Source organism: Podarcis muralis, chromosome Z (genome assembly GCF_964188315.1).
Source record: "Podarcis muralis chromosome Z, rPodMur119.hap1.1, whole genome shotgun sequence".
Classification (NCBI taxonomy): domain Eukaryota; kingdom Metazoa; phylum Chordata; class Lepidosauria; order Squamata; family Lacertidae; genus Podarcis; species Podarcis muralis.
The window spans coordinates 37599892-37744070 of NC_135673.1; the positions used below are offsets into that span (position 1 = coordinate 37599892).

Genomic DNA, 144179 nt, shown 5'->3' on the forward strand with positions numbered 1-144179 from the left:
GACTAGTACCTACTTCAGGCAATTAGCCACGACACATGTAGACAAAAGTATCCAAAGTCTCTGAGTATGAATGACATTTCTGTCTCCACCCCAAATAACTGGGTAGGCCTTTTCCATTCTCAGCTTTTGTGTGCTTAGCACGAAGGTCCAAAAGAGCTCCTAAACATGAAAAGGTTGAGCAGAGAGGTTGCATTCAGCAACAGTTTTACAGGAACAGTGTGTGTGTGTGTGTGTGTGTGTGTGTGTGTGTGTGTGTGCACTCACTCCCTACCACCACAGCCCAAATTCTGAAGACAGTCTCTGATAGGTGCCATCTGCATTTTTAGGAAAGACACTCTTCAGATCTCTTCAGATCGTATAAATCTTTCGCCTATTAAACCACATTTCTAATGCCATGTGTCATTTGGCCCTGAGTCTTCCTGAAAGGAGGTAGAGTTCCAGGTCCCGGACCAAGCATCTCTTGCCAGAAGCTCCACTAGGAAGGAACCTCTCTAAGCTGTCCTGAGTCTATTCAAGAGGATACTTATTTGAATAAAGATACTTAGCCAGATGAAAATCTGCGGTTGCACAAACCTTGTTTACATGACAAATCAGATTCCTCCGATGCTTTGCAAACAAAACCATCAATTTAGTTTTGCAGAATAGTCAGAATGCCATTAATTAGCAAAAGAGCTGATGAAGCACAAAACATAGATCTCTCCACAATGTGAAGATGACAGTAAGCTGATCTTGCAGGTTTGCTGTGTTTTTAATTGTCGGCTGGTGGCAGGTTGGGCCAATATTGCTGCAGACGATACACATTGTGCAGAAGGCATTTGTTCTATTAATATATTAAGATGAAACTTGCCGGGAGAGGTGAGTATAACTATGGTGCAACTGGTACTGCAGACAAGCTGTTGCAAATCTCATTGGCTTGCTGTTCCTTTTGGGTAACCTTGGCAGAAGGTGTTAGACGGCTAGGAATTGATCAAGCAAATCCCATGCTGGGTGAATACCATTCCCTCCTGGTGTTGTACTTTCAAAAATCCACAGGTTTTTTTGCTGACTTGCTGCTGTGAAAAGCCTGCTATAATTTGGTGGCAAGCATTCAGATAATACCTTATTATGCAGTAGTTTGGAGTGTTTCATAAGCAAGCTGCTAAGCACAAAATAACAGGTAGGAGCTAAGCCAATAATGCAGGGCCACTCTAAGGCATACGCTCAAACTGACCCTTTCCCCCAGGAGCTGCCCTTGTTTTCTGGTACCTTCCCATGGAAAATTGCTGTCCCAGTGGTGCCTTTTTAAAGTTTTGCTCGAGCGAGATATACTAAAGTCTTCATTCTTCAAAGTTTAGGTCCCTCCTCAGAGTTCTTAGAAATTTATGTTGCAAGCCTATATGCCCTTACAAAATAGGATTGAGTTAGGCAAGCATAGGATTGTGTAGGTTAAGTGTTTAATAGATGCATATGAGCTAGTAGCCATATTCTACTCTGATTCAGTTGTGTCCATTAATTTCAGTTGTTCTACTCTGAGCAGAATTAGTTTTGGATACATGCAAATGCATGCTAAAAGATGGCGCAGCACATTGCTGCCATTGCACAGAGTGCAGCTGTCAGGGGTGGGGAAACATTTTTCAGCCCCAAGAGCCACACCCTCTGCTAAACAACCATCTGGGGCTCACGTGTCAGAGGTGGGTGGTGTTAGCTATGTTGTATTTATCTGTCTGAAACAGAGGTGAGGAACATTTTCCAGGGACACATGAGAAATCTTAGGTGAACAACTAAAAGCTGTTAAAACAATTAAATCACAATTTCAGTTTCAATGTTTGCTAAACAGATGTTGTCTGCAGATGCTGGAGGAACACCAACACTAAAGCAGCCCCTTGTATTCCAACATCGAAGGCATTCCTCAACACAGGTGCCCTCAGTGAAAAAACTCACCTGTGTTACAAGAAGCCAATCATCATCAGGCTGGGGCAAAGCTAACTGAGTTTCATTAGCAAAGAGGAAGTTCCAGCAAGGGCAGGAAACCTGCAGCCTTCCAGATGTTGTTGGACTCCAACTCCCAATAAACTCTGGACAGCATGGTAATAGGGATAATGGGAGTTGAAGTCTAACACCTCTACCCTGGTTTAGAGCCCTGACCTCCAAAGTGGAAAGCACCCAGGGATGCTGTCGCTTCCACACATGTCAATATTATAGGAATGGCAGTAACTCTTTATTAAAATGCAAGGATGGGATAATGGCCTTGCTCACATTCAGTGCATGTACCAATGGATTTGATGGATTGTATCATTATTCCTGGAAGGTACCTTAAAAAGTGACATTTAAGAAGCACTGGATTAGCTTTTATAGCATGGAAATGTCATTTGCAAAGGCACTATGTTTTATATGATGGACATGACGGTGTCTTTGAAGAAGATGCTGTCCAGGCATTGATGTGGGTTGCAAAATGCCGCCAGGTTTTCCTGAATACTTGTAGCCCTTCAGTTGTTGATTGTGTTGCATTTGCTGAGTCAGCTGCTGACTGTGACACATTGGGGTGTCATATCACTAGCGCTTATCAATAGCAGGGGCATCTTACCCATAGACGTTAGTGGCACGGGGCACCAGATTTTGGAAGGCGCAACAGGCTGAGTGTCCAGAGAGGAGAGTCAGGGCGTTCCCTCCCGCTGGGGCTGCCTGAGTCCCTGGCGAGTGCAATTGGAGGCGGGCGCGGGGCAGGCATGTCTGCCTGATCTGCTTGCTGGCCCTGGAAGGGGGCAGGTAAGGGGCACCAGGCGCTTAGAAGGAAGCTTTACGGGAGGACGCAGGAGGCCGTCTTAGCTGCGATCTGGGCACCTCTTACGTGCAGCGCCGAGCGCGCATTGGATCATGTGTTGTAAACGAGCCGGACCGAAGTCCCGTCTCCCCCCAAAAAAGGTTAACAACTCTGGGAAATGGGGGGGGGGGCACCGGAGAGATATTAGCACCACGGTGTCTGATATGCTTAAGATGGCCCTTGTTTTTGTTTGTAATTTTTGTTATAATTTTGCACTGAAAATAAAATATTTTTTTAAAAAGATGGCCCTGATCAATAGACATCCTTCAGCTTGTTCCAGTGCACATTCCCAAACCCTTCTGAGCCCCAAAGATTCTGATCTCAACATTTTATTTTATTTTGCAATCTTCAAGGCTAGCTTCTCTTAATATACAGTGTCAGCGGCTGCCTCCGGTCCCAGCTCACAAAGGACCAACGCCAGTTGCTCTTTATAAACAAAAGTCTTTATTGTGGTTCATTGTTGGTTTGACATCCGTGGCACGCAGCGCTACGTCTGAGTCCTTAGACCGGCGAAGTTCCGTCTGAATCCGCCCCTCCTTTACACCAGTTCAAGACCCGAGCTTTGCTCCACCTCTTCCTTTCCTCCCTCTGCTCCTTTCTCCTCCGGGTCCTCCTGCCCTCTGGGGTTCCAACCCTCCTGGACTCTTCGGAGGCGGATTCTTCTGACTCCTCCCCCTGTCTCCGGCGGGCTTTGGGACCTGGCTCCCAATCCGGATTTTCTGCTGTCCCGCGTGCCTCTACATTTGAACTTGGCGCGCGCGCCCAGCCGCCCACTTTCCTCCTAACGGCTACACTGCTCCCTTCACTGCTTTCTCCTTCAGGGAGGCTGGCCGGCCCTGCTCTCTCCTCCGCCCCTCCACTCTCTGACGGAGGCGTGGTCAGTCCTGCCTCACTCTCTCCTCCTGCAGGAGGAGGCTTTTGTTCTAATCTGTGGGATTCTTCCCCCCCCCCCCCCGCTGCGCTCTGGTGGGGAAGCTCGCCCTGATTTCCAGCTGCCGCTTGGCGACTCCCCACTGGCCCCCCTTGCCCTGACCCTGGGGGCCTCCTTCTGAGAATCTTCTGATTCGCTGGAGAGACTCAGGGAATCTCTCTGGTCACTGTCATACCCTCCTGCGCTCCCCTCCGATTGTTCCCCTTTGCTCTCCATCTCCTCCTTCTCCTGTGGCTCAGTCCCTGAGCCCCTGACATACAGATTTTTATTTGCAGTTTCCACTAATATAATGAAATGTTCTGTAAGCTATTTTCACAAATACAGTGGTACCTTTGGTTAAGAACTTAATTCGTTCCAGAGGTCCGTTCTTAACCTGAAACTGTTCTTAACCTGATTCTTAACCTTTAGCTAATGGGGCCTCCCGCTGCTGCACGATTTCTGTTCTCATCCTGAGGTAAAGTTCTTAACCCGAGGTACTACTTTCGGGTTAGCGGAGTCTGTAACCTGAAGTGTTTGTAACCCGAAGCGTTTGTAACCCGAGGTGCCACTGTATATGCATTTCATGCACATTTTTCCCAATACATGTATTTTTGTCCACATTACTTGGCTGAAGAAATACATTGCAAAAATGTGAATTGGAGAAGGGTGAATTTCAAAGGATGGCTGTGTTTGGATACACACACAGTTTTAGGAACTGCAAAATAGGTATGTTCATCATTGAATGTAAACTGAGCAGAATTTCTCCTCCATCCCTAATTCTGACTAATGGCAATCATACATTAATTGTGGGGTGTGCTTGACACTGAGGTAGGGCTGCCATATGTTCAAGAAACATGTGGGAATCGCTCACGAAAATTGTGTCCGGGCGGATTTTTGCTGAATCGGCAAAATAAAAATTAAAGAAAATAAAAGAAAATCCCCAAAACTAATTCTTTTTGAGGGAGATGTTCCCAAATTAAGCCCAACAACTTTAACCAAAAAGACTCTGCCCGGATTTTTACTTTTTGGAATATGGCAACCCTACACTGAAGGGAAGGCTCACCTTCTTGGCCCTTCATATAGTCATACTGAATCCCTGAGGGCCCTCAGAACTGAAAATTCCATAATTCAAAATGGGAGGTCTTCTGAAGCAACCCTAACTGCACCCACTTTTATTCCCATTTTGAATTCCTGCTCAGGTGCTAAGACAGACTTAGTCAATGAAGCAACGGTTTCTATTTTTGTACAATTTGTTTGTTTGGTGGTGTTGTGGAGGCATCTGAGGAAAGCTTTATTTCCTAGATCTTGAAGATCATTTTTGCAGGGGTGCAGAATCAATGGCACAACTGTTGCTGAATTCCCATCATACCTTTCTATTGGCCATGCTGGTTTAGCAGTTGGGAGTCCAAAGTAATTTAAAGCAGCGGTTTCCCATTTTTTTCCTGGCCATCTCTCCCTTTGCTCCATCATCTCATCCCAAGTGCCCCCCACCCTATAGAAAGCAACATTCTGAATAGCAGTGTCCATGATCCACTGATTGCATGTTTATTCAAAATTCATTTAAAACTAGTTTAATTAATTCCACAGAATTGATTACCTGCATCAATTGATACTATCTTTTCAAAGACTGATAGCCATTTACACCTCTAGCATCTCCCAGGGGGAGGTACTGCCCATGTTGGGAACCACTGATCTAGAGAGCAGAGTTTTCCATTCTCTAGTTTCATGGTGTAATCCTATCTGCTCCAGACATAAACCCCAGTGTTTTCCATTCTTCTTATTCCCTACTCCAAGTAAATGTGTATAGGGCTGGAGGAATAGAGCGACATAAGAAAGGGAGTATACAACCACACCACAAGCTTATTCCATAGTAAATTAATGCTGCTTGTATTTTTAATCTATTCTTTTAGCAGTCTTCTTCTGGTTTATTATTTTATTGGGTAAATTCCCCCCTGCTGCCACCACACCACACACACACACACCCCACTCCCCATCCCCGGTGAGCTGTTCTGGAAACATTTAAGTTGAAGGGTGTTACATAAATTCATTTTTAAATAAATTCATTTCCTTATGTCTCACTTATATTTGGAAAGATTTATGAACACGTTTTTTTCCTTGGCTCAGAGGGAAATTGATGATGGTAAATATGTAGCATCCTTTTTTCTTTGTTTAAATAAGCAACCATCAGGATTTGCCAATACAGAATCCATTTGAGTGCAAACAACCCTTTTCTCTCTGTGTGTGTTGTGTGTGAGTGCATGTGCGTGCACACTAAAAGTAAGTAACATTGATTCAGGCTTATTTTAATACCACGACAGGGATGGGAGAGGGGAAAGTCCATTTCAGGTGCCCATTCTATTGAAACTTGTGTGATTCAGTGCAAATAGAAACTTGCTTTATTGATTCGACATGTACTATCCAGTGGCAGATTCATTGCCAAGGTATTCAATACACAATGTTTTTAATTTGACATTTGCCTCTTGGAAGCACAGAAAAAGCACCGTTAACTGATTTGCACATTTCCAGACTAGACCTTCTGTGTACTGTTGCAAATGTAAGGTTGAAGTGGGGAAGGTAGGAAGAGAAAATGACTGGCTTTTGCGCTGACTTTCAAACACAGATGTGGATTCTTAAGTTCTGTTAAAAAGAGAGAGGAAATTTACCATCCCTGCAAGCTCTTGCCTGCCATGATTGCTAGGCTGACTATGTATCCTTCTTTATAAACAAATGTTCTTTATCTGAAGAAATCCTCTGTTTGATGGACAATTCTGTCTGAGGCTGGCTTAAAGACTTGGAAAGGAAGAATAAGGAAGTGTTTGGTGCTAGCCATCAAATGTTAGCACCTAGTCAGCAGACTGAGCAATTAAAGTGCACCTGGCCACAGACCTCCCCAACTCTGTGTTACAAAAATGGGCAAATATATGACATGAAGGCTGGCAACATCAACCCCACCGTGTGGGCAATCCCTTGCAGATGACCACAGTGCAGAGACAGACAGGTCATGATGGCAGTGACCAGAAGAGGAATAACTGCTCAGATGAGTGCAGAGAGAAGAAATGCCATGGTGCGTCTGCAGCACCACAACTGGATACCTTCATCTACCCCAGTTGCAACAAAAAATATGTCTCTCCTATATCGGACTCTGAAGCCCCAACCAGCGTTGTAAGTTTACAATAGTTTTGTTTGTTTTTCAAGCTTACAACTGTTTGACTCCTCCATTGTCTCCAGAGACAGACAAATGCCAACAAATAGTTCAGTGATCGCTAGTTGCAATTCCAGCAGCCAGGAGTGCCCATTACCAGTTGCAATTATCAGGAGTGAGCACATTTGGGCACCTGTTCTGTCTCATGCCCTAGCAAGAGACTACCCCTGGACTTGCTCCTTCTCTTCTTCATTGCTACTTGCTTGCTAACCTGCCCTCTTAGGAGAGGTGAGCAAATAATGAATGGCAGAGGTGAAAAAGAGGAGTTGCATTTATCCTGCAAGTCTGTGCCATGCCTTATTCCAAGTTGCGTGTCGAGACCCCGCAGCCACCCCTTCGTTGGAAATAACTCACACAAGGACACGGATATTAGGTTTATGTTTTTGGGCAAATTTTGGCCGCAACTTTGTTGAAATTACAGAATGTGAGTGGTATTGGCTTAGTCATTGATTGGACCTGACTATATCTGACTCCTGCCCATTGTGCAGGAAGTCCAGTAAGGGTAAGTCACTGGTAGGGAGGGCGGGTGATTGAGGAGCGAGGGCGGGTGATTGAGGAAGCAAGCCAAAGAGGAAGTCCTTTGGCTCGCTCCTGTGTTTTAACGGCCCCAGCCATGCCCCCGGCCAGAGGGTTGGCTGGCCCAGGTCTGATGTGGCTGGGATCCCCCAGGCAACGGGGGACAAAGTCCCCCGCCCCCGTTGGGGAGTGGGTGGCCACGCGGTCCACCGCAACTCCTCCGCACTGGGAAGTGGAGCAGATTTGCCATTTTATGATCAAAATGTGTGTAGCAACAGAGGTGGATTTAGGGAAGCATGATGGCTTCCCCTGCACAGGATGCAAAGCTGAGTGGATGCCTTCCTGCACCCTTCCTAAAGCCCAGTTAGCAGTTGCCCAACTTTGGAGGAAGATAGGAGGGCTCTAGGACCCTGCCAGAGCTCTCCCGACTCCTTCCCAAAGCCTGGCATCTCAATTATCCAGCTTTGGGAATGCAGCACAAGGGCTGGGGAGGATGTCTAATTTTGGCCTCGCACAGAGTGCCATATTACCAGGGCCCTCCCCTGCTAGCAAGAAAGTGTGGATCTTTCAGATCCACTAGGCAGGGCTCAAGAAGGAATAAAAACTGATCTGGTGTGGCTTTGCTCTGCTCACAAAAGAGAGTCACATGGTAAGCAGCAAATGCAGGAAATGAACCTTGTAACTCTCAAATAGGCAAGTGTTGTTTTGTGTACAATGCTGTCAAATGCACACTAGATGATTTAGAAAGTAACTCTTGGCAAAATGTGTGTGTAGCCAATATGAAGTACAATTGTAGCGTATTGATGATTAACCTTGAAAGACAAGCTGGTAGAATCCAAAAGGATGTATTCATTTTCTGACCTGAAGCTTTCCTTCCACAATTGCACCCAAAGCAGAACCTTGCTCTCTTCAGACAAATGGACTACACTGCGTTGGACAAAAGGGAATGATAACCTTTGTGTGCTGCTTCTGAAGCATAGCAGGATTAATTCTCTCCAGCTTTCCTTTTGTGTGGCATACACTTCCCTGTTTTTCCCCCACCTGAGAGCCACAGTAAATAGTTCCTTTATAACATTTGTGTGCTGTTCTTCATCAGAAGACAAAACTGTACAACAAGAATGACTTTTCATCCACTGAGGGATGGGGGGGTTTTTTTTTGGGGGGGGGGTGTTGAAGTTTGACCTCTCTAGTTCTGGTCTGAATTTCTAACCATTTTGCCATAGGAACTCCCACTATTTACTAAAATAGCCTTATCAACTGGCTAGTATCTTATCATATCAATAAGCCCTATATTCTACCAAGCTGTCTGTGATCAATCAGAGATAGCCCACAATTGTCCCCCAGATATACCAGGTTCTGCCCTGGCAGATCAGTATTTCCAAAATCTAAAACATGCTAAAAGGTAAAGGTACCCCTGCCCATACTGGCCAGTCTTGCCAGACTCTAGGGTTGTGCGCCCATCTCACTCTATAGGCCGGGGGCCAGCGCTGTCCGGAGACACTTCCGGGTCACGTGGCCAGCGTGACATCGCTGCTCTGGCGAGCCAGAGCCGCACACGGAAACGCCGTTTACCTTCCCGCCAGTAAGCGGTCCCTATTTATCTACTTGCACCCGGGGGTGCTTTCAAACTGCTAGGTTGGCAGGCGCTGGGACCGAGCAACGGGAGCGCACCCCGCCGCGGGGATTTGAACCGCCGACCTTTCGATCGGCAAGTCCTAGGCGCTGAGGCTTTAACCCACAGCGCCACCCGCGTCCCTCAGCTAAAAGGTAAAGGTACCCATGCACACTGGCAGGAGACGCAGGAACAAATTCAAATCCCTCCCCCCGCAAATTGAATATGGCTGGTACTTTAGTACGCATGATCACTCAACAAAAGGGAACGGCAGGCTATGGTAAAAGCAATAGTAGTGGAATTTAGCAAATTCTGGACATCCAAGCCAGAAGAAGAGCAGAAAGCAAAGGCAACCATGCCACCATATGTCCAGACCTAAGTCAGGGTGAGGCAGAGGCAGTTACCTGACCTCTGGACAATGACATTGCTACTCCTTATCAGTGGGGGAAATCAGGAAATCCGCCCTGAGTGCTCACTGCAAGGACAGATCATGAAGCTGAGGCTCCAATACTTTGGCCACCTCATGAGAAGAGAAGACTCCCTGGAAAAGACCCTGATGTTGGGAAAGATGGAGGGCACAAGGAGAAGGGGACGACAGAGGACGCGATGGTTGGGCAGTGTTCTCGAAGCTACCGGCATGAGTCTGACCAAACTGCGGGAGGCAGTGGAAGACAGGAGTGCCTGGCATGCTCTGGTCATGAAGAGTCGGACATGACTGGTCATGGGGTCACGAAGAGTCGGACACGACTAAACGACTAAACAACAACAAATCGGGGGGGGGGGGGGCAAAATGGCAGAGAGGCCAATGCTGTGCTAACACACCAGTAAAAGTGCCATATTAGCTCCCCCCATGCATATACACACTGCTGACTTCCTCAATGCTTTACCACTCCTACTCTCCTGGTAATCACAGCAGCAGTGTCACTACTGAAGTCAGGTAAGTGCCACCATCCCACCCCATTGTCTGTTACTGCGCTCAGGACAAAGTAAATCTGAAAGGCTAAGTACAATGGGAAACGCAGTCAGGGAGATTCGGAAGCATCCTTACATCAAGAACCAGGATGTGCAAAATCTAAAAGGATTTGTACAGTTCCTTGTTATTTTTTAAGAAGGAAATGTGGTAGTGCATTAGTAATTACTGCTGGACTCCAGATAGGAGACATATAAATGAGAATGGGTAACAATTTGTGGAAACCATTTGGGCATTTTTCAGACAGCCAGTGAACCACACAGGCTTGACATCTATAATTGCAATGCACTGCTTTTCAACTCACAATGGGTAGGTGCGGCTACTTTGTGCTGCCTTATTGTATATCCAACAATAGATGACATTTCTTGCACTTGGCATATTATACCCTTAGGTCACTGACAGCAGACTTCTTGTAGATAGCGTCTTTATGGCTTTCCCCCTACCTTTAATTATTTCAAATTTTTAACCTTTATATTCATTGTGGACTTTAAGTGAACTCTTCTTCTCTCCCCCGCCACTAGAGAAAAATCTTCCAAGATAATAAGATCCTCCACAGTACAGTATAAACTTTATCCATTTAACGAATGATAGAGGTTATGCTTGTGGTAACCAGGGGTAGAAGGAACCCTGGTGTATAAATCGCTCTGCTAGGGATCCATGTCAGGCACAATTAGTTGGGCTCCAATCCACTTGGTGTGGTTGGTTATCTGTGGAGTTCTGTTATGGGTGTCCACTTTGACTACCTGATGCTCTTTCCAAGTTCAGTTCTGCCCCATTTCTATAATGCAGATTTTTACAAACTCTCCATGTATAGGTTACCTAAATGACATATAATAAGATATGACTATGCATTTGTGAGGGACACAGGTGGCGCTGTGGGTTAAACCACAGAGCCTAGGACTTGCCGATCAGAAGGTCGGCGGTTCGAATCCCCATGATGGGGTGAGCTCCCATTGCTCGGTCCCTGATCCTGCCAACCTAGCAGTTCGAAAGCACGTCAAAGTGCAAGTAGATAAATAGGTACCGCTCCAGCGGGAAGGTAAACGGTGTTTCCGTGTGCTGCTCTGGTTCGCCAGAAGCAGCTTAGTCATGCTGGCCACATGACCCGGAGGCTGTACGCCGGCTCCCTTGGCCAATAAAGCGAGATGAGCGCCGCAACCCCAGAGTCGGTCGCAACTGGACCTAATGGCCAGTGGTCCCTTTACCTTTATGCATTTGTGAAACCCTGAACCATTAACACATCTTTATCTCTACATATTTTCATCCCTTTTGCACTCTGACCTCTTCTATCAATTCATACGAACTAAGACTTGATCTCACGTCTTCTCCCCAATATCAAATCCCAGGGGTGAACTAATAGCCAAATAGGAGGCCCCCTGTCAGAACTGCTTCATGAATTCATGAAATTTAGCCTCTGGGAATTTAGGCAAGGTTTTCAGCCAAGAGGCTCAATTCCCACATTCAACATTGCTATAAAGTCAGTTGACGAGGGGGAGGGGAGTCTCTCCACCAAATGGCAGTAGAATTTGATTGATAGCAGTTTCCTTTCCCTTTGACGTTGTTAACAGGGTCTCATTAGGCCTGCAATGAAACTGAATTGCCATCGTAATATTACATCATAAAGGCATATTAACAAGATCTCCGTAGCTTTCTACTGGAATTGTTACACACATGCAGATACCTCCTATAACCTTGAGACTCATCATGTTATCTATAGCTAGAAAAGCTCTCCATCTATCTATATATGCAACTCAATCAAAGGCTGTAATTCCCATTTGCAAAAGATGAACTGGATAAATCACAAAGCACAACTTTATTGGAAATGGACAACAGTGATCTTCAGTGGCGATTTCAGTGCTCCATTTATGGTCACAACTAGAGATGGGGCAGAATTTTGTTCGAATCATATTTTATTGTGAACTTTCCTAATCTGAACTTCCTCAACCAATATATGAACCTAAATGCAGTTATCTGTGGAAATGCACTCTTCTCTGTGTTTTGCAGTGCAGTTCTGCGACAAAAGAAAAAAAGCTTACAAAAAAAATGTGTATTAGGGAACCATTGGTGCAAAAATGTTAGTAAGTGTATAGGATGTACAAAAATTACAACCTATTAGATTAAATTGCTTACAAAAATGCACATATTAGCAAAATTAGACACAAAATACGTATCTTTATTAAAGTGCATATGGAAATTTGTATACAATTTCATGAGGAGAGAACTTTTAAAAAAATCACAAACTGATATAGGAATGTGGAGAACTCAACTGAAAATTAGGGAGGGTATGAGCAATCACTAGCGGAGGGAGAGGAGTGCAGGGGGAGCGCATGACCCCCGGCAGCGCGATCCCGGCGGGGTGCCATCGTGGTTGCCCCCCCAGGCACCCCACCCCCAGGACACATGGTACGTCCCTGCGGGCAGTGCAGTCCGCCCCTGGAACGCGCACCAGCCCCGCCCCCGCCTCCTCTCCGCCCCCTCGTGCTGGAGCAGGAAGCTTCGCCACTGTGAGCAACTGAGATAAATCAAAATGGATAGATTTGCCTTTTTTGTTCTAATGGCAGCCTTTCATCCCATCCCTCTCACCTTTGAGACTGCAGAGAACTAGGAGTGGTGGTGATATTTTCTGACTGGTCTTGAAGACACCCATTTTTGCCTACCCGCGATTGCAAGTGTATGGGAATTAATTGATCTGGTTTAATTGGCTGCCCAAATCCACAAGTGCTGTGGGCAAGGAGGGACTGGCTTAAGTTAGCTGTCCTGGTGAATTCTCACAGGTACAGTGAAGGGATCCTATCTGTCTATCTGTCATTATGATTATAATCTGATTGATTGATGACTGATTGGATTTCTATACCACCTTTCTGCCAAGTAACCCAAGGCTTTTTACAATTTCAAAACACTAAAATAATTACAATATAGAAGATGTGAAGTGTCAAGAATTCTCTTAGGCCAACTGAGAGCCCGTGGTGTGTATGTGTGCTCCCTGGCCTTTATACCTTCCCTCAGGACACACAGGACTTCAAAAGCCCCAGGGAAGGTGAGGGAAGAGATGCGCCAACATCGCTCTTAGACTACTGATGATTCTGACAGGAGCCGATGCTATGTATGGTTGCTGGCCTGGACTCACCTGCTTCTGCCTGTTTAACTGGTTTTAATATTGTGTTTTTAGATTGTTGCAGCCCAACCTGTATCCTTATGATGAAGGGTTTATGTGTAAGAAATCATCATCATTCCTTGCATGGTATGGTGAAAAGACCTTCCTTCCTTCCTTCCTTCCTTCCTTCCTTCCTTCCTTCCTTCCTTCCTTCCTTCCTTCCTTTTTCTGATAAAAACACCTTCCCATCCTAGTTTAATCAACCATGACAAATGCTTCTGAGCATTTCAATGAAGTTACCTGCCTGGCATGTTTCATTTATTTTATATTTTAAACACACACATGAACCTCTGCCATTCTTACCAAAATGGGCATCCTTCTGTATTTATAGAACTGCTTTTCTTTGATCCATTAATCAGTGTTAATTGTGATCATTCAGGGAGGGGTAGCTTCTTAAAATATGAATCAATTTCCTGCTCCTGCTGAAACATTTCAACTTGACAAAAATATGCCGTTCAAGGGCAGAGAGTAACTTCATGTTAAAGTTAAATGTGTAACAGGAGAAACTTCCCTCTTTTTTGCACATTAAAACACTGTTGGCATTGTCACAGCAGGAGGTTTTCCTGTGTTTGGGCTGCTGACAATATATAAGAAGAAGCTTAGAGGCAGCTCTGGAGTTATGATGGACTTCATCCCTTTTTCCGTTACTTATCCATTACTCCTTTCTCCACTCTCTTCCTCTCTCCTTCCATTCCTTCTCTACTGGACAATCCCTTCAAATCCACAAACAGCAAAATAAAATTAATTTAGGGGGAGTCTGAAAACACTTCATAACAAGAGCTGCAAGTGAATAAAACGTGTAATTATGATATTGTTATGTTGTCATTGGGAGTGCAGCCAAAACACTTTGTGTGTTCTTCTTTGGAAGTAATTTTAATGAATATATTCCACACACCCTAGCTAAATATCAGTAGCATTGTCTGTGTTCTTTGGGATGCAGTGTTTTGATATGTTTCCCTATGCCCAAAGCACCACAGCAGTAGTGGGGAACAGTGGCACTCCAGGTGCTATTGAGCTGCAGCTTCCCATCATCAGTGGCCACTAGCCATGCTGGTTGGGATGGATTTGGGTATTGGAGGTCAACAACATTAGTAAGAACTGCAGGTTCCTCAGCAGTGCACAACAAAGAGTTGGAGTATTCAATTGTCATTCATTTAAATGGGGTATACCCTAATGAATATGGAGCAACTGATTGGTTCAAAATTGGGAAAGGAGTATGGCAAGGCTGTATATTGTCTCCCTGCTTATTTAACTTATATGCAGAATTCATCATGCGAAAAGCTGGGCTGGATGAATCTCAAGCCGGAATTAAGATCGCCAGAAGAAATATCAACAACCTCAGATATGCAGATGACACAACCTTGATGGCAGAAAGTGAAGAGGAATTAAAGAACCTTTTAATGAGGGTGAAAGAGGAGAGCTCAAAATATGGTCTGAAGCTCAACATCAAAGAAACGAAGATCATGGCCACTGGGCCCATCACGTCCTGGCAAACAGAAGGGGAAGAAATGGAGGCAGTGAGAGATTTTACTTTCTTGGGCTCCCTGATCACTGCAGATGGTGACAGCAGTCACAAAATTAAAAGACGCCTGCTCCTTGGGAGAAAGGCGATGGCAAACTTAGACAACATATTAAAAAGCAGAGACATCACCTTGCCAACAAAGGTCCGTATGGTTAAAGCCATGGTTTTCCCAGTAGTGATGTATGGAAGTGAGAGCTGGACCATAAAGAAGGCTGATCGCCGAAGAATTGATGCTTTTGAATTATGGTGCTGGAGGAGACTCTTGAGAGTCCCATGGACTGCAAGAACATCAAACGCATCCATTCTTAAGGAAATCAGCCCTGAGTGCTCACTGGAAGGACAGATCATGAAGCTGAGGCTCCAGTACTTTGGCCACCTCATGAGAAGAGAAGACTCTCTGGAAAAGACCCTGATATTGGGAAAGATTGAGGGCAGAAGGAGAAGGGGACGACAGAGGACGAGATGGTTGGATGGTGTTCTCGAAGCCACAAACATGAGTCTGACCAAACTGCGGGAGGCAGTGGAAGACAGGAGTGCCTGGTGTGCTCTGGTCCATGGGGTCACGAAGAGTCGGACACGACTAAATGACTAAACAACAGCAGCATACCCTAATGATGTGTACCAGATCTGACCAAAACCTGAATCCCATACCAAACTGGGCCAAATCAGGGGGATCAGGGCCTCAGTCAACTCTGGGGGAGATAGCTCCAGATTGCCCAAAGTGACAAGGTGCTGAAAGTACTGCTTCCTGCTCTCTGCACTTCCCATAGTGCATTGCGATCAAACTGGGGCTCAAGAGAAAGAATAACCTCATCTATTTACACAGAAACAACAATAGCACATTTCAGATGTCAATTCTGTTGGGGGTAAGAATTAATATGTGCCCTTGGACACAGCTTCTCCTCTAAGTGAAGCCAGCGTGAGATGGTGGACTTCGGACAAGGAGAATTTGTTTCAAGTGTCTGCCGAGCTCTGGAGCTTGTTAAATTACTTTCCTTCTGCTTAACCTATTTCACAAAGCTGCCATGAGAACGTAAATAGCTAACTTCATGTAGGTGCTTCTAATAATCTTGAGGATGGTTGAGAGACAAATGTGATTAACAAATGCCCATTGGCTAGATTCTGGGTTCATCAGCTAACAACTCAGCTCAAAATCCAACTCATTCCCTTCTAGGCAATAGGAGTCCTTGCAAATTCACAAACACTGTGGATCAGTGAAGGAATCAATATAACTCATATTTGAAGTTGGCGTATTGAGGATCTTGACACAAGCCAGGGGTCTGGAATGAGCCTTGAAAGCATGTAGGCTGTTTGGTGTTTCGAAGCAGTTGAGGGCAGCCCTGGAAAGGACTTCTCCTGGTCCCCAAATGTTCCTAATTTCATTAAGCTATTAAACCTGCCATCTGTTGAGCAGCCCTGCAGGATGAGACTCATCTGCTGCACACAGATTTTCATTTTCATGCCTTTATGTCTCTGGGCTCTCAAAATTGATCCAAAGTAGGCTTTCTAAGCAGTAAATGAAAGTTAGGATAAAAGACAGCACCAAACAACCAGTATAGATTTCAATCTTATGGACATGTAATCCTCATTTCTTAACTTTGAACAGCAACCATTCTTTGTTGTCTCTTGTTAGAAATACAAAAGCACATTCATAATAAATAACCCAGTTCATGTTTTCGTGTACCGGACACTGGTAGTAAAAATAAAATAAAAGACTCCTTTGACTTCTCTCATCGTTTCCAAGACATTTTGCCTGAGGACAATCCCTTAGTTTTAATGTGAAACTTGTTGTAAGAGTGGTTCTATTGAAGGTTTGGGGGGGGGGGGATCTATGGCCTCCCAAATGTTCAGCTCCATCACCCAACAGTCCTGTCAGCAAGGTCAGTGATCAGGCATGATGGGAGTTATAGTCCAGCAACATCTGGAGATGAGGCAGAGTGAGGCAGCTGCCTCAGGTGGCAATTGCTGAGGGACAGGGAAGGGGCAGAACTGTGAGTATCATGTGACCTGCCCTGTACTCCTATGGTAGCTGGCTGCCCTCAAGTACAGTGGAATATACTTTTCTTTCACCGGTACTGGAGTAAGATTCAACTGCCAACCCAGTTGGCTTTGGTATGTACCTTCAGGAATGGCACCAAGTTGTCTTTCGCCAACTGGCAAAATGTCTTGAGCAAGCCATAGGTAAAGGTAAAGGTACCCCTGCCCGTACGGGCCAGTCTTGACAGACTCTAGGGTTGTGCGCCCATCTCACTCAAGAGGCCGGGGGCCAGCGCTGTCCGGAGACACTTCCGGGTCACGTGGCCAGCGTGACAAGCTGTATCTGGCAAGCCAGCGCAGCACACGGAAACGCCGTTTACCTTCCCGCCAGTAAGCGGTCCCTATTTATCTACTTGCACCCAGGAGTGCTTTCGAACTGCTAGGTTGGCAGGCGCTGGGACCGAACAACGGGAGCGCACCCCGCTGCGGGGATTCGAACCGCCAACCTTTCGATCGGCAAGTCCTAGGCACTGAGGCTTTTACCCACAGCGCCACCCGCGTCCCCATAGTGGAAGGTTATTAAATATTAATGACAATAATGATAATAACAATATACTCTGAATAAAGCATTATTTCCCGTATAAGTTTTTATCCAGCTAAGCATGTACAATGAAATTATGGACATGCCTAGTCAGTAAGTTTTTAACTGTTCCTTTAAAAAGTCAGCTATTTTTAATCCAAGTCCTAATGGCTAATTTTGAAGGAACTGTCACTCACTCATGAAGTTGTGATTATGAAATATGCATTGGTTTCTTAGCGGCACCAACAAAACACATGTCACAATGGGTTAAACAATGGTTAGCTTGGAACTTGATTGTTGAAAAAGCATCATGGCGAGTGGTGCTTCCACAAGAAAGCCCCAGGTTATTTTTGAACTACCCTTCTAGCTTTTTCACTCATCTGTCTAACAGAGGCTGGAATTGTCTCTCCTATTCCTTCAGCAGATTCTGCCGTCTGTGATGTTAATTAGATTTCCCCCCCTCTTTGCCTTTAGCTACTCAATATCATTCTGCCACACCTGTGATAGTTCCTCCCTGGAGACAAGTGTGTTCTGAAATGTGCGTGTTGGTTTTGTAATATAAGCATCTGTCTACCAGGGCATAGTTTGAAACACTTGGAGGCCATTGACTTGAAAGAACTGCTTAATGTGTTTTCAGAATGTGACTTTTCTCTTTTTAAAAATGCCAACTGGTTTCACTGCCATCTCCTATAGTACATGAAAATGAGAGTCCTTTTTAACATTTCCCATCTCCTACACATAAGATTGGCAAATCTGTCAATTTTATTTCTTTCTCTTTCTCCCCCTCCCCCTCTCTAATCTTAAGTTTGGTTTGCCTGATTTCCATGTCCACTTTTGTCTTGTGTATTTTCCCTAAAAACATATTTATTTATTTTTGCAGGCCGTTTTGCCAGTGTACACATTTTTGCAAGTAGCTTCCCCATATATAATACGTTTTCATATTATTCCCCCCAAATTATTTCCACATCTCCTGATATCCAGTTACTAGCCATGTTCTACCTCCACTGTCAGAGGCTGTATGCTTAGGAATACCAGTTGCTAGAAACTGTAGGAGGGAAGAGTGCTGTTGTGGTCATGTTCAGTTTGTGGACTTCCCACAGATATCTGGCTGGCCACTGTGGAGAAAGGATGACAAACTAGATGGACCATTGACCTGATCCATGATGGCCGTTCTTAAGCTCTTATGATGTGCTATCAAATTTACATCTTTCACCACAATGAACAAATTTTATTTTATTCAGGAGGGTGGTATTATTCAGGAGGTGGTGAATGTCCTGTCTAAGTGTTTGTAGGCAGTTGGAGGATTGATGGCAGGTTGAGGTTGAACCCCAATAAGACAGAACTACTGTTTCTGGGGGACAGGGGTAGGCAGGTTGTGGGGACTCCCTGAACCTGAATGGGGTAACTGTGTCATAACTGTGTCCTGAAAGGACCAGGTGCACAGCATCTGTGTCCAGGGTAGCTGTCTTCCAGCTCTATCTGGTATGTTGGTTGAGACACTGCCTACCGGCCCACTGTCTTGCCAGAGTGGTACATGCTCTGGTTATCTTCTACTTTGGACTACTGCAGTGCACTCTCTGTGAGGCTGCCTTTGAAGGTGATTCAGAAATGTGTAATCCAGAAATGTAAGGTTATCAAGAGTATGGCTCCTCCTACTTCCTGCTGGCTTCGATAAGGGGCAATAATATGACTGAGGAGGAAGGTTACAGGCAGTGTCACATCTTTAACCAACTGCTAAATAGAAAGGTAGGCAGATCAGGGGCTGGCTGAAGGTAGAATGAGATTGGTGGGGCAGTGCCTCATTTGCCCTATTGGACCAGCCTACAGTGTTGAGGACAACCATTTGACAAACAGTGGAAATTGCTGAGGAACAGAACTAATTCATTCCTGAGCAACCTTCTCAGTTGTCATAAAAAAAAGGCTAGTCCCAAACACCTCGTTTAGATGGCTGCTTCACTAATGAAGGATTATTGGCATTTGTGTTTTATGATAATTAATTTAGGAGTTACTGGATGTGGGTGTAAAGAGCTTCACCTGAGAAAAGTGTTAGGGAATGCCAAATAGTAACAGGTGGTGATACAGAAACTGTTGCCTGTTTGCTGAAATCTAATGTTCTTGCAGGAAAGACTTGTTTTAACAATTTTCTGCAAATGTTTTTATCTCAGGACATCTGGTAGTTAGATGGTAAGATACTATTTTTTATTTTATTTTTTACATTCTCTTCTTAGAATAGATGAGTGCATTTCATGACTTGGGCCTTTATATTTTCTTTCCAGCTAGGACAACTGTAGGATAAAAATGTTTTAGCTGCCTATATTTAGCAGCTTTGGGGAAGCTAAACATGTGAAGCATCCTGCTAGAAAGAGGGATACAATTGGCAGACCCAACTCTTCAGATTCTACTACTCTCTTTCTGTCTGCCAGAGTAAATTTAATCAGTGTAACTGCAATCTGATTTAATAGTTATTGGACAAGGCAATCATGGTATACACATAACTGTATTGCCCTGCTGAGCTTGGATTTTGCTTTTTTTTTTCTTTCTTCCAAAAAAAGAAATCTTACAGGAAAATAACACAATTTGGTCAAATTATGTGGTTCTATTTGGTAGACCAGTAAATTAGGAAGAGTTAGAAAAGTCTGAACAGAACATTTAATGGTGCTGCCTTGTGCCCATTGGGACTGGTGAGGCAGAAGGAAGGAAGAGCAACAATAAGGGGAACCAATGACAGGCAGAGCCAGCTAATTCTAGCTTTGTCTCTATTCTCACTGAGAGCCAGTGTGGTGTAGTGGTTAAGAGCATCATGAGACTCCTTAAAGGGAGTGAAAGGCAGGATATCAAATCCAAACTACTACTACTACTACTACTACTACTACTCTTCTTCTTCTTCTTCTTCTTCTTCTTCTTCTTCTTCTTCTTCTTCTTCTTTTTCTTCTTCTCCCTGTTGAGTTGTGGAAGGGCAAAACTGAAGCTGGTGCTTCCTTCTCTTGAGTGATTTTGAGTAGGAAGAAAAACAGGTACGGGTAGAATTAGGATGGTGGGGCACTGCCCAGATAGGCCAGCCGCCATTAGCATTTCACTGGCTTGAATATTACTTTATGAGTGCCCAGAGATAGGTTCATATGACTGATTTCAAGGGAAACCAAGAAAATGTATTGCTGAGTGTCATAACCCGGGGCTCGGATTATGCTTATTCAGGGGATGAGATTGGGGACCCTGTGAGTCATATTGAGATATTCACACCATACATTTAGACTCATAGAATCGCAGAATTGTAGAGTTGGAAGGGATCCTGAGGGTCATCTAGTCCAACCCCCTGCAATGCAGGAATCTCAATGAGATCATCCATGACAGATGGCCATCCAACCTCTGCTTAAAAGCTCCAAGGAAGGAGAGTCCACCACCTCCCAAGAGAGTCCATTCCACTGTCTAAAAGCTCTTACTATCAGACAAGCTGGAACATGTGCAGAACAGGGTGATCAAGATGATCAAGAGTATGGAAACCAAGTCTTACAAGGAACAGTTGAGGGAGCTGGGTATGTTTGGCATGGGAAAGAGGAGACTGAGAGGAGATATGATAGCCATCTTCAAATATCTAAAGGGACATCACATGGAAAATGGAGCAGCCTTGTTTTTCTCCTGCTCTGGAGAATAGCACCCGAACTAATGGCTTCAAGTTACAAGAAAGGAGATTCCGACCAACATCAAGAAAACGCTATCCATATTTGAACATAAAATGAGAAGCAATTGTGTGCAGCTCCAAGGGATCATACCACATAGAATAGCACCCTACTGATGAAAAATGCAGACTTATTTACCATGCACAATGGCAGCTAATCAATGGAGCTTTATACTGTTCACCTGTGCTATCATACTTTTGGGGTGGATGTTTGCAGGGGGATTAACTTTTCTTCAAAACAAGGCGGGAAGAGAGGGAAATGTCTGAAAATTTCAGGAAGGGTTTGCTGCTTACAAGGTGGCCAACAGTTTTATATTTTTCTTGCTTTTTAACTTGAAAAGAGAGAGAATGTTTTCAGGAAATGGAGTGGTGGTGACTTCAGCCCAGCCTTAACATCGAGGGATGGAACATTTGCTTTCAGAGTGGCTATGGAGGAAGACCAATAGGACATCATGAACTCTCTCTTCTCCAGGGCCCCAATCTTCACACAAGATTTATAGCTCATAGATTCTTTTGCAAGAAACACAAGTGTATGCCAGAGTCTCCTGCCTTCAGTTGTGAACAAATGCAATATCAATGCCAAAGTTTTCTTTTTTATATTTCTCTGCCTTCAAGGAAGCATCTATTTCTCTGCAAGCAACAAAAAAGAACAGCTACATCTTCACAACAAAACAAGGGAAACTGTCCACTAGGTATTGATTGTTGGAGAAAGGAGAAAGGGGGAGGGAAAGATACATAGCAAGTTCATCATTGCAGGGCCTGAAAGTCTTGCAAGCTGGATACTTTGGAGAAACTAAATAAAGAAATTGCACGACCTTGCATGATTGTATATTGGGTGTTTGTATGGTGGAATCAGTTATAATTGCTCATTATGTTGTTGCAATTTATCTTGCATTTATTTTTAAATTATTATTATTTTTTAAAAAAGAGAGAGAATCCCACCCATCTGCTAGCCAGGGGCTTAAAGGTGGCTTAGGAGTAACTACAGGAATCCGTTTAAGAGAAAAGGTTTGCAATAAGAATGTCAAAATTACTTAGCTATCATTATGTAGGGTTGCCGTATGTCCGGGAAAACTCAGACATGTCCTCTTTTTTTGGGGGGGGGCAACATGCACATCTAGGCAATTTTTTACATTTTAAAGAAAATGTCTGGGTTTGGGTTTTTTTGGGGGGGTAGGGGGGTATGTGCATGCCCAGGAGGGCATTGTGCCCCCAAAGCAGAAACGCTGGAGTAGAGTAAGGCCATCACAGTGAAGATAAGGTAGGAAGTGGGATACTGCCTCCACTTGGGCTGGCAGCAACTTGGGCTTGGGCTGCTCTGCATGCTGCAGCTGCTGCCAGCCCAAGCTGGGGAAAGAGGCCCGTGGGTGTTCTGCATGCTGTGGCCACTGCCAGCCTCAACCACGGAAAGAGATGCTCGTGCTTGGTGGCTGTGACCCCATGCACCCGGACTCATGCGCTCCTTCCCCCAGCTTGGGCTGGCAGCAGCTCAGGCTGTCCACCTCATATGCTTGGCTATATATTTTGTTCTGTAACTTCCTAGACAAGTGGATGAAAATATAGCATCTTTAGATTTAGTCTTGCTTTCCTTATGTGAACAGCAGTGTGGCATTTACACCCCTGAACACCTGAGCCAGGCATCATTTTGTTCTCCTTCCTAAACAAGACCTGAGTAGGCATCAGTTACATGAGATAAGGAGTCTGTCTAGGGAAGTGGAGAAATTCATACCAAAATGCTGATTGCTATTAAAATATGGATAACTAAATTTAAATGAGAAACTGAGATAGTTCCTTTGTTCTAGGATAAAAGAGCTACACAAGATCCCTTCAATGACTGTAAACAGTTCTAAGGAAACACAAGTGGAACTGTCAACAAATTGTAACTTTTATCCTCGCCTTCCAGCAAGAGTGTTCCTCTCTGGCCAACCATCCATGCCTGCTATATGATACAATGAGTTGTAAGGCATTCAAGAAGGCTGTTCTGCATACCCCTTAAATTTTCTACCACCACCACCCCAATTGACTTTCAAAAGACTGCAGCTGCCAAGCATGCTCAGTCCTCATTACCTTTGTAAGTGGGGATTTTTCAGCTTTTAAAATATTCCTGAAAACTGCAAGGGTTCCCTCAAGCTTGCTGATTTATCCCTCTAGTTTCTTAGGTCCTATTTTGGTTCCAGGGCTGTGGGCACCCATCACCAGAGCTTTCGATTAAAGAAAGTAGTGTTCATAAGCCAACTTGCATTATGCAGACCAGTATCTGTGAGTGAAAGCTGTTCTCCAAATGGGAAAGGCTAACTTTGGTCATCTGGAGTTTTAGAGTACATTGGCAGCAATATGCTGATGACACACAACTCTACTTCTCCTTTTCATCTGCAGCTGTGGCAGTGGATGTGCTGGACCATTTTCTAGCCTTGATATTGGACTGGATGAGAGCTATCAAATTAATCTCAATCCAGATAAGACTGAGGCACTGTTAGTGGACGGTTCCCTTGATTGATTGGAGGTTGCCTGCTCTCATTGGGGTTATATTCCCTCTGAAGGAGTGGGCATGAAGCTTAGGGGTACTCCTGGATCCTTTGTTTTCACTTGAGGCTGAGAGGGCCTCAGTGGTGTGGAGTGCTTCCATCATAGAATCATAGAGTTGGAATAGACCACAAGGGCCATCGAGTCCAACCCCCTGCCAAGCAGGAAACACCATCAGAGCACTCCTGACATATGGTTGTCAAGCCTCTGCTTAAAGACCTCCAAAGAAGGAGACTCCACCACACTCCTTGGCAGCAAATTCCACTGTCAAACAGCTCTTACTGTCAGGAAGTTCTTCCTAATGTTTAGGTGGAATCTTCTTTCTTGTAGTTTGGATCCATTGCTCCGTGTCCGCTTCTCTGGAGCAGCAGAAAGCAACCTTTCTCCCTCCTCTATATGACATCCTTTTATATATTTGAACATGGCTATCATATCACCCCTTAACCTCCAGCTTCAGGTTGTGGCCCGGTTGCATTCTTATCTGGACAAGGATAGCTTAATTTATGTTGTTTATGCTCTGGTGACTTCTGTGTTAGATTATTGCAAGATAGTATACATAGATGGTTTGGAAACTTCAGCTGATGCTGAATTCAGCAGCCAGGATGCTCATCAGGATAAGATGGTTTGAGCATGTAAAGTCAATCCTGACCTGAGTGCACTGGCTGCCTATTAGATTCTGGGTCCAATTCAAAGTGCTGGTTTTGACCTATAAAGCCTGAAAAGACCCAGGACCGTGTATCTGAAGGACCACCTCTCCCCATATGAACAGACCCAGAACCTGTGATCATTATCTGAGGCCCTCTTCTATGAGATGTCTGGAGGTTGGCAACACAGGAACAGGCCTTTTCTTTATTGGCTCTCCACTTGTGGAATACTCTCCCCAGGGAGGCTTGCCTGATGCCTTTGTTACATATCTTTAGGCACCAAGCAAAAGCACTCCTCTTCCTCCAAGCCTTTGACTAATTAAACAACCCACAGCCTTTTAAACTGTGTGTGTTAGTGGGGTTTTTTCCTTGTTTACTATGGTATATTTTTTGTGTTTTTATATTGTAAACTGCCTTGTGATCCTTGGGTGAAGGGAGGTGCAGAAATATAATAGACAACAATAACAACAACTTTTGATCCAACCCATTGTGACCCAGAATCTAGTAGCAAAGTATAAAATGACTTTGTTTGACTTTGAAACATGCATCCATCTGTGGCACATTCGGCCTCCTTAGCCCTGTCCATGGGCGGATGCTTTCTTAATGGGATTATTCTTGTACCGGAAGATTAAGACCCTTGAAGAGAACAGCTGAAGAGTGAAAATGCATCAGCTTCATCATTCATGGGAACCATTAAGGATGGTTTTTACAGACCAGTGGCACGGGGGGATATAAATGGCACTTATCATGCCAAAATGTTACATGTGTCGCACTGCTTGTACAATCTTTAATGGTTTCCTGTAATTATGTGGGCACAATTACATATTCCATTTTCAATACATAAGGCTGTAAACAACTTGGGATGCACTTCTCTGTAATGCAACCTTTTTCACCTATATATGAGCACGATCTTTTACAGTTATTGGTACATTTCGCTGCATGTCAGTTCACTGCAAACCTTCACAAATTATTTACTGGTTATAACATTCTGTAGGGATACTTTAGGCAACATTTTGATGGTAACTTTGCTGGTCCATTCATGTATCAAGTGCATTCGAAGAGTTGTTCTGGTAAATATCAAGAGATCAATATTGTTGACAATAATTAAGCAAAGTAGGCCCAAGGACTTTGTGGTGATGCCTGAATGTCACCACTGCCACTCACCTCTCTACCTGCAATCCTGAGGATTCAGCCAGACTTGCTGCCATTCCCTGCAACTCCAAAAGTCATGCTTGGATCCTAGTGAGAGGCTGCGCCCACCTGGCAAGATAGTATAGTGGGTGATGCTCCCATTTGTCACCCCAGGAGGAAAAAATAGTCCATTTTTTCCTGATTCCTAGTTAATCTTCTATCTAATGAAACAAAACATATATATCATTTAAAAGCATCTGCATTGCCTCAGAACATCAGAAGCATGAAATCCAGTGGATACTTTAGGACACTGCCCTTCCGTTTCATTGATTGAATCCATATAACTATTCCTGCTTTCTTTAAAGCAGGAATTTGGAAGGAGGGCATACATACATACATACATACACACACACACACACACACACACACTTTGAAAAGTGTTGCATCTGTCCAATGAGCTATGAACATTGCAATTATCTCTTTCCAGCTTATACCTACATCATATTCAGGTTCCACTGTTTATTCCCTACCAAGATGTGAACCAATCTTCATACACGATTCGTGCCTGATAACATTTTATCAGCATTTATAATGTGCTTATTATCTTTAGGGATACTATGTGACTGTCTAAGCCGTTGTCTAAAGGATTAAAAGCCTAGCAAAATGTTGAAACTTTTTTTTTAAAGCTGAGATCTAATAGCTTTAGAGATTAGTATTAATTGAATTAGACTTTGATCTTGGGTGTTAGCTTAAAATAAAAAAAGACAAGCTTGGTGTAAAAATAAGAGAGTGTATCTAAAGAATGATTATCTTCTCTAAATGGAAAGTGTTATGACAACATCATTTCAGAATATACTGCAGAAGTAACAATAAAGTTTTTTAACAACTCCAAGTCCTGTGTGTGTGTGTGTGTGTGTGTAAAAGAAGGGGTTCAATACAGACAAAAAACATCAAGAAACAAACATCATCTTGCTTCCTATTGTGACTTAAGGTCTATGAACTGAACAGGTTTTCCACTCATGGCTCATACACACCTCCATTTGCCCCAAGGGAAAGTGGATCTTTAGTGCGGAATCAGAACAAATGGCAACTGGGTTTTCCACAGCGTTCCATTGGTTCCAATTCAGTGCTAAAGAGTGTGTTTTCTGTGGGAAAGTAGTGGGGCAAAGGCAAAACCACTGAGACCCATGCCTAGAAAGCATGGAACCGCGACTGAAAAAGTTCTCTTTCCAATCACTACCCTCTGCACTTCTGATGGAGAGTCATTGTGATGAGCTTCTTAATGCATAATCTTTAGATCCTAGTAGGTTCATATGGGAAGAGACATTCTTTCAGGCACAGAAACCCTAGTTCCGAGTCCTGTAAAGTCTTAAAGGTTACCACTAGCAACCCAAATTCAGCAAAGAAATGCATGGCAGCTTTTCTAGAGAGCTATGACATGTGGGTGCTTAAAAAAAAACAAGCGCAAGTCCAGATTGGGTGTCATCCTCACCCAGGCATGAAGGTGCTTTATCAGCCCAAGAACAACATTCTCTTCTAAACAATGTTCTGTGGGTCGCATGGCAGTGAAGGGTTGGGCTAAAGGCAAACTGGGTGAAGCGATGAATATGAACTCTCTCTTCAGACAGTAGGCTAATTTCTTCATGCATGATCAGGCACTACTCTCCCACCTCCATTCAGACAAGAAACAATTCAAGGACACATTTTAGCCAGACAGATATGTTTGGGGTGTGTGAAGCAAGGACAGTGAGGGGTGAGACTTAGAGCAGTGAGTTGCTTCCAAGGGCCAGGTAGAGAGGCTTGGGGGGCAACAATTGGCTCCTGGGCCCTGGGCCAGCCCAATCATAAGGCAAGGTGAGGCGACCGCCTCAGGTGGCAGGATTCACAGTGATTCCCCTTGCTCCTGATGTAGATATTCATGTACCCCTTCTCCCTTGGCAGGCCGGGAGGCACCATTTTGTGGTTTGCCTCAGGTGCTAAAATGTGTTGGGCTGGCCCTGCCTGGGCCTGAGGTTACCCCTCTGTGCTCTTGACTTTTTCTATCTCTGTGGAGGAGAGGAAAGTTTCTTACATATGAAGATTAACTTGCCAGGCAAGTTACAGGCACATTTCATAATACATTTTCTGAAGCCCTCACACATTTTCTTTACTGTGCCATTTCTAATTGGGGAGATGTTTGCATAACATTTTCCCTATATGAAAATCTCTGGATTCTGTATGCTAGAGAAATCACAAGGTCTGTGTTACCTCAGATATTAATGTATGGATGCATCATATATAGTAAAGGTAAAGGTACCCCTGCCCGTACGGGCCAGTCTTGACAGACTCTAGGGTTGTGCGCTCATCTGACTCTAGAGGCTGGGAGCCAGTGCTGTCTGCACACACTTCCGGGTCACGTGGCCAGTGTGACGAAGCTGCTCCGGCGAACCGGCACCAGAGCAGCACATGGAAACGCTGTTTACCTTCCCGCCAGTAAGCGGTCCCTATTTATCTACTTGCACTTTGACGTGCTTTCGAACTGCTAGGTTGGCAGGAACTGGGACCGAACGACGGGAGCTCACCCCGCCGCGGGGATTCGAACCGCCGACCATGCGATCGGCAAGTCCTAGGCACTGAGGTTTTACCCACAGTGCCACCCGCGTCCCTACAGCGCCACCCGCGTTCCTATATAGTCCCGCGTCATATATAGAAACTAACAAAAAATATTATATGGTTGGGCAGAACCATATGTTTCTGTTCCAAGTTAATTGTCAATGTGTTCCTTTATAAATCTTCTTCCCATTTCTGCATTATGTGATGGCTTTTTAAAAACACAAAATCCATATGAAAGTTCATATTCTAATATCTATTTTCTTACAAAATACCTATCTAAATCCATATCTTATCTCAATGTACACATTTCTAAATGCATTTTATTCCAAAATACACCTTTTTTTAAAAAGGTCCACATTTGAGCTGAGACCTGCATCACAAAACTTGCAGAAGTCCAAGTCAGAATTTCTTTTGGTTACCTGTGAGGAGACTCTTGAGAGTCCCATGGACTGCAAAAAGATCAAACCTATCCATTCTTAGGGAAATCAACCCTGAGTGCTCACTGGAAGGACAGATCCTGAAGCTGAGACTCCAGTACTTTGGCCACCTCATAAGAAGAGAAGACTCCCTGGAAAAGACCCTGAGGTTGGGAAAGATTGAGAGCACAAGGAGAAGGGGACGACAGAGGACGAGATGGTTGGACAGTGTTCTCGAAGCTACCAGCATGAGTTTGACCAAACTGTGGGAGGCAGTGGAAGACAGGAGTGCCTGGCGTGCTCTGGTCCATGGCGTCACGAAGAGTCGGACACGACTAAATGACTAAACAACAACAACAAACCTGTGAGTTACTGTAGGAGGTTTAAACTAGGCCAATCCATTTGCAAGTGTAGACTGTACTAACTTCTCCTCCATCCCTGTATGATACTCATCTCTGTCAACACTTGAAACACTGAGCTTATATTCAGCTATTTATAAATGAACTGTTTTGCTTCATCTTCATTCCTCCTCCTCCTCACTCTAAACCAAGATAGTTTGAAAGCATAACACTTAATTGCTGAGTGGAGCCAGGCAAAGTAAAGAATCAAGCTGTGAATGCCACTGCTATCCTTAGCACTCAAAAGATAATCAACATGCCATGGGGTCTTCTTGACTGCCTGTTTTGCTACAAGGTATGTTCTTGATGAAAACTTTGTTCTTACAATTTGGTTGCATTTTATTATTCAGAAAGCCAAAAAAAAAAAAAAAAAAAAGAGTGGAAGAAAATGCAAAAATAGCTAATTAGCGGGTGCTATAAGAATGCAAATTCCTAATCAAACACCCTTGACTGTCATTGGTGGCGGTATTCTGTCTGCAAAGGGTTACAATTACTGACACACACAAGACAAATATATTTAAAGATTGTGTTCAGGTATTTGTGGCTAGCCAAGAGCTACCTGCTGGTATCTTAGCAACTCCTACAATTTATTAAGGCAACTTTAATTATAGTTCTCAATCACTGATGTCTGCTCAAAAAGAAGAGGTTCTTCAAGCATCGCTTTGGACTCATAGGGTACTTTACTCACTGCTGTTTGTTAAATCATCTGCCATTTTGATTGTGATAGAACTATTCACTCATTACTTCTAATTATTAAGTAGCACTCCCAAATTTAGTCTCTGTCATTAAGACACAGTCAAAAACAGATCAAGTTGAAATGAAAGTGTGTAGCCAACAGGTGGATATCATAAATTTATTTTTATTTAGACAACAACTTTTCTTCCATAGGCTTCAAAGCAGTTGTATAAATGCCCATTTTAACCATGCTCTGAGACCTGAAATAGAGCATCCATTAAGAAGCCATCAACTTTTTCTTGGGAGCATTATCTATGCATTACCTGACTTGGAATGTCATAGAATGTATATGAACATCCTAAGTACTTTTGAGACCTTCCATCAGTAGAACATTGGCACACAATGAAACTAAATTCACTAAACAATTGGTTGTTAGCAGGGAGTGGCAGTCACAAACGTTTACTCAGAATCAAGATAAGATGGAGATAGTAGCCAGGTTTGTGCAACATGCAGTGAAGATTAAAGGTAAAGGTAAAGGTACCCCTGCCCGTACGGGCCAGTCTTGACATACTCTAGGGTTGTGCGCTCATCTCACTCTAGAGGCCGGGAGCCAGCGCTGTCCGCAGACACTTCCGGGTCACGTGGCCAGCGTGACAAAGCTGCTCTGGCGAGCCAGCGCAGCACACACGGAAACGCCGTTAACCTTCCCGCTAGTAAGCGGTTCCTATTTATCTACTTGCACCCGGGGGTGCTTTCGAACTGCTAGGTTGGCAGGCGCTGGGACCGAGCAACGGGAGCGCACTCCGCCGCGGTGATTCGAACCGCCAATCATGCGATCGGCAAGCCCTAGGCTCTGTGGTTTAACCCACAGCGCCACCCGCGTCCCACCCGCAGTGAAGATTAGTGAATGCTATACAACAGTATTTTAATTGTTAGATGCAGATTCTGCTGAGCGATTTTATTGTACTGAATCTTTCAATATTTTGTCTATATGCCAATAAAAGTTTGAGATTGATTGAGATTGATTTATTGTGTTGAATAAGAGAAATTTACACTCAAATGCCACCTTCCCCATACATGTCCATTACAGATGTTCTGAATGTTTGAAAAGGGCTGATATGTTCCCTGTTTGAGTCTTGTTCTCCTTTAAAAACAAAAACAAAAAATCTTGGGCACCTAGAGTTCCCACTGGGTAACAGGCACACCAGTATGTTAATACCATTAATTTCCAGTCAGAATAGAACAGATCTTTCAAACTTCAGATCAGATTAAGTCAGTCTGGGAAGTTGGGTGTAGATTTGCTCATTAGGGAGTAAAATGTGAAGACTCTGTTATCCTTTTCCCCCCCTTCAAGATAAGAAAGTGAGATTAGAGGGCCTGACCTAAGGATGCCTTTGATCATAAAATGACTTATTCTTCAATTGATAGAGGTGAAAGGCTCAACGCTGGCAAACTTCCTTCACTGATTGGCAAATATAATAGAATACACTGCAGAAAGATTGAGGTCAGCCATTGATGGATGTCCCTTCAAGGTCTCATAACAAGACATGCACTTAAGGCCCAAAAGAAAAAAGCCATAGATATCTGCAGTATACCCACTGTTATCTATTATGCTAACATTAAAGATCATAGAAGGTCTATAAGAAAAGTACATGATGCTAAAATACTCTTATTTCAACCTTCACCATAGTTTTCCTCCTTTTGATCTTGTAAAAACTTGCCATAGTTAGATGCAGAAAGTTTTGAACCAAACAATTTACAAACAAAAAATACACCAATTATTGTTTTAAGAGTCGCAGATTGTTATACCACGGGGGAATGTTGGTCCTTGCCAATGAAGTTGGGGTAATAACACACTTTATGGTATTTTGTTTTGTTTATTTATGTTGGTACTTGGATAGGGTCTAAAGTGAAACCCTAGGATTCAATGAAAGGGGGTGGAACCAGAAGGTGTAGGTCATTGATTTTGGCAGGTCAGGGTACAAAGCCTAGTGGGTTCTTAAAAATAGGTGCAGTATTGGATCCCTGGCCTAAGGTTCTAACATGGAGAAGGACCATAGTTCAATGGGTAGAGTGCATGATTTCCATGCAGAAGTTCCCAGGCTCAGTCTCTGAGCAGGAATTCTGCTTGGCCTGTCATACTTCCATGTTTGATACACACGGATGTGCCAGGCAAGGCATGCCCACCTGCTCTGCACCTGACATCATATTTGACATCAGATGTGCAGAGCTCAACTGAAAGGGGCTTTGCAAGCACCACCAGCATAGCTCCTTACACAGTGCTTCTCAAGCACCCAAGAGCCAGCTGACTGTCACATGGTTTAGAAACTTCCTAAGCACCAGAGGGTTTGTAAAGCCTGTGAGCAGCACCTCTCAAGTGCCCTGCAATCAGTATGCAGGGCTGAGCAAAGCCAGCAATTACATTGTATATTTATGATGTCACAAGATTGACAGGTAGGTGGTCCTGGCCATCTACCAAAGATGCCTTGCAGAGATGAGGGGAGATAAAAAATCTGGCCCCAACCCTAAAGCAGAAGGTGATTGCAATGATGTTTTTCTTTCTGGGACTGTGGAAAGCTTCTGCCAATCATAACAAGCAGCTGTAGGCCAGTTGGATCAGGTATAAGGCAGATTTCTGCATTTGATTCAAAGCTTTATGCACTGGAACTTACTGTATGCTGAAAAATGGGCTGGGCTAGATGGGTACTACATTCAATTCAAGGCATGGCTGCGACAGTGTCTCTGGAGCTCTGTTCAGGAGATAGATGGAACTTGACCCTGAAGACCTGCAACGTTCCTTCTCTCCAGCAGCATGCTTTACTCAGCCTGATAAATGTAGGCCAGAACTACCATGTCCCAGAAATGCATTACAAGTACAAAAGAAGGACAAAAATTAACAAGCTGAAAAACAGAGACTTAGGCCACATTCACACCATATATTTAAAGTACTACGATACCACTTTAAACAGTCATGGCTTCTCCCAAAGCATGCTGGAAGCTGCAGTTTAAGGGTGCTAAGTGTTGTTAGAAGATTCCTGTCCCCAAACTACAATTCCTAGAGCTGTTTAAAAAATAAATATTGTTAGCAGCTCAAGTGATTTAGATTGAAGTAATTACTTACAGTTTCTGGAGTTCAAAGGATTTATTCATGCAGGAACTATTTACATGTGAGGGAAGATAGGAGAGAAATAGCAGCCATATTGTCTGGAGAAAACAGCAAACAAAATGTCTAAGTTTTTAGGGGTGGAGTTAACTTAGAGAAGCTACAAACAGGGGATAACTAGATCACTTGTCAAACAGTGCCTTCTTCTGGTTTAAGTAGAAGTTCAGGAGAAGGAAATGTACTTGCTTTTCTCCAACAAAGACTCCCTGTCTGAAACAATGGAATACTAAGCTAGATGGATCAATGGTTTGCTTATGCATAAGGCAGCATCCTATATGCTTATGTCCCTAATTTAATACACTTTGAATTCACCAATACAAGTGTTTGTTTGTTTGTTTTGGCAGGTGGGGGTTGAACTTGTCTTGTACCACTGAACTTGTATCTCGTAAAATTATAGCTTACATTAGAAGTGTATTAATTAGTCCCCAAATTCCTGATGAACATCTTACATCTTGCAGAATGCTTATAGCAGAGGGAAAGTTAATAAATTTAATAGTCCCAATCAGCTCACATGATGCTACTTTAGAATGCTAATGTTAATGCTACCTTTTTAAAAGTGCAAATCACCTTTCCTCCAAAAGTGGGAAGAAGAAGAAGAGTTGTCATTTAGTTTGGGTAAGTCTGTTGCTTGAGGCAGTTTGCTTAAACCAGAGAATCTCAATTTTCCACATGATGGGCTACTTTCTAATTTATAATGATGTTTTAATCAAGAGACGTCCATCCATTTTGCAAGGAAAAGGAAGGCAAATAAAATATATTTTTAAACAAATGAAATGGAAAAAAATCATTTCTGATGAACAAGACCTGTTCAAAACAAGGGTGCCGTTTCTCTGCCCCTTTGACAGGAAGTTCTATTCGGCTGCAAAGTTTCATTTGAGAGAAAGTTTATGATAAACGCTTTCAATGTGAACCAGTAAATGATAGTCAGTTGTGATTATACTTAAGGATGTTACAATCATATTTCTGGCTTACATTACTGGCATTCCACCCCCGCCCCCCTGCCCCCTTTTAAAAGGATTTCAGCTGATTACTTTGTTCTTTTCTTCTTCTTCTTTTTGATTGGAAAGGCCACATCAAATGAAACACCTTGGAAAGATACTGTGTAAAAATAAACATCATGGATTTTGATTAACGTTAACATGGGGCAAACACTTCAGAAACATAAAAGACATCTGTAATATTGCAAAGTATCCTACTGTCTATAGAGCAGGTTAAAAACAATCCTCTACATGTGTTCAGAATATATTCTCAAAACTGAATGGTAAGGAAGGTGAAGGGAGTTCACCACCAACCTGTTTGTATTGTATAGTGTCGCTGAATGCCTTCTGCTATGGAACCTTTCTGAGCCTAAGAGCTTCATTCCCTGATTGTCAGCTTGCTGATGACCAGTAGTGGGGAGCTTCAGAAGCAAAAGTGGACAGAGCAATTGATGTAGCTCTTAGGGCTTGCCCACACTTCATGCCTAGAAAGCACAGCTCAGAGTGGTTTTCCCTTTACCCTGCTTCTTTCCCATGGAAAACCCGCTAAATCGGAGGTAACATCTATCCATAGAAAACCTGAATTGCCATTTGCTCCAACTGGGTGCTAAAGTGTGGTTTAAAAGGTAAAGGGACCCCTGACCATTAGGTCCAGTCGTGACCGATTCTGGGGTTGCGGCGCTCATCTCGCATTATTGGCCGAGGGAGCCGGCGTACAGCTTCCGGGTCATGTGGCCAGCATGACGAAGCTTCTTCTGGCGAACTAGAACAGCGCACAGAAACACCGTTTACCTTCCCGCCGGAGCGGTACCTATTTATCTACTTGCTTTCGAACTGCTAGGTTGGCAGGAGCAGGGACCAAGCAACGGGAGCTCATCCCGCCGCAGGGATTCGAACCGCTGACCTTCTGATCGGCAAGTCCTAGGCTCTGTGGTTTAGACCACAGTGCCACCCGCGTTCCATAAAATGTGGTTTACCCAGGGGAGAAACATCAGGGCAAGAAGAAGTGTGGATAAATCCTTAAAGTCAGTTTCATTCCATCCAGGGCAAGAGACATTATCAGACACATTCCAGCCAGTAAAAATCATTCATTGTGGATGTGGAACAAGACTGGTGGTCCGGGGAGAGTGGGTGTGACTGGGAAGAGTCCTGAGGGTGGACAGAGAAAACTGGAGGGCTGTGTACTCAGCTTGAGAGCTGAATGTTCCTTATTTGTGGTCTTGGGGTTGTGTGCTATGTGCCAGGTTAATGAAAAAAGAAATGAGAGGCAAATATAATGATGGCTCTGTATCAACTGCAGCTGATAGCTAACTTAGAGAGGATCACCCTGGTTGAAAATTGGAGATCTGGAATGAATGTTGAAGCTTAGAACTGAAGAAGAAAGCAGTGGAGTATTTCCTCTACTTGGGTTGTTTCTCTCCCAGATTTTCCTGCCATGATAAATCTTACAACAGCATGTGTAGAGGAGTGAGTTCTAATGAACCAGGGGCACCGACTTGCCTCACATGACCCCTCTGCCATCCTGCCCCTGCATGGCGCATGAGTGCTCACCTGGCAGCAGCAGTGGGGGGTGGGGATCATGGAGGATGATCTTCACCCTCCCTGTGTCCTGCTCCTGCCCACCACGCGAGCACTGCTAGGTAGCAGTGGGCTGAGGAGGATGGAGGCCCCCTCAGTATGGGGGGGCTCAGTCCCCTACTCACAAATATTGTGGTGGCTGAAGACCCTTCGACCCCTATAGTTGGTGCCCCTTTAATGAATCCATTCCTAGGGATAAGGGCCAAGTATGTTTTAGTTCACACTTGAAGGCAAATCTGCATAATTTGCACTTTTAGAACCAATACATGAACTGAAAAACAGCCATCCTTCGAAATTCATAGGATTTTGAAATGTCAGGTGCAGTTTACAAAAATGATATACTGTACTGGATCAGGAATGCGTATAAATTTCGGTATGCATTTCATGCATTAAAACAGGGTCAATTGCAAAGGTGTGTATATGATTAGGCAACGTTTCACACAAAATGTATATTGTTGCACGTCACCCCAGTCTCTAAGCGGTGCAAGATTCAAGGGGTTCAATGCACTTGTCCAGAGTTTGTGCTCCTTCTGGAATGAGGGACAGTGGAGATTGTTGTATCTTTGTTATATATGGTTTATTTCTACATATATACAACCTGAACCCATGATGGAGGGGCTCACAGCATTAACACCCCAAGAGGTGTATCTATCTCACATAGCCACAGCCTTGGATTGCAGGAAAAATCAGGCATGTCTCTCCCTCACTGCTTTATCAAGTTTCTATTTTCTAGCTTACATACACACACCCACACCCTCAGCTCCAGCCTTTGTCCAACAAGTGAGGGAGTGGGGGACCACCCATTTGCCACCTGGCACACATCCACTTCCTTTCTTCCTTTAATGGCCCATTACATAGGTTATCGCCTCATCAGAAAGGTAGCTAGGCTACTCTAGGATTCTTAATCCTTGCTTAAATTTTAACCCTTGCTGGATGATGAAGGAATGTTCCTTCACGGCCCATAAAGAGAGCATAGTAGATGAACAACATCTAGGGCTGGCATAGGCAAACTCGGCCCTCCAGATGTTTTGGGAATACAACTCCCATCATTCCTAGCTAACAGGACCAGTGGTCAGGGATGATGGGAGTTGTAGTCCCAAAACATCTGGAGGGCCGAGTTTGCCTATGCCTGATCTAGGGGATCAAGGTTCCATACTGATCCCTTTTGCATTAGTCTTCAGGGCTGCCACCTTAAATTAGGTCATTAAGGTATAAGGGTTGTGGATCAATGGTAGAGCGTCTACTCTGCTTGCCAAAGTCCCCAGTTCAACCCACAGTATCTCTAGGAAAGGCTGACAATTTTCCATCTGAAACTTTGGAGAGCTGCTGCAAAGCAGCATAGACAATACTGAATTAGATGGACCAATGGTCTGATTTGGTATAAAACAGCTTCCTTTGTTCCTGAAACATGTTTAGTTGCTTAAATCAAATCATCCATTCTCAATAACTGAACTGTACACTTTTCACTTGTAAAAATTCTTCTGCTTACTTTGTTTTAGCCACACACTGAATCCACTATTTCAAAAATTTATATGGTTTGAAAAATAAGCTGAATTTCCTGCGCTTCAATATTTCATGAATAAACCCAATTAGCTGAAGACATTGTATATTCAAACTCATTCTCACATTGTCCCCTAATTAGTTTTATTCATGAAATATTGACAAAGAGGAAATCCAAATTATTTTTTTCACCATGCATTAAATTTTTGGAGCGAATTCATTGGTTAAAAGAAAAAGAAAAACACCCTACACAAGACAAAATAATTAATCAATTTTTACTCTTAATGCTCACAAAAGTTACTTTCCTGCCCCACTCCAAGAGCATTGCTATTGGCAGGGAGCCAATGAGAATCAGGGACACTCAGCAGCAGACTTATGCTGGGTATTTGTGATGTCATGAATCAGAAATGCAAGGCAGGAGTAGATCTTCTTTAAAAAGAAAAAAAAATGAGCAGTTTGGGTGGTTCTCATCTTTATAGGAAGGAATTCAATGAGAATGCAGATCATGCTGAGGAAGACCTCTTAAGCTCTGCTACAAATAAGGATGAGGGAGAAGTTTGACTCAGTTTGCCTATCTACCTAATTTGTGCTTTCTGAAGCTATATGTGAACTGAAACAACTTAATTCCCTTACAAATTCAGAAACACCAGGTTTAGAAATGCATTCAGAAGAATTTGGGTATGACACTGCTTAGCAGTGGTCACAATCTGAAAACCCTTCACTGGTAGCTCTCCTCACTTGTGGAGGATAAACAATAAGGTGGAAGACCTGTTTCGGTGGCTGTGCCCCAGTAATGGAACTTCTTCTCTTGGGAGATCCATACGAAAGAATCCATGCAGATCCTTCTCCAGCCAAAAAGGGCCTATAGGACAAAGCAGAAAGTGTGGCCTCAAATCAACACTGCCCAGAACAGTCATACCTAGAATCATAGAGTTGGAAGAGACCACAAGGGCCATCGAGTCCAACCCCCTGCCAAGCAGGAAACACCATCAGAGCACTCCTGACATATGGTTGTCAAGCCTCTGCTTAAAGACCTCCAAAGAAGGAGACTCCACCACACTCCTTGGCAGCAAATTCCACTGTCAAACAGCTCTTACTGTCAGGAAGTTCTTCCTACTGTTTAGGTGGAATCTTCTTTCTTGTAGTTTGGATCCATTGCTCCGTGTCTGCTTCTCTGGACTTTACCTGAACTTTATAAATGCTTCTCTGATTCTGTCGAACAAGTGCTACTAGAAACTGCGTTGAATAGCAACCTACAACACAGCTATATCCTTTTGGGCAAAAGTAAAAGTTCCCCAACTGGTTTGAGGCTGGCATTAAGGACATGGAACCTTTTATCACTGCAAAGGGTTAGGCTCTTGTGAACTAGAAGCATGTGTCTTGTGAGAAAACGCTTGCTGCACTGAGAAAGGCAAGGAGTGATGCCCAGTGGATTGCCAGGCAATGTGCCAATGACTACTGGCTAAAGCTGTGTCAGAGCATTCAACCTGCTGCTGATAGCTACACATGTAGGGAGGTGTGATGGGCAGAGCGCTATCAAGAACTGAACTCATGGGAAAACATGGTCTTCAGCTGAACAGTTAGCAACTATGCTTATCTTGGGAGAGCTGGATGTCCCTCTAACAATGAGCTGAAGAATGCCATCAACTCTCAAGTATGTGGTAAAGCCCCAGGACAAAGGTTGAATCCCAATAGAAGTGTTGAAAGCCAGTCTCAACACCTCCCTCATGATGCACCTCCACAGCCTTATCTTGCAGTGTTCGTTAACAGGATCCAAACCACAAGGCATGAACAACTCCAGCATTGTGATCCTCTACAAGGGTGACCACCATGACTAACAACTACCATGGAATCTCCCTGCTGAGTACTGTGGGTAAAGCCTTTGCCCCTGTAGTTCTCAACAGATTACAGTCACTCACTGACAGGGTCTATCTCAAGTCACAATGTGGTTTTAAAGCTCAGAGGTGAACAGTGAACATTATTTTCACAACTGTGTCAGCTGCAGGAGAAATGCCAAAAACAAAGATACCCCCTTGTACATTGCCTTCATAGACCTGATGAAGGTCTTCAACCACATTGGCTGAAAAGGACTCTTCATACTCCTCAACAAGATAGGATGCCCACCTAAGCTCTACAAGATGATATCCTTCCATGAGAATGGAGCACCTTCTAGTATGACAGCACAACCTCTGGCACCTTCCCTATAAACAGTGGCATGAAACAGGGCTGTGCTCTTACCCCAACTTTCTTTGGCATGTTATTCCCACTGTTGTTCCCATATGCCTTCAGTTTGAATGAAAATACAGTGGTACCTCGGGTTAAGAACTTAATTCGTTCTGGAGGTCCGTTCTTAACCTGAAACTGTTCTTAACCTGAGGTACCACTTTAGCTAATGGGGTCTCCCGCTGCCGCCATGCTGCTGCCACATGATTTCTGTTCTCATCCTGAAGCAAAGTTCTTAACCCGAGGTACTATTTTTGGGTTAGCGGAGTCTGTAACCTGAAGCGTCTGTAACATGAAGTGTCTGTAACCCGAGGTACCACTGTAGTGTGGACTTCCGTTCAAGGAGTGACAGGGGTCTGCTCAACCTGGCATGTATCCAAGCCAAGACAAAACTGCAGCAGGTTCTTATCCAATAAATGTTGTTTGCAGGCAACAAAGATGACACAGCTTTGCACTCCAAAGAACCTCTATAGAGCCTCATCAACCATTTTGCTCAAGCCTGCATGCCCAAGCCTCACCATTAGCCTGACAAAGACAAACACCCTGAGTCAGGGTGCTGCCAGCACTCCACACATTAGCACTGGTGACCGCACACTTGAGGTGGTAGACAATTGTGTGTACCTCGGCCCACCATAATAAGCAATCTTTCCATTTATGCTGAGCTGGACAAGTATATTGGTAAGGCAGTTATAGCAGTGGCTAGTCTAACCAAAAGGACATGGGAGAATGTGATGCTAATGACCAATACCAAGATGAAGGTCTACTAGGCTTCAGTGTGTAGCAGGGGTAACCTGTCTCTCCTGTATTATTATCTACAGCCACAATAGGCATTGTAAGTCTCCAGTGGTGCAACTTTACCCCTGATGGTGCACTCTTCCATTGTCACTTGAGACAGATGGATACCAACAACACATGCTGAGAAACAGAGAGCGTACAGATCTCCTCTACCTTTGCACAATTCCAGATTTTGCATTGTGTCTATGTTTTAATTGTCTCTTCGGGGTGAACAGAAAGAACCCCCAAGTTTCAACATTTAGACTATGCATGATATTTGTCAGAAAGCTCCTTTTCCTCCCCCCCTCCTAATAATTTATATTTTTTAAAGGAAGGGTTGATTAATGATCCTTGATTTATTGGAGTACTGCATGAAAAACCCATCTTGTTAGTCCTTTCAAGAGATGGTGCCACATGGGATGTGAAATTGTTAGCATTTGATGTCCCTCTGGTTCTAGCAGGCATGATAGTTTTATTAGAAATGTGCCGATTAGTGGTTTTATTTTCTGCCATTTCAGAGTTCTTTCTTCAGTGACCTTTTAACAGAAAAGAGCTGTGGGTCTGCTGGGGATGAGCAGCCTGTTACCTAGGGAAGGTGAATAAATCGTCATAAATCTTTATAGGTTATTATAAACCAGAGTTATCTTATCTCTAGCCAATCTGATCCTAAATTGTAATGACTCAGATTAGTTTTGATACAGCTGCTGCTAAGGCAGTGCAGGAAGCCTCCTGAGACATAAGAAAGACTTTGAAAGAGCCTTGATTCAGACTACCTTCTAGCTTAATGTATTTGCCAAATGAAGGAACTGAAGGAAACACAGCCCTTAAGAACAAAGGACAGGAACAGCAGCAGGGGCTAATGTGAGCCAGGGTTAAGCACTGGACTGAATTTTAAATGTCAAGATACAAACCCAGAACATTTAAAGCCATAGTAAATTCCTTTGAGCATGCATAGAGTGACATACAATCACCCAACATCCATTCCAAAAATTGTCCAAGGACTTTGGTTTGCATTCTGACACAATGTGATGCAGCTTTTGCTTGACTGTAAGGCTTTAGAAGAGAGTTAGGGAAGCCAAAGCCCAGGAAGGCAAATGTGGCCCTTCAGTCCTCCCTAACTCGCTCCTGAGGCTCACCCCAGAGCATAATTCCTCCTCAACCACATTCCCTCCCTAGCCCTGCTTTACACCATCTATGAGTGTCCTTACCTGGCTCAAATGCTCCCGTGAACTCTTGCTTACCTGGTTGGAGGAGACAGAGAGGCATGAGTATGTGTGAATTAACTAGCCTATTGTACATAAGAAAAAAATTCTATTAATTACCCCACCCATATTTGGTTTCTGGCTCCTCCAGCCACTGACATGTGACCCTCAGAAGGTTGCTCAGAAATGAATGTGGCCCCACCACTGCTTCAGAATTTCATTGCTGCAGAATTGCATGTTTGTATACTCCTTCCATTTAAAATCTATTGTATTGAAAATAAGAATGACACAGGGAAGGATTGTCACCTAATTTTTCAATTACCATGCTATGGTTTTTTTTTCTGTTTAGTTCCTGCCTCCCCTGTTATAAAACAAACCTTTCAAATAAGTTGGCTCCCTCCATCCTCCTCCTAACATGCACATTTTGGAGTGGTAGAATCCAGCAAGAGCTGCTGGACCACTTGCCTCTGTTGATCACACAGCTCACAATAGGTCTCAAATCTTCTTAATGCAGCTCTTGCTTTCTGTTCAAGTCGTGCCGTCAGCATCAAATTGCGAATTGCAGGTTGCTAAATGAGGCATACTCACTCAGAACCTAGTGTCTTCCAAGTATGAAGGGAAAATGAAGGCATGGTAGTTTATCACAAATTTGATTCTTCACTTGGTTCACTCTGCATTTGACTAATGTCCTTGTTTCCTCATTTTGAGGGCATCAGCACGGGACCCCAACATTTGAAATCAAAATAAATAAATGAGGATTGGATGTTTTGATTCTTTGGAAAGGAAGGGGACGTCTTATCACACCCCCACCCATTCTGGGGAAGAAAATAAATCTTTGCTTCTTTTGCAAAGAATTCCAGATTCAAATGTGCATAGAAGTCCCATGGGTTTAGACCTGGAGAGTCTAAATTGTAAGGAGAACATTATTTACTAGAGAGCAACTGTGAAAAAATTAATGTACCAGGACCTTTTTCGCCCCCATTCCAGCTTTTCTGGATGGATTGCAGCTGTAATGAACCTTATCTGATTTCTATTCATCTGGCTCAGAATGGCTGGAATTGGAAATGAAAATTTAAAAGATTGCCCTTTGTGTTGTCCTTTTGCACCCCCTTACATTTTTAGTGGATTTTTTTTAATCCAATTTTAATTCTAATTTAGCTAGATCATCTGTGCATCACAGACAGTTTCCCATGCAACAGAAACAACATTGCAATGCAGTACAAATATAAACGAGGTTAACCCCCCACTCCACTTAATCTCCATTAATAATCATGATGTAGCACCTCACCTGTTCACCTCCAATTTACATACTATTAATAATTAATATTTTTGTTCCACCCTTTTCACCAAAGAGCTCATCACAGCAACAGCAACCCTATGGGGTAGTTTATGCTGAGAGACAGTGGCTGCCTGAACCACATCCAACAGACTTTGTGCAGTGTAGGTTGGCCCATTAAGGCTGATGTGACACTGCCACATCAAGCTTAGTCTGCCCTAACCTGCCTGCCTTCTTACTTACATCCAGTCCAGGGCGTGGGACTGACTGCCAGCTTGCTTCTCATTAATTTCAATTTTGTCCTTGAATAATTCAGCAGGGAGGAGGATGGGAACAAATCTAGAAATAGTTGGCTCTCTGCTTGTCATCGGCACTGACTCCACCTGCTGTTGGGCTCCCTATCTTCCATCCAAATGAACACCAGCCACCACTGACTTTGTGGTTGGGTGGAGATTTGAACTTGTTTCTCAACCAAACAACTTAACCACTGTGCCACACCACATTTCCCCTTGTATTTTGTTAAGGGAAACATAACCCTGATACTTACAAAAATGACAAGTAAATAGGGTTGTTTGATGCCCGGTAAATGTTGCAGAAGGAAGATAGATTTTTGACCTGATAACCATGATTTCTCGTGTGCACAGAACTCATGCATATGTGGATGTCCCCACTAATTTTAATGGAGGGAACAACTGCACAGATACATTTCTTGTTTGGGGAACTGACCAAAGCTGAATGGTATGCTTTGAATGTAGAAGGTATTGGATAAGGGTGTGCAAAAGATTTGGACAAACCCTGAAACAAGGATGGGAGCGAGTCTGCTATGCACAGATTCAGAGGTTTGGGGTTCTTCAGAAACTCAGAAGTTAAAAAACAAACAAAACCAAAACCCAAAACCCAGCAACAACCCTACAGTCAGTGGGCACCCCTATTGTGGGATCAGCACCCAACATGCTAAATAAATAAATAAATAAATATGCAGTGTCTGCACAACTCACAATACCAGTTTGTATTTTCCCCATTAATCCATATTTATGTTTTACATGGGAAATCTGAGAAGTAAAGATAACAAACAAACATGTTGCCAATAACTCATTTGCAATATCTGAACCATCCATTTGCAATACTAGCACACACAGCCTGTCTGGAAGCACCCATTGTGTCTGCAAAAGCTGAAACATTACTACTCCAAGCTCACCCGGAGGGGGAGGGATGACCCTTTTCTGATGGACATATCTAGCTTCTAAACAGACAGAATGGTTTCACCAAAAGAATCACAGTGCTTGGGAGAAGGGAAGTTGGAGTAATGCATCACCTTGTTCTTGTCTGCCCTGTGCTCTTTGCTTGCTCTTCTAGTGGCTGCCCAGCCTCTGCTTGCAGACCTCCAAAGAGGATGAGCCTATCAGCCCCAACATAATTGGTTCCATTATTAAATGTCTCTTACTGTTTAGATATTCCTTCTAATGTTCAAGACTTAATTCACAAACCCTTAGGTAAGGGAATGGGGAAGGGTCACAAATCACTTGAGAGAGTAAGCATGTCAGATTACTCATGGACAACATGTGGGATGTTTGCTTCTTTAAAAAAAGTATTAAAAAAATCTACCACAGCAGTTCCATTTTAATCCCCAAACCAAGAATCGATCTACATTTACTATTTTAATGTTATTAGAATGTCACAGGGCATAATGGTAAATTAAAAATGTTCCTTACCTTGTTTCCTCCATAACCATGCAGTTTCCTTTTCTGCCAGTTCCTGGTTGCTCTGCAGTGCCCTCTAGTGTCACATTTCAATAACACAAATTTAAATGTTACAAGCAAAACATAATGCAGCCAAATGTGTTATGATAACTGTTCCTTAAAAAGGTAAAGGGACCCCTGACCATTAGGTCCAGCCGTGACCGACTCTGGGGTATCGGCGCTCATCTTGCTTTATTGGCCGAGGGAGCCGGTGTACAGCTTCCAGGTCATGTGGCCAGCATGACTAAGCCACTTCTGGAGAACCAGAGCAGCACACGGAAACGCTGTTTACCTTCCCGTCGAAGCAGCACCTATTTATCTACTTGCACTTTGACATGCTTTCGAACTGCTAGGTTGGCAGGAGCAGGAACCGAGCAACGGGAGCTCACCCCGTCGTGGAGATTCGAACTGCCGACCTTCTGATCGGCAAGTCCTAGGCTCTGTGGTTTAACCCACAGTGCCACCCGGGTCCCTTAGAACTGTTCCTTAATCCTTCCTTAATGTTATAAACCATGAGTGTAGATCCGCCTCAAGTAATTCAGAATTTCAAAATTCAGGCAGAAGTTTAGATGATGAAAAAGTCAGAAGCACCCCTAATTTTAGCCCATAGAGATAAATTACATAAGCAGGTCATCTACCCTGCATAATAAATGTCACACATCTCAGCTTACATGACTCCATGATCCACTTACACAGCACAACACTTCAACATACTCCTTATCATACTCCTCAAGCCATTATGGTGTCTGCCACTACTATATCTTATATACTGAGAACCTTTCTGGTCCATGTGCATTCTCTCAGATTTGGGAAATGTGACCTTAAATCTAATCTGGATCAATCAATATCTTTCTGCCTCTGTTTCTTCTCTGTAAAATAAGAATAACTGTATCCATACTTGCAAGAAAGTTAAGTGGGCATCCCTGCCAGAGACTAGCTAACACAGTGGCAGCTAACCTGTGACCTTCCAGATGTTGCTGGAATAAAAATTCCACCACCCCCTAGTCATGGGCTGATGGGAGCAAACGTATGACAACACCTGGAGGCCCAAAGCCTAGAGACCTTGGCTGCAACACATTAAAAATAGAAAAGTGGCTACCTGGAATAACATATGGTGCCAGACCAGGCTGAATTAATTTGGAATACTCTGCTTTGCATATTCAAATGCAGTGTTTTACATATGCTCACATTCAAACCATAATGCACAAAATGTGATGACACTAGAGCATAATTAACCAATGACTTTGAAAATATGGAAGCAGGGGTCCTCATTTAGGTAGACAGCAAAGGAAATGCAGAACCCTTGCTAAGCATTCCAAGCGCCTCCTTATCATTTGGAAACAAAGCCTCAATTTGCTTTGTTCTCGGCGGCATTATTTCATGACAGAGTTTGTGATCTATAGTTATCTTGCATTACAACAACACTGAAATTCTTCACCCTTTAGTACATGCTTCCGGACTAATTGTTTGGAAGCTCCCAGATGAATTACGCCAAAGCAAAATAAATGGCATGAGCAACGTCGGGAGCAAGTGGGCGGCAGGATACAAATGCTGAAGGCAACTAAGACTTGCTTAGATGAATATCTTTGTCGTTACTTCCCCAAAGAAGACTTGAGACACAACAATTATGGTACAAGCAGGTTATATTTATTGGAATGTAACAAATTAGAGAATCTGCAGAAACCAAATAAACAGATTAGACAAATCAATGTAATCTGGGCAGCTGCATTCTATGGCCTCACAGCAAGGACTTGGAAAGAATTCTCCTTCCTTGCTACATGTACTTTGGCATGTGAACATGACATGCACAGTGAATGTTAAGGAGCATCCCCAAGGCTCCCCCACCCACCCACAATGCCAAGTCAATGAAAGGCAACTCAAGAGTGCCCTAACTCAATACTGCCTTAGGTATATAAGCAATCCATATTAAATTCTCTCATGTGCTTGGATTCAATGCCACAGGAAGCGATCAGCTCCAGCTAATTCACTCCCACCCACTCAGACACAAGCTGAGTTCTCTGCAGATCCTAAAAAACAAACAAAAGTCACAACCCAAAACAGTAAGATCCCCAGTGTTCTACCATGGGGGAATATATGTGCCCCCATGGGCCAGAATACTTAAAAAAGAATACCAGTCTGTTTACCTTATTCTGTGTCCTATAAACTTATTATGGTGCACAGCCTCCCTCCAGTTGTGCTGCTCTAACAGCTCAGACCATACCAACAACATCTTCAGAGTCCTTGTTTGGAGTCAACAGATATCCTTGGTAATCCCAGCCAAAACTTCCAGAGCCATCCATTGAACAAAGCCATTCTCACCAGGATGCATACCAGATAACAGGAAACAGCTCCTCCCCACAGCACACCCCACCATGACTCTTCTGAATGTATGCCTTTGAATGCCAAGATGGAGGGGGGTACCACTCATGTCCTATTTATTTGGCCTCTGTGGTAACAGGATACTGGGCTAGATGGGTTTATGGCCTGAAGCAACAGGGAATATAGTATGCTTTAAATTTATTTATTAAATTTATATCCCCTCCTTTCTCCCAATGGAAAAATAAATGCTGCGAGACTATATCCAATGCTTGGAGATTGTTGTTCTTTGTCCAGAGAGAGTGGGAGTGGGGTGGGGGGCAGAGAGAATATAATCACCCAACTGTATAATACAATTACATCAACAATGTGATGGGTTAGTCCTTGTGGACAGGAGTAGATAACAGGCATGAATTAGGTTCCCATTCTGAATTGTGTTGCTATGCCATGCCTAATGTGCCCAGATCTCTGAAACAGACGTTGAAAGGGGTTCCTAAGAATGGATGCATCTTTTGCTGTTATAATCTAGATACAAATATGGGGCTTTTCTTTTGATGTCAGCATAAATGTACTTACACAAATGAGAAGGATATGTGTCATGCTAAGCCCAACAGAGAGATCAGGCGCAGTCTTCATTAAAAGAGGTACAAAGGATACGCCATCTGCTTCAACCAATCCCAGCTCTCAGTGGGTTTGTTTGCTCGGTCGCTCGTACTAGTTGCAGCCACCTGTTCACTTTAATTATAAACGCTTTCTTAAAACCATGCCTTTTATGATCTCTGCATCTCACCATAAGTGAAGAAGCGGAGTGGCGAAGATGGGAAAAGGAGCCTTCATCGCAGAAAGGAGCAAAAAAGAAAAAGAGATGTTTCCGTAACATGGACTTGGAGGACAAAATAAAAATGGAAGAATCCAGAGTAAATGTGCAATGCTAGAGCACATCAAAGTTCATACCATGTTTCTTCAATCACAAAGATAAATGGCCCAATTCACTTCTCATTAACAGAAGATTTAGCTTGGTCAAGCGTCATTAACTTTAGTGGGCTTAGTTGTGACTTACTCCAGAATAAATAGGAGAGAAAAGAAGGGAATTGTGTTTTGAGATCTGATCATGAGCAGATCTTTATTTCTGAGAGGCAGCATTTATATGAATGCTTGGAGAGTTGACATTTACGTGGGGAGGCTCATTGAGGTTGCTATCACCCATCTGTGACATAAGAAGACATATTTCTTGAAAGCTTAAGTAAGAGGTGCCAAGGTTCCCACTTGACCTCTGATCAGGATGCTCTTTTCTATATTCTTAGATGCTTGGTAACTGTGGATCATCAAGTCAATTTCCAAGGGAAAGAAAGTGGTCACGTGTTCAGTTATGGAAAATTTAATAAATATTTCATACAAAAATAAATAAATAAAATAAATACTCAATGACCTGCCTTTCAAGTAAGTGGAAATGAAGCAGTTGGTTGCCATGGTGAAATTATGATGACACTGTCACTCTGTAGTCTCACTGCTGAAGTCATAAGTCGGATTCAAGAGGGGATTTCCCAAGGCCAAGCCTACCAGCTAACAGTGACCTTAAGTTTTCCAGTAAAACATGAAATGGTGCACACACTACATCTCTCCTTCAGATTCCCTAAAACTAGACCAAATTACTGCTCAAAGACTGATCCGCCAAAGACTGGATGACATCGATCTACAGCGAAACTATATGCTGGGGGGAGGTGTTTGTTCGCCCCAGAACATTGGTATCACATTAACTTACTGCGTTCCATCATACCTCTCCTCCCTTTCGACTGTTGCCCATAGACTGGCCTTCACCAAAGCGAGGTTCAACGTTTTTCCCTCCAACGTCCTGAGACATAGATTCTCAAAGGGCCAAGCTCCCGCCACGTGCGAATGCGATAAGGAGACGCCGGAGTCGCTCCAGCACATCATGTTCACTTGCCCCCTGTTCAATGTGCCACGGGCAAATTTGTTGGGATCAATCATACAGAAACTAGAGGGTACCCCACCAAAATTCCACCTTGCCCAAATCTTGCAGGATAAGGATACTCATACGACCCTGAAAGTGGCAAGGTTCCTGGTCGCTGTCCTTACCCAAAAGCGACGCCAAGGAGCACTACAATCTAACTAAGGCGTAGTATGCCATTCTATTTTATAGTATTTTAGTGTTATTGTGGTGTTTTAGCGGCTGTTTTTTTTTTTTTTTTCCTTCCCACGTACACAAGCTGTTATTTATGTGTTGTTTTTACTTGTATGGGCCTATGGCCGTAATAAATATTATTGTATTGTATTGTACATCTTGTTTGTGCGCTTATCAGGCATGTCCAAAGTCCATTTGGGGGGCCTAATCCAGCCCACCAGTCAGTTTAATCCGGCCCCTGTGGCAGTTTATTTCCTGGGGTAAAATCCTAAAAAAACAAACCCTCAACAAATTCAACCCTAAAAAAAGGTTAACAACTTGGGTTGGCTGTTTCGGCGGCCCTCACGGCCCTTCACTTCATCAAATCTGGTCCTCTTTGAAAAAAGATTGTACAGGATTACAGTCAAAGAGTTCAAGAGTAGCAGAGAAGGGGGTGTTGGGTGTCCGGAGTTTCATTCTCTCCCGTGCTGCAGAGTGTGTGGGACTACTGGATCACATGCTCTGTGTGTTGACATTCCATTCTTTGGAAGAGAGGGAACAGAAGGAACTGTGCGCCACTTCCGTCTTCTTTGTTCTGTGTTCTGTTCTGTTGTTCTCTCTCGAAGGGCCCACCCCCCATGCTGCTTCCATTAGAAAAGGGGTGTGGTTTAAGCAGCCCGGTTGCCCCACCCTTTCCCATTGTGCCCTGTCCCTTTCCCTGCAAGGGTTCAGGTGAGTGCAAAATGCCTACTATAAACGCATGCAGAAAGACAAACGTATTTTACCACCCTACTTCCCATGTTAATCACAACACTATACAACACAATACAATAAAAATACGTTTATTGGCATTGGCATTGGCAAATACGTTTAATGGCTTGAGATACAGAGTCTTTCTTCTTTCTGTTTCCTGTTTCCTAGAGATTTGAATTGGGAAATCCTTTCGATTCTTCATGAATAAGAGGCAGTGGGGTGAGGGAGGCCAGGGCCACATCCACACCATTTAATGCGCTATGAAGCCGCTTTAAACATTCATGGCTTAAACACCCCCAAAGACTCTGGGAGCTATAGTTGGAAAAGGGTGCCGAGAGTTGTTAGGGGACCCCCTGTTCCCTGCCAAGAAGGGAACCCTACCTCTACCTCTACCTCTACCTCTACCCCTACCCCCACGCCTACCTCTGACGCTAACCCTAACTCTAACGCTAACCCTTGAGCCTTAACTAGAGCTACAATTCCCAGAGTTCCCTGGCAAGAAGGGAACCCTAACCCTGCCCCCTAACTACAGCTACAATTCCCAAAGTTCCCTGGCAAAAAGGGAACCCTAACCCTAACCCTGCCCCCTAACAAGAGCTACAATTCCCAGAGTTCCCTGCCAAGGGAACCCCAACCCTATGCCTGCCCCTGACGCTAACCCTAACTCTAACCCTTAGCCCTTAACTAGAGCTACAATTCCCAGAGTTCCCTGGCAAGAAGGGAACCCTACCCCTACCCTACCCCTACCCCTAATCCTACCCCTAATCCTAATCCTAATACTTAACACCGTAACAAGTCTCCGTCCCCTTAACCAGCTACAGTTCCCAGAATCCCTGAGGGGAAGCCATGCCTGTTTAAAGTGACTTCATAGCAGTTTAGTGGTGCACCGAATGTGGCCTAATGTTCCCTCCCTCATTTTCTTCTCTCTCCCCACTGCCCCATTCCTTGCAATGCAGCAGATGTCCGCCTGCAGTCTCCCTTCAAATCTCCTTCTCTCAAGTATGGCCACGGCCTTGTCCATTCCTGACTGCCAGTATTTCACGTTCACTTCTCCGATGTCAATAGGGATGTCCTGCGGTTCTCTTGATGACTTTTAAGACTGGACTTGGGGAAAACCTCACCGGCTCCAGACATCCCTGTAAGGCAAAGGCAAACAGGTGAGTGGGATGGCCAACACCCGACAGCGTCCCCCCAGATTCCTCCTCTGTTTGGCTGCCTGTTCACAAACAAGGCTTCCAAACCAGTTTGCACCCATCTCAGCCAGCGTAGCCTCACGGCATCCACTAGCCTGAATGCAAATTCTTCGGACAACCATCCACCAGCTGCAACCTCATCAGGTCCATTGCCAGACATCAACCAGCTTCAGAGCTGAGTGTCAGTCACCTTCAAGTAGCGATCCCACCAGCAAGTAATCTTTGTACTTGCCTTCTCCTTGCTCCACAGCATCCCAGCGCCGGGCAATTGCCTCCTTCCGCTTGCCAGCTTGCCGCCACAGGACAGGAGACCGCCTGGGCTGAGTGTCTTCTTTCTGTTTCCTGTTTCTGAGAGATTTGAATTGGGAAATCCTTTCGATTCTTCATGAATAAGAGGCAGTGGGGTGAGGGAGGCCAGGCCACATCCACACCATTTAATGTGCCATTAAGCCACTTTAAACACTCATGGCTTAAACACCCCCAAAGACTCTGGGAGCTGTAGTTGGAAAAGGGTGCCAAGAGTTGTTAGGGGACCCCCTGTTCCCTGCCAAGAAGGGAACCCTACCTCTACCTCTACCTCTACCCCTACCCCCACGCCTACCTCTGATGCTAACCCTAACTCTAACCCTAACGCTAACCCTTAAGCCTTAACTAGAGCTACAATTCCCAGAGTTCCCTGGCAAGAAGGGAACCCTAACCCTGCCCCCTATCTACAGCTACAATTCCCAGAGTTCCCTGGCACAAAGGGAACCCTAACCCCAACCCTGCCCCCTAACTAGAGCTACAATTCCCAGAGTTCCCTGCCAAGGGAACCCCAACCCTACCCCTGCCCCTGACACTAACCCTAACTCTAACCCTTAACCCTTAACTAGAGCTACAATTCCCAGAGTTCCCTGGCAAGAAGGGAACCCTACCCCAACCCCTACCCCTACCCTACCCCTAATCCTACCCCTAATCCTAATCCTAATACTAAGCACCGTAACAAGTCTCCGTCCCCTTAACCACCTACAGTTCCCAGAATCCCTGAGGGGAAGCCATGCCTGTTTAAAGTGACTTCATAGCAGTTCAGTGGTGCACCTAATGTTGCCTAATGTTGCCTCCCTCATTTTCTTCTCTCTCCCCACTGCCCCATCACTTGCAGTGCAGCATATTTCCGCCTGCAGTCTCCCTTCAAAGCTCCTTCTCTCAAGTATGGCCACGGCCTTGTCCATTCCTCACTGCCAGGATTTCACGTTCACTTCTCCGATGTCAATAGGGATGTCCTGCGGTTCTCTTGATGACTTCTAAGACTGGACTTGGGGAAAACCTCACCGGCTCCAGACATCCCTGTAAGGCAAAGGCAAACAGGTGAGTGGGATGGCTCACACCCGACAGCGTCCCCCCAGATTCCTCCTCTGTTTGGCTGCCTGTTCACAAACAAGGCTTCCAAACCAGTTTGCACCCATCTCAGCCAGCGTAGCCTCACAACATCCACTAGCCTGAATGCAAATTCTTCCGACAACCATCCACCAGCTGCAACCTCATCAGGTCCATTGCCAGACATCAACCAGCTTCAGAGCTGAGTGTCAGTCACCTTCAAGTAGCGATCCCACCAGCAAGTAATCTTTGTACTTGCCTTCTCCTTGCTCCACATCATCCCAGAGCCAGGCCATTGCCTCCTTCCGCTTGCCAGCTTGCCACCACAGGGCAGGAGACCACCAGGGCCACAGCATCCCAGCACCGGGTTATTGCCTCCTTCCGCTTGCCAGCTTGCCGCCACGGGGCAGGAGACCACCTGGGCTGAGTGCCACTGAGCTGCCCATTTCTCTCTGGGGAGGGCAACTGCTGAGGCTTGCGCCTTGGCCCACATTTATACCCGCTCAGCAGCCAAATATTTTTGTCACATCACAATCAACCCACGGACAATGGCAGCAGCTGGGGAGGCATCACCATCACTCCCTCAGCCCTCACAATGGTGAGCACAGCTCAGCAGCCAAAACACACACACAAAAAAGTTTTGCCAATATCTGTGAAGGCCACACCGAAAACCCAAAGGGGCAGGAGGGGGACATTTTTCAGCCCAGTAGTTACATTTCCCTCCACACAACACTAGTCCAACACACAAATGAACAGAGCAATGAAAGCAAGCCCTATCTTTGCACAGGAAGCTGTTGAAGGAATGACATGCAGAGAGAAAGTTAGCATCTCAGGAAAAAAACACCTTTTCATCAGTTGATCAATCAATCAATCAATCAATCAATCAATCATTGTATTTGACTAAAACCCATTATAAATCCAGTTACAAAAGCACCAAACCCAATGACCCAAACTATGGCTCCCAGATTCTTTGGGGGGGGGGGGAGCCAGGTGGATGCCATGTGAACTCAGTGATGTGTCAAGTGATGGCGACATACTACCTCCAGGTTCAGAGGCGGCATATTTCTGCATATCAGTTCCTGAGAATCACGAGGGCTGTTGTGGTCAGATTCTGCTTGCAGTTTTTGCACAGGCATCTGTGAGAATGGGATGCTGAACTTGGGCCACTGGCCTGATCCAGGCAGCTTTCTTATGTTACAAAGGAAGACTTCCAAGAGAATACTTTTAATGCAGCACTCCAAGAAATGCTGCAAGTTTCATAAAGTCACATAATGCACTCCAAAAACAGAAATTTTGAAACCATTTCAGCACTGTGTCATTTTTCTATTTTTCTGCATCTCTTATCTGAACTATGTACTTGCAGTTTCTTTGAGTATGTTTTTTCCCCAATTTATTTTTATTTGGTAGCCATTTCTCTCTTTCCGAGGAAGGAACAAAAACATTTGAAGTTCTCAGTGTCCCTGACTTAAGGGTCTGACTCCTCTGCCCTGCCTGCCAAGCGCTCACTGGCTGGTGTGCCTTTCACTGTAGGGAGATCAGAATAGGACCGCTACATTGGCAGAAGCCTAAGCAGCCACGAGCTTGCTATTCAGACACAAGGATATTGTTTTAGTCATTTATTCTTATTTTTAATTACTTGGCACCACAGGCAGCTCTCTCAAAAAATGGCAAAGGCTACAATCCCACCTACATGGGAGGAAGCCCCACTGAATTCAGTAGGACTTACTTCCAAGTAGACATGGGTGCAGCAGTGCTGCAAGGATCTCTCTTGGAAGTCCCAGTACTGTAAATAAACTGCCACAGCGGCCGGATTAAACCGACCTGTGCAAAAACTGCAAGGTTAGGATTAGGGGTAGGATTAGGGGTAGGGGTAGTGGTAGGGGTAGGTTTTCTTAAGGTTGAATTTGTTGAGGGTTGTTTTTTTTAGGATTTTTCCCCAGGAAATATTTATTTATTTATTTTTGTATGAAATATTTATTAAGTTTTCCATAACTGAACACGTGGCCACTTTCTTTCCCTTGGAAATTGACTTGATGATCCACAGTTACCAAGCATCTAAGAATATAGAAAAGAGCATCCTGATCAGAGGTCAAGTGGGAACCTTGGCACCTCTTACTTAAGCTTTCAAGAAATATGTCTTCTTATGTCACAGATGGGTGATAGCAACCTCAATGAGCCTCCCCACGTAAATGTCAACTCTCCAAGCATCCATATAAATGCTGCCTCTCAGAAATAAAGATCTGCTCATGATCAGATCTCAAAACACAATTCCCTTCTTTTCTCTTCTATTTATTCTGGAGTAAGTCACAACTAAGCCCACTAAAGTTAATGACGCTTGACCAAGCGCTTATCAGGCATGTCCAAAGTCCGTTTTGGGGGCCTAATCCAGCCCACTGGTCAGTTTAATCCGGCCCCTGTGGCAGTTTATGTATTTCCTGGGGTAAAATCCTAAAAAAAAAACAACCCTCAACAAATTCAACCCTAAAAAAACCTACCCCTACCCCTACCCCTACCCCCACCCTACCCCTAATCCAACCCCTAATCCTAACCTTGCAGTTTTTGCACAGGTCGGTTTAATCCGGCCGCTGTGGCAGTTTATTTACAGTACTGGGACTTCCAAGAGAGATCCTTGCAGCACTGCTGCACTCATGTCTACTTGGAAGTAAGTCCTACTGAATTCAGTGGGGCTTCCTCCTATGTAGGTGGGATTGTAGCCTTTGCCATTTTTTGAGAGAGCTGCCGGGTTAGCGCCATCGTCTAATGGTGGATTCCCTCCGAGCTCCGGAGGGAATTGGCTCTGCAGGAGACGGGTCCTGCCACGGCGGTGACGCGGGGACCCTCAGAAACCACAGGCTAAATAAGCTCACTGAATTTGATAAGTTCTTGACTCAGGAAGTTTATGCAGCTGGACAAGAAGAGAAAATTGAGAACATTGAGAGAGTGGAGAAAGAGATATATGTTGTTCCGGAGGAAAGGGAAGGAGGAGCTGCAATGCTGCAGATGACAAAGGAGAGCCAGAGGCCTGTCAAGATGGATATAAAGGAAAATAAGAACTGGATGATGAAAATCTGGTTTGAGCTGGAGAATGAAGAATGGAGAGATCTCCTTATGGGGAGATCTGAAGACCTATGGATTACAAATCTGATCAAGGTGGAAGCTGGAGCTTTTGGGACATTTGGACTTAAAAGGGGCTAGAAACAAGATTTGGGCTCCACTTTTAAATATGGAGGTCTGGCTGGAAGAAACATGGACCCTACTGGGACAGAGCTTCTCCGAGATTTGGTGTTTAATATAAAGGACTATCAAAAAAACCGGCAGAGAGGAATTGAAAGAGAATTAAGAGCCTCGGATGTGAGGTCTCCAGGCTGATAGCAGATAGACTGATGGATACTCGTTGGGGATCAGAACCGGGAAAGGGGCGGGGTGGGGTTTGGGAATCCAAAGGGTGTACAATTATATTCTGTTTCTTTTTATTCTGTTTTGTTATTAGTATAAAAATTGGGGAATTCGTGGAAGGGAATTTGGGTCGACTTTAGAAAAGGGTTTTAAGAATGAGCACTAATGTACAAATATTGATGTGTATAAGTTAAAATTGGTAACTAAACTGAATTAAATATAAGAAGGTTAAAAATTGGGGACAAGAACTTGTTGAACTAACAATCTTGAACTGGAATACAAGAAGGGGAGGGGTGGGGAAGTCAGGGAAATATGTTATTGAAAATAAGGATTGCAAATTCTATGTGTTTTTAACTTTTTTGTTTTCTTCTTTTTTGACTTTTTTAAAATTATTGTGGAAAATCTCAATAAATATCTTTAAAAAAACCAAAATTTCTGTTTTTGGAGTGCATTATGTGACTTTCTGAAACTTGCAGCATTTCTTGGAGTGCTACATTAAAAGTATTCTCTTGGAAGTCTTCCTTTGTAACATAAGAAAGCTGCCTGGATCAGGCCAGTGGCCCAGGTTCAGCATCCCATTCTCACAGATGCCTGTGCAAAAACTGCAAGCAGAATCTGACCACAACAGCCCTCGTGATCCTCAGGAACTGATATGCAGAAATATGCCGCCTCTGAACCTGGAGGTAGTATGTATCCATTACTTGACACATCGCTGAGTTCGCATGGCATGCACCTGGCTCCCCCCCCCCCCCAAGAATCTGGGAGCCATAGTTTGGGTCATTGGGTTTGGTGCTTTTGTAACTGGATTTATAATGTGTTTTAGTCAAATACAATAAATGATTGATTGATTGATTGACTGATGAAAATGTGTTTTTTTCCTGAGATGCTAACTTTCTCTCTGCATGTCATTCCTTCAACAGCTTCCTGTGCAAAGGCTTGCTTTCATTGCTCTGTTCATTTGTCTATTGGACTAGTGTTGTGTGGAGGGAAATGTAACCACTGGGCTGAAAAATGTCCCCCTCCTGCCCCTTTGGGTTTCCGGTGTGGCCTTCACAGATATTGGCACAACTTTGTGTGTGTGTGTGTGTGTGTGTGTTTTGGCTGCTGAGCTGTGGTCACCATTGTGAGGGCTGAGGGAGTGATGGTGATGCCTCCCCAGCTGCTGCCATTGTCCGTGGGTTGATTGTGATGTGACAAAAACATTTGGCTGCTGAGCGGATATAAATGTGGGCCAAGGCGCAAGCCTCAGCAGTTGCCCTCCGCAGAGAGAAATGGGCAGCTCGGTGGCACTCAGCCCAGGTGGTCTCCTGTCCCATGGCAGCAAGCTGGCAAGCAGAAGGAGGCAATTGCCCGGTGCTGGGATGCTGTGGCCCTGGTGGTCTCCTGCCCTGTGGTGGCAAGCTGGCAAGCGGAAGGAGGCAATCACCCGGTGCTGGGATGCTGTGGAGCAAGGAGAAGGCAAGTACAAAGATTACTTGCTGGCGGAATCGCTACTTGAAGGTGACTGACACTCAGCTCTGAAGCTGTTTGATGTCTGGCAATGGACCTGATGAGGTTGCAGCTGGTGGATGGTTGGTGGAAGAATTTGCATTCAGGCTAGTGGATGTTGTGAGGCTACGCTGGCTGAGATGGGTGCAAACTGGTTTGGAAGCCTTGTTTGTTAACAGGCAGCCAAACAGAGGAGGAATCTGGGGGGACGCTGTCGGGTGTTGGCCATCCCACTCACCTATTTGCCTTTGCCTTACAGGGATGTCTGGAGCCGGTGAGGTTTCCCCCAAGTCCAGTCTTAAAAGTCATCAAGAGAACCGCAGGACATCCCTATTGACATCGGAGAAGTTAACGTGAAATCCTGGCAGTGAGGAATGGACAAGGCCGTGGTCATACGAGAGAGAAGGAGCTTTGAAGGGAGACTGCAGACAGACATCTGCTGCATTGCAAGTGATGGCGCAGTGGGGAGAGAGAAGAAAATGAGGGAGGCAACATTAGGCCACATTAGGTGCACCACTGAACTGCTATGAAGTCACTTTAAACAGGCATGGCTTCCCCTCAGGGATTCTGGGAACTGTAGGTGGTTAAGGGGACGGAGACTTGTTATGGTCGTTAAGTATTCGGATTAGGATTAGGGGTAGGGGTGGGGGTAGGGTTCCCTTCTTGTAGCTCTAGTTAAGGGTTAAGGGTTAGAGTTAGGGTTAGCATCAGGGGCAGGGGTAGGGTTGGGGTTCCCTTGGCAGGGAACTCTGGGAATTGTAGCTCTAGTTAGGAGGCAGGGTTAGGGTTCCCTTCTTGCCAGGGAACTCTGGGAATTGTAGCACTAGTTAAGGGTTGGCATTAGGGTTAGAGTTAGTGTTAGCATCAGGGGTAGGGGTAGGGTTCCCTTCTTGTTAGGGAACTCTGGGAATTGTAGCTCTAGTTAAAGCTTAAGGGTTAGTGTTAGGGTTAGAGTCAGGGGTGGGGGTGGGGGTAGAGGTAGAGGTAGGGTTCCCTTCTTGGCAGGGAATTGTAGCTGTAGATAGGGGGCAGGGTTAGGGTTCCCTTTTTGCCAGGGAACTCTGGGAATTGTAGCTGTAGATAGGGGGCAGGGTTAGGGTTCCCTTCTTGCCAGGGAACTCTGGGAATTGTAGCTCTAGTTAAGGCTCAAGGGTTAGCGTTAGGGTTAGCGTCAGGGGTGGGGGTAGGGGTAGAGGTAGAGGTAGGGTTCCCTTTTTGGCAGGGAACGGGGTCCCCTAACAACTCTTGGCACCCTTTTCCAACTATAGCTCCCAGAGTCTTTGGGGGTGTTTAAGCCATGAGTGTTTAAAGCAGCTTCATAGCGTGTTAAATGGTGTGGATGTGGCCCTGGCCTCCCTCACCCCACTGCTTCTTATTAATGAAGAATTGAAAGGATTTCCCAATTCAAATCTCTAAGAAACAGGAAACAGGAAGAAGACAGACTTTGTATCTCAAGCCATTTGGCCTTACAGGGATGTCTGGAGCCGGTGAGAGAGAAGTGAATGTGAAAACCTGGAAGTGTGCAATGGGCAAGGCCTTGGCCATACTTGAGAGAAGGAGATTTGAAGGGAGACTGCAGGCAGACACCTGCTGCATTGCAAGGGATGGGGCAGTGGGGAGAGAGAAGAAAATGAGGGACGGAACATTAGGCCACATTAGGTGCACCACTAAACTGCTATGAAGTCACTTTAAACAGGCATGGCTTCCCCTCAGGGATTCTGGGAACTGTAGGTGGTTAAGGGGACGGAGACTTGTTACGATGCTTAAGTATTAGGATTAGGATTAGGGGTAGGGGTAGGGGTAGGGTTCCTTTCTTGCCAGGGAACTCTGGGAATTGTAGCTCTAGTTAAGGGCTATGGGTTAGAGTTAGGGTTAGCATCAGGGGCAGGGATAGGGTTGGGGTTCCCTTGGCAGGGAATTCTGGGAATTGTAGCTCTTGTTAGGGGGCAGGGTTAGGGTTAGGGTTCCCTTTTTGCCAGGGAACTCTGGGAATTGTAGCTGTAGATAGGGGGCAGGGTTAGGGTTCCCTTTTTGCCAGGGAACTCTGGGAATTGTAGCTGTAGATAGGGGGCAGGGTTAGGGTTCCCTTCTTGCCAGGGAACTCTGGGAATTGTAGCTCTAGTTAAGGCTCAAGGGTTAGCGTTAGGGTTAGCGTCAGGGGTGGGGGTAGGGGTAGAGGTAGAGGTAGGGTTCCCTTTTTGGCAGGGAACGGGGTCCCCTAACAACTCTTGGCACCCTTTTCCAACTATAGCTCCCAGAGTCTTTGGGGGTGTTTAAGCCATGAGTGTTTAAAGCGGCTTCATAGCGCGTTAAATGGTGTGGATGTGGCCCTGGCCTCCCTCACCCCACTGCCTCTTATTCATGAAGAATCGAAAGGATTTCCCAATTCAAATCTCTAGGAAACAGGAAACAGAAAGAAGAAAGACTCTGTATCTCAAGCCATTAAACGTATTTGCCAATGCCAATGCCAATAAACGTATTTTTATTGTATTGTGTTGTATAGTGTTGTGATTAACATGGGAAGTAGGGTGGTAAAATACGTTTGTCTTTCTGCATGTGTTTATAGTAGGCATTTTGCACTCACCTGAACCCTTGCAGGGAAAGGGGCAGGGCACAATGGGAAAGGGTGGGGCAACCGGGCTGCTTAAACCACACCCCTTTTCCAACAGAAGCACCATGGGGGGTGGGCCCTTCGAGAGAGAACAACAGAACAGAACACAGAACAAAGAAGACGGAAGTGGCGCACAGTTCCTTCTGTTCCCCCTCTTCCAAAGAATGGAATGTCAACACACAAAGCATGTGATCCAGTAGTCCCACACACTCTGCAGCACGGGAGAGAATGAAACTCCGGACATCCACGCCGAAAAGGCTTTTGACAATGTATCCTGGCGTTTTCTTATAAAATGTTTGGAAAAGACAGGGATAAGGAATAAAGGAATAAAAGCAATTTACTCACAACAAAGTGTTAAATTAATTATTTATAATAACAGAGCCCTTTGAAATTTCGAAAGGTACAAGGCAGGGGTGCCCTCTGTCACCTCTTCTGTTTATCATGATGTTAGAGATAATTACAAATAAGATAAGGAAAACCCCAGAGATACGCGGAATAAAAATTGGAGTGAAAGAATACAAATTGAAAGCATATGCTGACGATCTTATGTTGTCTTTGGAGGATCCAAAAGAGAGTGTTAGTAAGGTGTTAGATTTGTTAGAAGAATTTGGAAAATTATCTGGTTTTAAATTAAATAGAACAAAAACTAAAATGATGACTAAAAATGTGAAAGAGGAGGTAAAAAATCATCTTGAATCTCAAACTGGTATTAAAGTAACTAAAAAAGTAAAATACCTTGGAATCTGGTTAACGATGAAGAATATAAATTTGATGGAAGATAATTACATAACCACATGGAAAGAAATAAGGAAGGACTTAGATACTTGGAATAGAATAAAACTTTCTTGGTTGGGCAGAATGGCGGCGATTAAAATGAGTTTACTACCGAAACTGTTATTCCTATTCCAAAATATACCAATAATCAGGGGAACCTCAGTATTCAAAGATTGGCAGAAAATACTCTCTAAATTTATCTGGCAAGGGAAAAGGCCCAGAATTAGATTCAAATTACTTACAGATCAAAGAGATAGGGGAGGATTCTCAGTTCCAAATTTAAAGTTGTATTACGAAGCCTCGTGTCTTTGTTGGGTCAAAGATTGGATTGTTATTAAAAATAAAGACCTGTTAGATCTAGAAGGATTTAATATAAGATTTGGTTGGCACGCTTACCTATGGCGTAACAAGGGAAAGGTTCATAAAGGTTTTTCTAACCACATTTTTAGAGGACCACTGCTGGAAGTGTGGGAAAGAAACAAAAAATTGTTGGAACAGAAGACCCCTTGGTGGCTATCGCCAATTGATAGCCTGACAATAAAAAAAACAAACATCGAAGGAGAAAGATGGACCTATGAAGACTTGCTAGTAAAAACAGAGACTGGTTGGAGGATTAGGCCTTATGAAGAAATAAAGAACAAATTGACAGGATGGATCCAATTTCACCAAATTAATTCTATATGGACTGAAGATAAAAAGAATGGGATAAGTGAGAAAAAATCTAGATTCCAGATTGAAATATTAGAAAATAAAACAAAACTCCTATCGAAAATGTACAGCCTATTACTTGAATGGGACACCAAGGATGAAGAAGTAAAGGAGGTAATGGTGAGATAGGCAATGGACTTTGGACATAATATAAAGCTAAAGGTAAAGGTAAAGGTACCCCTGCCCGTACAGGCCAGTCTTGCCAGACTCTAGGGTTGTGCGCCCATCTCACTCTATAGGCCGGGGGCCAGCGCTGTCCGGAGACACTTCCGGGTCACGTGGCCAGCGTGACATCGCTGCTCTGGCGAGCCAGAGCCGCACACGGAAACACCGTTTACCTTCCCGCTAGAAAGCGGTCCCTATTTATCTACTTGCACCCGGGGGTGCTTTCGAACTGCTAGGTTGGCAGGCGCTGGGACCGAACAACAGGAGCGCACCCCGCCGCGGGGATTCGAACCGCCGACCTTTCAATCAGCAAGCCCTAGGCGCTGAGGCTTTTACCCACAGCGCCACCCGCATCCCTTGGACATAATATATTGGACATAATATAGAGCTTGACAAATGGAAGGCATTATGGAACAAAGGTATGAGATTCTCGGCATGCACAACACTCAGGGAAAATATGTATAAAATGATGTACAGGTGGTACGTAACGCCCGTAAAATTGGAAAAAATATATAAAACTGTTGATAAATTATGTTGGAAGTGTAAGATCAAGGAGGGCGATTTTTATCATATGTGGTGGTTGTGTGAGCCTATCAAAAAATTCTGGGAATCTATTTACAATGAACTAAAAAAAATCTTTAAATATACCTTTATAAAAAAACCCGAAGCCTTTTTGCTGGGGATAATTGGAGAGGAAATCAAAAAGGAAGATCAAACACTCTTTCAGTACGCGACAGTGGCTGCTACAACTCTAATAGCGCAGAATTGGAAGACATCAAAAATCCCAACTATAAACGAGTGGCAATCCAAACTATTTGATTATTTAGAATTGGCAAAAATGACACAGAAAATAAGAAATCAAAAAGACATAAAGTTTAACAAAGAATGGAATAAATTTATGACATACATGGAAACAGAGTTAAAAAATCTAAAAAATTTTTAGGTGTGACATAACACTTGTGATGTAAAGAGTTTTTTGAGGAAAAGAAACTGCAGATAAAAAAATCATATAATATATTCTGAAACCGAGATGAAGGGAAGTCAATTAGTGTTGTGTGTTATTTAGTAAATGTAACCTAATTTGTTGGTATCTTATGTTAGATGCTTTTTCTTTTGTTTTCTTTATTATTATTTCTCTTTTTTATGTATTTCTTTTTTGTATGTATGTGTTATGTATGTTTCTTTCGTTTGTTTTAATGTTTGATGTAGCAAAACGAATTAAAATCAATTAAAAAAAGAAAGAAAGAAAGAAACTCCGGACATCCAGCACCCCCTTCTCTGCTACTCTTGAACTCTTTGACTGTAACCCTGTCCAATCTTTTTTCAAAGAGGGCCAGATTTGATGAAGTGAAGGGCCGTGAGGGCCGCAGAAACAGCCAACCCAAGTTGTTAACCTTTTTTTAGGGTTGAATTTCTTGAGGGTTTGGTTTTTTAGGATTTTACCCCAGGAAATAAACTGCCACAGGGGCCGGATTAAACTGACCGGTGGGCTGGATTATGCCCCCAAATGGACTTTGGACATGCCTGATAAGCGCACAAACAAGATGTAGCGTGTGCACCATTTCATGTTTTACTGGAAAACGTTAGGTGACTGTTAACTGGTAGGCAGGGCCTTGGGGGCAAATCCCCCCTTGAATCTGACTTATGACTTCAGCAGTGAGACTACAGAGTGACAGTGTCATCATAATTTCACCATGGCAACCAACTGCTTCATTTCCACTTACTTGAAAGGCAGGTCATTGAGTATTTATTTTATTTATTTATTTTTGTATGAAATATTAAGTTTTCCATAACTGAACACGTGGTCACTTTCTTTCCCTTGGAAATTGACTTGATGATCCACAGTTACCAAGCATCTAAGAATATAGAAAAGAGCATCCTGATCAGAGGTCAAGTGGGAACCTTGGCACCTCTTACTTAAGCTTTCAAGAAATATGTCTTCTTATGTCACAGATGGGTGATAGCAACCTCAATGAGCCTCCCCACGTAAATGTCAATTCTCCAAGCATTAATATAAATGCTGCCTCTCAGAAATAAAGATCTGCTCATGATCAGATCTCAAAACACAATTCCTTTCTTTTCTCTCCTATTTATTCTGGAGTAAGTCACAACTAAGCCCACTAAAGTTAATGACGCTTGACTAAGCGCATATCAGGCATGTCCAAAGTCCGTTTTGGGGGCCTAATCCAGCCTACTGGTCAGTTTAATCCGGCCCCTGTGGCAGTTTATTTATTTCCTGGGGTAAAATCCTAAAAAAACAAACCCTCAACAAATTCAACCCTAAAAAAACCTACCCCTACCACTACCCCTACCCCTAATCCTACCCCTAATCCTAACCTTGCAGTTTTTGCACAAGTCAGTTTAATCCGGCCGCTGTGGCAGTTTATTTACTGGGACTTCCAAGAGAGATCCTTGCAGCACTGCTGCACCCATGTCTACTTGGAAGTAAGTCCTACTGAATTCAGTGGGACTTCCTCCTATGTAGGTGGGATTGTAGCCTTTGCCATTTCTTGAGAGAGCTGCCGGGTTAGCGCCATCGTCTAATGGCGGATTCCCTCCGAGCTCCGGAGGGAATTGGCTCTGCAGGAGACGGGTCCTGCCGCGGCGGTGACGCGGGGACCCTCAGAAACCACAGGCGCTGAAGCCTGTGGACCTGGTGACTCGGCGGGCACCATTTGCACCCCCCGACCCGCGAAGGAGCCTTTTTAAAGGCTTCGGAATGGGGGACGGGGTGAGCGGCGCGGTGCTGCGAGTCGACTGCTTCTCCTGCAGAGTGAAGCCGCATGCCATGGTCGGAGAGCGCTGACTTCTTCCTTTGAACAATCGGACCTCAAAATCCGTGAGTAGTACGGAAATTGGACTTGAAAGGAAAAATATTTGAAAGGAAATTGGACTTGAAAGGAAAAAAAAATCTGAATTTGGCACGATCGGGGAAGGCGCAAAAAGGAAGTCCGTCTCCCTGTCCTGTAAAAAATTTAAAGCAAGGAATAGATAACTAAGGTCAAGAGAACTTCTTCTTTATTGGATAAAAGCCATTAATTTCACAATTTGGCAGTATAAGTAATTTTACTGGAGGATAAGAGCCAATTTTGAGAGCTGAAGCGCCACCCCCCCCCGGACCCGGGAGTGATCCGCGAAAGAGCCTGTTGAGGAGATATAGAAGAGTTTGACAGCTGTCAAATTAGCTGTCAAAGCTGAAAAAAGAGAACTTTGTTTCTGTTGTCTCTGCTGGTTATATTTGTTACAATTTGGTTATAAATTGTTGAAAACAAGGAAGAACTGATACAAACTAACTTGACTTTTGGTTTTGAACTGGAAGGAATATTAAGCAACCAGAATCCCTCTAGAGGGGTTTTTGGGACATTACAAGAATGGCTGAAGGAGGAAAAATTCAGGCTAAATTGGACAGAGTGTTTCTTCTCTTGGGAAAGTTACAAGGCCAAAGTGATGTTTTGGCTACAAATGTTGCAACCCTGAACTCAACAGTAAATAAACTCACTGAATTTGATAAGGACTTGACTCAGGAAGCTTATGCAGCTGGACAAGAAGAGAAAATTGAGAACATTGAGAGAGTGGAGAAAGAGATATATGTTGTTCCGGAGGAAAGGGAAGGAGGAGCTGCAATGCTGCAGATGACAAAGGAGAGCCAGAGGCCTGTCAAGATGGATATAAAGGAAAATAAGAACTGGATGATGAAAATCTGGTTTGAGCTGGAGAATGAAGAATAGAGAGATCTCCTTATGGGGAGATCTGAAGACCTATGGATTACAAATCTGATCAAGGTGGAAGCTGGAGCTTTTGGGACATTTGGGCTTAAAAGGGGCTAGAAACAAGATTTGGGCTCCACTTTTAAATATGGAGGTCTGACTGGAAGAAACATGGACCCTACTGGGACAGAGCTTCTCCGAGATTTGGTGTTTAATATAAAGGACTATCAAAAAAACTGGCAGAGAGGAATTGAAAGAGAATTAAGAGCCTCGGATGTGAGGTCTCCAGGCTGATAGCAGATAGACTGATGGATACTCGTTGGGGATCAGAACCGGGAAAGGGGCGGGGTGGGGTTTGGGAATCCAAAGGGTGTACAATTATATTCTGTTTCTTTTTATTCTGTTTTGTTATTAGTATAAAAATTGGGGAATTCGTGGAAGGGAATTTGGGTCGACTTTAGAAAAGGGTTTTAAGAATGAGCACTAATGTACAAATATTGATGTGTATAAGTTAAAATTGGTAACTAAACTGAATTAAATATAAGAAGGTTAAAAATTGGGGACAAGAACTTGTTGAACTAACAATCTTGAACTGGAATACAAGAAGGGGAGTTGTGGGGAAGTCAGGGAAATATGTTATTGAAAATAAGAATTGCAAATTCTATGTGTTTTTAACTTTTTTGTTTTCTTCTTTTTTGATTTTTTTTAATGTATTGTGGAAAATCTCAATAAATATCTTTTAAAAAAAAAACAAAATTTCTGTTTTTGGAGTGCATTATGTGACTTTCTGAAACTTGCAGCATTTCTTGGAGTGCTACATTAAAAGTATTCTCTTGGAAGTCTTCCTTTGTAACATAAGAAAGCTGCCTGGATCAGGCCAGTGGCCCAGGTTCAGCATCCCATTCTCACAGATGCCTGTGCAAAAACTGCAAGCAGAATCTGACCACAACAGCCTTCGTGATTCTCAGGAACTGATATGCAGAAATATGCCGCCTCTGAACCTGGAGGTAGTATGTATCCATCACTTGACACATCGCTGAGTTCACATGGCATCCACCTGGCTCCCCCCCCCCCCCAAGAATCTGGGAGCCATAGTTTGGGTCAGTGGGTTTGGTGCTTTTGTAACTGGATTTATAATGTGTTTTAGTCAAATACAAAAATTGATTGATTGATTGACTGACTGATGAAAAAGTGTTTTTTTCCTGAGATGCTAACTTTCTCTCTGCATGTCATTCCTTCAACAGCTTCCTGTGCAAAGGCTTGCTTTCATTGCTCTGTTCATTTGTCTATTGGACTAGAGTTGTGTGGAGGGAAATGTAACCACTGGGCTGAAAAATGTCCCCCTCCTGCCCCTTTGGGTTTCCGGTGTGGCCTTCACAGATATTGGCACAACTTGTGTGTGTGTGTGTGTGTGTGTGTGTGTGTGTGTTTTGGCTGCTGAGCTGTGCTCACCATTGTGAGGGCTGAGGGAGTGATGGTGATGCCTCCCCAGCTGCTGCCATTGTCCATGGGTTGACTGTGATGTGACAAAAACATTTGGCTGCTGAGTGGATATAAATGTGGGCCAAGGCGCAAGCCTCAGCAGTTGCCCTCCCCAGAGAGAAATGGGCAGCTCGGTGGCACTCAGCCCAGGTGGTCTCCTGTCCCATGGTGGCAAGCTGGCAAGCGGAAGGAGGCAATTGCCCGGTGCTGGGATGCTGTGGCCCTGGTGGTCTCCTGCCCTGTGGTGGCAAGCTGGCAAGCGGAAGGAGGCAATGGCCTGGCTCTGGGATGATGTGGAGCAAGGAGAAGGCAAGTACAAAGATTACTTGCTGGCGGAATCGCTACTTGAAGGTGACTGACACTCAGCTCTGAAGCTGTTTGATGTCTGGCAATGGACCTGATGAGGTTGCAGCTGATGCATGGTTGTCGGAAGAATTTGCATTCAGGCTAGTGGATGTTGTGAGGCTACGCTGGCTGAGATGGGTGCAAACTGGTTTGGAAGCCTTGTTTGTTAACAGGCAGCCAAACAGAGGAGGAATCTAGGGGGACGCTGTCGGGTGTTGGCCATCCCACTCACCTATTTGCCTTTGCCTTACAGGGATGTCTGGAGCCGGTGAGGTTTCCCCCAAGTCCAGTCTTAAAAGTCATCAAGAGAACCGCAGGACATCCCTATTTACATCGGAGAAGTTAACGTGAAATCCTGGCAGTGAGGAATGGACAAGGCCGTAGTCATACGAGAGAGAAGGAGCTTTGAAGGGAGACTGCAGACAGACATCTGCTGCATTGCAAGTGATGGCGCAGTGGGGAGAGAGAAGAAAATGAGGGAGGGAACATTAGGCCACATTAGGTGCACCACTGAACTGCTATGAAGTCACTTTAAACAGGCATGGCTTCCCCTCAGGGATTCTGGGAACTCTAGGTGGTTAAGGGGACGGAGACTTGTTACGGTGTTAAGTGTTAGGATCAGGATTAGGGGTAGGATTAGGGGTAGGGTTCCCTTCTTGTAGCTCTAGTTAAGGGTTAAGGGTTAGAGTTAGGGTTAGCGTCAGGGGCAGGGGTAGGGTTGGGGTTCCCTTGGCAGGGAACTCTGGGAATTGTAGCTCTAGTTAGGGGGCAGGGTTAGGGTTAGGGTTCCCTTTTTGCCAGGGAACTCTGGGAAATGTAGCTGTAGTTAGGGGGCAGGGTTAGGGTTCCCTTCTTGCCAGGGAACTCTGGGAATTGTAGCACTAGTTAAGGGTTGGCATTAGGGTTAGTTAGTGTTAGCATCAGGGGTAGGGGTAGGGTTCCCTTCTTGTTAGGGAACTCTGGGAATTGTAGCTCTAGTTAAGCCTTAAGGGTTAGCGTTAGGGTTAGAGTCAGGGGTGGGGGTGGGGGTAGGGGTAGAGGTAGAGGTAGGGTTCCCTTCTTGGCAGGGAACGGGGTCCCCTAACAACTCTTGGCACCCTTTTCCAACTATAGCTCCCAGAGTCTTTGGGGGTGTTTAAGCCATGAGTGTTTAAAGCAGCTTCATAGCGTATTAAATGGTGTGGATGTGGCCCTGGCCTCCCTCACCCCACTGCCTCTTATTAATGAAGAATCGAAAGGATTTCCCAATTCAAATCTCTCGGAAACAGGAAACGGAAAGAAGACTTTGTATCTCAAGCCATTTGGCCTTACAGGGATGTCTGGAGCCGGTGAGGTTTTCCCCAAGTCCAGTCTTAAAAGTCATCAAGAGAACCGCAGGACGTCCCTATTTACATCAGAGAAGTGAATGTGAAAACCTGGAAGTGTGCAATGGGCAAGGCCTTGGCCATACTTGAGAGAAGGAGATTTGCAGGGAGACTGCAGGCAGACATCTGCTGCATTGCAAGGGATGGGGCAGTGGGGAGAGAGAAGAAAATGAGGGACGGAACATTAGGCCACATTAGGTGCACCACTAAACTGCTATGAAGTCACTTTAAACAGGCATGGCTTCCCCTCAGGGATTCTGGGAACTGTAGGTGGTTAAGGGGACGGAGACTTGTTACGGTGCTTAAGTATTAGGATTAGGATTAGGGGTAGGGGTAGGGGTAGGGTTCCTTTCTTGGCAGGGAACTCTGGGAATTGTAGCTCTAGTTAAGGGCTATGGGTTAGAGTTAGGGTTAGCGTCAGGGGCAGGGATAGGGTTGGGGTTCCCTTGGCAGGGAATTCTGGGAATTGTAGCTCTTGTTAGGGGGCAGGGTTAGGGTTAGGGTTAGGGTTAGGGTTCCCTTTTTGCCAGGGAACTCTGGGAATTGTAGCTGTAGATAGGGGGCAGGGTTAGGGTTCCCTTCTTGCCAGGGAACTCTGGGAATTGTAGCTCTAGTTAAGGCTTAAGGGTTAGCGTTAGAGTTAGGGTTAGCGTCAGGGGTAGGGGTGGGGGTAGGGGTAGAGGTAGGGTTCCCTTCTTGGCAGGGAACAGGGGGTCCCCTAACAACTCTTGGCACCCTTTTCCAACTATAGCTCTCAGAGTCTTTGGGGGTGTTTAAGCCATGAGTGTTTAAAGCGGCTTCATAGCGCGTTAAATGGTGTGGATGTGGCCCTGGCCTCCCTCACCCCACTGCCTCTTATTAATGAAGAATCAAAAGGATTTCCCAATTCAAATCTCTCAGAAACAGGAAAGAGAAAGAAGAAAGACTTTGTATCTCAAGCCATTTTGGCAGGCCTTAACTTGAAATGCCAATAAACGTATTTTTATTGTATTGTGTTGTATAGTGTTGTGATTAACATGGGAAGTAGGGTGGTAAAATACGTTTGTCTTTCTGCATGTGTTTATAGTAGGCATTTTGCACTCACCTGAACCCTTGCAGGGAAAGGGGCAGGGCACAATGGGAAAGGGTGGGGCAACCGGGCTGCTTAAACCACACCCCTTTTCCAACAGAAGCACCATGGGCGGTGGGCCCTTCGAGAGAGAACAACAGAACAGAACACAGAACAAAGAAGACGGAAGTGGCGCACAGTTCCTTCTGTTCCCCCTCTTCCAAAGAATGGAATGTCAACACACAAAGCATGTGATCCAGTAGTCCCACACACTCTGCAGCACGGGAGAGAATGAAACTCCGGACATCCACGCCGAAAAGGCTTTTGACAATGTATCCTGGCGTTTTCTTATAAAATGTTTGGAAAAGACAGGGATAAGGAATAAAGGAATAAAAGCAATTTACTCACAACAAAGTGTTAAATTAATTATTTATAATAACAGAGCCCTTTGAAATTTCGAAAGGTACAAGGCAGGGGTGCCCTCTGTCACCTCTTCTGTTTATCATGATGTTAGAGATAATTACAAATAAGATAAGGAAAACCCCAGAGATACGCGGAATAAAAATTGGAGTGAAAGAATACAAATTGAAAGCATATGCTGACGATCTTATGTTGTCTTTGGAGGATCCAAAAGAGAGTGTTAGTAAGGTGTTAGATTTGTTAGAAGAATTTGGAAAATTATCTGGTTTTAAATTAAATAGAACAAAAACTAAAATGATGACTAAAAATGTGAAAGAGGAGGTAAAAAATCATCTTGAATCTCAAACTGGTATTAAAGTAACTAAAAAAGTAAAATACCTTGGAATCTGGTTAACGATGAAGAATATAAATTTGATGGAAGATAATTACATAACCACATGGAAAGAAATAAGGAAGGACTTAGATACTTGGAATAGAATAAAACTTTCTTGGTTGGGCAGAATGGCGGCGATTAAAATGAGTTTACTACCGAAACTGTTATTCCTATTCCAAAATATACCAATAATCAGGGGAACCTCAGTATTCAAAGATTGGCAGAAAATACTCTCTAAATTTATCTGGCAAGGGAAAAGGCCCAGAATTAGATTCAAATTACTTACAGATCAAAGAGATAGGGGAGGATTCTCAGTTCCAAATTTAAAGTTGTATTACGAAGCCTCGTGTCTTTGTTGGGTCAAAGATTGGATTGTTATTAAAAATAAAGACCTGTTAGATCTAGAAGGATTTAATATAAGATTTGGTTGGCACGCTTACCTATGGCGTAACAAGGGAAAGGTTCATAAAGGTTTTTCTAACCACATTTTTAGAGGACCACTGCTGGAAGTGTGGGAAAGAAACAAAAAATTGTTGGAACAGAAGACCCCTTGGTGGCTATCGCCAATTGATAGCCTGACAATAAAAAAAACAAACATCGAAGGAGAAAGATGGACCTATGAAGACTTGCTAGTAAAAACAGAGACTGGTTGGAGGATTAGGCCTTATGAAGAAATAAAGAACAAATTGACAGGATGGATCCAATTTCACCAAATTAATTCTATATGGACTGAAGATAAAAAGAATGGGATAAGTGAGAAAAAATCTAGATTCCAGATTGAAATATTAGAAAATAAAACAAAACTCCTATCGAAAATGTACAGCCTATTACTTGAATGGGACACCAAGGATGAAGAAGTAAAGGAGGTAATGGTGAGATAGGCAATGGACTTTGGACATAATATAGAGCTTGACAAATGGAAGGCATTATGGAACAAAGGTATGAGATTCTCGGCATGCACAACACTCAGGGAAAATATGTATAAAATGATGTACAGGTGGTACGTAACGCCCGTAAAATTGGAAAAAATATATAAAACTGGTGATAAATTATGTTGGAAGTGTAAGATCAAGGAGGGCGATTTTTATCATATGCGGTGGTTGTGTGAGCCTATCAAAAAATTCTGGGAATCTATTTACAATGAACTAAAAAAAATCTTTATATATACCTTTATAAAAAAAACCCAAAGCCTTTTTGCTGGGGATAATTGGAGAGGAAATCAAAAAGGAAGATCAAACACTCTTTCAGTACGCGACAGTGGCTGCTAGAACTCTAATAGCGCAGAATTGGAAGACATCAAAAATCCCAACTATAAACGAGTGGCAATCCAAACTATTTGATTATTTAGAATTGGCAAAAATGACACAGAAAATAAGAAATCAAAAAGACATAAAGTTTAACAAAGAATGGAATAAATTTATGACATACATGGAAACAGAAGTAAAAAATCTAAAAATCACAGTAGGTGTGACATAACACTTGTGATGTAAAGAGTTTTTTGAGGAAAAGAAACTGCAGATAAAAAAATCATATAATATATTCTGAAACCGAGATGAAGGGAAGTCAATTAGTGTTGTGTGTTATTTAGTAAATGTAACCTAATTTGTTGGTATCTTATGTTAGATGCTTTTTCTTTTGTTTTCTTTATTATTATTTCTCTTTTTTATGTATTTCTTTTTTGTATGTATGTGTTATGTATGTTTCTTTCGTTTGTTTTAATGTTTGATGTAGCAAAACGAATTAAAATCAATTAAAAAAAAAGAAAAGAAAGAAACTCCGGACATCCAGCACCCCCTTCTCTGCTACTCTTGAACTCTTTGACTGTAACCCTGTCCAATCTTTTTTCAAAGAGGGCCAGATTTGATGAAGTGAAGGGCCGTGAGGGCCGCAGAAACAGCCAACCCAAGTTGTTAACCTTTTTTTAGGGTTGAATTTCTTGAGGGTTTGGTTTTTTAGGATTTTACCCCAGGAAATAAACTGCCACAGGGGCCGGATTAAACTGACCGGTGGGCTGGATTAGGCCCCCCAAATGGACTTTGGACATGCCTGATAAGCGCACAAACAAGATGTAGCGTGTGCACCATTTCATGTTTTACTGGAAAACGTTAGGTGACTGTTAACTGGTAGGCAGGGCCTTGGGGGCAACCCCCCCCCCTTGAATCTGACTTATGACTTCAGCAGTGAGACTACAGAGTGACAGTGTCATCATAATTTCACCATGGCAACCAGCTGCTTCATTTCCACTTACTTGAAAGGCAGGTCATTGAGTATTTATTTTATTTATTTATTTTTGTATGAAATATTTATTAAGTTTTCCATAACTGAACACGTGGTCACTTTCTTTCCCTTGGAAATTGACTTGATGATCCACAGTTACCAAGCATCTAAGAATACAGAAAAGAGCATCCTGATCAGAGGTCAAGTGGGAACCTTGGCACCTCTTACTTAAGCTTTCAAGAAATATGTCTTCTTATGTCACAGATGGGTGATAGCAACCTCAATGAGCCTCCCCACGTAAATGTCAATTCTCCAAGCATTAATATAAATGCTGCCTCTCAGAAATAAAGATCTGCTCATGATCAGATCTCAAAACACAATTCCCTTCTTTTCTCTTCTATTTATTCTGGAGTAAGTCACAACTAAGCCCACTAAAGTTAATGACGCTTGACTAAGCGCATATCAGGCATGTCCAAAGTCCGTTTTGGGGGCCTAATCCAGCCTACTGGTCAGTTTAATCCGGCCCCTGTGGCAGTTTATTTATTTCCTGGGGTAAAATCCTAAAAAAACAAACCCTCAACAAATTCAACCCTAAAAAAACCTACCCCTACCACTACCCCTACCCCTAATCCTACCCCTAATCCTAACCTTGCAGTTTTTGCACAGGTCGGTTTAATCCGGCCGCTGTGGCAGTTTATTTACAGTACTGGGACTTCCAAGAGAGATCCTTGCAGCACTGCTGCACCCATGTCTACTTGGAAGTAAGTCCTACTGAATTCAGTGGGGCTTCCTCCCATGTAGGTGGGATTGTAGCCTTTGCCATTTTTTGAGAGAGCTGCCTGTGGTGCCAAGTAATTAAAAATAAGAATAAATGACTAAAACAATATCCTTGTGTCTGAATAGCAAGCTCGTGGCTGCTTAGGCTTCTGCCAATGTAGCGGTCCTCTTCTGATCTCCCTACAGTGAAAGGCACACCAGCCAGTGAGCGCTTGGTAGGCAGGGCAGAGGAGTCAGACCCTTAAGTCAGGGACACTGAGTCTTCAAATGTTTTTGTTCCTTCCTCGGAAAGGGAGAAATGGCTACCAAATAAAAATCAATTGGAAAAAACGTACTCAAAGAAACTGCAAGTACATAGTTCAGATAAGAGATGCAGAAAAATAGAAAAATGACACAGTGCTGAAATGGTTTCAAAATTTCTGTTTTTGGAGTGCATTATGTGACTTTCTGAAACTTGCAGCATTTCTTGGAGTGCTGCATTAAAAGTATTCTCTTGGAAGTCTTCCTTTGTAACATAAGAAAGCTGCCAGGATCAGGCCAGTGGCCCAGGTTCAGCATCCCATTCTCACAGATGCCTGTGCAAAAACTGCAAGCAGAATCTGACCACAATAGCCCTCGTGATTCTCAGGAACTGATATGCAGAAATATGCCGCCTCTGAACCTGGAGGTAGTATGTTGCCATCACTTGACACATCGCTGAATTCACATGGCATCCACCTGGCTCCCCCACGCCCCAAGAATCTGGGAGCCATAGTTTGGGTCATTGGGTTTGGTGCTTTTGTAACTGGATTTATAATGGGTTTTAGTCAACTACAATAAATGATTGATTGATTGATTGACTGATGAAAAAGTGTTTTTTTCCTGAGATGCTAACTTTCTCTCTGCATGTCATTCCTTCAACAGCTTCCTGTGCAAAGGCTTGCTTTCATTGCTCTGTTCATTTGTCTATTGGACTAGTGTTGTGTGGAGGGAAATGTAACCACTGGGCTGAAAAATGTCCCCCTCCTGCCCCTTTGGGTTTCTGGTGTGGCCTTCACAGATATTGGCACAACTTGTGTGTGTGTGTGTGTTCCCTAGCATTGCATCCTCCCCCCAGCCCCTCCCCAAAGATTGCTGCACCCCAAGGCGTTTTGCACTCACCTGAACCCTTGCAGGGAAAGGAGCAGGGGACACTGGGAAGGGGCGTGGTGACCAGGCTGTTTAAACCACACCCCTTTTCCAACAGAAGCGGCAGTATCCAGCACCCCCTTCTCTGCTTCTCTTGAATTCTTTGACTTTATGGGGACAAGCACAATTCCTGGAAAGAGATTGTTGGTAAGACATGGCTCAAAGTAAAGCAATGGGCTGGCACTGAAGCCAGTTAGGCTGCTTTACACTGACATAATGCACACTTTAGAGTGAGTTCCAACAACAGTTTCCCTATTCTCATGAAGAAAAGATGCCCAAAGAGTTCAAATGATGCTTCTCCATAACAGGGTTGCGCATTGTTGGTTACATTTTGACAGCAATAATATGATGATTTACAAAACATAAGAAAAGATCCCTGCCTGATCAGACTAGAGACTGATCTGGTTCAGCGTTCTGTTTCAACAACGGCCACCTAGATGCCTATGGGAAGCCCACAAGTTGGGCATGAGCACAATAGTGTTCATTTCAATGCAGCCACTACATATGACTCCTCCACAGTATGTTAAAATTGTTACTAAAATCACCCCCTAAAGCAAATTTGTGGAGGTGCACTTGTAAGTTCTGTGGGAGCTATTCCATTATCAAAGGAATATATGTTCCTGATTATGTTTGCCTGACTGAAAGGTGTCCTGGAAGTCTGATTTAGGCCTCTTACTTGTCTGGATGGAGGACAGAGAAGAGTGAGTAAGCATGTGCAGAAATTAGCCTCCAATACATATTAAGATCTATGTTAGTAGTCCCACCCCCTTTTGCCTCGGCCCCACCCACAGGCATTTATTTTGTGTTTTTATCTCTTATTTATATGCTATGAACCACCCTGAGAACTACAGATGAATACAGGTACACAAATTTATTTATTTGTTTGTTTGTTTGTTTGGTGGCTGTTTGAAGATTGCCTGAAAGGGAATGTGGCCCTGGTTAAAAACCAAAATAATATCAGGAGCTACAGTTAAAACAGAGGCAAATGTGGTCATTCACTTGAGTGAAATAATCAAGAAACTTCAAACAATACCCCCTCCCTCTGAAATATTTCCATCTGTGCACTCTCTCTCTCTCTCTCTCTCTCTCTCTCTCATATGCACACACAAAAAAAGAGAGAGCGAGAGAGATGGAAGGAAGGAAGGAAGGAAGGAAGGAAGGACCTACTCAGAAAGGTACCATCAAGCATATGAAAGCTCTGAGTAACATTCAGTTAATGGAGAAATAACTTCTCCCAGGAAGCAAAGACTTCTTCGCTGCTCTTATCCAAAACTAGCCAAGCCTCCCAGCAGCTGTTCTTGCTGCATTTGCAGTTTGCACATCTGATTCACACCCCCAGAAGGCAAGATACACTATTGATTAAAGATTAAAACATGATCTGGGGTTCTACTGGGCAAACTCGAAGAAACCCAGATGGAACTTTTTTTTTTTTTATGCTGGGAGATAAGGGAATTTCAAGAGCAGATGTGACAAGAAACAGATTCTGCAAAGGCCTCCAGGTAATTCTAGCCGGTGTGTCATCGTCCCCCGCCCCCACATTTTTCACTGAGATCAACCCATTATGTGCAACCCTTTCAAAAACTCTACTTTTCTTCAACACACATGCACACAAATATTGAGACATTCCTAGACTTTCAAAAGGTATCTCTACTATTATGTCTAATATCTGGCTTCCTCTAATAGCAGACTATACCTTCAAATCACTCTTCAGGGACTTGCTTTCACTTAAGACTTGACATTCTCTTATTGCTTATTTCAGAAGCGGCTCAATTTAGACCTAGTAAGAAAAGCAGAACAGTCACTCACCATTGTGTTTCAGTCAAGTTCACAATAAGGGAAAGTGGCTTTCAGCAAAGCCACGAGTGCTGCCCAAAAGCATATATTTAGCTTTGAGTTAAGTCTCTCTCTCTCAATCTCTCTCTCTCTCTCTCTTTGGCATCATTGAGTAAAAGAGATGAAATTATGAAAGAATTGTGTGCTAAGAGGTCCAATAATAACCATTCCATTATGGCTTTATATTCCTAATCAGCACCTTAAAAAAAAGCTTTTTATGGTTGTTGCAGTGGGGAGCAGAGAAAAGAGAAGATGCCCCCGAGAGATGTTCAGGAAAACTAAGACCTTCCGTGTACCTCACTATCATGCTCTGCTTTGAGCTCTATTGCAATTATCTCTGTAAATCAGCTGGTGGCAGCTTTTGCCCGGCTCCTTCAAAGTGGCACTCTTTTTGCCTTCACTCTTATGTACCTTAATTTCCCCCTTCTGTGACATCGTCACATAGCCAGACCTCATTTTGCGACCTCCTTTGGAATTCTCTTTTTACTTCAACTCAGTTTTTACTTCAAACCATCATTCTTCTTGCCCCTGCTCTCGATTCACTTTGCTTTTTACAATGTGACATCATCACATGGCCAATAGTTATTATATGTGACAATGTCGTTGTTTCTACAAAGAGGACGGAAGTTAAAATTTTAAAATACGGTATGGAAGCATTTAGCTGAGAAAGCTGTAAATATTAGTGAACAGTCATGAAAGTGTACACTTTTTATTATCTTTGAAGAAACACTTTGCCCTCACCCAAGTCCATAAAAACTCTTTTCCCCGCCCTACACTGAAAATGTCCCCCAGAAAATACTTTACTCAGTCCGAACTTGTTCCTGTGCAGTTGCTCAAACTCTGTGCTGAAATAATGTAAGAAAATGGTTTGACTTCACAATAATTTACTTAGGAGCATCCCAACATACTACATAGTGAGATCACCCATGTGGAGGCAGACCAATGGAAATGGCCATTTCTGTTATTTATTTACTGAATCATGACAACACTTCACCCTACAGAAAGCCCACCATTTATTCAAGTTTTTTTCTCAAGGGTTGAGCTAAAATCACTGCAAATAACAAGGACATAAGTTACATTTCAGAGGTGGAATCCAATGAAGCACTAAGTTAAAGTCACAGAGCGGTAAACCGATCCTGCTAGTGAAATGTTTTGCACAAGTAGAACGTCATTGTTGCACACGCACGCACACACACACACAAATGCATAAGCAGGTTGCTGATTACTTTGTTGCACAATAGATTGTGCAATCTGTTGCTCAACAAGTTTCTGCTTGTGCGACCATTGTATTTGATTCCTCTGTTGTGCAACATTTAAACATCAAAATTTACCCATCACTAGCACAAGATCCCTTCCACTAGTAGACAATGTTGCATACAGCCCACTTTGTAGAAAGGAGGATAAGTGATGTCATTATACACAATAATTACTCCAAAGCACCACACCACTGGCTAGAGCAAGATGAATTATTCAGTATAATTTTTTCCCATTCTAGATAATGTGCAAATTTGCTTCAATAATATTCCTGGCATGTGTCAGGCTGTTATCACTGTTGTTGTGGAAAAATAAACACTGCCTATAAATACTTAAGTAGACAGTCCTTTTTACCCACCTTCATCTTTGAGTGAAAGGAAAATGACAGGAACCATCTTATATCCCAATCACATGGATAGTGGAGCATCATTACCAGCATATGGACTTCTTCACTACTACTGGAATACTGTCATTAAGCAGAGGAAGAAGGATGGACAACAAAAAGAAATATTGCAATATGAAGGTGCTGGTGACAAGTTACCATAAATATTTCACTATAGATTCATATAGCCTTTTCAAGATAATCGGCTTTGAAGGCTCCTACTGGATCCAAAAAGAGAATATTTAAGTGTAGGCCTTGTTAAAAGCCTTTTAAGAGGAATGAATAGTGTGCATGTGGATGGGGGAGACTGGGGCATATGCTCACACTGCTGGGTTTAGCTGGAGAAGGAATGTCAGGCTGGCTGATTGAAAAAGCAAATGAAGTTTGGTTCTAAATATAAGGCTGGGGGAGCACACATTCCATGTTCTTTTGATACTGCATCACAACATTTTGAAATTACATTCTTTGAAGTCATTCAAGAGACTCATCAGATTACTTGCACTCTCTGATCAAAACTGATATTTTTGTGTCGTGTGTTCCAGGACCAGCAAAGGGAATTTAATACATTGGAGTGTTCTCATGTGTTAAAGTACATTTTGGACTTCTACCACTTTACCTGCTTGTCAGTGGCTACTAGTGATGATGGCTATATTACCTTCAGTATCAGAGGCAGTGTCACTCTGAATACCAGTTGTAAAGGACCACAAGAGAGCTATTGTGCTCATGTCCTATATGTGAACAGAGGTATACCCAGTGTCCCTTGCACCCTTCACAGGGAGCTGTATTGGTTGGGCTTCCCCCCAGAAAAAAAAAATTATTTACTGCAATAGCCACATTACAAACTACTATATTTTGTGCGTCAATGTCCCCAAGACACCCCTCCCCAAAGAAAAACACAATTGACACTTAATTTTTCTTTAAGGTTTTTGGCATAATTTTGGCCACAACTTTATTCAAATACAGCAATGTGAAGTCAGGAAGGGTAAGTCACCTGGGGAGAGAGACGGGACTGGGAACCATGCCTCACCTCTCCCCAGAATGCTTCCAGGGGCTTGCGTGGCCCTAGCCCCTTGCCAGGGGGTTTCGGACAAAAGCATGGGGAGCCCCTGGGTTCCTTTAACGGTAAAACCCTTCAGCAGCAGCAGCAGCAGCATTTTGGAGGGGCAGGCACAGCCGAATCCATACCCCTCCACCAACAGCAGCATTTTGGGGGGCAGGCACAGCCGAATCCATACCCCCCAGCAACCAATTCCAGACCAATGCCTAACCGCAAACCTTACAAGTTGTAACGATTTGCTACGCGGTAGGCGAAAACCAAGTGGCACACACTAATCAGCCAAATGGCAAAATTCCTACCGGGCCCCTGCCCCAAAGCAAACGACCCCATGACAGGCAATAGCAAGGTCAAGCAAACAGCCTAACATTAGGGAAGGGAGGGCGGGTGATCCGAAGCATGCAGCGAAAGAGGACGTCTGTTGCTGCGTGCCTTATATTTAACAAATAGGGCTGTCAGTCACTAATTGGCAATATCTAAATTTCCCCAGTAACAGCCAGCCCCTGCTTACAGGATGGCCAAACCATTTGCCTAGTAACAGTGAGGTGTCTTGTCAGCCCCGCCCGCAACCTGTGCTCTCCATAAGGGAGAACACACTTTATGCAACCCAAGTACTTGAAACATCTGGAGTAAGGGCAAGGCAAGAAAGAAGGGCATTTTAATTTATTTTTTGCAAGCCTTTGTGCCAAGGTGCGAGACGGGAAGCTTCTCTCACAGTGACAGCAGCAGCACATACTCTCCATTGTCTGAGAGGTGGGGTTATTTTTGTTTGTGTGTGTGCACACATGCACATGCACGCGCACACACACTGGGCCTCTGCCACCACTGGGCTCCAGTTTCACCAACCCCTAGTTACACATCTGAATGTGAGATTCGCATGATAGGCCTGCTTGAAGAAAGAATGCTGGGCTTTGCAGACTTTGGTCTGAGGTTCCAGGGATCTTATGTTCCTTTGCCTTTGCATTGATGATATCCCCATTGCTCTATATACCATGGGTAGAAAAACATGTGCTTCATCAGATGATGTGGGGCTCCACCTCTCATCAGCCCCAGCCAAAGCTATCAAAGGCCATGGATGACAGGAGCTGAAGTCCAGCAGCCACATGGGTCTCCCATTTCTGTTCTACTGTACGTCATTACTGCACTTAACTGGTGTCAAATGCAGATATATATTTTCAATTATAGTTGCTACATTTACTTCAATTATAGTTGTTACATTTACATTTTCCTTAACTGATCATCATATTGGACTTGTTGGACAAGGTCCCATCCTTGATCATCATGTTGGACAAGGTCCCACCCTTGTCTACTTTGGACAAGGTCTAGAAAGTATGAAGTGCCTATGCATCTTCTACTGATCTGAGGCTCAAACCTATGCATAGTGGACATACTGTGAGTTTTATCAGAATTCAAGATAACCACCAATTCAAGTGGCATGCATAGCAAGATCTGTGTGCTTCACATTCACTGAAATAATAGTGTACACTGGAAAGGCAGGTATAATTATGTTTTTAAAGGTTACTGAACAGCTTTGTGTGAAGTCATTCATAGGTCAGCCATGTCATGGAACCCATTATTAGCTGTCATTATTGCGTAAAGTAGGCTGAAGGAAGGTTTCTCAGGTAATTGCTAATGAGGGCATGTGTAATTTGTTCCACATTGTTTGATGAATGATGTACTGTAGTTTCCTGCTTAGTCTTCAGCCGTGGGAGGTTGTTAAAAAAAGGGGGACTCCTTTGAAAACCCTGCAACAATGGATTTTTGAGTTCTGTGCATGAAAAGCATACATATTCAACTCAAATCAAGCTAATTTTCAAAGGAGAGTGCATTCCAGAGGATTGCCATGCTTACCCTTTATCTGAGGGCCCTAACTTTCCCCTGGGTAAATGGCCACACAGCCTAAATGTTGTTGTGCTTTATAGTGACAGACACACTAAACACAATCTCAAATTAACAAAAAGCTTGGTAAAACAAAGTACTGGAATCACGTCATGTCATGGAAAGCCTGGATGTTCTCAAACATGCCTCCCTTTCTAAGGCAAGTTCAACCTTAGTTGCCTATGTATGCTTTTCATGCGAGCAGATTGATAGTCCATTGTGGGAGGTTCCAACAAATGCATTTTAAAACTCCAGGTGATCTGGATGGTAAATGTATCATTGTGTTTCTTTGTTTTTATTTTGCCCAGAAATATTTCGATAACTTACCCCAACGAAACACATCTGTTTGGAATTGGGATGCAGAAATATTGGCAGCCCAGGGAACAAGCAAGGATGCATACCAGGGGGCATGAATCCATGGCACCAGGGCCTGAAGGGAGTCTACCAAGCAGCTGCCTTATACCAAATGTGACCATTGGTCTATCAAGCTCAGTCTACACTGACTGGCAGAGGCTCTCCAGGATTTCAGAGAGAGGACAATCCTAGCTCTACCTGGAGATGCCAGGGTTTGAATCTTCTGCATGCAAAGCTGATGCTCTATTAATATCTTACTATCCTTCCCCAATGTTGTTGGACTCCTCAGGTAGCATGGCCATCAGTCAGAAATGATGGGAATTGTAGTCCAAAGACATAGCCCTTTGATCTGCATCCCTGAGTAGCTCGCTACAGGAAGTAGCAGAGTTCAAACCTGTAGGTTCCCCACTTGTAGCCCCAGCAGCTGCTAGCAATGTGGAGGCCCTTTCTGACTACATACTCCAAGGTATACCTAGAGAATTCCCTCCCAGATGAGGGAATGGAATTTCGGTTTCTATTTGTCTCATATCCTCACTGTCTGATCTTGGTGTATAACTTTTGGTGTACCTTCACCCATATCAATACTGTCATAATTTTATTTTTAAGTGAAATAAACTATAGCAAGTTAACAGCTAAAATATTCCTGGTAGAGGTATAGTAATAAATTCAGTATAACATTATAATAATCTCAGTAAGTTAAAAGGTAAAGGACCCCTGGACAGTTAAGTCCAGTCAAAGGCAACTATAGGGTGCGGCGCTCATCTCGCTTTCAGGCCGAGGGAGCTGGCGTTTGTCCACAGACAGATTTCCGGGTCATGTGGCCAGCAGGACTATACCACTTCTGGTGCAACAGAACACTGTGACAAGTGCCATAGTGCACAGAAATGTTGTTTACCTTCCCGCCACAGTGGTACCTATTTATCTACTTGCACTGGCGTGCTTTCAAGCTGCTAGGTTGGCAGGAGCTGGGGTAGAGCAACAGGAGCTCACCCCATTGCATGTATTTGAACTGCCAACCTTCTGATTGGCAAGCTCAAGAGGCTTAGTGGTTTGGACCATGGCGCCACCTGTGTCCCAATCTCAGTATAAATTCAGTATTCTCAGTAAGAATGTTGTGGCATCAATATTTGATTTGTAAAGATGATTTTTCAGTCAATAGCCAATAGTATAATCTAATCTCAGTATAGATGGTACTATTGGCTATAGACTGAAAAATCATCTTTACAAATCAAATATTGATGCCACAACATTCTTCCAGTCACTAATGCAAATGCTGACACTTTCTGATATATCTTAATTACTACTAAAAGTAATCATACCCGTATGACTACTAGTCATGGCAAAGCATCTTACATGATTTATCAATAACAACAATCTGTCTGAAAACTGATGTTCAGATATCTCTTCTTAAAACTTGATCTAGTGGACTAGAAAGACTTCAATATTCCTACAGCCACAAATAGAGAATATTTATACAGAAATAGCAACTTTCTAGTGCTTTACAACCTATCTCCAGGAATCTCCTAGACATCTTAAATCACAGGAAGTTTCTAACAGATAGTGAACATGGTTTAGAACATGGTTTAGACCTCCTAGATTCCAAGGTATTGACACTGATTCAACTTGTTACTCATGGCTCGCATTTTACAAGGTGGTGGCTGAACTACAGAATGAATCCATATCATGCATGAGATGAAATAGGCTGATGCTTATGACATGTCACTATCTATGAAATGGTTAAAATGTCACAGAACTTTTTTGAATAATTGGGATACAGGTTGAACTTTCACACTAGCAATCCCCAGGCTAAATTGATTTATTCATCCCTCCACCCCTTCTTTTGGTGCCATTTCTACGGCATCTTTTAAATGAATGGTCTACAGCAACCTGTAAACATCAAACACAGCTCTATCCAACTTGCTGCAACAATATATTATTTCATTTTTGGTCAAGCCAAGTTAATGACGCCTTTCCATCATGATCATTTCATCCAGGTTGCACAGAATGAATTATAATGCATGCAGGCCTTAAGGTATTGCTTTTCGCAGCTTAAAGATTATACCACAGGATAATTTATTATTTCAGCTCTCTTTTGCTTATTTCTCTTCCCCTCCCCCAAAATAGAATGGGGACATCTATATGATGAATGTCTTGAATGGATCAGAAACTGTCCACATCACACATATTTTAAACAATGTTACCTCTTGGACGATTAACAAGCAGTTCTTAAAAAGTAAAATGCAAAATAGTTTGCAATATCAGAGTATTTAAAGATGACATATGCTTGTTATTGAAACCTGAGTCTATACATAATCTAATCTAATTTATTAGACAACTTGGTTAAGACAATGCTTGACATTAACTTTCATGCTGAAAATATTAACTTATATTAAATTGCTGTTGACTTGTTGATAACCGAGGCTATGAAAGCAAATCAATTAATGTAGTTCAATCTGGAATACCATATTTTTTCATGTATAAGATGCCCCCCTCCCTGTATAATGCCCCCCTCCCCTATTTCTGGGGACTCCAAATTAAGAAAACACCCCTCAGCACTACCCGTGTATAAAACGAGCCCCCATTTCAAACCTATTTTTTTGGTTAAAAAACCCCTAGTCTTATACACGGGAAAATATGGTAATCACAATGAGGTGCAAAAGACTTTATCAGAACCTTAATTTGATAGGATTTCAAACCAGGAAATCTCCATTCTTCAAAGGAGTCCACTGGCTGCTCTTGTTTCCTTTTCTCCAGAGGTGTTTCTCCTTAGGTAGCTCTCATATGGAGTTGCACTCATAAGGAAGCAAAGGTGAAAATACATTGCAATTGGTATCTCAACAAGAAAAGACAGCAATGTGTGGACAAGGATGGAGGAATCTGTTAGTTTTGGGTATTTCATTTTCCCAGTATTCAGTTCTCTCTATTTCCTTATCAATTTGCGTATGCATTTCAATTAATATGTGCAATTTCTCCAATATAATGCATTTTGTACATTACCTTTGCAAAAGTGTTTGTTTCCTCATTTAATAAATTTGTATACCGCCTTTCAGCCAAAGATCACAGGGCAGTTCACAGCATAAAAATACAAAATGAAAAGTACACAATAAAGCAAAAACAAAATAAAACATTAACCCCCACTCCCACAGACCCATTTCAAGGTTAGAAAATGTTAATTAGCCAAATGCCTGGTTGATGAGAAACATTTATGCTTGGCAACTAAATATATGTAATGAAGGCACCAGGCAAGCCTCCCTGGGGAGAGCATTCCACAAGTGAGTAGCCGCCACAGAAAAGGTCCATTCTCACTTTGCCATGCTCCAGACCAATCATGGAGGAGATGCATGAAGAAGAGCCTCAGATGAAGATCATAGGATCTGGGTCAGTTCATATAGGAAGAAGCAGTCCTTAAGGTAATGAGGTCCTGAGCCATTTAAGATGTTATAGGTCAACACCAGCAAATTGAATTGGGCCTGGAAACTTACGGGCAGACAGTGTAGTTGGGCCAGGATTGGTGTAATATGTTCAAATCATCATGTCCCAGTGAGTACGCTGGCTGCCAAATTCTGCACCAGCTGGAGCTTCTGAACCATCTTTAGTGGCAGCCCTATGTATAATACATCAAAGTAATCTAACCTAAGAGTTACAAGAGCATAAGCAACAGAAATCAGGCTATGCCCGTCCAGATGGAAGTGCAACTGGGACACCAGCCCAAACTGATGGAAGGCACTCTGAGCCAGTGAGGCCACATGAGCCTTGAGCGACTGCAAAGGATCCAGGAGTACCCCCAAGATGTGTAACCCTATCAAGAACAGGCAACCTCCCATTTTTATTTGCTTTTCATTTAAAAAGGGGACAGGAAGCACTGCCTTCATTTTAATTTTGGTCTTACAATTTGGGCAGATCTGATTTGCTTTGCAAACTGTGATGTCATAACAGTGGCTAGATGATCCATTATTGCCTGGATCATATAGCTAACCATTGGAACAATATATATATATATATATATAGAGAGAGAGAGAGAGAGAGAGAGTCAAAGCAACTGCTAAAAGCTGTAGTGAAGTGGAACAAAATTGTATAAAAATGGCAATATGTTTGGGGATCTGAAACTCCCATTTTCACTCTGGAAATATATGCTCACATAAATTCAACCCAGCCCTTAAAAATATTCAACATCACTTTAGGAGAGTATATTGTGCCTAGCACTGTTTTGTGAGACTCTTTTTTTGCGGCAATTCTAACTGCTGTGTGGATATATTTTTTGAAAGCTGAGCCCACATAAATGTAGTTTGTGAAAGTGGTAGTCTCCCCCCCCCCTCCAACTCCGCCACACACACAGCTGAGATATTCCTTCTTTATCACTGTGAGTGACATTTCTTTAGAAACTTCTCCCTTGGGGAATCATTGCAGGAAGTGCATTTTTCAGCCTATTGTAGAGTGTTTGGGGGGGGGGGATATATAGAAATATTGCCATGCCGGGTTGAAATGATGGGTTAACTGTAACACAGTTTTCATTCTGCTAACCATATTGCAGAACAATGGGAGTTACATATTTTGGAATGTTGGGTCCTCCTTCCAATCCTAGTCTCTTACTTTTGAAAACAATGACACTGGAGAGGAGAGGGCAATAACTGCTGATGACCTGGGATAAATGATGCCTGGAGCACCCCCAATCTGTTCCTTTATGTCAGGGATGGGAAATCCATGGCACTCCAGATATTTCCTTGGAAAATGCTCCTGGCTTATCTCCTTGGTAGAGCACATCTAAATGCTGCAGATTTAATCATTGACACCTATAGGTAGGGATGGGAATTTCCAGTCATTGCAGGCCAGTGTGGGAACCTGTGCCTATTCACATATTGCTGGATTTCAACTCTCATCCAACCCAGCCACCATGACCAGCGGTCAGGGATGCTGAGGATAACACATTCGCTGTCAGGAACGTGGCCCCTCAGGATGCAGCAGAAGAGTCAGCTCCAGAAATTGAACTAAGCGAGCAAGGGGCCGACTCTGCAGAGTAGAGCTGTCTGTCAGAGTTTAGAGAAGACAGCCCAACCCCCCTCCTTCCCATGGAAGACACTGCTAGCGCCCTGGGAGAGGAAGAGTTGGAAGTCAGCCAGAGCATTTCCAGGCAACCAGCAGATAAGCCAGAGTCAGGGGCTGTGTCTTCTGGGAGTGGGGAAGAGACAGGCCAGAGTTTCAGTCCCTGCACTAGGAGATTAGAGAAGCCCAGAGAGCAGTGGAAGGGAAGGAGGAGAAAGGCAAGACTTTGGCATTCTTCCTTCTCGGGGAGGGACGATGAGTCAGATTGAACAACTACTGTTAATGAGAGCACCCTGTTCTGAGTGTGTGTTTTTTGTAAATAACACACTGGAGATGCTGGAGAATCATTGCTGCTTATCTCTAATGCTGGGAGAATCATTGCTGCTTATCAGGATGCTTGCCTGCCAGTGATTGTTGGATTGGTCATATTTGCTTTATATGAAAGCTGTAATATACCAGGTCAGATTGTGTATCCATTGAGTCCAGTATTCAGTTGGTTAGAGCATTCTGATAATGCCAAGGTTGCAGGTTCGATCCCCATATGGGATAGCTGCATATTCCAGCATTGCAGGGGATTGAACTCAGCATCCCTCCTGATTCTATGATTCTACTTGTGTCTTCCAGTTGTTGAGAAACCCCCATCCAAGACAGCCAGCAAGGATAATTTATGGTCAATGACTGCCAATGGCTGGAGCGATACAGCTTTCCCATCCCTGCATTATTTGTGTGGATGTTTACCATTGTATCCCATTCCTCGATTCTGTTTCAGCTTTCAACTAGAGGGGTTCTGTTCACATGTTACATTCAATGAGTGTACAATCTCTGTACCTGTGTACACAAATAGTTGAGCAGTACACCGAAATGTTATCCACTTTGTTTGTTTGTTGCATTTGTATCCCACCCTTTTCTCCAAGGAACTTAAGGTGGTGTACATGGCTGTCCCATTCCTCATTTGAACCCCAGAATAGCCCTGTGAGATAGGTTAGGCTGGGGTAGTGACTGGCTCAAGGTCTCACAGTGAACTTCATGGCTGAGTGGCTATTTGAACCCTGATCTCTCAGGTACTAGTCCAACACTCTAACCTCCTCCCCAAACTAGCTCTCAGCGTGTAACGTTCAAAGGATGTACAGTTGTTGATCTGTACAAATTAAGAAGCACACACTCTTTCAAATGAGCACTTTTAACAGCGTGGAATCAGCTTATACTTTTGTCAGAATGACATGTGAAAAAGTATTGGCATAATTTCTAATATTAATCCGGGAACTGAAGTAAGTGCCATTTGGTGCAGTTTCCAGTTCCTTCATTTTATTTACACTTTCCAAAACAATATGTAAACCCAAACACAGCCATTCCTCAAAATTTGCACCTCTCCAGTTTTTACAATGCAGTTGTTTGGCCAGCTGTTGTTGTTGTTTAGGGTAAGTGTGCATATATATGTGCATATATTAGTGAAAATATACAGAAATGCATTATATATTGGGGAAATTGCTTTGGAGAAGCAAAATTGCATACAAATATTTGGTAGATTGGTAGAAATTCCCACAAAAATGCTGATGTGCAAATGTAGGAAACTGAACTTAGAACTGGGGGTGGGGAGAAACTGAGAGAAACCAAAATTAACAGATCTGTCCTTCCCTATTCCCACCCATACATGTAGAGCAGAGAAATATCTCCCCCTAGAAATAATAATAAAAAAGCAACCTGGATGTGGGCCTCAATATGACCCTTCCCCATTTGGATAGCAGTGGGAATTCTCTGTTGCTCATTGAGCACCGTCCATCTCCTATGTGTTTTGTTTTTGTTACCCCACAAATGTCTCCTTATCTGCCTCTATTGGTTCCTCTGCCCCCAGCCCTCCCAGTCTGTTAAGAGGAGGGTCAACAATGAGCAGAAAGGATGGATGAATCAATCAACCAAACAACCAAACAACCAACCAACCAATCAACCAATCAACCAAACAACCAACCAACCAATCAACCAATCAACCAATCAATCAATCAATCAATCAATCAATCATGCCAGCGTTAACAATCTTTGATTGTTCTTGGAGCATGCCTCTTTATAGCCTGGCCCTTGGCGTGAAGAAGATCAGAGCATCATAAAAATACAGCATCACTTTTGGGTAGTGTAAATTATTGCTGTTGCTAGAATAATCCTCAAATTATTCAGTGCCTTAAAGTTTTATGCCCTTTATACACGTCGCCGTGTTTATTTGATCAATTATTTTTTATCCTGTTTGGGATTTCTTTATGAAAAAGAATAAAAGATGTGAAGCTGATATGTGATGTCAAGTTTTTTTGGTTTTTTTATCAGCATGTCCAAACAATTTTATATTGGTGATTTTTTTTTTTTAGATCAAAGGATGCCAAGTTATTTCTTACTTGTTTGATTTGAAAAATCTGACCAAGAATAACAGTGCATCACAGAAGAATAACTAGAAGAGAGCAAAGAGGGAAATTAGATGCTTGTTCTAACATGTATTGAATGATTTATTTCAACAGGAGGATTTGTATCATCATCATCATCAATTCATTTATTTACCACATTCCCCCACTTTTGACCTCACTGTTTACCACCCGTGTGTGTGTTTGTGTGTGTGTGTCATTTCCACACTTAGCATTTAAAATGGTATTGTCAGGGACTGGGCAAAGGAGGAATGGTAGAGACCGTCTCCCCATCATGACCCTTCCAGGAAGGAGGAAGAGGAAGACAGTATAGATTTACAACAGGGGTTTGAGGGAGGTCGCAGCTCAGAGGCAGGTGTGGGGGGAAGTTGGGAAATCATGGGAGAGCTGGAACAATACCCAGCTGACATGTTGTCATTAGAAGTCACTCCAGAGCCTCCATTTCCCAGAACCCAGCAAGCCTTAAAAGTAGGAGAGAAAAGAGCTTGAAGACAGAGGGAACGTAGCAGCACCCGTAGAGGAGGTGATGAGAATGATGAATGAGAAAGTGAGAGAGACGGGGTGGAGATTCACTTGGGACAATACCATTATCCAAGAGGCTGGGTTCTATAGCCTCCCTCTGTAAAAACTGAAATAAAAAAGATAGTAATAAACTTTTCCTTGTCTTTATACTTTCCTGGGCAAGCAGCCTCTGACAGCATCCTGGCAGGTATGTAGTTCCTGGTTTTTCGGATATGTTTGGCATGCTGCCACAGAGTGTTATCATAGCTAGTATTCTAGAATAATGTAATACCCCCCCCCCACTTTTTCTTATACTATAAAAATAAAAATCCAGCTTTTTCAGAAGACCCAGAATGGATCCTCAATGTTTTCATTTGTTGGGCATGTATACAACCATCATCCTGGTTTCGGGTGGGGGGTGGGGAGATTGGGGTCGGTGGACGTGGCTTGGGAGACATCTGTTTAATGCCTGTGAGCTGTCACTTTGTGAGCTCAGTTCAGAGGAGAGATGTGGCAGACGGAGATGATGGTACTAAGTCCAAGTGCTGTGCATGAGAGCAACCATTAGCTGCTAAAAAAGTTTCATCACAATAGCCAGGTTTGCTCAGGCAGACATTTAGTTCCTCTTCTAATCTCCTAGGTAAAGGTAAAGGGACCCCTGACCATTAGGTCCAGTCGTGACCGACTCTGGGGTTGTGGCGCTCATCTCACTTTATTGGCAGAGGGAGCCGGCGTTTGTCCGCAAACAGCTTCCAGTTCATGTGGCCAGCATGACTAAGCCACTTCTGGCGAACCAGAGCAGCACACAGAAACGCTATTTACCTTCCTGCTGGAGTGATGCCTATTTATCTACTTGCTCTTTGATGTGCTTTCAAACTGCTAGGTTGGCAGGAGCAGGGACCGAGCAACGGGAGCTCACCCCGTCGCGGGGATTCAAACTGCCAACCTTCTAATCTTCAAGTCCTAGGCTCTGTGGTTTAAACCACAGCGCTATACTCCTGCAAAAAAAGGCACCGGAGGGAGACCGGAGCCAAGCAAGCAAAGAGCAGGGTGAGTCCCCCTGGCCCGTGGGCTTTGCTGCCTTACACCCTCACCCAGCACTTCTGAGGACTGGACTGCCAGGCTCCAGGTGTGGGAGGCAGCACAGCCTTGGGTGGGGCCGGCACTGAGAGGCTGAGTGGGGGGCTTGCCAAGGGACAATATGCATCGCCTATCCTCTCCCCAGCTGGATGCCAGCAAGCGGCAGCCAAGTCCCCTTTGTGGTGGGGGACTTGAGGCGTGTTGGGTCTGTGCTAAGACACCAGAAGGGAGGAGATGAGGGAGGGCACTCCAGGAGAGAGAGAAGTGGGTAGGCAATTAGGCACCTCACCTGCACTCTCACATGGTGGCTGCAGTGGAGGCTGGGGCAGCTTGGCCCAGTCAATTTTGGGAGTGGCTGCCCCCTCCTAAAATATTTTTTTCGTGGGAGTAGAAGGGGTCTGGGTCCCTTAGAGTTGGTGTCTATGACCAGCTGTCACACATTGACTCATGCCAACGAGGAGTCGTGTCTTTAGGGTTGTGAGCCAATCTCTACAGAACTCCCTCCCACGTTAAGCAGGTACTGTCCCTACTGACTGCCAGGCTGTTTCATTTTGGGAGGCCTTTGCACCCTGAATGCTTCTCAGATGTTTTACTTTTGGGGGAAAGGGGATTTAGATTCTTGAGGTTTTTAGCTCGAGGGGATTTGATTTACAAAATTATTTATTTATTGTATATTGCAATTTTTATTGTTGTAAGCTGCTTGTGAGGGACGCGGGTGGCGCTGTGGGTTAAACCACAGAGCCTAGGACTTGCTGATCAGAAGGTTGGCGGTTCGAATCCCCGCGACAGGGTGAGCTCCCGTTGCTCGGTCCCTGCTCCTGCCAACCTAGCAGTTCGAAAGCACATCAAAGTGCAAGTAGATAAATAGGTACCGCTCCGACGGGAAAGTAAACGCTGCTCTGGTTCGCCAGAAGCGGCTTAGTCATGCTGGCCACATGACCCAGAAGCTATACAATGGCTTCCTTGGCCAATGAAGCAAGATGAGCGCCGCAAGCCCAGAGTCGGCCACGACTGGACCTAATGGTCAGGGGTCCCTTTACCTTTACTTAAGCTGCTTTGAGAGCCAAATGGTGAAATGTGGGACAAATTTTAAAAATAAATAAATCAATGGGCCATTGACCAGAACCAACAGGCTCTTTTTACTTCATGCATCCGGTCAAATGGACAACAGTCCCCAAAGGCTTATCCCCATAATAAATGTGTTAAGTCTAAAGCGCCACAAGACTCTGTTATATTTCAATGCCATTTTAAAAATACAGATTTTATTTGCATATTAAATTCAGATTAATGGGGAAATGGGGAAGTATGAGTTCATGAATTAAGACATGAAAAAGTGGCACCAACCAGAAATAGATTGATCAGCCCAAATGATATGGTCATTTTTCTTTCCTCAAATAGAGGAATCAGCTGCATGATTTGGGCTTTCGTCCATTGGGGCTAATATGAGTGCACTTTTTTCCAAATATTATGCCACACATTTGTAGGCATTTGAGCTTGGAGAAGCAGGATATTGTAGGATTAAAAGAATGTGCATATATCATGTACTGATATATCATGTATTGATGGATTAAAGGAAAATCAATGGGGTTCAAGATTATGGGGACATGGAATCCTAAGACTGACACTCTATTAAAAGCTGAGAGTAGTTAGGACTTCATGACATAAGCAGAAGTTTCAAATATAGAAACTGATTAGCATAGTATTCCAATAGTGAATATGCTTACATTACAGAGAAAAAAGCTTAGCGGATGAGATTTTAGAGGTATAACAGTTTAATGAACGTTTCAGAACCAGGCCAGATAGACAGTGACAGTAAAAGGAAAAGGGCCAACCTGTGGAAAACCAGCAAGCAGAACCCAGTCACAAATGTACTCTCCTCTCCTCTGGTTTCTAGCAACTGGCAGAAGGAAGCACACTGTCTCCAACCATGGAGGCATAGCATAGCCATTGATAGCTATGCTATTGATTTGTCTAATCCTCTTTTAAAGGCGTCCAAGTTGGTAGCCATCACTGCCTCCTTTGGGAGTGAGTTTCATAGTTTTAACTATGTGGTGCAGAAATAAGTACTTTCTTTTATCTGTCCTGAGTCATCCAACATTCAGTTTTATTGGATGCTCTTGAGTCCTATTGTCATCCGAGAGGGAGAAGAACTTCTACGTACTTTCTCCATGCAGTGCATAATCTTATAATCCATCAGGTAACCAATTTCTCACTCATATTTTCTCTAAGCTGTTGAGTCCCAAATGCTTCAATGCTGCAATCTTTTCTAATTTTCACCGTTTTGGCTGCCCTTTCCTGAGCCTTTTGCAACCCTACAACACACTTTATGAAGTGAGGTGACCAGAACCATAAACAGTATTCAAATGTGGTCACACCATAGATATGTACAACAGCATTATGATATTGGCAGTTTTATTTTCAATTCCTTTCCTAATGATCGCTACCATGGAATTTGCCTTTTTCACAGCTTCCACACACTAGGTCAACATATTCATCAAACTACCACTACAACCCCAAGGTCTCATTCCTGGTCAATCACTACCAGTTAAAAGCCCATAAACATATTTGTGAAATTAACACACACACACACACACACACACACACACACACACACACACTTGCCCCTACATGCATTTCTTTACACTTGTTTACACTGAATTTCATTTGCCATTCACTCATTTTGGACAGGTCTTGTTGGAGCTCTTTGCAATCTCTTTTTGTTCAAACAACCCTGAACAATTTAGCATTATCAGCAAACTTGGCCACCTCACTGTGCACACATAATTCCAGATTGTTTATGAATAACTTTAAAAAGCACAAGTCCCAATGCTGATCCTTTCTGTCTCTCAGTTTATAGAACTGTCCATTTATGTGTACTCTCTGCTTCTTTAAACTTAACTAATTCCTGATCTGCAAGAGGACCTCTCCTGTTATCCCATGATTGTCGAGCTTACTCAAGAGACTTGGCTGAAAGCTTTTTGAAAATTCAATAACATTATGTTAGCCAGATCACCAATGTCTTGCAGTCCATGGACCAGGGGAACTAGGATAGTCCCCTAAATGTTTCCAGTAAATTAGAGTATTAAAGTATTAAAGCCTGGCACTTCCTTCCCAAAGCCCAGGAAGCTTCTTCCCAGCTTAGGGAAAGAAGCATAATGTTCATGCTTGCGACATCACATGCATGACATCGTCACACGGACGACATCACCCTCACAAGCTGGTCCTCTGGCTCTAACTGCCATTCCGCTACACAAAATTTCACTGCACACCATTTGCACATCTATTTGCTTGTTGAAGAATTTTGGAGTCACATTCTCAAATATCTCATAAAATAAAATTCATTAAGTGGAGTATCACACACACACCCATCCCTTGAGAAGGTATCATCTAAGCCAAGCCATTGCGCAGGACTTCCTAGCCTCTGGCCCTCTAGATGTTGTTGGACAGGCCCAGCCAGCATGGCCAATATACAGGGTTGATTTAAGTTGTAATCCAGCAAAATGTGGAGGCCCATGGGTGTCCCTCCATCCCTACAACAAAGAATCACAGGAGACTGCTGCCATATCATTTTTCTGCTGATGCCTGCTGCATGCTTGCTGCAAAAAGAATCCAAATTTCTGTAGCAGGCTCTCATTGCCTCATAGTTTCAAACCCATTTGTTTGTTCTTTTAGAAAACTAACACTATTCAATATTTAAAAGATGTATATTGACATTTTAGAAAGTTAGCTTGAACTCATTCAAAGAAAATTGGATCAAATTGAAAATGGTAATTAAGCCAATTAAAAGGGGAAGTAAAATAAAACACTGTGTACCTCTTAGAAAGCATTCACATCTAGATAGTCTAATTTACATACAAGTGACATCATCATTAAAGAGAGCGACTTTTTTTAAAAAAGGGGGGGTTTCTTTTTGCTACATGATTTACTGCTAAGGAGGGGCTGATTTCCACGAGATTGATGGTGCCCTTAATGCAAGTTGATATGGTTTTGTTTAGCAGTCATCAAATGGCATGTGATTGTATGAGGTTTCGTTGAGATGAATTGAACTGCAGCAGGATTGCCATTTGGTTTGTATTATCATGGAGTGTTCTTTTTCAGAGTATCATTTAATGCACATTACGCTTTTCCTGCAAGGAATAACTGCCCTTCTTTGAAATAAAGGTTTATTCAAGGAGGGATAGGTATTTCCTAAATATATAGAATCAAGCAGGGGCAGTCAAGCCATTGAGCTTGTGGGGCCAGTCTCCTTAGAGATGTGGAGCCAGTTGCTTTGGGAGCAACTACAGCCAACCCACCACTACAATAAGCCAGCAGCCTATGGAATTGGGTTGATATTTTCCAGGGATTCAGCCAAGTAAATCACATTCATTAGAACCTTGGGTTCACTAGGGTTGTGTGCATAATTAGAGAAGCTCTCAAGTTCCAATGTGGGAAGCAGTTTAGGAATCCTTTGGGAGAATGTATCCAGCAGTAACAAACTCTTCCTACAACATGCTGAATATAAGACCCTGCTAAATCAGTTTAGGGTCTAATCCAGCACATCAGATTAGGCCTGATTTAATCTGGGATTGCCCACACCTATATGATGCATTTTTGAATGTGATCTTAATTAATATATGCATTTTACACAAACTTTGTCCTAGGTCATAGGACATGACTTGGCTGAAGAACAGAATTTCCAACTCAGTTTTACTCAGGGTAGACCCATTGAAATTGATGGGCATGACTAATTTAGACTCAATAATTTTAATAGGTTAAATCTAAGGTAGTTACATACAACCCAAAGTATATATGCTCTACTGGTGAGATATGAATTCACCCATGGTGCATTGCTCTATTGCCAGTAGATTGATTTCAGATATTTTGATGAACTTCAATTTTATATACAATAAGAAAGTTTCCTTTAATAATAGAAAGGGTCACCAAGAAATGTCTTTCAATGTAAAACACTTGGCTTGGATAATGTGTTGCATTGGGACTCTTAACACTGTATATCTGCCTTGTTAAATTCCTGTTACAAGCTTTCAACAGCTGTCTTAATTAGGTGTCCCATAATTAAGGAGATTATTACACTGATTGAATCGAACTCCATGTTTTTTGAACTGGCAAAGATTTGCCATGGATTTGCACACAAAATCTGCATTTTCTGTTTATAAAGGAACTGTTTCAGTTTGAAGTCAGACAAACTAGAATGCAAGGTGGAGAAGGAAGCTTGTCAGGTTCTAACTGAACCACAGTTCAAAGCTTGTTACTGAGTCAGTTCTGTGATGGTGGCATAGAAATAGTTTTTCCCACTGCTGTTGTATCTTCCCAGGGTTGTTCAGTGGAGCTTTTTCAAGTAGGTAGAGGCCTTTTGCAATCTGGCCCTAAGAGAAATGTAACTCTCAGTAGCATGCTGTGACATATTTTCAAGGCGCTTTGAAGACTCCACCATTACTGAAGTTCCATTGGTGGAGGTGCTCAGTGCACTGTCAGGTCCTCTTTTATTGAATGAGTTTCATTGATTGCAGTGTAAGAAGGGATGGGCTAAGTAAGTAGTTTGTCCTGTTTTGGTCTTGCTAGCACTCAATCATATGTCTGCTCCATCCCATTGTGTGCTGTTGTGTCTCATTTCCACCGTGTTGCATGCAATTCTGTGCCATTCTGTCCCTTTGTGTGCACCCTGTATGCAACTTGTGCATACATTTAAAATAAAATATGAACTTTTTATGTAAAATAGGTGTGGCCGTATATCAGCAGCCATGTGAACATCAGCATGATGACAATTTTTCTCCCAAAAATGTAGTACAGAGAGAAATTACATGAATAAAACTTGCATTTTTATACATTTAAAAACATAAAAATACATATTTTTGTACAAACATTTTGTTCACTGAAAATGCAAGCAGGCCCTCAGGACTCTCCCCAAGCCACTCCACTGACCAGACCTGTTCCATGCCCACCTTAAGTGCTTTTCCCTGGCTAGACTGTGCTGTTGAACACCTATTGCTTTGGAAGGGGATGGAGAGGTATATCTGTGTGTCTAGAAACCTCTGACCTCTCTCTGTGGCTAGAATGTATAAATGCAAGGATTGCATTCATTGCATTCATTGCACTCCCTCCTTTTGCCACAAACCTTTGCCTCTAGTACCACCCACTTTTACCTCTGACTCTGCCAACCACGGGCTTGAGACCCCAAAGTTTTTGTATAAGTCAACAACATTACCCTATGATTGAAGATTTGAACTCAATCTTTTTCCTCAGGCCACATTATGCAAGACACACTATTCCATCCTAATACTGAGACTTTTAAAAAAAATTGTGTGTGCTTTATGGAAGATGTTAGGAGCACTAGCAAAGCTGCATATAAATGATTTAAATACGTTTTTAAAAATAAAACTCTCCTTCTGTTGCTTTTACTACAGCATAGCACTTTTTAATTATTTTTTTTTTTTGCTGAAGTGTATCCTCATTCCATGAAACAGCTTACTGTCTATTGAGCTTTATAATAACTGAGTTATTCTGATGCACACCCTATTAAAAACAGCATTAAAATCAGAAAATTGAGTGTTTCACAATATGTCACCTTTATCATGAAGACATAATAATTACACACATACCCCTGGAATGTAGAAAGCTGGCCACAAAGCAACAAACATCTACTGAAGCAAATGTGGTGATAATGAGAATTATTACCCTATTCGTTGCCGAAGAGAGTTGCTGTTACTCCCACTCTCGACACTCACAACTTTGTTATAAGAGTATATAGTGGTGATAGCATCCATCTTTTTAAAAAGTGCTATCAAAAGCAAATATGATTTGGCTTCTTAAAGTGTTGTATCTCATCTCAAACAACCTGTGTACAAATTTGGCTCCTAACAAAACAGGCGATGCATAGAAGACGTTTTGAATGTGATACTTTAGTTTTTGGTAAGCATTTTCACACACACTGATTTCCAGTGCCAGCTGGTAACTATTGGGACTGCTAGGGCAGAAAGCAGTTAAAAAACAAACAAACTGGGTGACACCAGAGCCCATGGTGGGCAGAGCCAGAACCAATGACAGATGGAACCAACTATCCTATCCCTACCTTTCTCTCTGCACTGATACCCCCTAGGCTTGTGTCTCAAGACAAAAGCAAGGAGAAAGGCAGATAGGGGCTGACTGAGAGCAGGCTAAGGTTGCTCACCATAGATCAAAAACCACAAGAAGAACTTAAGTGTCACTTCACACACATTGATTGATTGATGTATTCATATATATATATATAGATTTCGTAGATTCCAACACATGAAAGAAACAGGACACGAAATTAATTTTGCAGATTCCAAATTGCTCTCTAACATGGAACATCACCACAAGAGAATAATCATGGAAGCCATCGAGATAGAGAAACACCCTCACAACATGAACAAGCGTGACGACACATCCCGCTTGCCAGACATCTGGAAATTAGCCCTCCCCACAAAAACTGACACCAGATCCAGAGGCACACAGAACGCCATCACCAATCAACCACACCAGACCCAAACCCAGACCCTCTCCACAGATAAATTACAGACACCATCCAGTAGCCAAACCATGGTGGCACCTCCGGATGCTGCACCCCCCTGCAATCCCTACACAGATCTGGCTGGCACAGGCCACAAAACCACAGCTCGCCCCTATACACGAAGCCAAGCCAGAGCACAACTAAATGCAGTACAGCCATCTTCTCAGAAAAACTCTTCACAAAGTTCAAGAGGTCAAGACACAAAGGCTCTAGCAACTAATCCATACCTAATGACCCACCTAAGTGGTACTCAGGATATCACTCAAGAAATCACTCAAGATATCCCTCAAGCAATTAAGGAACAAAAGAAGAAAAGGCACACTAGCCTGGGAACTTCCTCTCTGCCCAGAACATTGGAGGCTATACACCACACCCCTCAACAGTATTTATAGGAACTCAAACACTGAGATCCTGCTCTGTTCCAGTAACAAGAAGCCGAAAGCACCAGCCTGAAGATGACGAGTGAGACCTCGTCGAAACGTCGCCTAGACACCCCAACTTTTACACGGGAAGACACCCGAGGACACCAAAACCTGCATATATATATATATATATATATATATATATATATATATATGCGGGTGGCGCTGTGGGTAAAACCTCAGTGCCTAGGACTTGCCGATCGTAAGGTCGGCGGTTTGAATCCCCACAGCAAAGTGAGCTCCCGTCGCTCGGTCCCAGCTCCTGCCAACCTAGCAGTTCGAAAGCACCCCTGGGTGCAAGTAGATAAATAGGGACTGCTTTATAGCGGGAAGGTAAACAGCGTTTCCGTGTGTGGCGCTGGTGCTGGCTCGCCAGATGCAGCTTTGTCACGCTGGCCATGTGACCCGGAAGTGTCTTCGGACAGCGCCGGCTCCCGGCCTCTTGAGCGAGATGAGCGTGCAACCCTAGAGTGGGTCACGACTGGCCCGTATGGGCAGGGGTACCTTTACCTTTACCATATATATATATATATATATATATATATATATATATATACACACACACCTCACTTTTTCTGTCCATATAGGAGTTTCTTAAATTGACTTACAAATAAAAAAGTTGTGTTTGTGGCAACCTAAGATGAGACAGAGAACCTGAGATAGGTGTATGTGTGTGAGTGTGTTACTAGACATGGAGGGGGGAATCTAAGGATGGGGGGAAAGTTTTATTCATTGCACGTTTTAAAATAAGCCAACACAATTCAGAGCTGTGCACAAATTGGAACACACACAGTTAAGAAATTGATTGTGCACTTATCAAGAAATTGTACTGCAGTTTCAGTTCTTAAAATGCATGCAAAATGAGAATTTTATGTGAAAAAGGCATACAAATGTGTGTATAATTTAAATGTGAAGTTTGTGGGTGGGTGTTGTGGGTGGGGATAATTAGCAGACAATGGGATGGAATACGCTTATGACTGAAGACGTGCAAAACTGACATGGAATGTATGTCAGTCTGATTCACCCAATCCTAAAAGGAACTGCTAAGAGGAGGGAGGAGGGAGAGAAAGGCCATGCACTGAAAAAAGAAGCATGCAGACGAGAGGCAAGACAAGACAGGAGAAAAAGAGTTGAGCAACACTGAGATCACGTATTAGAAGAAGGGAGGCTCAAGAGGAGAAAGATATATTCTTGCACAGTCCACTGATTAGGTAGCTAAGGGGAAGGGTAGTGTGTGGGAATTTACTAGCCAAAACATTGGCTGCAGGCCTCCAGTTATTTTTAATGGAGCTGAATTACACCAGCACTTTATAGGATGTATGCACAGTCACCTGTGAGTTATGGAGGTATGAGGTATTGAGGGATGTGTTTCTGAGTGATATACAGGCATGTGTACATCATCCATAAATCCATGTCAGTGTCGTTTTGTAACAGCTATTGATAGGTCTGGGCTTCTTCAGATGGAGACAAATTCTTATACAATAAGCACTTGTTCCCTGCAAGAACTAGTACGGAATGCAACCTATTTGTAGCTTGTCAACTACAGTGGACCAATATGTGTTTGCTTTTTGTGTAGATTTGTGTGTGTGATGGGAACAAACAGCCAGTCACAGCTTCCCAGGATATGTATCTTGCATAACTATGGAAAGGTGGTATACAAATTTGTGATGAGATAAACCAAATGTGATCATTCTATATAATGATCACCACACAGGTTGAATGAAGCTCTTACCACAGAGAACTAATTCCCATGTGCAGCTTCAGAACTTGTTCACACATGCATATATATTCCTTCATTTCTCATTCTTCAGTTAAACATGCATTGTCATCTGAATGTCAGAACCAAATCCGTGGGAGGAACTAAATCTTAAACAATATGAAAATTATTTTAGTTTTGATAGGTATGTGATGGATGATCCTCATGTGCAAGTTGTCACTTGATGGTTGAAGCCATCAAGTGACAAATATGAACGACATCTTTAAAAAGCCCTGTTTATCAAGTAATTTATAAAGCAAGGTTCACACATATATTTGTTTGCCATCACTTTAGAGAAAGAGCAATGCTGAACATACGAATGGATTCCACACATTACCTGATCAAAATGTGCAAAGTCTTCAAGTGATGTTGGAGGGTATTCACAAGTAAGCAGTGACTCTTGCATTCTGTGTGCATTACCCCATCAATGCACTTTTCTACCTTTCTACATTTGGGGACTATGCATTGTGGGTAATGCACAAAAAATGTCATGGAGGTTGTGCATCTCTGACCAATTCACATTCTCTATTCACTGTTAATTATCTGTAGTGACAGATTAACATGGAAAATCCCATCAATGGTCATTGGTCACACTTCCCACACTTGCACACATTCACTTGTCGAATCACACTAGCCCCAGTATGCAACCAGCATATATGAGCTCCATTCTTTCCCACAAAGTCCTCAACCCATACCAGATAATCTAATATATATATATATATATATATATATATATATATATATATATATATGCTTCGGCACTTATTAGACAAAATCAGCCTAAGTCTATTTTGCTTATAACAATTTGCAGAGACACACCAGACAAAGACAATTCCTGTTCTACTGCATTGCCAAGACAGCAGATTGAGTTAAGCATAGAATTAGACCTGCATTGTCAGCATTTGATAAATATGTAATATGTGTTGCTGGCAGCTCTGTACAAGTTGAACAATGACACAAAATGTCTGCAGTGTCGGGGCTGACTATATCGGAGTGACGGATGAGAGATCATTGGAAACATCTCGTCTATAAAATTTTAAAATTCCATTCAATTTGAGGAAGCAAGCAGCCGGAATACCATTCTTTTCCCATCTTACTTTTTTCACTCTGGTATAATTCACTGGTGGTGATACAGACCTATGAATCTCACCCCATCCTTAACATGCTTAAATCAAATGGTTACAAAACGAATCCCTCTCTCTCTCTTCCCCCATACACATGTTCAATCTGTCTTCACACCTTCTGAATCCAGTTCTCTGAATGTATTAGCACATTTCAGTGCTAAGCCTCTGCATTAGCACTAACTCACTCATTTAATAAATGAAAGTACATTCTACCTCTCCAGAGTGTCATTCCTGTAATTTATCTAAGCAAAATCACTTTCATTATCCATCACCGTTTGATGGCAGTTTTTAAAATGAGTACCATTAGGATATCTTACAAGCTTCCTTTCATACACCCCCTTTTCTATTCGGTCATCTGTCTGTCTTCACAGCTCAGGGAAATTAAATGTTCAACAGTTTTGTCATAGGCTTATCACTGAACGTGATCATTTGCTGCGAAAAATAATTTAATAATCCCTTCACAATTGCCCCCTTCTGTAGGAGTGAATCTGTGCTTGTTTGTCAAAGCTTTTCTTTGAAGCAGGCAATGGTAATGAGAAGGAGGAATTGGTGGAGGTGTGCGTCCTCCTCTGTTTGGTGTGCAGATTTTAGCCATGGGAAGTCATAGACTAATGGAAGCTGGCACTCATTAGAGGTGGTAGGGCAGAAGACATGGAGGCCAGTTTTTCGTGGAGACATAACAAAGGAAAGCATAGCCACTAATTCTGCATTTGTCATTGTGGTGTTTGCCCGTTTGTTTGAAAATGTCTGTACAGGGGGAGAGAAAGGGTTAATATGTAGACCAATAGGAAAGCCGGAGGCAGAGCCTACCTGTTCATAAAAGGGCTTCGCCCGAGGTTTGGGTTAGGTGGGTAGTTGGTTGGTTTTAGTGGGTTGGTTGGTTGGGAAAGGCAGTTGGGAAAGCAGTTGGCAGACAGTTGGAATTAGAGAGACAGTTAGTGCAGTTGGTTCTTATGTGAGGGGAGGTAGAAGAGTTAGAGGCAGGATAAAAATAAGACTAAGAAAGTAAAGAGTAACAATGCTTTGAATGCAGTTAAATTTATTTGTGTCTGCAATAAACTACACTCTTCTTTGTTAACTTAAGAACCTGCCTGAGACTAAGTGATTTACCGGGGAGGACCTGGTTGGTGGCAGCGGATTAGTGGTGTATAGCTCAATGATCCATGAGACGACTGGGGGCTCCGTATGAATGCCACAGTCATCCTCCTACTTCTTGAGGTCTACCAAAGCAACACTGATTGTAAGGAGGAGTAAGCTGACAGTCAGGACCAGCATCCTCTGGACTAAGTTGACCTTCACAGCTTAGGGCCCTCGTACCTACGGGACTGCCTCTCCTGGTACGCCCCACGGAGAGCCTCAAGGTCCATAAATAGCAACACCCTAGTGGTCCCGGGCCCTAAGGAAGTTAGATTAGCTTCAACCAGAGCCAGGGCCTTTTCAACACTGGCTCCGGCCTGGTGGAACGCTCTGCCTCATGAGACCAGGGCCCTGCAGGATCTGATTTCTTTCCACAGGGCCTATAAGACAGAGTTGTTCCACCTGACCTTTGGCTTGGAGCCAATTTGATTCCTCCCCCCTCTTTTTTTTCTTTTCTTTTTCCTTTCTCCTCCTGTGATGAGGCTGAATTTTAATATTTTAATGTTTCAATATTTTAATTGTATTTTAATCTTGTTTTTAAGTTGTATTCATTCAACTTGTTTTTATTATTGCTTGTTAGCTGCCCTGAGCCCGGCCTTGGCTGGGGAGGGCAGGGTATAAATAAGAATTATTATTATTATTATTATTATTATTATTATTATTATTATTATGGAGGTAGGCAGCTGGCAGCTGGCTGCAGACTGAGCTTGGTAGGATAGTGCCTCACTTGCCGTAAGGGAGCAGTTTCCATGGTCAGTGATAGGCTCTGAAAATTCAGAATCATCTCCTCAGGATCTATGAAAGGTTGCCAAACCAGCTTGGCTGGCGGTGGGCGGAGGACATAGCTCATTAGTAGAGCATCTTACTTGCATGCAGAAGGCCCCAGATTCATTTCACTGGATCTCCAGGTAGGGCTGAGAGAGACTCATTGTCTGAAATCCTAGAGAGCCACCATTCACTACTGCCATTCAGGGTAGACACTCACTTGCTGGATCATCACCTTGTTGTGGTGACTGGGCTTGCATGTTCCTATGATCCTTATGAGCAAAGCCATCTGGAGTCTTGTACTCCCAGTAGGGTCACCCAAGGAGGTAAGGTCAAGGGGGAGAAGCTAGACAAAGAATGATCCAATAAATCCTCAATGGCAGAACAGGTGGAAGATTAAGCGCATTATGTTACAATGGCTGTGAAGGTGGATGAAGGCTGCAGCCGATAAAAAAACTACTGTTTGTAGTGATACTCATGCCATTGGAATAGACCCTTACTGCAAAGACTGTGTGTTGATCAGCGTTCATTGATCTCCACACATAAAACAAATTCACACACAGGCATATTCAAGGTAGACACTACTGAGCTAGATAGACCCAATGGTAGAAGACACTGTAAAGCAGTTCCCCAGGTTCCTATAACATTGCTACAACACAATTCCTTCCTCTACCCTTTCTCTGATTGTGACAGCAACCCAAGGCCACTTTTGGGTTGCATTTACATTTGGCCAGGCTGATGACATTTCAGCTCTAACAAAGGGCATTTGGTCACCCTCACTGTGTGTTTCAAGGACTACATCATGATCTCCTAGTTCAGGGGATGAGTTGGGAATTTGGAGTGGGGGCCCCAGAGCCAGCCTCAAAGGCACTTGTCTAACAGGAGCCTATCATTCCACATTACCTGCCTCTGCCTCTGACTCTGAGAGTTCCAACTCAGAAGTCCTAGCAGAACTGCATTCTCCCCTGCATTCTTCTCTGTCAGAATCAAATATTGCTAAAGGTGGCTATGCCCCAGCAAATGAAGAGACTCCTCTAACAGAAGGCATGACTTGCTTTTCAGACAGAGCTACAGTTCCTATTTAAGGCTTAGCCTGAGAATAGCCCTATCCACACGTGATGTGTAGGACATTTCCATGGTAACTGTGGTGTGGAGATGCACTTTTAGCCTCATGTGCAAATGCTTTCTGCAACAATTATGTGTTGCATGTGGTCGCCTGTAGAGAAATCTCTATATGTGACCACCTATTCCTGTAAGGCAGTTTCGTGTGACCAGTACATCCTGATGTTCAGGTGTCAGAGTCACTTGGAGCCCCTACACCTGTGTAGCTGCTTGTGCATTGGGATTTCTTTGCAGACAATTATCATTCTACTGCTCCCACTCAATGGCAGGTTAGATATCCATTCCCTATACTCACTAGACAATGGGAAATGCAGTCTGGAAAAGATAACTTGAAGGAGCAGGAAGTTATTGAGCCAAAAGACTTCTGCCTGATAATACAGTAGTACCTCGGGTTACATACGCTTCACGTTACAGACGCTTCAGGTTACACACTCCGCTAACCCAGAAATAGTGCTTCAGGTTAAGAACTTTGCTTCAGGATGAGAACAGAAATCGTGCTCCAGCGGCCCGGCGGCAGCAGGAGACCCCATTAGCTAAAGTGGTGCTTCAGGTTAAGAACAGTTTCAGGTTAAGTACGGACCTCCGGAATGAATTAAGTACTTAACCCGAGCTACCACTGTAATAACTTTGTGACACAGAGAGTGAATCTCTATGTACTGGTTTCAAAGAAAAAACAACAAAAGAAATTAGATAAAATCTCTGAAAATTGTTGTGGTGATTCAGAGGTTTAACCTGAAATCAAGCTAGATTTAAGTTTGTTAGTGCCTCTGGTATCTTCTGTCTCTTACATCATGGATGTTGGCTTGTGTTGTGGATGGATGATATGTATTATTTTGTTGATGCTATTGCTGTAGGTTTTTCCTGGTCTCTTGCTAAAACAATATACTTATGAACTATAGATGGACATATGGGTGCATATGTGTTAACATACGCATCAGGATTTCTCTTCAGAGAACTGTATGCAATATGCAGTTTTCTCAGAAGGCAAGTCTAATGTTGGTGACAGAGCTAAAAGTGCAGCCCTATTCTGTAGTCACAGCTGAATTTCCCTACACATAAGAAACATTTGAGTGGGACTACAGACTGCTACTGAAACAACACCTGAGCTCTGTCTCCAGCCTCAACCTTGCACAGAACTGTTCAGAGTACTACTGATGGCTCATCATGCCTCACCTTTGCACTGCTGAGGCCATCACTCAAAACAGAACAGCGTAAACTGTCTCATGGAAATCATAATTATAGGCATGCATCTCATTATTCCATCAGCAAAAGTGTGCTTGCAGTCCCACAACAGACTCCACAGCTACAGATGTTTCGCTGAGATCAGAATTTGGATTAATTGTCTGCCACAATTTGAAATATGCACCAATTAATATAAATGATTATTAGCCTCTTCAGCAACAGTTTTGGGGTAATGAAATGTCACAGATTCATTTTAATGAAATTATTTTTATATTTGGCTTGCAAGAGAAATAGAGCTGACAATCAGCGAAAGAATGAGTTCTAATTTTTTGTGTAAAAAAAAAAAAAAAAGCTCACGATTATGACAGCTGCACCAAATTAGCCAAGGCATATGTGAAGCTGGGTTAGAACAAAATCCATTTGTCAGCTAAATCTGATAAAGTATGTATTATCCCTCTTCATATTTGGATTTTTTTATGATAAGGTTTCACAGAATAGTCACAAACATCAATTTATTGCTATTAAGACAGGTCCCCCCCCCCCAAGGTGCTTTTGCTTTAGGGATAGGCAAGTAACTTTCATGTGACATTGGTTGCTTCTAGACAGTTGCCTCTTTTCAACTGCTGACAAATCCAGGTTGCACAGGTAAAACTGATTTGGAGCTTTTGTGCAACTAATTTGCTCCCCCCCCCCCAAAAAAAATGACTTTTAGTGATAAGAAAAGCAGTGGGGAAATGCATTGGAGTGTGTGAGATAACAATTATTTGGTGCACTTTCATATAACCTCCCACACAACCCCTCCCACCCCCCAAAGAATGCTCTGCAGATTTGTTGTTTAGTCATTTAGTCGTGTCTGACTCTTCGTGACCCCATGGATCAGAGCACGCCAGGCACTCCTGTCTCCCTCCCGCAGTTTGGTCAAACTCATGCTGGTAGCTTTGAGAACACTGTCCAACCATCTCATCCTCTGTCGTCCCCTTCTCCTTGTGCCCTCAATCTTTCCCAACATCAGGGTCTTTTCCAGGGAGTCTTCTCTTCTCATGAGGTGGCCAAAGTATTGGAGCCTCAGCGTCAGGATCTGTCCTTCCAGTGAGCACTCAGGGCTGATTTCCTTCAGAATGGATAGGTTTGATCTTCTTGCAGTCGGTTGGACTCTCAAGAATCTCCTCCAGCACCATAATTCAAAAGCATGAATTCTTCGGCAATCAGCCTTCTTTATGGTCCAGCTCTACAAATAGTCAACATCATATAGCCTAACCACCCCCTGACTGGTTTTCTTTTCTGTCTTAAATTATCTTATGGCATTGTTCTGTCTGAAGTATAAGGACCCCAGTGTCAGAGTTGGAGTCAGTACTGAAAGTCTGGATAGAAAAATAATAATTCTGGGCTATGTCATGAGATCGACAAGCCACAAGCCTCACTAACTTTAGCTAAGTCATGACCTCTGTATCCTTCTGAATATGGTAAATAGAATGAAATATTAAGCTATTATTCGCTCCCCACTTGTGGAATGCTCTCCCCAGAGAGGCTCTCCTGGCAACTTCATTACATATCTTTAGGTGCCAGGCAAAAACATACCTGTTATTCCAGGCCTTTGGTTAATTAAGCAATCTATGGCCTTTTAAACTGGGGGAGCATTGTGTTTTTTTGTTACTACATTGTGTATTTTTATATTTTTATACTGTAAACCACCCAGAGATCATTGGATGAAGGGCAGTATAGAAATTTAATTAATAATAATAATAGTGTGTGTGTGTGTGTGTGAGAGAGAGAGAGAGAGAGAGAGAGAGAGAAAGAGAGAGTGCTGATGGAATAGAGAATTGTCTGCCTGCCTATCCATTATCCATGCATTCAGAAATATATGAGATACTGTTGCCAATATTGACACAATGATTTCTGAGATGGAGGGTACAGTTTCCATCTATACTTGAATACCACACTGGACACCATTTTGAGTCCTTGAATATCATTGGACACCATTCTGAATCAAGATGGTGGACCAAACCATCTGATCTGGACACCTTTTAAAAATATCAATACCAAATGTGGCATGATGGCCCCTATGATTCAGTTGCAAATTTTGGTCTATGTTTAGATACCATGAGATGCCCCTTTGGACCAAGATGATGGACATAACCTATCACAACTGCACTGATTTTGGACACCTATTATAACTGCCATCCCCTGCTGGAGGAATTCTAGTCAGAGGAGGTTCTGGCATTTCTGAAAGCAAATGTTACAGAGAAGCAAAACAGAGAGGTAAAGCAGGGGAATCTGGGGCCTTCATGGGTCACAGCAGCCCACCCTTCTCCACAAGACACAAGGGATCCCTACACAGCGTTGGAGCAGAGATTGAACCACTACCAAGTTTTGGGAGGAACCAACACCTAAAGGTGTAGATCCAGTCAGCTGCCTGCCTGAAGAACGACTCCTCAGAAGTATGCGGCTACTTGTGACCACCAAATTCTACAGATGGCCCAGAGGTGGTTAAACGCTTACAGTTTCTAGCAGAGAGTGCTCAAATAACATGAACCCTCTAGTGTGTATTGTGGTTTGGACTTCCTTGTGTTTTGATATTTTGATATTGGGCAGTCACATGTTTTGGGTTGCTCCTGTGAGTTGACTTTGGATCACTGGATTTGATTTTATATGAAGTAGGATAGTAAACAAGCTTTGCATTATGGCCCATGAAATTTAAGAGGAGCTTTGTCCCAATGTTTGGAAACAATTGGATTGTGTTTTGAATCAAGACGACAAACTGAATCTTTCAGAAATGCAATGATTTTAACCAAAATTGGCAGGCTTATATATATTATAGTTCACCCTCCAGTGCATAAGAATGAAAATACTGGGTTTGGCTGTATCCTGAATAGGACTGGGTGGATTGTGGTGGACTGGAGCTTCAGCAGAGTTGTCTGAGACTGCCCTGGACTGCCCATGTGATGTGACCTAGGACTGTCAAGGGGTGGCAGTGTGTGCCAGTTTGCAACAGGATTTTCAAACATCCCTGCACTGTGTTTTGGCTATGCATGACTTTTGTAGCACTTTTGCTCATGTAAGGCTGGGCATATCACCTGTCTGAAACCCTTAAGATCTGTTGCTAAGCAGTGTAGACAATACTAAGCTAGATGGGCAAGTGCTCTGACTTGGGTATAAGGCTGCTTCCTATGTTCCTATTTAAATCTGAGCTGGCAAAGAATTCATTTCACCCACTCATTTTGATTGCCCTGCCTTCCCACCCACCTACACCTTCTTGCAACTCAGTTCCTTAGAGAAGGAGGAAATCTTCTCTAATGTGCTCTCTCTCTCTCTCTCTCTCTCTCTCTCCTTTCTCTGTGTTTTGTAGCCTTTTTATCCTTATGGGATAAAGCCACTGACCTTGCAATAGCCCTTGGGAAAATGAATTTCTCAAGATACTTGGGGAAGGTGTCCTTGAGGCCTGGCCTTCACACAATTGTGAACACTGGGCAGGGACCCATGGATACACAGCTTGGGATTCCCTTACCCAAGTAAAAAGGTAAAAGGTAAAGGACCCCTGGACAGTTAAGTCCAGTCAAAGGTGACTATGGGGTTGTGGCGCTCATCACACTTTCAGGCCGAGGAAGCTGGCGTTTGTCCACAGACAGCTTTCTGGGTCATGTGGCCAGCATGACTAAATTGCTTCTGGTGCAACAGAACACCAGAAGCCAGAGCGCACAGAAACGCTGGTACCTTCCCGCTGCAGCGGTACCTATTTATCTACTTGCATTGGCATGCTTTCGAACTGCTAGGTTGGCAGGAGCAGGGACAGAGCAATGGGAGCTCACCCCGTTGCAGGGATTTGAACCGCTGACCTTATGGCTGGCAAGCTGAAGAGACCCAGTGGTTTAGAACACAGCGCCACCTGCGTCCCTTCTCACTTACCCAAGGCTCACTTAGCAAGGATGGAGACGCTTCTCACAATCCTTGAATGGGGTGCAAATTAGGTCATGGTTCACCTGGCCAGGGTGGGGGGAGGGGCAGATATAATCATTGATTCTCCTGCCCACATTTGAGCATTTGGCTAATTGGCAGATCCTCTGATTCATTATATTTTAATAAACACAGCCTTTCCCCAATGTTATCTTGAGTCTTCTTTCTAGTTATGAGGGGAGAACCATATTCCAGAAATCCTGTATCTTCTTACAATCCCACCACATTCAGAAATATGTTCCAAGTGAGGTGCAGCTGACCCATCATTTTACTGAATATGTTCCATTAATGTATAAAATCTTCCTGAGTGCGAGGTGTTATCAGTGTGCAAATTCTCCTAATATACTGGTTTTTGTCTTCAGTTTTGACTTTTATATATTTTTGGGCAAGCAGTCTTCCCAAACATAATTCGCTTTCTATATTATTTTCTTAACTGTTTCTTAACTTCTGTTTCTGCCCTGGCAAGTCTGTGCAAAGGTGATATGGTAATGCCACTCAGCAAGTAACTTCCAAACCTTAATATGACTGAGGGTGCACCTGAGAAATCATACCAAAATGCCAGCCCTCAGAACACCAAATTCAGAGGGCTGTGACTGTCACCAATTATACTGGTTATGTCTTGTGGATGTCACGTCCCTGCACAGAATGTCCTGGTGATCAGTCTTTTATTTTAAGTCTGAGTGCTCAAAGCCCTTGTCAAAGGTTCAGGCCTTTTGTCATTTGCTTTGGGTTGAGATGCTTGGGAGATTTATTAAGGGCCATGTTTAATGATGCATGCCCAGCTCTTTACAAGAGAGTCACTCAAATGTCAAAAACAAATGCTAGAGCAGAGCTGTAAAAACCAATGGGCTGAGTGCTCCCTCTCCCTCCCTCCTCCCTTCTCCTTTTCTATTATGGAGAACTGCTCGCTTCACACTTGAGTAAAGATTGGTTAAGCCCTTTCTAGCTTCAATCAAAGTGTCTTTCATTTGTATCTATTTGGAGAATAAGATACTGCTAATTAGGCACTAACAACACGGCCAGGACAAATTAGAGCTACTTTAATGAAGACAGTTGGTGATGTAGACATCCCACATTTTGTCTGTCTGTGTATTTGTGTGTGCTTCTTGTAGCAATAGGTCAAAGCAGTCAAATCTATCTATATCTATCTATCTATCATCTATCTATCTATCTATCTATCTAATCTATCTAATCTATCTATCTTCTATATCTATCTATCTATCTATCTATCCATCCATCCATCTATCTTTGATCTATCATAGTTTCATCGGGCCTTTCAGATAACCTGTCCCCCACCCTGCAACAATGGCTGTCCATAAAAGAAATTGCAAACAGTTGGGTAAAGAGACAAGAATAAAGAGGGAAGACATCAAATAGGGGTTGTAAACTAGGGCTACTGTAATGAATACAATTTATTACCTACTTGAGGAACCAATGTGCAAGAAAAGACTTCAACAAGCTTTGAGTGAATGATTAGGTTAGCCCAACAGTGGCCTGTAAGCCCCTAACAGAGTCCCACAAGCCCTGTGTACATGCCTTGGGAATCACAATCTACCAGAAAAGTGTCTCGGGGCATTTGCCATTTGTGCCAACCTGTTCCTTTTCCTGCATATTCCTGCATATACCTGCTAAGATAGCAAGGCAATTAACATACTTACTGAATAGAGACCTTACTCCTGCAAATGATGCAACCCGACTAAGAGTTTCATTTATAGATATATTAAAATACATAAAATGTGCATATGGAACCAACCTTTATCATCTTTAAATACCGTACTTCCCTTCCTCAACTGTATCTGAGAAATCTACCTCCAGTATCACTGAAACTGAAGTAAATAATTTTCATTAAAGAAAGGCTTATTCTCTGGAAAGTGATAAACAAGTAACCTTATTGATTTTCTTTTCATGCATAGCTTAATCTCACAAGGTCTTCAGACAGGGGAATTTGAGAAAACAGCAATTACTGTTCCAACCTGTCTTTATCACACTCAGCACTGTTTCTGTTCCACTGCAGTTTAGCTATGTAATTTAGCTTTGGAACAAAGTTGAAATGTTGTTGTGGCTGCTGGGGATGTGAGAAAGTTCCAATGAATTTACCAAAAAAAAAAGTAAAAAGTTGTGAATTGAACAAAATGACATAATTATTTCCACACCATTCATTTCAATGCAAAGGAAGCATAACCGAAAGGGGGAAAAGAGAGTAAATAAATATGTATCATTTGCAGACTAAAAACATCAATGGTGAATACCACTTGGCATTTGTTGGATTGATTTCTACAAAACGCATGGGATAAAAAAGCTCAGAACAGCAATTCTGCTTCTATTTCCATTTTCTTTGGAATTTTCTGGCATCCCTAACAATCACAACAATGCTTCAACTGGGTTTCATAGCTCAATTACATAGGCAAATAAGCCTTTAACTGGCAGCGGTCATTCCATGAGCCTAAAGCCAAAAACAGTTGCATAGCTAGGGGGTGGGGGGAGTGTGCTGGGAGACACTTACATTGGGGACGGCATGCTGGAGCCCAAGGTGCCACCCAGGTCCCAAAGCAGCACAGTCTGGGGCTGGGCTCACAGGGTGCTGGGCTGCTGCATCTCCTGCCAGAGGGCAGCTGAGAAGGACGCAACTGTCATGCGCTGGCCCCACGAGTGGCACTGGGCCCGCAGCACACCTAAGCCATGGTGTCTCTCTTGGGAGTGACATGGTGGCTCAGGCACCTGCAGGCACCATGCTACCTGAAAAAGCAGCAAGGGGCTGGCCTCCGCCCACTGCCTCCCCCTCAGCCGCCCTCCAGCTGAGGGCCTGCAGCGCACCCGAGCGGAACTCGGCGGCTTGGGTGCTGGGATTCTGGCAGCCAACCCTGCCTCATGCTGCCCCAGAGGCGGCTCACCCTGCCCCCAGGCACAGTGTGTGCATGCAGGGCACACACACCACCCTAGGCGCCCAAGGGGCTAGCTACACTGCTGCCCAAAAAGGAAGAGAGGAGAGGAGGGGCCAGTCTGTTAGTGCTGTTAATAGACTGGCAATGTCTCCTTATCTCTTTGTAATGATTCTATCTCACTTGGCCAGCAGAAGAACTTGCAGTTAAGAACTGGTACCTGAGATTTATTTCCTCCTTCCTCCAACCCATTTTCCTTTCGTGCCATGTATTTTATGTTTCAAGGCTGATGGCAGGGAATGTTGTTGTTTTCCCCCTAGCATTTTGTAAGCCAAACCGTTTGTGTGGTGGGAATAGGGCGAAGCTAAAGACCAGAGAAAATATTATTTCAATCTAGCAATCTATCTTTTCTCTGCTCATCTGACAATGTAATTGGCATGACTGCCTTTCTGCACCCATACCCAGGTTCTCAATCCCCATTATTCTTCATCTTTCAGGTGAGATATGTTTTGTCCATTCCTTCTTTAAGTTGGCTTTCCTCGTGACATCAGAGAAGTTGGGGTTGTGGGCAGAAAGCAAAATCTGTCTTATGAGTGTTGAGCATCTGTGATTCTTGGGGGCAGGGATAGAATGGAATGTCCTGTAAGAGGGACAGGCTAGCTGGCTGCAGACAACAACACACCTCACCACAGTGTTTTGATGTTGGTTTTGCTTGCAAGCTCTGTTGGAAGAGCCTCAGCAGGAGGGGTTCTATTGCATGGACAGGCGGAGTCCCCCCAACCCCAGGCAACCCCCGAGCGGAATAACGACTCAAGACAATGTGCTATGGGATTAAAATTGGTCACAACTTTATTAAGTTTCAGATGTAGGGAGACCTTGGCTCAGGCACTGGGCGTTTATCCTTCCCCGTCCCCAGCCGGGAATCTGAGAGACATCAGGGCTATCCAGAATGTGTGGGCATTGGGCTGGCTCTCGAGAACATATGTTCAAGCAGAGAGCCCCCCCCCATTTTGCCGCCATTGGAGGGGAGAGCAATGACAACCTCTTGGCGTATGGCCAACGCCTCCCCTCAAGACCCCTTTAACGGGGAACCCTGGTATCACTGCCGCAAGGGGGGCGTGGGTCACGGCTTCAGCCCCCCCCCCCCATTTAGGAAGATAGACTAAAGTTTCTGCCCAAGGCCTGAAACTGCCAAAGTTGTGACATTTTGCTATGGGGAAGGCAAAACCTGCCAATGCAAGAAAATTCCTTTCCGGCCCTTCAACAACAACCCTGACATAGCAGTGCCTGCGTACCTGTAGAGAAGAGGTTAACCTGCAAAAGAAGGCTTAACTGGGGGAGGGGAGGGTGGGAGAAGCTCTGAAGCCCACTGCAGCTTTGCAAGTAAGAGTCACCTGTTTTGTGGGCAAAACGGTCCCTCCCCTTACCTGACCAGTCCCCTGGCAATGCCTCCCCAGGCGGGATTGGGCGATTGGCTGAGGTAGGTGGAGACTTCCAGGTATCCAGCCTGGGGAGGATGAAGCCAGCCCAAACTACCAGGAGTCGCACTGGGATTGGGGGGGGGGCTGCATGCACCCATGCAAAAGGCGCCCCCATTTGATGTGGGGAGTGGTCATTCCCAAAGAACCTCAGTATTAGCACACTGCAGCACCATCATTTCCTCCAACTCCTGTTTGAAAGGTAAAAGATTGGGATGTCTGCCCCTTTAGGAAGCACAAAACTGTAATCTGGAGACTGCAAATCAATCAATAGTGTGTATTTCTGAACTGTGAATCCCGCTAAGATGAAAATCACAAAGATCTCTTTGAATACCATGCTAGTGCCAGATGTAAATTTTATGTAAATGTTATGGATTTGGAGCAGTCTTAGGGAGTATAACAAATAGGTCTGATAACAAAACTGTATCCGGCAAAGATTGGTTTATCTCTTGTCTCTAGTTGATTGCTAATAGAAGTCTTTTATGTTCTGAATTCACATCACAAAGCTATTATTTCGACAGGTCCTCCGTGAAATACACTCCAAATATTTTTGTTCCTTAAAGAAAGTAACTTATTGGTGGGGGGAGAGAGATTTATCCTTTGACGTCCTCATAAGTTTCAAACCTATCAAAAGAATGGGGGAAAGCAAAATCAAAAAGACAGCTTTTATCTGATTTTGGATTGTGTTGGCTGTCAGTCACTTTTACAGGGTTTTGTTGCTGTTATTGCTGCTAGTATATTTACCTGTCAACACATACATTTCAGAAGGGAGAGAGAAGGAAACATTAAAAGAATTTCAGATATTTTAAGGTTTACACAACTACATAGTGCAAAAATAGAACTTTTTGTTGTTGTTTACTCTCTAGTTGCAAATAGCAGCAAGGCGTAGTTTGCATCTTTCTGAAATTAAAAATTAGGTTTTATGGAGAAGATTCCACAGACCACCTAGTCCAACAGTATGCCAACAATGGCCATACACATAGTGCTGGGAACTCTGTAAACAAGACATGGACATATTTATTTATTTAGCTGCTATCTATTTAGCACCTATACATACCACCCCAAAGAATGTATAAAATCCATGAAGACACACAGCTAGTCACAACAAATCACTAAATAGCAATTACAAATAGCAGGAGCAACTAAACAAGTTGGCTAAGAGGCAGTATGCCTATGAATACCAGTTGCTGGGAATCACAAATGGGGAGTACAATTTTGAGCTCTGGTTCTGCTGCCAGGCTTCCCATAGGCATAAGACTATTTGCTATGAGAAAAGTTTGATGGACTAGAATTGCCCATTGGCCTGATTCAGCAGGCTCTTCTTATGTCCCTCCTCCTTCAAATGACCACCAAAAGAGGTGTGTCTTAACTAGCCGCTTAAATCTGTAATGACTGCTGCAGTGTGAATTTTAAAGCATATACAGTATGGCTATTCTGCATGCAACTGCTGTAGCAAATGTATTCTTGCTGAGCAGAACCAAGTATCCAAAAGGGCAGTTAAGAGCAAGCTATTGAACAGAACAAACAGATGAGCTGCCCTTTGATCTGCAATACAGATACCATATTTCTTTACCAGACAGAAGAGCATTAAATAATCCTGGAGAAGTAAAATATAACTTCTTCTTTGTCAAATAAAGGCACTGGAATTTGCTTACCTTCATCCAAGTCGGGCATGCAGCACAAAGCAATAACAATGGTTTGTGTCACCGATAAAGAACAGATGCAGTCACAGACTGTTGGTTCAGACATGCATGCCTATTGCTGGATGAATGCTGCTGGCCTGGTCTACATGTAGATGAATTGGAGATTATAGAGGGGATTTCAATTTGTGGAAGGATGAACCCCAAGCTTTCCTCTTGATGTGCTTGTTTTCTGTTTGCAGAGTGTTTGCAAATGCGTTTGGAGGGGCACCATTGTAGATCTGTGATAGAGCACATGCTCTGAATTCAGAAAGTCCTAGTAACATAGGAGGCAGCCTAAAATCAGATCAGATTCCTTCACCATCTAGCATAGTATTGTCTACCCTTGGGTCACCAATGTACTGCCTGTGGGCAGAATGGTACCCTTAAGGGAATCCCATGTTGTCTGAAAAATCTGAAGTCTTTGAGCCACTCCATCTTCACCATTCCCTTCATCATGAGGTGTTGATGGTGATTGCCCCTCACCCTTAAAATGTGCATAGAGTTAATGAGGAAGTTGGAAGAGTGACTTTATAACTGCCCTCTTTAGCTCTATATGCTCAAATCAGCAACTGCACATACTTTGGAATGATCAACAGGAGGGAGAGGGAGTGCTATGGGAGTGTGTGTGTGTGTGAATGAAATGACTGGTGGGAAGAAAATGGGGTGCCCCAGGAGAGAATGATACAATACTCTTGGAATTATGCTCTGCTCCCCCCCCCTCACTGGTTCCACCAAAGTAAACCATAATCAAATCACAGATCACATCTATCTCCATGGGAAAGAACCATAGAAAAGCACATCATAGCTATTGATATAAATTAGTACAAAAGCCACATTCCCATTGCCATATCAAGATAATTGGAATAGAGATAGCCACTGCCTGTAAGGAGCACTGTAAGCATAGCCTTGCCCAGCTATGGGTCTCTGGAAGGCTTGTAAGTGAGGTACGAAGGTGACAGCTCCTACCCTGCTTTTGAGAAAGTGACAAAGTTCTGTGATAGAGAGCACATGCTTTTTATGCAAAAGGTCCCAAATTGAATATTTATATCTACATGTAGGGCTCAGAAACTTTGTCTGAAACCTTGGAGAGTTGCTGTCAGTCAGTGTAGACAATACTGAGCAAGATAGACCAGGGGTCAGCAAACTTTTTCAGCAGGAGGGTGGGTCAACTGTCCCTCAGACCTTGGGGGTGGGGGCGGACTATATTTTGGGGAAAAAAATATGAACATATTCCTATGCCCCACAAATAACCCAGAGATGCATTTTAAATAAACGGACACATTCTACTCATGTAAAAACACGCTGATTCCCAGACCGTCCGTGGGCTGGATTTAGGTGGTTGGGCTGCATCCAGCCCCAGGGCCTTAGTTTGCCTACCCATGAGATAGACTAATGCTGTGTTCCTGTGTTTATAGGCAGTTTCTTATTCTCCTAAGAATAAACACCAACATCTTCATGGTATAGGGAAATTGCAAATACGATTAAACCTTCCCACACTGGTGAAGACGTTTTACGTGTTCTAACCTTTCCCCCTGCCTTTTCTCTGAAATTTCACCCCAGATTAAAAGGTCTGTATGACTAAAGACACCAGAGGCTGGCACTTTGGCTTACTTAGTTGTTAGGTTGCAAACTTTTAAAAGCCCATTATATTTATGTCAACGTCGCTCAACATTCAATGTCATCCAATGCACCAGTATGGCTACAGTAATTAGGAAGAAAGAAATAATCTGTGGCAAGCTGTAATGGAGAAACAGCAGTAAAGGGAAAATAAACTTTAATTCCACTGGTAAAAAGGAATTGCTAGCTGGTAGTCCCAGGAAGCAAAGGTTAAAAGCACCCTTCCTCCACCTCACTGCTAAATGAAAAACTGAAGTTGGTGTAAAGCAACAGTGTTATTTTGCCATGGAAAAGATCCCACCAAGTTTTTTTTCAGTGACAACGTATGATCATGGTTTCTTTTGTTTTTGTTTTCTGCTCCTCTGCAGACAAGATAAGTATCTTTAAAATGTACTGAAGTAATAAGGTACATGATAATGCAAACCCAATTGTGTTCCTTGGAATTTTGTGAGATTACTTTATCATAGTTTATTATGTTTGACTTTGGTACAGAAGTACGTACCTCATCTGTTTAGTTCTAGGTATCCCTCTTGACGCGGGTGGTCTAAACCACTGAGCCTCTTGGGCTTGCCAATCAGAAGGTCGCCGGTTCGAATCCCTGTGATGGGGTGAGCTCCTGTTGCTCGGTCCCAACTCCTGCCAACCTAGCAGCTCGAAAGCATGTCAAAGTGCAAGTAGATAAATAGGTTCCACCCCAGTGGGAAGGTAAACGGCCTTTATGTACGCTGCCCTGGTTTTGGTGTTCCGTTGTGCCAGAAGTGGCTTAGTCATTCTGGCCACATGACACATGACCCAGAAAAACTGTCTGCGGACAAACGCCGGCTCCCTTGGCCAGTAAAGTGAGATGAGTGCCTCAACCCCAGAGTCGTCTGTGACTGGACTTAACTGTCAGGGGACCTTTACCTTTACCTTTTATGTTCTAAATAAAAACATGTAAATAAATAAATATCACAAAAGGGAAAAAAAGAAAGGAAGGAAGGAAGATAATCATGGTTCCTTAATTGCATTTATATTCCTTCTTTTCTTCAAGGAGTGAAAGGCAGCATGCTCCACTCATATTTTATCTCACAACAATAATTAAGGTGACTTAAAAGATGGTGACTGGTCCAAGTTCATCACAGCATTATGTACACATTCTAGTACTTTAACTCATGGGCTGCCAATACATGGCCCTCCGGATCATATTAGACTACAGGGACTGATGGAAGTTTGAGCCTTCCAAATTTCAGTTTGTCTCAATTTCTCAATTTAAAATCTTGAGTTTAGTTCATCATATTTCCACATCAGCTTAAAAATATTTTTTTAAAAAAAACATCCTCATGAAAATTCCTCAGCATTTTAGTGCACATTTCTCCTAATGTACATATTTTTATATGGAATTTTGCCTGCTATACACGTTTTTCAAGCAATTTTCCTGAATATAATGCATTAGTTTATATCCTTTTAACTGATATGTGAATTTTAATTGACCATTACTTTATTACATGCATTTCCTATTGTGGAGAACTGCAGAACTGGGAAAAGTGCAGATTTCAAATGGTAGTTGCAGTCCCCCCCCCCCCCACATTTCATTTCAGTAATTCAAACTAGCTAAGTTCACATTAAAATGCAAACCAAACAAAAAAAAAATTCCCGATCCCTGATAGCCATTGATCAAGATGTCTGAATACAAATTTTGCTAGCAGAGACACAAGAATAAAAGAAACGGGGTCTGTAAAATGCACATGTACAGTCGGTCTTCCTTCGTTACACATGCTGCCTGCCATGTAAATGAACTGATAAGATTGTTGTATTAACATTTTACAAGACAATTTGATTACTCAAGGGACCCCAGGAGACCAGCGAGAAGCACAATTTCATATTGGATGCCCCGGGAAAATACTAGCACACCTGCACGGAAATTAATGTGTTGCGGTTTTTCTTGCTCTCTCTTTATTCCCCCATTTATTTTTACAATTAATATCCTATGAAAATAGAGTAAATTCTTTCAAGGGACTTTGGGACAGTATTAACAAAAAGAACAAAAATGAATAACCTTAAACGAGAATCAAATATAATCAGAATCTCAACCAAGTGGGCTTGTTGCAAGTAAAGAGGTAATATTTATAACTCAGTGTAAAAAACAATGGGTGGGAGGGGAGGGCAATGCATTCTGGTGAGGTTTGTGTCACATTGATACAAACTTAAAATGGAATTCTGCAAAATTAAGCTAGCACAAAATTTAGCTGTTGGTCCTGACTTTTTATGTAAAAGGACAGGTTAATCTTTGAACTTGCATTGTAACTAGATTGGCAATGGTTTCAGTTCTGGCTGAATGTTTTGAAATCTTTGCGTGGTGCTGGCCAGTTCAGTGTATAGAACAGCAGATTTGAAGCTAGGAGAACTATGTTGGAATCCTTGTACAGGTCTTGAAGTACACTCAACATACAGGGAGGCCCTGTTTTTAAACAGCTAGCCCATTTCTTTCCAGACCCAATTTAATGCATTCACATTGATGTGTCCTAAATGGCAGCCAGGAGTGAGCCAGCAGTAAATCACATCAGGCAAGTTTTTGGTGTCTTTATTAGCAAAAACACATCTGCACATACTTGGTGGAGTGCCAGGCCTAATGAGCACAGCAACTCATCTCTAATAGATCTTACCCCCATGAAGCAGTTGCTGAAGGTCCACACCACCCCAGAGCTGCCTCTCCAGAGTCCCATCCTCTCCAGGGTTTTCCCCAAGCAATTGGAGGCTGTGTATGTTGCAGCCAATCTCTTTTCTGCCCTTTTCATGCCTCTTCTGGTTCTGGGAGACAAGGCGGGAGAGGAGCTTGTCACAGCAGGAGAGGGAGGTACCTGTGACTCTTCCCCACTCTAGCTTATCCCTGCCTCTTGGCCTTCCTCCTTCCCTGCTACAGCTTCTGCCTCTAATTTTGGACTACAGTGGTGCCTCGCAAGACGAAATTAATTCATTCCGCGAGTTTTGTCGCCTTGCGATTTTTTTCGTCTTGCGAAGCACAGTGTCGGGAAAGTTTTGGAAAAGCTTCAAAAACCTCAAAAAGCTTTAAAAACCTCAAAAAAGGCTACCACACCACGTTCTATGAGTTGCTCCTCGAAGTCAAGTCACAACTGTATTAATGGTGTTAAGAAAAAGGAAACAAACTTGCAAGATGTTTCCGTCTTGCGAAGCAAGCCCATAGGGAAAATCGTCTTGCGAAGCAGCTCAAAACACAAAAAAACCCTTTCGTCTAGCGAGTTTTTTGTCTTGCGAGGCATTTGTCTTGCGAGGCACCACTGTACTCTCTGCCAGAGATTTTCTCAGCTCACTAAACCCTGTTATTCCTTCATCTTCTCACAAGTCCTCTTCACAGCTTTTCCCCTCATCTCCCAGTGACCACTCATCATTGTGCTGCCACTCTGGGCTCTGAGCCTTCTTCCCTTGGTGGTTTCCCATTTGATTCCTCTGTGACCAACCAGTCTATGACAATGACTTAGGTGCCAAATATCTGAAAGACAGCCTGAGATTAATAGAATCATAGAGTTGGAAGGGACCCTGAAAGACATCAAGTGCAGAAACAACCCAGAGGCTATTAAGAAGAAAAATGATAACAACAAGAAGACTGGAAGATGGGGTTTGTGAACATCAAAAGCAGTAGAAATATGAGATGATTGGACCCTTACTGAGCTTGAAATATGGGAACCCCCAACAACAAAATTTAAAATTTGGCAAAATATTCGTATTCTGTAATATGTATTGGTATAATTTGGAATAATTAATGTGATTTGATTGGATTGTTAAATGGAAAATTTAATAAAAATTATTATTAAAAAAGAAGGACATCAAGTGCAACTAAAGCACCCATGGCAGATGGCCATCTAACCTCTGCTTAAAAACTTGCCATGAAGGGAGTCCACCACCTCCAAAAGAAGTCCGTTCCACCAGTGAACAGCTCTTATAATCAGAAAGGTCTTCCATTTGTTTAGTCAGAATCTCCTGTCTTATAACTTGAAGTCATTTTTAGGTTCCTACCCATCAGAGCAGGAGAAAACAATCTTGCTCCTTCATCCATGTGGCATCCCTTTAGATATTTGAAGATGACTATCATATCTTCTCTTAGTTTCTTCTTTTCCAGGCTAAATATACGAAATCCCTCATCTTGAATCCCAGTTTAGTCTTCTGTGGCATTAGCCACCCCTCCCACTTTAGTGTCATCTGCAGATTTGATGAGCATCCCTTCAATTACTTCATCCAAATTGTTCCATTGTCTTGGGTATTAAGATCAGCTGAGGAGGCCCTCCAAAGCACAAGAAATGATGACCCTGAAGAGAACATTCTCTGTAGCATCCTTTGAAATGCAGATTTCTCTCACTGATCTGCTGCGTGGAGGGTTGGCTGGAATAAATAGCTGGCAAGCGGACCTGAGTGAAGCCTGCTTCATCCAGGGCTGTTCCTCAATCCATGCCCCCTAGGCCATTGCAGATGGGCTTGTTTGAATTAGAGAAGTTGGCGGAACCCGTGAGCCCCCTCAGCAGCTGAGGGGGATGCGGAAAGAGCCAGAAAATGGTGTGGTGCAGTGAAGTGACCTGGAGGAGGCGCTGTGGCGGGCCTTCAACCGCCTCTCACTGCAAAGCATGGTAAGTGGCTATTGTCAGTGTATAATTTCTACATCATGCTGAAGATGTAAATTTTTGGGTTGGATATTCAGACTTGAGAGAGATATTTTTAGGACCTGCCCTATTCTTAATGATTTTAATATAATTTTTCTTATTTATATTGTTGTAACCTTCCCTCAAACCTTATGATGAACTCTTGGCAAAAAATTAAGTAAACAACAACCTACCGCACCAGTGTTGAAATGGCTCACCACTTTTTGTTTCCATTTCATAGTACAGTTCAAATTGCTAATTTTAGCCTTTAAAGTGCTATATGAAGCTTTTGACTTTCAGGGCTCTCTTGAAGATGTATTTATACTGACAGGCCTGTGTAGCATTTTTTTTTTTTCATTTTAATGTTTATTTGTATTGTTTTTAATGGTGTTTTATGTTTTAGTATTGCGGTTCACCCTGATATTTTATGATACAGCAGCACAGAATTACTTTAATAAAAATAAATACTACTGGAGAAAATTGCTTGCAAAATCATGCAAATTAGGAGAAATGTGCATTAAAATACTGACAAATTTTCATGAGGCCTTTCTCTGTCTCTTTGCAAAACTAATGCGGAAATGTAGCAAACTGAATGTAGGATTGGAATAATGAGAATCTGAGAGAAACGGAGACTGACAGATTGGCCATCCCTAGTCAGGACCAAAGAATAACCAAAAACAGAGGAAGCAAACCAGAGTTCAGGGAAACCCTTTAGCTTCAAGCAAGCCTCTGCTGAACAGAAAGCCCTTTCAACCAGCTTACACTTTTTCCTGCTCAGAAGGATCACATCATCAGCCTGGCTGAGCAAAACCAGTCTAGGGCCTGAAGATACACCACTGAAAAGCTGTGTCTTGCAGTTCAAATGTTCCCCATGCAGTACAGCTGTCCAGAGATGCCAAGAGTTCCTGAGAGGTGACCTCTGAAAAAAAATTTAGCTTCTCTCTCTTCCTTCTGCCCTACCAGTCCCAATGGACACCAGCCACCATTGTGTAAGTAGCTTGCCTCACAAAAGGAGGCGGGAGTTTTCAGTCTCTTTCTCTTTCTGGAACAGCATATCTATGTATCTGTGGAGCAAACTTGTCAAATCAGTTTGGCATGGAAATCAAGAGATGGAAAGCATATGTGCACTCAGGGAGTCCAAGGGAGAACATTATTCAAAGGAATTGTTATTGATAACAAACATGCAAGGAAATCTTTGAACATCAAACATCACAGCCTTGCATTTGGTTGTGGTCCCCCCCTTTTTTAAAAAAAAAAAGAAGTCTGAATATATTGAAGGAAAGGTTAGTGCTATGCTCTCTGTCGCAGTTAATATGTTTCTCATAACCATGACTCCATAGATAAATTTTACAAAGTGCAACAACAAGAAAACCCAGTCCTTTCAAATAAACAGTTTTCATTTTTTGCTGCATGATTAGATTTACAAAATATCCATCTCCTTTGTTGCATTCCAAAACAATAAAGGAGGTGTATATTTTGTAAGTGTGTATGTGTGTGTGTTTTTCAATCACACACAAATGATTTCAAAGCATTCTTATCCACTTTGGCACAGCTTTAGTTTATTTTTGCATCACATCAAACAATATTATCTTCCCTCTTAGATACAAAACTCAGTGTGGATGTTGAGGGAAATGGTATGCAAGGGGGAGGAAGGAGAAGGCGCTGAAAACATATCACCTGCTTTCCATTCTTGAAAGCAATAGATCTAGACGGCAAAGAAAGACAGCGCATGATGGAACCAGAAAGTCATAAGTGTTCTTATTTCACTCTATGGAAATTGGATGAAATCTATTTCTGGTGCATGGACATTGGTGGTTTAATGCTGGTTTAATGCTCTTTTCACATATGTCACAAAGTGATGTATTAAAGATTATTATTATATTAACATTATTTACCTACCCTTCACCTTAAGGTCCCAGATTGCAACATTAAGACACCATATTAAAAACAGCTTAAAGTGATTTAGAATCACAAAAATAAGATGAGTCCTATCTATATCTATATATCTATATCATCTATTTCTATTTCTATTTCTATTTCTATATCTATACCTCAAGTGTCAAAAACCAGGATAAGGAGCTGGATCTTTAGCACACACCGGAAGATGTATAGTGAAAGGACAAGGCACAAATAATAAAAACAGGGTGTGGTTTTTTTGTTTTTGTTTTTTTAAAAACAGTTTTAAAGAGCAAGTTTGCAGAAGATGTTATTTTAAAAAAAACCAGTACTAAATGGAAACTCAAGATCTACCAAATCGGAGCCTACAATGCATATTGTAGTGGGTGGTGGTTTGTATTTTATGTTGCTTATATTCAATAAAAGTTTATTCTTTTTTTAAAAGACAAATACTTGTGAAAAGGCTGTTCTGAATCCTAAAAGGTGTCCCAAGGTGATTATTTGTGGTGGAGAGCCTGGTATACTGGTGTTCCATATTATACAGGGTTCCAAATTATGTGAGGAAAATCCATGGGTACTGATGTCTTCCCCATTGCAGGCAGACAATTTGAACATGTGGAGGATAATGAGGGTGGAGATGGAAGTCAGGAGAGAGAAGGACATGATACTCTTGAAATTGCACTTCTTTTTTCATTGTTTCCACAAAAATAAACCATCATCAAATTGCAGAGGTTCCTGCATTGCAGGCGCTAGATGAAACTTGAGGTCCCTTCCAACTCTTCAATTCTATGGTTCCATCTATCTCCATAAAACAATAATAACCACTGATAGAAATTAACAATCCCTCACTTTTTAAAGCCAAGTAAGTCCATTGCTAATCACCATATAGAGAGAATTGGAACAGAAAACAGCCATTGCCTGTAAGAAGGATGAAGTTGTTTTGGGGAAAGCTGTGCCTTGTCCAGCCAGGTTCTTCTGGAAAGCTTACAAGCAAGATATGAAGGTAACAACTCCCCGCTTCTTGGGGAAGGGACATCGTTTGGTGGCAGAATGCATGCTGTTAATGCCAAAGGTCCCAAATTCAACCCCTACATCTCCAGCTAAGGCTCAGAAAATGTTGTATCTGAAACCTTGGGAAGTTACTGTCAGTCAGTTCAGACAATGCTGGCCTAGATAAACCAATGGCTTCCTTAATTCCTGTGTTCATAGGCAGCTTCATATTTTCCTAAGAAGATACGGTTAAACCTGCCCACACTGGTGAAGACATTTTAGACATTCTAACCTTTCCACCTGCCTTTTCCTTGAGGTTTAGCCCCAGATTAAAAGGTCTGTGTGACTAAAAGACTCCAGAGGCTGGCACTTTGGCTGACATAGTTGTTGGGTTGTAAACTTTTAAAAGCCCATTATATTTATGTCAATGTCGCTCAACATTCAATGTCATCCAATACAGCAGTATGGCTACAGTAATTAGGGAGAAAGAAATAATACGTGGCAAGCTATAATGGAGAAACAGCAGTTGAAAAAAACACCCAGAAGTTTATTTCCACTGTTGAAAAGGAATTACTTGCTCTAAGTCCCAAGAAGGAAAGGTTAAAGCTACCTTTCCTCTACTCCACTGCTAAATGAACAGCTGAAATTGGTGCAAAGCAAGGGTATTTGTTCACCATGGAAAATATGTTGTTGTGTTGTTTCTCAGGGACAAAATATGATCATGATTTCTTAATGGCATTTATATTCCACCTTTCCTTCAAGGAGTGAAAGGCAATATATGCCACCCATGCTTTATATTCAAAACAATGCTTAGGTTAGCTTAAGAAATGGTGTCTGGTCCAAGTTCATTGTGGAGTGAGATTGTGAACTCTGGACTTCCCAATCATATTGCAGTACTTTTACTTCAGGGGCAGTCAGTGTGGCAGTGTCCAGATCACATTAGACTATATTGTCCATGATGGCAATATCATCACATACTCAGAAATACTTAAAGAGAAGAGAGCCCAGGGTGGATGGGAGTTTTTTTAAAAGGTGAACTACTGAAGGCACAAAGGAAGACAACTCCCAACAAGAAAGAAAAGTGAGAGGCATCTAAAGAAACTGGTGTGGCTGCCTCTTGTCTTCACCCAAAAGAAAAGCAGTACACAACTGGTGATAATGGTGGGGTGGGGGGAGAGATGCAAGGAGGGAGTTATATTCCAAACTAAGAAAAGAGGTGGTAAGGGAACACTTAGCTACTTTAAATGCATTCAAATCTCCAGGTTCTAATGAGCTGCACTCAAGGGTACTAAAGGAGCTTGTGGATGTAGTCTCAGTACCCCTGTCTATAATCTTTGAGAATTTTTGGAGAACAGGTAGAGTTGCTAACTGTCCTGTACAATACAAGATTGTCCCATTGTAAAATGCTATACTCAATACAGGATGCAGTTTGTCCTGTATTTCTGCTCTGCTGCTTTTGCTGCTTCTCTGCACCCTCCTCTCTGCCAGGTTAGGGATCCTCTCCAAATACCCACCCCCCCATTCCTACAGGGAAGGCTGGCTTGGCTGGAGAAACTTGCCTCTTGCTTCTTTCCTTTCTTTCCCCCCTCTTTCCTTACTCCCTCTCCTCATCCTGCCCCCAAAGAGGAGCAAACCAGGGCAAGGCTTTCATGATGTTGCTTCCAGCTGCATGCAGCTTCGGCAGGGGTAAGACAGCCACCCACAGAGCTGCTGCCTGAGATTGCCAGGCCCCATCCCACATTGGTTTCTCAATTAATTGCTTCTAAGTTTCCATTTATTTGTTTGGCATCTTTTGGAAAATAATAGTCTATGCCACCATTGTCTTATTATCAGGTTCTTAGAAATAGGCAGGTAGGAGATAGCTAAATAGATCTGATTGCATGTTTGCATGCAACTAATTATTTTCGAAGACTCTGCATACTTTGCAGGTGTCCTTGAGAAATGAAAATAAATATCTGAACTATTATTATTTTTCTTTTTAAAAAACCCAAAAACTTTCTTCTGAGTTCTCCTTTGAATAACTGGGGGGGGGGGGGAGAGAGACTTCATTCTACTTCAACCCCTCCATCCAAAATACACCTTGTGCTTGCACAATGCCTTTCGATCAAACTCATTTGTAATGAGCCCACCTGCTCATTCTGTTTCATTAAATCACAGAATAATCTACTCACAGGAGTTGTATTATTCCCAAAATAGAAAGAGTTATTAAAAGTGGGGAGAGAACATAATTGCAGCTTCTTAATTGGTATTGCTATTGGTTATTGTTATTGGGATGTAGTGGGAAGTAGAATACAATGACTTAGTTTGACATTTTTTTTGAAAGTCGATCATTTTGAACAATATTATTTCTTTTATGAAAAATAATAGCCAAAATAATTCTGACTCTCTCGAGCTCTCTGGGGGAACAATCATATTGTGATGGAGCCCTGTTGCACTTACTGACAGGAGAGAAAACCCTTGTAAAAGATTTTCAAGACACCCAAGGACAAAGTACACATTATGATAAATGTGTTTTTGGAAAGCTTGCTTAAACTGGATTATTGTAATGTACTTTGTGTAGGGCAGCCCTTGAAGACAAACCAGACATCTTGACTGATCCAAAACACAGCAGCTAGGTTATTGTCTAGACTAGAATTCTATTTAGAGCTCACAAAATTCCTGTTTTCAATCAGCTGAATTTGCTGCTAATTTGTTCCAGACTCCAATTTAAGGTATTATTGTTTAAAGCCCTCAATGACTTCAGTTCTAAATATCTGAATGATATCTCCTTCCTTGCAGACCCTCTTGAGTGTTAAGATCAATGGAGATAGCCCTCTTGATAACTCCACTGTCCTAAGAAGTTTGGGTGGTGCTAGCCCAGGAGAGGACATTCTCTGTGGCAGCTAAGAAATTCCCTCCCCACAGAGGTGTCTCCAGCATCTTTCTAAGTTATCCTCACAGCAACTGTGTAAGGTGAGAAATTGTCAGTGGCCCAAGGTCACCTACTGAGTTTCATGACTGAGTGAGGATGTAATCCCCTGTCTCCTAGGTTCTACTCAAGCACTCTAACACACCAAACAGGCTTTCAATTTGTTTTTAAAGCATTTTGTTGAATGGTTAACACAAAACAAAATGTTAGACATAGCTCAAGCTACATTTGCCACAATTAAAAATAACTTCTAAAGAAAGTTCTACATTTTATCCTAGAATTTCAAAGAAAGGTTCCCCAAAGTGCTTCGTTTTTCTACTGAAAATCAATAAATCCATATCCTACTCACGTTGGCTAAACTTGTCAAACCTTTTCTCCCCCTTCCCTTGGAAAAACTGTATTTACAGAGAGAAAAATGGGAAGATTTGCCTTTTGACAAATGCATCTTTAATACCTTTTTTGACTTGCAAAATGAAACCAAACACCTTGGCTCCCATGTATCTTGTGAAGTTCTCTGACACTTTGAAGTCCTTTGATCATTTCTTTTCGTTTGTCACACTCAGGTCTAAAGAGCAGACAGGCAGACTATGTTGTAGGGTTTGATGATAGAAATGCAGATTTGACCCAAGGGGTTCGTTCTCTCTCTCTCTCTCTCTCTCTCTCTCTCTCTCTCTCTCTCTCTCTCACACACACACACACACACACACACACACACACACATTGGACTTGGATCAGGTCCTGTATGCCATAGGAACATGGGAAGTTACTTTATACTGACTCAAACCACTGGTTCATGTGACTCACTTTGGTTTACTCTTAATTGCCAGACCTATCTGGACTTGTTTGGGGTTGAATCTGGGATCTTCTGCATGTGAAACACATGCTGTACCATTGAGCTACTGACTTTCCTTATCTGATTCACTAAGCCAGAGGTAGAATATTCTCGACAGGTGGCTATGTAGCCTGCACTTACAATGAGGGAAAGCACCCCACCCCAGGTATTTTAATTAGTTTCTCTATTGCACTGTTCTGACCATGTTCAGTGAAAACAGGGCCAGCCCTACCATCAGGTGGAATGTAGCAATCACCTCAATCAATTGCCATGGAGAGTGCTATCCTGTTGCCAGCATCGAAGTTGCATTCAACTACCACTCCAGTAAAGGTAAAGGCAAAGGGACCCCTGACCGTTAGGTCCAGTCGCAGACGACTCTGGGGTTGCGGCGCTCATCTCGCTTTACTGGCCGAGGGAGCCGCCGTACAGCTTCCGGGTCATGTGGCCAGCATGACTAAGCCGCTTCTGGCGAACCAGAGCAGCACACGGAAATGCCGTTTACCTTCCCACCAGAGCGGTACCTATTTATCTACTTGCACTTTGACGTGCTTTCGAACTGCTAGGCTGGCAGGAGCAGGGACCAAGCAACGGGAGCTCATCCCGTTGTGGGGATTTGAACCGCCGACCTTCTGATCAGCAAATCCTAGGCTCTGTGGTTTAACCCACAGCGCCACCCGCGTCCCTTCAACCACTCCAGTTGAAGCTTCTGCAAATGGAGTGGGGAATAGCATCAACTTGCTCTTTGTCTTGGGGGGCCAAATAAAAACAGAATAAGAGCCTGCTGGAGCCTATGGCTCATTGGGTCCAACATTCCGTTCTCGTAGTTAACAACTAGATGCTTGCGGGAAGCCCACAAGTAACAGCTGAGGTGGGCTTCACTAAAACGGCTAACATATTGGCTAAGTTAAGCAGGGTCCAGTATGTTTTCAAATTGGATGAGAGACAATGTGTTGAGATGCCCGCATTGGAGGAGTTGAACAAGATTACCCTTGGGGTCCCTTCCAAATCTAGAGTTCTATAATTCTATGATTCTTTGAACCTGAATGCAAGAGCACTATGCCCTCCTGCATTTTCCAGCAATTGGTGTTCAGAAGCATACAGCCTCTCACTGAGGCACCATGGAGGAAGAGCATAGTTATGTGACTAGTACCCATTGATAGCATTATCCTTCATTACTGTCATGGGCTGAGCCTGAACTGAAACATACCTTCCTGGAAATCTTTTACATCTGCACCTGCCACCTGGAGAATCAGAAAGCCTTTACCTCACCGATAGCAAACATGATGTCCCCCAGATGTTGTTGAAGTTCCACTCACATTGGCTGCAGCAAGCAAGCATGGTGGGAGTTGTTGTCCAACAACATCTGGAGGGCACCATGTTGGACACCCCTGTAGCATCCTTGTCTTTGTGTCAGCTGTGAAGGTATTTGAATGGAGCTGTCATGTCTTTCCCCCCAGTTTACTCTCTATACACACAGGACTCTTGGAAAACTCCACAGATGTTTTGCCAAGTAGGAACACCTTTCAGATTCACCTCACATTTCACTGCAGGTGCAATTTGCTGGCAACTCAAGTTATGTTTTTAAGTAGGTTCAGCCAGATAGAATGAGCAGGAGGACTATATAGATATGTGTGCATGTATGTATCAGTGTTTGTTTTCATCTGTAATGTTGCCATAATATATGAGGAAGTTTATATCTAGTAAACCTTCAAGTGTGTGTGTGTGTGTGTGTGTGTGTGTGTGTGTGTACTTTTCTTGGTCTCCTGGGACTAAAAGCAACACAATTTCATCCTACTCAGGAGAGAATTGAGATGCATCTGATTGCATTATGCTGGTATTGCAGTTGCAATATTAATGAGTGAATGTTTCCCTGGAGACATCAGTTTAGATCTGAGGGAAAGGGACAGGAATAAGAGAAAAATTGGTGCCACACCAACTCTTAAAAAAAGTCAGCAAATGCCCTGTTTTACAAATAAAACTGTTTGAGAGTCTGACTGCCGCAGGAGATACTGTGTTATTTCAGAACACTGAATATCACTTCAAAACCTTGATTTCAAATTGTCAGCCTCCCCATTTTTGTATTCAGTTTTTCAGAGATGGATCATGGGAGTTTTTTACTCCTGGTGGATAGCATGTCTTTAAAAAAAAAATTGTTTAATCATTTTTTTTTCAATACAAACATCAACTGCAAAAGACATACAACAAAAACCATAATAACAATAATAACACAATTTGACAATGCAGATTTGAATACAGTGATACACCTATGACTACACCTTTTTAAACAATATTTACCCACCTTTGCCTTTTGGGTAATTTCTCCCCATATATGAATTCTGATAGGGTGCTACCAGAGGCGAGTGTCTGTTAGCAATCTGACTATTGTATCTGTATGTATGAGTGGGTGGAGTTTTAAGCCTTACTGATGACAACAACAACAAAAGCCCTTAGCCCTTCTCTTGCAGTGTGTGTGTGGTGGGGGGGGGGGATAAATAAAAGGCAGTTTTAAATATACTTCTCCAAAGCCCAGAGGACACACGACACAGTGGAACCTTGTTAAAATATCCTTACGACACAATGGGTAGCTTAATACCATGCAGTCTTGACAGATGGATAATATTTTAGTGAGAAATTCCAGAGAAAACCAATGAATCCTGTTGCCAATATATATTACAAATGTCTCGGGGGGGGGGGGATGGGGTGGAAAGCAAGATTTAAAAGGGTTGTCAATAAATCACAAGCAGAGGTTTATTTAAAAAAAAAATTGAAGAGTCGGTCTAACTTATTGAGAAGAGTCGTGGGCTTCATAACATATTAAGATTGCCCTGTAGAGGAAATGTGGTCATTAGCATGGTTTTAAGGGAGACAATTGGTTGGGGGCTGATGCCCCATGTTTTTCTGGCAATCTGAGACTACCAAAAAAACAAAACCCAAACCAAACTTCTTCTTTAGATGAAGTACAGTGTGAACCAATGGTGAAATAACCCATATCTCTAAGATGCGATGTCAAAAAAGTCCATTTGAATTGTACTTAGATGATGGTTTCATCTTTCTAGTAGATGTAAATTCCAGTTACAAAGCTCTAGCCAGTTCAAACTAGGGATGGAAGGATCTGGCAATTTCAGTGCCCCCCTTTTCTCTAATTTTTCCAATCTTAAATGCAGTTCTCCACATTTTGCATCAATATGCTTCTTTCTTCTTTCTTTTTAGAAAATGTGTGTAAAATCACCAGCATTTTACTGTGAGTTTCTCCTAACAGGCACATTTTTATATGCAGTTTTGACTAATGTTTATATATTTTGGCATACAGTGGTGCCCTGCAAGACGAATGCCTCGCAAGACGAAAAACTCGCTAGACGAAAGAGTTTTCCGTTTTTTGAGTCGTTCCGCAAGACGAATTTCCCTATTGGCTTGCTTCGCAAGACGAAATGTCTTGCGAGTTCTTGCGAGTTTGTTTCCTTTTTCTTAAAGCCGCTAAGCCGTTAATAGCTGCTAAGCCGCTAATAGCCACTAAACCGCTAATAGCCGCTAAGCCGCTAATAGCCGTGCTTCGCAAGACGAAAAAACCGCAAGACGAAGAGACTCGCAGAACGGATTAATTTTGTCTTGCGAGGCACCACTGTATATATTTCCCTAATATGCATTTTGTGTGTAATTCCCACCAATACATACTTTTTAAGGCACACTTTCCCCTAACATATGCATTTATTTATTTATTTTGTAAACATTGGCTGTGGATTACATAGGAAAATTTTTTTAAAAGTGGAAATTTTGAAGCGGAGCTCAATTTTTTTCTATGCAATCCGCCAACCAATGTTTACCTTTTTAAAAAAAAAATGTGTTAGAGGAAAGCGTGCAAATTTGATAGCTTTGGATTTAAATGAGACCTGAACCTAGTTTCTCTCCCATCCTTAGTTCAGGCCAATTTCCTCCCCACCCCTGCCCTGAGCAAACCATATATTTGATTTGGTTTTTTTTGGGGGGGGGGTCTGAAAAAAGATGCAGCAGGGGAACATCAAAGCTAAAATGCTGAGGAAACTATCAATGTTCTGTCAGTTGAAACAATTTAAAGAGAAGACTTAATGGGAGACAAAATAAAAGGAGACAGCCATTTACAGTTAAGAATGAGGAAAAATGTTTTCGATATAGAGAATACAGACTTGAGTAAACATAGGATCATAAAATTATAAAGTTAAGTGTTCCAATTTTTGTGTAATCTGTAGAAGATGTTGACTGCTGTTTTTATTATTGACATAAACAATAAAAGAACACCATGTTGAAACAGAGTCCCATGCAGAACTCTAATTTTCTGTGTCAATTTTTCCATGAAGGCCATAAACCACACCTTTTGGTGCCAGTATGTTACATTAAAGGTAAAGGTAAAGGGACCCCTGACCAGTCGTGGACGACTCTGGGGTTGCGCCGCTCATCTCGCTTTACTAGATGAGGGAGGCAGTGTACAGCTTCCGGGTCTTTTGGCCAGCATGACTAAGCCGCTTCTGGCAAACCAGAGCAGCGCACAGAAACACCCTTTACCTTCCCGCCAGAGTGGTACCTATTTATCTACTTGTACTTTGACATGCTTTCGAACTGCTAGGTTGGCAGGAGCAGGGACCAAACAACAGGAGCTCACCCCGTTGTGGGGATTCAAACCTCTGACCTTCTGATCAGCAAGCCCTAGACTCTGTGGTCACAGCACCACCTGTGTCCCTCCGAGTATGTTACAGTAGCACCACACAAATCTTTACAGCATTTTTACAAACACATAAAAATGAACATAGCTAAAGGGAACTGAACTCTTCTGGCCTCATTGCAGCCGCAGTCACATTTAGCTCAGTGGTAGAGCATCTATTTTGCATGTAGGAAGTTTGTAGTTCAGTCCCTGGTGTCTTCATGTAGGTCTGCATCTTTGGAGAAGGGCCATAGCTCTGTGCCTGAAACACTGGAGATTTGCTACCAGCCAGTGTAGACAGCAGACGGATGAACCTGTGCTCTGAACCTGTATATGGTTGCTTCCTGTGCTAATATTAAAAGTGAGCCAAACTGAGGAGGAAAGCTCCTTATACGACCAAGAGGCCCATTTTAGAAGTGCTCTTCCACCCACATTTGTTTAGTGTATCGAAGGGAAAACAGAATTACACCCACTGGATCGACTTTCACATTCTTATCACCCTGTCATATGTTTACAGGTTCCCAATTCAGATGTTTCAGGAAAAAGGCTGAGGTGAGAGGAGGTCAGAGCAGGTTGGAGATTGATGAGCTGAGGAAATCTTACCCGAAACAGAACAAGGTAGGGTATTATAGGTTGGCGGGGGGGATTCTTGCATCCTTTCAAATCCTGTATCCCTGTAACAGTTCATGATGGATGCCGATGTGCAGAAATAATATCATGTCCTCACATGTACACAGAAACCCATTTTGCTGGTGCACAATGAGTAAGGTGCTGAGCAACCACTGAAACTATGCCTAAATCTCCCAACTTACCTCAAGATGTCCCAGTTAACAGAAGACTTCCCTCTCAGCACTTTACAGGATCAGGTCCTAACACTGCAGCTTGCCACCTGTCTAACTTGATAGAGGTTCAAGATGGCATCTTCTTGCCTCATCAACTCTCCATCTGCTCTGTGCTCTTCTCTGAAAACATCTCTTTTTCTGCATTCATTTATCTTTCCTTCAAAATATTAATTATGTCTTCTGCTTCCTGTTCCCCAAGTGGCTCGAGCCTCAAAGGAACTCTCATAAAAATAAGTTTCCTTTGGGGTAGATGGCACAAGAAGCTTCTGATGTCTTAAAAAAAACCAACCCAACCAGTTACAGGTAAAAGTACAGGCAACATATTTATTATGGCACGCAAATATGTTGCAGGTTTTCTGCACGTACAAAGGCAAACAGTATTAAGGTCAGCAGTGAAGGTTAATCACACAGTTACACTAAAACACTGTTTATATTAGGAATGGACAGATGTCCGGATTTTCACTTTTTGAAATATGGCTATCCTAGCATAGGAGCATTTGGGAAGAGCAGGGTGGGAGCGGTTGCTGTGATTCAGGGTAGGGAGAGGCATGGTGTGGAATGTGGGGTAGGCCAGGTAAGTGGTACACAGCACAGACAGGTAACTTGGGGGATTTTAGTTGTCTTATCAGCTGGCCCTTGGGTCTGTGGCTGCTGTTGCTGAATGCCAGATCAGCTCAGAGTAAGACGTCCCTCATTCATGATCTGATTGTATCAGATGCAGAGTGCTACAGGATCTGGTCTGTATCACAGAGACTTGGGTGAGTGACCCGGGTGGATCTGGTCCCTTCCAGCTGTGCCCACTGTGGTACTCAGTGCAGCATTAGGGCAGACTTGAGGGTTGGGGAGGGGGAGTTGCTGGAGTCTATAGAGATTCCATCTTTCTCTCCAGCCTCTCTGTCCAGTCAGGAGTATCTAGAGTGTGTGTTCCTGGCACTGGGAAATGGGGACAGATTGGGGATTCTGCTGGTTTACCTTGCTGCCCAGCTATCTCCCATCCTGAACTGACAGCAGTAGCACCGGCTTGCCCCCACAACTGGGGGTATGCCCCCTGGCATGCACGCTCTATGTCATCAACTGGGCAGGAAGAAAGTGATCTGAAAGTGGGGGATATTGACATAAGTTCTTTGTCACATCACTTCCTGATAAGATTTACACTTATAACATCTTTTGTTCTCTGCAGTGGCGGGGGACCTATGAGGATGGTCCACCCTCAGAGGCTGATGGATCCAATGGATTTCCAGACAGTTCTGAGAGATTTTCTGGCTGCACCGGCAAAGCAAAACTTCCAGAGGCTACTGTCCTCTCCTACTTCCCTCTGCTGCCTGACTGGCTGTCCTTTTGGCAGCCTTGGGTAGCTCTTAATGGGTTGACCCACGCCCAAGTCCACTCAAATTGTCCAATTTGGTTTGGGTTTCATCTGAATCTGAAAAATATCTCTGATTTGGGGGGGGGGGTCAGGGCAGGGAATGGAGCCCACCACACATACAAAGGAGATTCTATGAGGTGCTCTCCTTTTTCTGGGGTGTGGGGAATGAAAAAAGGTTTTTTTTTTCTTTCAGGGGAAAAAAAATGTTATCTGAGGAACTTTAGCTCAGCTCAGATATTGTGTCATGAGTTAGCCGCACTTTCTGACCCCACAAAGGGCAGTGGGTGAACTGACAGGAACCACAATGTGACTCCACAGACTGAGTCAAAGCTGCTCAGATATCCCCAATGCTCTGTGTCATAAACAGAAGAATGAGTCACCAGCTTACAACAAAAGCAGAATATGCTTGGGCAGTTATCACGGCCCATAAACTTTCAATGTGTCGTTCTGTTCATTATGTCCCTGTGAATAATTATGGAAGCATTTAACGAGCACTCGGTAAATAGCATTACTGGACCAGCTAGATTGCAAATAACAACAGCTGTTTTCTTGGTAGGGTACAGGAGAAAATAAAGCTTGTTTGGTTTAGGGGGTCTATCCAAAGATAGTGATGAATATCCCCTCTGCCAAGATAATTCGCTATCGCTGGATATTTCGTCTCCAAGGCTTTCAGTGAGTCATACCACCCCCTGTAGAGCCTGCTGGTCATTGAGGGGGCACTTAAAGGCAAAAATCTTGAATCTCTTTAGTCACCAGACTGTTGGCGTCATTCCCATAGGTCCCATTTTTCTCCTCAATCTCACTACAAGCAGGATGGCACCAACGCATTTAAAGCAGCGGTAGAGAACACCCCAAAGTCTATTAAATCTTACAATAACAAGTCCCCAGATGAATGCAATTAAAGCACTAAGATTTACCGACAGTACATGTGGAGACCTTCAAAGGCAGTCTACTGCTACTCCAGGCAGCAAGGGGAAAGAAACAGAGAACTGAGAAGTTAAGAAGTAAACGTGTGTCCTAAACCAATGACTGAAACATTGAAGAAATTATTGTGCCTAACCCAAAATTCACCTGAGCCAGAAATCCCTATAGGTGAAGCAAATATGATAGCTATGAGGGCTCAGCCAGACTTTCTTTGGTGTTGCATTTCTAGACACAGTTCTGAGTGTTAAAGCTCTTTGTTCAAATGTGGGTGTTTTTCATTTTAATTTTTTTGGTCCCAGAATTTCCCCTGAAAAAAACCTGTTTTACCACAAAGCGTGTTCTCACTAGCAGAGAGCACGTGTTGCGGTTGGGGAGCAGGCCACCATCATGATTAGGCAAATTTGGAGAACCCAAGCTAGTAGGGGGTTAAATTGGGTTGCTGGGGATTTTTCGGTGTTGCTAATTTGGAGGAGGAGTCAGAGTCTATAAATTGAGGAGTAGGACTAGGGGACGTCCTCTTGGCCGTTTTGCATCGGATCACCCGCCCCCCTCCCTTTTATAGGGTGGTTCTTGGGTTCATTTGACCTTGCTATGCCTGTCATGGGGTCGTTCGCCTTTGAGCGGGGGCCTGGTAGGAATTTTGCCATTTGGCTGATTGGCTGTTGCCATTTGGTTTTTGCCTACTGCGTAGCAAATCGTCACAACTTGTAAGGTTGGCGGTTAGGCATTGGTTAAATTGGTGCTTGGAGGGGTAAGGTGCCTATCCCTCCAAATGATGCGAATGGGAATTCTGTTAAAGGAATCCAGGGGCTTGCCATTCTTTCGTCCTTGTCCGTGGAGCCGGGCTTGGGCCGTGCAAGCCCCACCGGAACATGAGGGTGAGAGGTGTTGGACTGCGATTTCCCAGCCTCATTTCTCCCCAATACTTGTTTCCCACGCTGGCTTCCGGTGGTGTCCGGAAGTTTCAGCTCTGTCCTCGGGGGCAAGGACAGATAGTCATAACCAATGCCTAAGCAACCACTCACATTTTCTGTATTTTAATAAAGTTGTGGCCAAAAATTATGCCAAAAACCTTAAACAAAATGAACGTGTGCTGTGTGAATTTTTGGGGGGTGGCACTGCGGAACTCAACACGCAAACAGCCACCAGATTTCCCACAGATTGTGTGGTGCAAAAGGGAGTTTGAATGAGCCCTCGTTCAAAGACAGGAAGCCAGAAGGACTGCATTCCCTCCTAGAAACCTTCCAGGGACTCTTTCCTTTCTACAGTGATCATTATACTAGCTACACAGAGGCCAAATGTTCATCTACACATCTTCATTTAGGGAACCCACTTAAGGACACATTCCAGCCAGGCAAAAACACTAAGCACAGATAACAAGGGCTGGTGAGTAATGTGGCCTAAGAAGATGACAAAGCCAAAGTGCATTCCAAAGGCTGCATTTGGCCCTCAGGGCTGAGGTTCCCTAGCCCTGATTAGATATAGATGTAAGCCATATTCACAAGCCTAAAAGGTCAAATGTTGAGACCATAAGATAGCAATAAATAGAATTGTAGAATTGTAGAGTTGGAAGAGATCATGAGGGTCATCTACTCCAACCCCCTGCAATGCAGGAAACTTTTGCCCAACATGGGGGTCAAACCTCAGGTTAAGAGTCTCATGCTCTTCCAATGGAGCTATGCCAACTTCCCATCAGTCCCAGTCAGCATGGGAATGGTCAATGTTGATGGGAGCTGTAGTCTGAAACATCTGAAGTCCAATGCCTGGGCTACTTCTTGAGATAGGCCAACCATCAATTCCAATGCAGCTCTGGACTTTAGTAATTGCCTCTCTATCTCTCTGCAGCTCCCCCTGACGTAAACAATGTGGGAGTCCCCCCATCGCCACCTTCAACAAACCAATCCTCTGCCTATATAATGTCTACATATCTTTAGGATCTCAGACAATGATCTTCCCAGGCCCTGTTACAATATTTCATTAGAAATGGAGATGGAAGAATGTGATTTTATAGATGCAAATATTTTACCAGCTACTGATATTTTCTCAATGTAGATGTATTGATCAATAGTCTATGCCTGTCGCTTCCTCCTGAGAATGTGCATCAACCTTCCATGAGATCATACTCTTTCTTAGCCATTAGCTTGAGACATAGAAATTACTTGCATGTGATAGGAAACAATCCATTACGCACATATTAAACATCTTGGATTCAAGCCTCAGACTGATTCATTGGCTAGCCTTGGGTAATTCAGGGTTTCTTAGCCTCCATTTCCCTGTTTGTAAAATAGAAAATGACCTATCTTACAAGATTTGTGGGAGGATGAAAATGGGTGGTTTTTTTAAAGAAAGTTGCACATTGAAGATACTATATATAGCATTAATTATAATTACCTAATACATAATTCATATATCCTCCTTACCATTCAGTCCAAAATACTCTTTTGATTAGGATTTGAGAGATAATTTGGCTTTTTGTTTTAAAATGTTCAAATGGCTGGACTTGTCAAAGCTTTGGGATGCTTCCCCACTACTGACAAGCATGCATTCTTTGATGTTCATTTGACACTTCCTATATCCTCCCCCAACTTGCCTTGTTTATGAAGCCTTCATCTTTTGCTTTTTTACTTTGTAATTTGAATCATCTGAACATCAATCAGCCAGCTAGCCTCTCACCTCTGCATTTTCAATTTGCCCTTCTTCACAACCCAGGTGAAACAGATTGTCTAGTCCCTAACATTATCTAGGTATGATTCATATCACAGTGTTTTTGAAACTAGATAGACAATCTGGAATCCACTGGCCAGGCAAAGTCCTAGATCATTACCAAAATGCATTTTATTTAAAATGTTTTAACTCTGATTTTTAGCTGAAATGGCTACCAAAGTGGCCTACAAAAATCTGTAGCCAGAGACTTACCTGTCCTGAGGCTTACAGTGCAAGAGACATGCCATGCGAAGAAAAATGGATATGTAAGGAAGCAGGGGTGGGGGCTGCTGCTAGGTGACAGTTTTGTGGGAAACCAAAGACAAATGGTCTTTTACTAGAGGCGATAGAGGTGCTTCTTATCTTTCCTCTGTTCAGCAGCCTCATGGAATGAAATCTGCTCTGCCATTAAGTTAGAAAGAGCGCATGCCTTTCATGTTGAACTCTGATTCACAGAGATGTTAACTGAACAGGATGTTGATTATCCGGTTTTTGAATTAGGAAACTTATGGAACCTACTCAGGCTTTTGTGACATACGTCTGAACCTCTCAATTAAGGCACAAGTTAAGGCATGGGAAGAGAATATGGTTGGTTGTTACTGTGCCTAGTAACAGGCAGGCACAATTAAGCTTCAAGATTGGCCAGACTTGTTATATAAATACCTGCAGCCTGGCTTTGTATGCCTACTTGGTCAGTGGATCAGAATTGTCTGCTGGATATAACCTACAAAGTCACAGTATAAAAACAAAAAATGACTTGTTTGTTTGTTTATACTCCAAAGGGAGGTATAGAAAATAATAATAATAATAATAATAATAATAATAATAATAATAATAATAATAATTGTTGTTGTTGTTGTTGTTGTTGTTGTTGTTCTGAGTCAGACCATTGGCCCATTTTGCTCTGTACTGCCTACAACAGGAGTAGTCAACATGGTACCCTTCAGATCTTGCTGGATTCTGATTCCCTTAAGCCTCAACAACCATCATGGCCAGTGATGAGACATGATGGGAACAGGAGTTCCACAATGAAGGCCATTATGTTGGCTATTCCTGCTCTACGCTGTCTAGCAGGGTTTCATAAAAGGGTCTTTTCCAGCCTTATGTAGCATTTATAGGACTTTTCGTCTACAAATCATGAGATATGGCCCTTGAAGTGGATTCCTAAAGAATCCTCAATCTAGGTGCCGCTAGTTTGGATTCCTATGTGTGCACACATGTAGAGGAGGACATTGCTTATGATAGCTACAGGAAAATATTCAAGATGCCAGAAAATTGCATTTTATTAATGATTTGAGTCCTGTTTGCCTAACAACCCCCCGTTCAGAATGTCTATTTCAAACCTTGTTTAGTTGAGCCTTAAAAATGAAGCAGATTATTTTGGCATTTCTATTTCCTTCTGTTTCCCTTAGGAAAACAGGGTAAAACATAATGAATTGCTTTGTTCATATTAAGCAAGACTCATTTAACACATATGTGTTGTGATCCCTCCATAGATCTTAACCAGCTTCTCAGCGCATATATTTTTTAAAGCATCTGTTTAAGTTTAAAAAAGAGTTTGTCCAGGAAAAAAAAAAGCCTTTGACAATGGAAATCATGTTTTTCATTGTAGCCTCAGAAGTTGTTTTCAGAAAAATAACTTTTCACTGTTCTTGAGCCAAAAGGAGGCCCTTTAATACGAAGCACACACAGCAGTTTGATGTCGTACGTTTTCGACAACTTAGTTACATCCCATAAATGTCTAGACAAACGTAATTAAATGCAATGAAATACTTTTACGCCCACTAAACAGGATTAATCTTGCCTTTTTCAATTGGACTTGGATCAAGTTCTCTACAGGGCTAAAATACATTGGCTGGTTTGTTGTTGAGCTATTGTTTCTTTTGCTGCCTTTCCCCCCCTTTTTTTGAAACCTGCAATGTATATATATGAGCCTGCATTCTGAATAGTTGCTCTGAAAGATAAAATGTGCCTATTCTTTTTTTCTTCAAAAACCATTGTAGCCGCAAAGGAAAAAACCCCCAAATAAACCCACATTCCATACTATACAGTTAAGAACATTCAAAGAAAATAGCTTCTCTGAATTCTGGGAACTGTAGTTTTTTTTTAAAAAAGGATGCCGGGAATTGTAGTTTTGTAAGGGGTAAATGACATTTTCCAGCATTTCTTTCTGGAAAGCAGTATGCTATAAATATGCTATAATTGTAAGACATAGATGTAAATTAACATGCAAGTAAAGTTCTGTGTGAAGGTAGGTAGCAATAGATTTATAATATCAATAATAATATTATAATAATTAATAATATTATTATTAATAAAAAAGCTTCTTTGGCACCTAGTGGCTGGAGTCAATCAGTGATAGCAAATTGTTTATTTGCTTAAATAAATACACACACACACACAGAGACGAGGGTCTTTTGTCAGTGATTTATAGGTGGTTAACAAGGTTAGAACATGACATGATGGTTGATGTGTCTATAGGCACATGCACACACAGACACAAACAGCAGAGAAAAGCACAATTAAAAGCTAGAGCATTTGAAATGCCCACAGCAAAATCTTATGCACATCTAAAGGTATGCACATCCTGCCCGTACGGGCCAGTCTTGACAGACTCTAGGGTTGTGCGCCCATCTCACTCAAGAGGCCGGGGGCCAGCGCTGTCCGGAGACACTTCCGGGTCACGTGGCCAGCATGACAAAACTGCATCTGGCGAGCCAAAGCCGCACACGGAAACACGGTTTACCTTCCCGCCAGTAAGCGGTCCCTATTTATCTACTTGCACCCGGGGGTGCTTTCGAACTGCTAGGTTGGCAGGCGCTGGGACCGAGTGACAGGAGCGCACCCTGCCGCGGGGATCTGAACCGCCGACCTTTTGATCGGCAAGCCCTAGGCGCTGAGGCTTTTACCCACAGCGCCACCCGCGTCCCTTATGCACATCTACCGATAAGTAAATCCAGTTGAGTTCAAAGTTATTATTTACTCCCAAATAAGTGGCTAAAGGATTTTAAGACAGTAAGAACGATTTGAAACAACCGGGCTTTTTTCAAAGGCTTTTTGGCTGGCTCCAAGGTTGCTGCACAGTAAATATACTTATGAACACACTAGATGGGATGTTGCTGGCCACTCATTATTACCTGATCCTTCCAGTCTTGGATGTTTGCTATGTGACAACATCAAGAAGGGCAAATGAAGCCCTCACTCTGAAACAGCCTTTATCCCCAGCCGGAGAGCTGGAATCCACCAGACAAAGAAATAAAGGAGAAGAAGGTAATAATAATAATAATAATAATAATAATAATGGCTAACAGTAATTAAATAATAATAATAATAATAATAATAATAATAATAATAATCTATTATTTATACCCCGCCCATCTGGCTGAGCTTCCCCAGCCACTCTGGGTGGCTCCCAATTGAGTGTTAAAAACAATACAGCATTAAATATTAAAAACTTCCCTAAACAGGGCTGCCTTCAGATGGCTTCTAAAAGTCAGATCGTTGTTTATTTCCTTCACATCTGAAGGGAGGGTGTTCCACAGGGTGGGAGCCACTATAGATAAGGTCCTCTGTCTGGTTCCCTGTAACCTCACATCTCGCAATGAGGGAACCACCAGAAGGCCCTCGGCGCTGGATCTCAGTGTCCGGGTTGAACGATGGGGGGTGGAGACACTCCTTCAGGTATACAGGACTGAGGCTGTTTAGGGCTTTAAAGGTCAGCACCAACACTTTGCATTGTGCTCGGAAATGTACTGGGAGCCAATGCAGATCTCTCAGGACCGGTGTTATGTGGTCCCGGCAGCCACTCCCAGTCACGAAACATCAAACAATATATTAAATTAAAGCAAATCATGTCCTCCAAATCATGGAGAGCCACATGTTGCAGTGAGATCACCCAACTGCCTTCTTGTTGCTGGGGTGGGCCCGTTTGGATGACCTCCGCATCTCATTGGTTGCCCCTTGGTTGCTGGGGAAAAATTTCTGTCGGTTTGGGGTTTGATTGGCAACTAAGGGGCTATTTAAGGGGCTCTTTCGTTATTATGCAGCAGATCTCCCTCCCTCCCTCTAATTTAAGGTTGTGTTTTTGACCTTGCTATGCCTGTCTAGGGGTCATCTGTTTTTGGAGCAGGGGCCCCATAGGAATTTTGACACTTGGCTGATTGGCTGGTGCCGTTTGGTTTTTGCCTACCATACAGTAACTCGTCACAACTTTGTAAGGTTGGCGGTTAGGCATTGGTTCATTCTTTGGTGGAGGGGATTATGGATTGGCTGTGCCTGCCCCTCATTTTTGTTGTTGCTTCTAGGGAATTCCGTTAAAGGAATCCAGGGGCAAAAACCAAATGGCACCAGCCAATCAGCCAAATGGACAAAATTCCTACCAGGCCCCTGCCCCAAAAGCAGACAACCCCATGACAGGCATAGCAAGGTCAACGCAATAGCCCTAGATTAGGGAGCGTGGGCGGGTGATCTGATGCATGCAGCAAAAGAGCCCAGTCAGTGCTGCGTGACTTGATTTTATAACCTTTGGTCCATCCCCCTAAATGGCAACACCAAAATTTGCCCAGTAACCCAACTGCCCAATCACTGTGGATGGTCATCCATACTAACCCGCCCAGCAACAGAGGGGTGGCCTGTCAGACCCCACCGCAACACGTGCTCTCTATGAAGGAGAACATGCTTTAACAGCACATAAAATGGGAGAAATGCTCCACTAAAACTCTTCCTGAATAAAGTGTATCTAAATCATTGGTGATGAACTTTTTCTCAGCCTGAGGGCCTCACTACATCTCACCACCCTGACCTGAAGCTTCCATAAAGCATAGTGTTTGGGCTTGATAGATCACACTTGCAGGGACATTATACCAGGTAGGTGCCACCCCTGAGAAACTCCCCTGAGAAATGGCCAATGTCTCTTGGTTTGTATTGGGACTCACCCTCATTACAGTCAAACCTGTTATCTGGGTGACAAGGCCTAGTATTTGCATGCCTGTTCCCTTTCAATTTCACTCCTAAAATATCACTCAAAGGCAAAGGTGTTTTTCTCTTTTCTTTTCTTTGTTGTTTGCTGATCCTGAAAATGATAGTGGAAACAACCTGCCAATTTTCCATTTAGCCCCATCAAAATGCTTTAATATTAACTCAATATGTTCACATGAAAACACAACTGTTTCATTTATTGCAGACTCTCCAACTGTCCCTATTTTACAGGGATGTCCCTGATTTAGAGAAGCTGTCCCAGTTTCTGATTTTATCCCGGAATGTCCAGCTTTTCCTTAGGACATTGGAGAAATGTTGGAGGGGATGGTAGGATGTCCCTATTTTCATTGGAGAGATGTTGGAGGGTATGGAATTATTTGACTCCCAAACCACCTGAAGGCAATCAAGTATAGGGAAGTGTTTAAAATATTTAATGTTTTGTTATGTTTTTATATATGTTGGAAGCTGCCCAGAGTGGCTGGGGCAACCCAGCAAGATGTGTGGGGTATAAACAGTAAAATCATCATTATGGAATGGGACATCCCTGTTTTCATGGGAGAAATGTTGGAGGGTATGTTATTGAGCATCTGATTTGCATTCAGAAGGTCTAAAGTCCAATTCCTAGTGTATCTAGGCAGGGCAACAATTATACCCTGGTTCAATCCCCAGCCCTTTATAGTAGGACTGGCAGGGAACCTTGGCTGAACTCCTGGAGACCTACTGCCAATTACTGTAAGTAGTACACAAATGGCTAACGACCTGACTCAGAAGAAGGCAGCTTCCTATGTTTAGAATGAAAATGTACAAAACATGCACCCCAGCTGCTCAGTTTTCTTAGCCATCCTCCATTGTCATGTAAGTGATCTGCAAATTATCTTAATGCTCATCTAGATAAAATGTGGTCATTGGCTCAACTCCTTGTATCCAATAGTTGTGTGTGTGCGTGTGTTGTGGAAGCAGAATAAACTGCTGTAGCTGTAAGGCAAAGCTCCCAAGAGTCGTCACACCAAAGACAGATTTCCATCAATGTTGTCCTGACAGTTATCCCAGATTTGCAGGAAGTAGGAAATGTTTCAAAACAAGTGATCAGTGTCAAGGCTCTTTAAACGATCTGCCACCAAAACGAACATTTCTCAGTCAGCAGAAAGGGACAAATGTTAGACACGGTGAGGCAGCATATATCAAGTGGTGACAGAAGTGCTGTGGACTTCATAAGGAATGTGTAGCTGGCAACATAGACCAAAATGGGCACAGACAGGAGATGCATAGTGTATGTATTATGTGCTTATTTTTTCATGTCCTAGCCCGATATTTTTTAACCTACTTCATCCAGATGGTTGAGTAGGTAACACACCTAAAAGGAACTGCCAAATTCAGTGGAGCTCTATTATTGTGCTAGGTGCAGTTCTCAAAGAGATGGTTCTCTTCCCCGAGAGAAGTCTCATTTTGCCATACATTTTGTATTTTGAATTGTTGTTAGGAGTGTGCTCACAAATACCTAA

At 43.1% G+C, this 144179-nt stretch overlaps 1 long non-coding RNA gene across 2 annotated transcripts; it reads right to left on the minus strand.

Moving 5' to 3' along the window:
- Nucleotides 1–33245: 33245 nt before the first annotated feature.
- Nucleotides 33246–101134, minus strand: LOC114589381 (uncharacterized). 2 transcript variants are annotated; one of them, XR_013391357.1, is made up of 7 exons: nucleotides 100937–101134; nucleotides 75206–75289; nucleotides 73486–73642; nucleotides 43704–43767; nucleotides 40722–40754; nucleotides 37285–37378; nucleotides 33246–33559 (listed from the first exon to the last, which is right to left on the minus strand). It is a non-coding gene; the product is annotated as an uncharacterized LOC114589381 (long non-coding RNA). The 2 variants fall into 2 exon arrangements; XR_003704660.2 differs by lacking the exon at nucleotides 73486–73642.
- Nucleotides 101135–144179: the final 43045 nt, after the last annotated feature.